At 39.6% G+C, this 144,179-nt stretch overlaps 3 protein-coding genes, 1 long non-coding RNA gene and 1 pseudogene across 16 annotated transcripts in view; 2 read left to right on the top strand and 3 right to left on the bottom strand.

The window, feature by feature from the left end:
- Positions 1–33,660: 33,660 nt before the first annotated feature.
- LOC100140614 (zinc finger protein 639-like) lies at positions 33,661–36,043 on the bottom strand (annotated as a pseudogene).
- LOC112448068 (uncharacterized) lies at positions 36,044–44,751 on the bottom strand. The gene is made up of 3 exons (XR_003036428.2): positions 39,101–44,751; positions 38,214–38,313; positions 36,044–37,148 (listed from the first exon to the last, which is right to left on the bottom strand). It is a non-coding gene; the product is annotated as an uncharacterized lncRNA (long non-coding RNA).
- Positions 44,752–52,252: 7,501 nt separating this feature from the next.
- BCLAF1 (BCL2 associated transcription factor 1) lies at positions 52,253–83,147 on the top strand. Of its 6 annotated transcripts, none has more exons than XM_005210974.5 (13): positions 52,253–52,386; positions 59,957–60,047; positions 61,719–61,832; positions 62,627–63,532; positions 64,706–65,371; positions 65,524–65,693; positions 68,021–68,126; positions 69,168–69,252; positions 71,662–71,837; positions 72,962–73,142; positions 74,203–74,349; positions 80,174–80,386; positions 80,548–83,147. In XM_005210974.5, the coding sequence occupies exons 3-13, from the start codon at positions 61,729–61,731 to the stop codon at positions 80,551–80,553; spliced, it is 2,760 nt and encodes a 919-aa protein (XP_005211031.1). In that variant the 5' UTR covers positions 52,253–52,386; positions 59,957–60,047; positions 61,719–61,728; the 3' UTR covers positions 80,554–83,147.
- A 6,102-nt stretch (positions 83,148–89,249) lies between these two features.
- MTFR2 (mitochondrial fission regulator 2) lies at positions 89,250–106,927 on the top strand. 5 transcript variants are annotated; one of them, XM_005210971.5, is made up of 8 exons: positions 89,250–89,617; positions 90,642–90,754; positions 98,260–98,364; positions 98,834–98,946; positions 100,207–100,436; positions 101,895–102,249; positions 104,893–105,067; positions 106,037–106,927. In XM_005210971.5, the coding sequence occupies exons 2-8, from the start codon at positions 90,644–90,646 to the stop codon at positions 106,142–106,144; spliced, it is 1,197 nt and encodes a 398-aa protein (XP_005211028.1). In that variant the 5' UTR covers positions 89,250–89,617; positions 90,642–90,643; the 3' UTR covers positions 106,145–106,927.
- Positions 106,928–143,088: 36,161 nt separating this feature from the next.
- Positions 143,089–144,179, bottom strand: part of PDE7B (phosphodiesterase 7B) — a 380,722-nt gene continuing 379,631 nt past the window's right edge. For all 4 annotated transcript variants that reach the window (XM_024996621.2, XM_005210970.3, XM_059889704.1 and 1 more), the window contains one exon: positions 143,089–144,179. This exon is cut by the window's right edge and continues 2,613 nt beyond it. The gene's annotated coding sequence lies outside the window, so the exon portion shown is untranslated.

Genomic DNA, 144,179 nt, shown 5'->3' with positions numbered 1-144,179 from the left:
GTGAGAGTTGGACTGTGAAGAAGGCTGAGGGACGAAGAATTGATGCTTTTTAACTGTGGTGTTGGAGAAGACCCTTGAGAGTCCCTTGGACTGCAAGGAGATCCAACCAGTCCATTCTAAAGGAGATCAGCCCTGGGATTTCTTTGGAAGGAATGATGCTAAAGCTGAAACTCCAGTACTTTGTCCACCTCATGCAAAGAGTTGACTCATTGGAAAAGACTGATGGTAGGAGGGATTGGGGGCAGGAGGAGAAGGGGACGACAGAGGATGAGATGGCTGGATGGCATCACCGACTCGATGGACATGAGTTCGGGTAAACTCCGGGAGTTGGTGATGGACAGGGAGGCCTGGCGTGCTGCGATTCATGGGGTCCCAAAGAGTGGGACACAACTGAGCGACTGAACTGAACTGAACCCCCACTCAGATCATCAAGACTGAGAAAGGTCCACTCCCATGCCCAGCTCTGCCAGGAAGTTTTTCTGGTTATAGTTTGCCTGTTATTAACCTTTGGTACCTGTATTCCTTCAAAAATATGGGGCATAGGCTCCTGGGAAGGAGGAGTACAACAAGTATGTATGTACTCATTTCTCATTTGCTATCTTAAGTCCACCATTTCTTGCTAAATGCTGACCACTTCCTTTGAAATATATCACCTCTAAGTCTATCTTTATGTTCCTACTCTCATCATCTTCATTTCTACTCTGGTCCCATTCTTATTATCTAATGCATGGACCATGCTCAAAATCTTTTGTCGTTTCCTCATAACTATCAGCTGATGAAGGTTTAGTTTTTTTCTTTTTTCCGGCTGCACCACATGGCTTGTGGGATCTTAGTTCCCGAACCAGGGATTGAACCTGGGCCCACAGCAGTGAAAGCACCAAGTCCTAACCACTGGACCGCCAAGGAATTCCCTGGAGGTCTTTAAAAGGCAACTCATCAACTGATTTTGACTCAAAGCAGATGATTACTCCAGATCAGAAAAAGATGATATAACATCTAACACAATACAATCTTCCCTTTGCATTCAGTGGAGACCTAAAAAGTTATGAACAGTCAGGTTTTTATGAGCTAAATAGTTTCTTTCTCTCATATGGATATACAAGTTAAAATATTGTTAGGATTTGTTTCATCCCTAAGTTTTAATGAAATTTGAGGCTTATTGATAATTGTCTTTCCAAATTTGTATACTGGCCTATTTCAAAGTTAGAGAAAATTTCCTCTATTAAGTAGAAAATACAATTATCATTAAAGTAGCGCACACTCATTGCGGATTTACTATGTGCTGGTCACTGTGTTAACATCTATTATGCATTCGCTCCTTTAACTCCTTTCATCCTCACAACCTCTTGAGGTTGGTACCATTATCCTCTGAGGCTTGGAGAGGTAAATAATTCTGTGAAAAAGCACACAGCTTCTAAGTACAGAATCAGGACTAGAGCCCAGGTCTGCTTCCAGGGCCCAAGCTCACAGTCACTGCTCCATCTATGATGTGACCTCCAAAGTGAGTTCATTGGAAATCATTGTGCTCTGTGTGTGAAGGGAATTACTGCTTTAGTTTAACAGTAAACTTTCGGGGTGGGGAAGGAAGCTGCATCTTATTTATCACTGATTAAATACAGAGATCAACAAATAAATACATTCAGAGATAATTGGAGTAAGGTTCTTCATTCTCAGAATAGTTACAGATATGGAAACCCAGTTGCATTGAATTAGATTTGGAAGCATTGATGTGAATACACAGTATCTATGATAGAGATTTCTATACATATACACATGTATATACATACATTTATTTAGCTCTGCCTATTGAGAGGACCTAGAAGGAATGACAATCTATTAGCAATGACCACATCTAGTATCTAGATATTTGTTACTGAATATTGTCTTCTACTAAAAGTAACCAGAGAAATGGCTGTTTGCAAGGCAAGGGTAGGAAAAGTACATGAGTTTGGTATCTTTTGTCCCAGAAACTGGGCAAGTGCCTTAAAAATTACAGGAACGTCAAAAATGTACAGGAAACAAGTTTTGAAGGCCTTCCATTGACCAAATCTAGGACACTTTGAGCATGAAAAGAATGATGATAGTCATAGTTTGTGACCCAATAAATAAAAGAGAAGCTGATGAGGCCATACTGATTTAAAATAGAAGGAAAAACTTTAACTCACAGTCAAATTTCAGGTAATAAATATAGAAGTATGGAATCTTAAAATCACCATTTTTCAATTATAATAACTGGTTCAGGCAATAATAATCAATGAATACCACAAACAGTGGGTGGAAATTTGATGAGGAACAGCATATGTACACAGTCTTAAAGTATTTTTCCACAAAATACCTATTATTAATTTAAAAAGTTAACAAAAAACATTAGAGAAATCTGTCAAATACCATCTGAAGCGATAAACATTACCACCAGTTCTAGTCGTGGGCCAGACCCACATATATATCCTCATATGATACACAGAGAAAGCATACATTTTTATATTTCTGCCTAGAATGCATAATCTAAATTTAGTGAGGATGAAACGTCAGGCAATCCCAAAATAAAGAGCACTTTACAAAGTAACAGGCCTGTCCTCTCCCAAATGTTATGGCTGTGAAAGATAAGGAAAGAGAAACATTCCCAGATCTAAGGAGTTAGAGAGAAAACCATATAAACTAAATATAATATATATATATAAACTCTTTGATTGGCTCCTTTGTCTAGAGAAAACAATATTGGAACAATAGCCAAAATAAATGGGGCTGGGTGGGGAGGTCTGTGAAATAAACAGTGATGAGTATCAATGTTAATTTCCAGACTGCACTCTCATTAAGTTGGGAACTACTCTCAGAAATTACAAACTGAAGTATTGCGCTGACCAAAAAGTTCAGTCAGGTGTAAACCCGAATGAACCTTTTGGCCAACCCAATATTAAAGGGTTAATAGGAAGCATATCTGTAAACCTCAAATAGCTCAGGGGGGTAATATACGTAATATACCTATAATAGGTATTATATATGTGTATATGTGGGTGTGTGTCTGTTCACATAAAGATCCAAAGATGAAGCAAATGTTAAAAGTTACCTGGAGAATCTCCATGAAGGGTATATGAGATTTCTTTCCGTTATTTCTGTAACTTTTCTAGAATTTGAAATTACGCCAAATAAAGAATGTTTAAATATATGTACATAGCTTTGGATGATCTCCGTTCCTTCTGCCTGCCATAAGCATAGAAGATATGACCACCGTAACCTACTTTAAGGATCCCATTCATAGCCCTGCTGTAAACCAGCACTTTAACCATGAGCGAGTCAAACAATAACAATGGCTTCTATCTGTTGAAGTCTTACTGTATGTGGAGACAGCGCACAAACCACTTTATACATGGTACACACCCTCCCAACAAAGCCAGGAGGCTCAGGAAGCCTCAGCACCTTGCCCAGGATCACACAGCTAAAAGAGGCAAGCTGTGAATTCAGGCCTGCCTCGTGCAAGGTTCGGGCTACAACAGCTCTGCTATTCTAGTTTATAAAAAGACAAAACTGCATAGATGCCTATGAGACCTCTTTTAGCACTAAGATTTTATAATGCACATTTCCAGATTTCTTTTCTGGAGACTGTGATTCATTTGGTGTGGTGGTGAGGGTGCCCCAGGTGACTCAGACTCAGGCTTGCTGGTGTCATATGTGAGATGCCTTGGCCAAAGCTCATTTGAGATGACATCTGGATCCTCATCTCACAGTATTTTCTCTTGACCTGTGTGTAGGTGACCAGTATCCCCCTCTCGGCCAACCTTTGCTGCATGGCACGCTTAGAGAGCAAAAACATTGGAGCTGCTCTCTGTGAGGGAACCAGATCATGTCCATGACTTACATGCAGTGACCATGCATCCTGGTCCTGGGATACTGATAGCTCCCCTTTTTCCTCTTCCATGGGTCTGCGGGCACAGGTCTTATGGTTAGAGCCCTCCTTCTAGGTCTGGGTGTCAGAACCTCCCATACACAGTCTGTCTCCTGTACACCCAGTCAGTCCCCATATCTAGCCAGTGGACCTCTGACCAGACCAGGTCGCACTTTTGTCCCCAAGGCTTTAAGGGACCACTAGATCATGGGAGGGAAAAGGCAATGGCACCCCACTCCAGTACTCTTGCCTGGAAAAGCCCATGGATGTAGGAGCCTGGTGGGCTGCAGTCCATGGGCTCGTGAGGAGTCGGACACGACTGAGCGACTTCACTTTCATTTTTCACTTTCATGCATTGGAGAAGGAAATGGCAACCCACTCCAGTGTTCTTGCCTGGAGAATCCCAGGGATGGGGGAGCCTGGTGGGCTGCCCTTTGTGGGGTCGCACAGAATTGGACACGACTGAAGCGACTTAGCAGCAGCAGCAGCAGATCATGGGAATCATTTACAGTTTCACCAAACACCAGTATAGATTCTTCAGAGCTTCATACATGCTCTTAAAATCATATGCAGATATTGCTCATCAAGTCACATTTTCCAGCCCAATACTTTCCTTGCCAGGGGCAGTATGTCTATGTTTATATAAAACCTAAGTGCCTCACACAGAAGGCTTGTCTTTGTATCATGATCATTTGACTCTGAAATACAATTCTCTGTAGCCTTGCAGCTCAGGCTGGGTTCTCAGCCCGACCTCTCTTGATAATGACGTCCTCACTCACTCTCCAGCTAGAAATGACTAGGGTTGCCATGACAAAACAAATAGGTTTTGCTGGCAGAAGCTTTTGTATGTGAGTTTGTGTAACTTCTGTGTCTGACTCTCAGTATTGATGAAATGGGCCCCTCCAACAGCCTGGAAATAACAGTAAAATACAGATGTCACAGGTAATGTGACAAGTATTTTTTACACATACATCAAGAAAATAGGGCTTTGAAAAGAGGTAATTATTTAAGCTTCTTAAGCCCAAAGAATCCAGATGTTTAATTATAAAATGTTCCCTTCTAATTCTAGATATAACCTCTCCTGGGTAACTTTGAACTCTGCTAAATAATATGATTTGCCCTTCTGTTCCTTATCCCTATTTTTTTTAATATAAATCAAAATATGACAAGAGTCATTTAAGTGAGCAGAGAGTCAATAATATGAATAATAACTATTTGTGAAGGGCTGACTGCCTGCATCAGAGTCAGGGACTTAAATTGCATTATTTTGAATCCTCCCACCACCTGGCAAAGGTAAGTATCCTTATTCCTATTTTAAAGATGAAGAAATAGGTTAGTGGCAGAGCTGAGATTTGAACTCAGGTCATCTTGACACCAAAGTCTGTGTTTCATCTACCAAACACATCCCAGGGAAAGTTATGCAAATAAACATTACAGTTAATGCTCACTATTTCGGCTTGACATTTTAGGGATGGGTTGGAAAAGGGATGGAAAAGAATAGATTTGGGGACTAAGGCACCTATGAGCCTTACCTTCCTCTACCCGTGGCAGCCCTGAGATAATGGATAAAGCCAGCACTTAAAATCAACAGTCATGGGCTATAAATATTAACTTTATTCCCCATTTTGTTCTCTCCATGCTGTTCCCATGGAGACACAGATCCTCAATTTATCTGGAATTCAAATCGCCCAGAGGATGTGCCTGCGAGAGCTATGAGAGGGGCCCTGTAAGAGGCAGACCCTGTGCAAAGCTTCAACCCCTGCCTGAGCCCAATTGACCCCTCTCCTCATTCTTTCTCCCTTTCTCATTTTCATTAGCAACTGACAGTGAGATGGATGTTGTAATGAGATATGGACTCAATAAAATACTTCTCCATTTCCAAACATTATCAGGGAGAGAAAGAAACCTCTGCGGTGACTGGCCATTTGTAGGCAAGTCCACAGCCAATTTTCAGCAAAGCTATTCTTTCATGGGTAGAAACCACGCCTAAAACTGTAGATATTACCGATACCTACAGGGTCTAATTAGACATTGCACACCCACCCTGGGCACTGGCTTAATTAAAACATTTATGCTGCCATTTTAACATTGAGATATATTTCATACCTTCCAAACAGTATGGATTCTTGAAAAACAAAGCTCACCTTCAGATGGTCTAATGTGCCATCAAATGCTGCCTTGTGTTTTTATCTCAAATGAGATTTCTAATTTGGCCATTCTGACAGTATTTTCTTGTTTCTCAAGCTAGGTATTGGGGGTGGGGAGGGAGGGATAAAAAAATTCTGCTGTGCCTCAAAGGGTTAGTACTCAATATATAAAAAATTCTTGATAGAAGAATGAATAGCTAAGAACATTAGTACTGAAAGGGAAAACCTAGTAACAATGATAAATAAAAGCCAAATTAAATTATCTTGGAAAAATAAGAAAAAACTAAGTGTAACTCATTCCTGTCTTCATTTTTCTTTTTGGTTTCTCATTTTTGTCTTCCTAAACCTACAAAGACGACTTATGAATGTATAATTGAAGTTCCGACCCCTTCTCCTCCTTGCATATAAATTTCCTTAAAATTGGAAAGCTTGTGGGAATCAAAGTTTAGTCTCCATCTCATATATAAATATCTCATGAATAAGAAACTAAGAAGTAATAATAACTTCTACAGGTTGAAGGCTGGCTGTGTCTGCCACAAGTGAGGGTTTTGAGCTATGAATCTGCATTTTTCACTGAATTCTCACAGCATTCCTGCTAGACAGACAATACCAAAGCCATTTATCATTTTGCAAATGAAGAAGTTGAGGCTCAGAAAAACTAATGCTGCTGCTGCTGCATCACTTCAGTCGTGTCCGACTCTGTGCGACCCCATAGATGGCAGCCCACCAGGCTCCCCCATCCCTGGGATTCTCCAGGCAAGAACACTGGAGTGGGTTGCCATTTCCTTCTCCAATGCACAAAAGTGAAAAGTGAAAGTGAAGTCGCTCAGTCGTGTCCGACTCTTAGCGACCCCATGGACTGCAGCCCACCAGGCTCCTCCATCCATGGGATTTTCCAGGCAAGAGCACTGGAGTGGGGTGCCTAGAAAAACTAATGAACCTACCTAAATCACATTTGGTAAAAGCCAGAGGCAGGATTGAAACCTACGTATGTCTTATTTGAAATGTTATTTTCATCTACTCTATGCTGTCATTCATTAGCTATCCAAAGTATAAGCGATGTTATGATAAATAAAGAGCGAAAGTGTTTCTTGAAACCCTAAAACCAGGTGTGTTTTAACGGTAGAGATTCGGAAGATTTTCTTTCAACACAATAAAGTGCCTGGGACAAAACAGGAGTGAAACTAAACTTAGCTCCTCTTCCCTCAGACAGAGCAGCTTAACTTGTACTAGAAAGTTTTATGCACCTGCGTCAGCTTGAAAGTCTCCTCACTGCAGGTTGACAGACAGTTCTGTGGAAAATACTGGCACACACCATTCGCTGCCCTGCTTTCCCCTCTATCCATTCCTCCTCTGATCCCGCCCTCCGTGCCCTAATCCTATTCAAGGCCACAGAAAATGGGATTAAAGGAACACAGCCAGCCAGCAAGAAATCCTTTCTAACCTTCTTTTTAATGCTAGGTGTTTTCTGAACACAGCATATAATCTTTATTAAGCACTGGATGCCCTTGTCATGGCTCCTTTTACACCGGGATTTATCCTCTCAGGAAATGGATAACAGAAGGGCAGAAGGAGAAAGAAAGAATATAAATGGACTGTGTTATTCCAGCTTTCAGCCTAAATGAAAAACAACCAAGCTTCCACGATTACATCAGGTAATACTGGCTGCTTCGAATCATGTGGTATGCAAATATGTGTATTTTTCAAAGACCAGATCTGTACTATTCAGAGGACCCATAAGACTCTAAAATAAGTATCATTTCATTCTAGTCATTAACAGGACCCCAGGGAACCAAAGCCTGTTCAACATGGGCTCTAATATCAATATTTCTCAGCAATTCTATGAGGAAGCTTGTCACTTGAAATATGTATTGCTTTCTGAGAGGCATTCCAGATGAAGAGTCTGTGTCTTTCCTTTATTCCTACAACCATATCATTAACTTTTCTTCTCCTCCTTCTCTTCTTCCTCCTTTTTCTCCCCTCCCTCAGATTTTATCAAACTCCTTGATATCATGTGGGGTTCCCTCATAGCTCAGTCAGTAAAGAATCTGCAGGAGATCCGGGATCGATCCCTGGGTCTGGAAGATCCCCTGAAGAAGGAAATGACAATCCACTCCAGTATCCTTGCCTGGAAAATCCCATGGACAGAGAAGCCTGATGGGCTGCAGTCCATGGGGTCACAAAGAGTTGGGCACTACTGAGCAACTAACACTAACAAATATGTAGTTAATATTCACTGATTGTAATTTATACCATTGTTCTATTTACACACTATTTATCCCTCCATTCTTACACCTTCTTATAAATGAATATCTTGTTAAGACTTGGCAGGCTGACTAAAAAAAAATCTTTCTAACTAATATAAATGTTAAACCTTATTTCAGGGAGAAAATTTTTGTGATGTCTAGCACAACTCTAAATATTTTCAGAGTTCACTGCAAAAGCAGTTTTAACAAATCCACCAAGAAAGTGAGCCTTATTATGGAGTCATTAAGATATAATCTATTTCACCTCAAAAGAAAATCCAAGCTTTTGCTCACTCAGGACTTAAAACTAAGGCTCACATATTTTAAGTGGTTTGTTCTGAACTGGCCAGGGAGTGATCTTATTAGGACATGAAAAGCCTCTTGTGTTTAATTCTCACTAGCAGATAACACTCCATCTGGGACCAGTAACTCAGATCCAAATGGGGCCAAATCAGCTCAGCAGAATGACCTCAGAGCCTTTGCTGTCCTTAATGCTGCAAGTCTAAGAGATCTCCAAGCCTAGAATCAAACTGTCTGCGAAAAGCACCCTGTAGGATGCTGGGGCCATCACAGGGCTGAAGCTGCCCTATCCTGTCATGATTAAGAAAGAGTGTACAACCTGGAATTCTAACTGCACCACTTACAAGCTGTCAACTAACTCCTTTGTTCCTGTATTCTCATTTGTAAATGGGGCAAAAACTATACCCACTGGGACTTCCCTGGTGGTCCAGTGACTAAGACTGCTCTCCCAGTACAGGGGGCCCGGGTTTGATCCCTGGTCAGGGAACTAGATCCCGCATGCTGCAACTAAGTTCGCATGCCACAGCTAAAGATCCCACTTGCCGCAGGGCCGATGGAAGATGCTGAGTGCTGCAACTAAGACCTGGCATAGTCAAATAAATTAAAATAAAATCACTTCATGGGAAACAAGGTAATCATATCTGAACTTGGATATTCTGGTCAGACTATGCATTTCAATTCATTTGAGTTAAAAGGCCCATGAAGTAGTAACAAAACCAAAAACCTACTTCCTAGAGTGAATAGGACTAACTGAAATGAGATGTGGAAAGCATTTATAGTAGCACTTGACATAAATATTGGTTATTATTATTTTTTCTATTAATATGACTATTAGGGCCTCTCTGGTGGCTCAGTGGTGAAGAATCCGCCTGCCAACGCAGGAGACGTGAATTTGATCCTTGGTCCGGAAAGATCCTACATGCCATGGAGCAACTAAGCCTGTGTGCCACAACTCTGGAACGTGCTCCAGAAAACCCGGGAACTGAAACTAATGAGCCCACATGCTGTTCATTAGAAGACTGTGCGCTCTAGAGCCTGTGCTCTGCAACGAGAGAAGCCACCGCAATGAGAAGCCCGAACACCGCAACAGAGAGTAGCCACTGCTTGCCACAACTAGAGAAAAGCCCTGGCAGCAGTGAAGACTCAGCACAGTCAAAAAGAAATTATTTTTTAAATTACTATTATTACAAAAAAGGAAAATTAAAGTTGTTTTGCCAACAAAGACAGAAATACAGATCAATGGAACAAAATAGAAAGCCCAGAGATAAATCCACGCACATATGGACACCTTATCTTTGACAAAGGAGGCAAGAATATACAATGGATTAAAGACAATCTCTTTAACAAGTGGTGCTGGGAAAACTGGTCAACCACTTGTAAAAGAATGAAACTAGAACACTTTCTAACACCATACACAAAAATAAACTCAAAATGGATTAAAGATCTAAACGTAAGACCAGAAACTATAAAACTCCTAGAGGAGAACATAGGCAAAACACTCTCTGACATACATCACAGCAGGATCCTCTATGACCCACCTCCCAGAATATTGGAAATAAAAGCAAAAATAAACAAATGGGACCTAATTAACCTTAAAAGCTTCTGCACAACAAAGGAAACTATTACCAAGGTGAAAAGACAGCCTTCAGAATGGGAGAAAATTATAGCAAATGAAGCAACTGACAAACAACTAATCTCAAAAATATACAAGCAACTCCTACAGCTCAATTCCAGAAAAATAAATGACCCAATCAAAAAATGGGCCAAAGAACTAAATAGACATTTCTCCAAAGAAGACATACAGATGGCTAACAAACACATGAAAAGATGCTCAACATCACTCATTATCAGAGAAATGCAAATCAAAACCACTATGAGGTACCATTTCACGCCAGTCAGAATGGCTGCGATCCAAAAGTCTACAAGCAATAAATGCTGGAGAGGGTGTGGAGAAAAGGGAACCCTCTTACACTGTTGGTGGGAATGCAAACTAGTACAGCCACTATGGAGAACAGTGTGGAGATTCTTTAAAAAACTGGTAATAGAACTGCCTTATGATCCAGCAATCCCACTGCTGGGCATACACACTGAGGAAACCGGAAGGGAAAGAGACACGTGTACCCCCAATGTTCATCGCAGCACTGTTTACAATAGCCAGGACGTGGAAGCAACCTAGATGTCCATCAGCAGAATGGATAAGAAAGCTGTGGTACATATACACAATGGAGTATTACTCAGCCATTAAAAAGAATACATATGAATCAGTTCTAATGAGGTGGATGAAACTGGAGCCTATTATACAGAGTGAAGTAAGCCAGAAAGAAAAACACCAATACAGTATACTAATGCATATATATGGAATTTAGAAAGATGGTAACAATAACCCTGTATACAAGACAGCAAAAGAGCCACTGATGTATAGAACAGTCTTATGGACTCTGTGGGAGAGGGAGAGGGTGGGAAGATTTGGGAGAATGACATTGAAACATGTATAATATCATGTATGAAACGAGTCGCCAGTCCAGGTTCGATACACGATACTGGATGCTTGGGGCTGGTGCACTGGGACGACCCAGAGGGATGGTATGGGGAGGGAGGAGGGAGGAGGGTTCAGGATGGGGAACACATGTATACCTGTGGCAGATTCATTTCAATATTTGGCAAAACCAATACAATATTGTAAAGTTAAAAAAAAAAAAGTTGTTGTGCCAGGCCTAGAGATATATTATATATTATCTGAATTTGGGGGAGTATTTTTCAAGATTCATTAGCTTGGGCAAAGAGCACATATTTGGTTGTTTTGCCTTAGGTTTTAAAAGAAAATATTATCTTTTAACCTTTTTTGTATTGTGACATATAATACACATGTAGAAACAGAGGTAAAATATAAATAATAGTTTAAGGAATTATGTTAAATTTAACACCCATGTAAATCTCCCAGGTCAGAGAGGATTATTACCAAAACCCCAGAAAACCTCTGCATGCTCTTTCCAAAACACAAATCCCTCCTTCCCCAAAAGTAGCCACTATTCTTACTTGAATATAATCGCTTTTTTGACTCTTTTTAGGCTTTAAACCTAAGCATACCTAAACACTAGACTGTGGTCTAGCTACCTTTTTATAGCAAATATAAAATGAAATGGTACAGTATGTTTGTTTCTGGTATCTTTTGATCAACATTGCCTTTGTAAGATTCCACATTTATTTTTGTATTCCACTGGATGAATATGCCATATATTTACATATATACACACACACAAGTCTATGCTCCAACCAGTAACGCTGAAGAAGCTGAAGTTGAATGGTTCTATGAAGACCTACAAGACCTTTTAGAACTAACACCCAAAAAAGATGTCCTTTTCATTATAGAGGACTGGAATGCAAAAGTAGGAAGTCAAGAAACACTTGGGGTAACAGGCTAAATGCCTTGGAATACGGAATGAAGCAGGGCAAAGACTAATAGAGTTTTGCCAAGAGAACGGACTGGTCATAGCAAACACCCTCTTCCAACAACACAAGAGAAGACTCTACACATGGACATCACCAGATGGTCAACACCGAAATCAGATTGATTATATTCTTTGCAGCCAAAAATGGAGAAGCTCTATACAGTCAGCAAAAACAAGACCAGGAGCTGACTGTGGCTCAGACCATGAACTCCTTATTGCCAAATTCAGACTGAAATTGAAGAAAGTAGGGAAAACCACTAGACTATTCAGGTATGACCTAAATCAAATCCCTTATGATTATACAGTGGAAGTGAGAAGTAGATTTAAGGGCCTAGATCTGATAGAGTGCCTGATGAACTATGGAATGAGGTTTGTGACATTGTACAGGAGACAGGGATCAAGACCATTCCCATAGAAAAGAAATGCAAAAAAGCAAAATGGCTGTCTGGGGAGGCCTTACAAATAGCTGTGAAAAGAAGAGAAGTGAAAAGCAAAGGAGAAAAGGAAAGATATAAACATCTGAATGCAGAGTTCCAAAGAATAGCAAGAAGAGATAAGAAAGCCTTCCTCAGCGATCAATGCAAAGAAATAGAGGAAAACCACAGAATGGGAAAGACTAGAGATCTCTTCAAGAAAATCAGAGATACCAAAGCAACATTTCATGCAAAGATGGGCTCGATAAAGGACAGAAATGGAATGGACCTAACAGAAGCAGAAGATATTAAGAAGAGATGGCAAGAATACACAGAAGAACTGTACAAAAAAGATCTTCATGACCCAGATAATCACGATGGTGTGATCACTGACCTAGAGCCAGACATCTTGGAATGTGAAGTCAAGTGGGCCTTAGAAAGCATCACTATGAACAAAGCTAGTGGAGGTGATGGAATTCCAGTTGAGCTATTTCAAATCCTGAAAGATGATGCTGTGAAAGTGCTGCACTCAATATGCCAGCAAATTTGGAAAATTCAGCAGTGGCCACAGGACTGGAAAAGGTCAGTTTTCATTCCAATCCCAAAGAAAGGCAATGCCAAAGAATGCTCAAACTACCACACAATTGCACTCATCTCACACACTAGTAAAGTAATGCTCAAAATTCTCCAAGCCAGGCTTCAGCAATACATGAACCGTGAACTTCCTGATGTTCAAGCTGGTTTTAGAAAAGGCAGAGGAACAAGAGATCAAATTGCCAACATCCGCTGGATCATCGAAAAAGCAAGAGTTCCAGAAAAACATCTATTTTTGCTTTATTGACTCTGCCAAAGCCTTTGACTGTGTGGATCACAATAAACTGTGGAAAATTCTGAAAGAGATGGGAATACCAGACCACCTGATCTGCCTCTTGAGAAATCTGTATGCGGGTCAGGAAGCAACAGTTAGAACTAGACATGGAACAACCGACTGGTTCCAAATAGGAAAAGGAGTACGTCAAGGTTGTATATTGTCACCCTGCTTATTTAACTTCTATGCAGAGTACATCATGAGAAACGCTGGACTGGAAGAAACACAAGCTGGAATCAGGATTGCCAGGAGAAGTATCAATAACCTCAGATATGCATATGACACCACCCTTATGGCAGCAAGTGAAGAGGAACTCAAAAGCCTCTTGATGAAAGTGAAAGTGGAGAGTGAAAAAGGTTGGCTTAAAGCTCAACATTCAGAAAATGAAGATCATGGCATCTGGTCCCATCAGTTCATGGGAAATAGATGGGGAAACAGTGGAAACAGTGTCAGACTTTATTTTTGGGGGCTCCAAAATCATTGCAGATGGTGACTGCAGCCATGAAATTAAAAGACGCTTACTCCTTGGAAGGAAAGTTATGACCAACCTAGATAGCATATTCAAAAGCAGAGACATTACTTTGTCAACAAAGGTTCATCTAGTCAAGGCTATGGTTTTTCCTGTGGTCATGTATGGACGTGAGAGTTGGACTGTGAAGAAGGCTGAGGGCCGAAGAATTGATGCTTTTGAACTGTGGTGTTGTAGAAGACTCTTGAGAGTCCCTTGGACTGCAAGGAGATCCAACCAGTCCATTCTGAAGGAGATCAGCCCTGGGATTTCTTTGGAAGGAATGATGCTAAAGCTGAAACTCCAGTACTTCGGCCACCTCATGCGAAATGTTGACTCATTGGAAAAGACTCTGATGCTGGGAGGGATTGGGGGCAGGAGGAGAAGGGGACGACAGAGGATGAGATGGCTGGATGGTATCACTGACTCGATGGACATGAGTCTGAGTGAACTGCGGGAGTTGGTGATGGACAGGGAGGCCTGGCGTGCTGCGATTCATGGGGTCGCAAAGAGTCGGACACGACTGAGCAACTGATCTGATACACACACACACATACTGTTTCTGCTGTTGATAGGCATTTGTGTTGTGTCCACTTTGGACATTTGGATAGTAAAAATACTGCTGTTATCCACACTCTTGAACGCATGTCTCGTGGTGCACTCACACACACTTTATATACTTGAAGTGGAACTGCTTGATAACAGGAATGCAGATATTCATATTTAGTTGACAATGTCATAGTGTTTTCTAAGATCAATGCATTGGGTTGCCAAAAAGTTCATTCAGGTTTTTCCATATGTCTTAACAGGCAAACCTGAATGAATTTTTTGGCCAACCCTCAGACACAGCTGAGCAACTAAGCACACGCACCGTCTACACTCTAACCAACAGTGATAAGAGCTCCAGTCGCTCCACATTCCCACCCCAAATTGGTCTTGTTAGACTTTTTAATTTCTAGTCATTCCTGGATTACTAATAAGAATGAGCACTTTTTGAATTTTTAGTGGCTATTTGGATATGCATATCTCTTGCCCATTTTTCTTTTGGGTTTTATCTTTTCCCTATTGATTGGTAGGAGTTCTTACTATAGCCTGTATATGATTATTCTTGCTTATGAGTACTACTGTTGTCTTCTAATTTTCAGCTTGCATTTTCATCCTCTTAATGGTGTCTTTTGATGAACGAAAGTTCTTAATTTTACTGTTGTTCAAGTTCTCAATCTAGTCCTTTATGTTTGTTCGTGTGTGTCCTATTTTAAAAATGTTCCCAATTCTGAGTTCATGAAGATAAGAGTATACTGTAGAGGATGAAAGACCAAGAGCAAGTTGCTTGCAAATGGCCATCTACTTAGAGTCCTCACAGGACAGAGCAAGCATGGGCTCTGCACACTAATTCCATCACAGGGGCCCCACACTCATGAACTCATCGACACCTAATTACCTCCAAATGCCATCGCTTTGTCTCTTTGGGCTTCAACATACAATGCTCTGAGAGGGACACAAACATTCAGTCCGTAACAGTCTTACTATGGAAATCCATTTTTGTTAGCCATCTAATATTTCTTCTGGATAACAAATTGCCCAGCACTATTTCTGAAAAACTGTCCTTTAGCAACTCCTCTGGAATATTACTGTGATCTCTGCAAAGTCGCTTCACAGGCCACCAGTGCCTCTTTAGGTTGCCACCGCGGTGTTATCCCATGTCCCAGTGCCCCAGAATTGGAGATACAAAGGGAAAATTTCATGCAAAGATAGGCACAATAAAGGATAAAAATGGTAAGGACCTGAAAGAAGCAGAAGAGATTAAGAAGAGGGGCAAGAATACATAGAAGAACTGTACAAAAAAAGCTCTTAGTGACCCAGATAACCACAATGGTGTGGTTACTCTCCTAGAACCAGATATCCTGAAGTGTGCAGTCAAGTGGGCCTTAGGAAGCATTGCTGCAAACAAAGTTAGTGGAGGTGATGGAATTCCAGCTGAGCTATTTCAAATCCTAAAAGATGATGCTACGAAAGTGCTGCACTCAACATGCCAGGAAATTTGGAAAACTCAGCAGAGGCCACAGGACTGGAAATGGTCAGTTTTCATTCCAATTCCAAAGAAAGGCAATGTCAAAGAATGTTCAGATTACTATACAGTTGCACTAATTTCACAGGCTAGCAAGATTATGCTCAAAATCCTCCACGCTAGGCCTCAGCAGTACGTGAACTGACAACTTCCAGGTGTAAAATCTGGATTTAGGAAAGGCAGAGGAACCAACTATCAAATTGCCAACATCTGTTGGATCACAGAAAAGGCAAGGGAATTCCAAAAAATATCTACTTCTGCTTCACTGACTATGCTAAAACCTTTGACAGTGTGGACCACAACAAACTGTGGAATATTCTTAAAGACATGGGACTGCCAGACCACCTTACCTGACCCCTGAGAAACCTGTGTGCAGGACAAGAAGCAACAGTTAGTACTGGACATGGAACAATCGACTGGTTCAAAATTGGGAAAGGAGGACATCAAGGCTATATATTGTTATCCTGCTTATTTAAATTATACGTACATCATATGAAATGCTGGGCTGGATGACTCACAAACTGGAATCAAGAATGCTGGGAGAAATATCACCAACCCCTGATATGCAGATGATACCACTTTAACTATAGAATGTGAAGAGAGCCTCTTGATGAAGGTGAAAGAGGACAGTGAAAAAACTGGTTTAAAACTAAACATTCAAAAAACTAAGATCACGGCATCCAGTCCCATCACTTCATGGCAAATAGATGGGAAAACAATGGAAACAGTGACAGATTTCATTTTCTTGGGCTCCAAAACCATTACGGATGGTGACTGCAGCCACGAAATTAAAAGACACCTTCTCCTTGGAAGAAAAGCTGTGACAAACCTAAACAGTGTATTGAAAAGCAGAGACATCACTTTGCCAACAAAGGTCCATATAGTCAAATCTATGGTTTTTTCAGTAGTCATGTATGGATGTGAGAGTTGGACCAGAAAGAAGGCTGAGCACCAAAGAACTGATGCTTTTGAACTGTGGTGCCGAAGAAGACTGATGGAGTCCCTCGGACAGCAAGAGATCAAACCAGTCAATCCTAAAGGAAATCAACCATGGATATTCATTGGAAGGACTGATGATGAAGCTTCAATACTTTGGCCACCTGCTACAAAGAACTGACTCATTGGAAAAGATTCTGATGCTGGGAAAGATTGAGGGCAGGCAGGGAAGGGGGCTACAGCGGATGGGACGTTTGGATGGCATTCTGATTCAATGGACATAAGTTTGAGCAAACTCAGAGAGATAGTAAGGGATAGGGAAGCCTGGTGTGCTCAGTTCATGGGGTCACAAAGAGTTGGACACGACTTAGGGACTGAACAAAGAACAACTGCAATATCAACTTCAGCAATAAATCAAATGTCCATTTTGTCTCCTGGCTTGGTTTTTCAGTTCTCTATGGTGTCCCACAGTCAATTTGTCTATCCTTGAGCCCAATCCGCATGGTTATGATATTCAGGGAGAGCAAGTCCTCTTTTGTCCTCATCAAGTAGGAAGACTTTTGCATTTCTGAAGCAACTGCAGAACCAATTTCATTTTTAAAATCTGTGGGAATTTTGTTTGGGTTTGCATTGAATCTGGAGATGTATTTTGGGAGAACTGATGTATAATATCAAGATCTCTGATCCACAAAAATGAGATATACACTTCCCTCATTGAAGTCTTCTTTAATAATTTCTCCCAATAATATTTTAGATTTTTCTAACTAGAGGTCTTGTACATTTTCTTTCGAGGTATTTTTAGGTATTTTATTTTCTTGGTATTATAACTGGTTTCTTCTTAAATTTTATTTTCTAATCATTAGCTGCTTGTAAATAGCTTTACAAATGATTTTTTAAAAATCTACCTTGTATCAGCAATCTCACTCTTACTAGTTTACTAAATCTACAATGTCAAATAGAAGCAGAATTATACATCATTCTTTATCACCACCCTTATTAAGTACCATTAATTCATGATAAAAACTTCAGTAAACTTAGTATGAGAGACTTGACTTTATATGATGGCCTATTTACAGAAACATATGTAGCAAGCCTAAGTGTGAAATGTTGAAAGCATAGGCTCTGAGGCCAGGAACCAGCAGAGGATGCCTCCTACCTCTGCTTCTATTTGACTTTGTATCGGAGATCCTAGCCAGTGCACGTGGTAAGAACAAGAACAAGAATCTATAATACTTAAAAGAATAAAACTCATTCTTCAGATTATTTGAATAGGAAAAAATTCAAGTTAATTTAGTAAACTAGTAAGAGGTTAGTGAGATTGCTGATACAAGGTAAATTTTTAAAAAATCATTTATAAAGCCATTTACAAGCAACTAATGATTTGAAAATAAAATTTTAAGAAGAAACAAGTTGCAATACCAAGAAATATCAAATACCTAAAAATAACTCTAAAGAAAGAATTATAAAGCAAAAAATGCCTACCAAGGCTAACCAACAGCCCTGTTATAGCTCGAAATTTCCAGCAGGTGGAGGCAGTGAGCCACCAAAAAGCTTTTAGCCTACAATTTCCTGCTGCCTTCCAAAACCTATTACCAGTTAACTGAGCAGAGAAGTTGGCCTATTTAGCTATTTTATCCCTATTCACTTGTTTGCTGCTGCTGCTAAGTCACTTCAGTTGTGTTCGACTTTGTGCAACCCCATAGATGGCAGCCCACCAGGCTCCCCCATCCCTGGGATTCTCCAGGCAAGAACACTGGAGTGGGTTGCCATTGCCTTCTCCAATGCATGAAAGTGAAAAGTGAAAGTGAAGTCACTCAGTCGTGTCCAACCCTCAGCGACCCCATGGACTGCAGCCCACCAGGGTCCTCCATCCATGGGATTTTCCAGGCAAGAGTACTGGAGTGGGATGCCATTGCCTTCTCCGATTCACTTGTTTAACTTCTAGCATTACCAGGCAGAAATTTCACTAAGGCAGCGTTGCATGATGGCTGCTGTTTTCCTGGTTGGATCTCACTGGGTTTCAATATTCGGTACACTCAATCCATGTCATTATAAGAGTACCTTAAGGGGGCTCTTTTGCTTTGGAATAATGAGACTAGGATTCATATAAACTGACTGAACTCACATCTGTTGACTCATTCTAGTATGAAAGTGTGTTGCTACACACTTGGTCTGCTCAGCCTGCCGTAACAACATGGCATTGGCTAGATGGCTTAATCAACAGAAGATTTATTTTTTTACAGTTCTGGAAGCTGGAAAGTTTAAGATCAATGTGTCTGGTATTCGGTTCCTGGGAGAGCTCTCTTTGTCACTTGCAGACAGATACCTGTTCCTGTGTCCTCCCACAGCAAAGAAGAGTGTTCTCATAAGAACATTAATCCCACCACAAGCCTCATTCTCATCACCTCATCTAACCTCATCCTCAAGTACAATCACATTGAGGGTTAGAGCTTCAACATGGGAATTTGAAGGGGACAAAACATTTAGCCCACCGACATGATGTTGCTAAGTTGCTTTAGTCGTGTCCAACTCTTCGCCAGCCCTATGGGCCATAGCCTGCCAGGATCCTCTGTCCATGGGGTTCTCCAGGCAAGAATACTGGAGTGGGTTGCCATACCCTTCTCCAGGGGATCTGCCCTGGAAGGATCGAACCAGAATCTTTTACATTTTCTGCACTGGCAGGTGGGTTATTTACCACTAACACCATCTGAAAAGCCCCTTAGTCCACGACAACTAACTGTAAAAGATGTATGTAGGTCTCAGAAAGGAGGTGGTAAAAGTTCTCAGCCTAAATGAATAGAATTGACACATTTCTGGTCAAGTCTGGATTCTTTTCTTCACTGATCCTCTCCTGTGAATCTGAGCCTATTTTTGTCCTGTTCCATCTGTCCCAAAACTGGAGGACTCCTATATGAAGGCCCTTATTATCAAAATCTATCTTCTTGCTGCCTACTCTTGAAATCCTTTTTAAAACAGAATTTTAATCACATGAAGACTAAATGGATTTATTTGGTCCACTAAACTCTGAAAAATCCAAGCCACCTACTTTTCTTAGTGTTCTGGGACAATAAATTTTCGGTTTTTTGTTTTGTCTTATCTTTTTTAGTTGAAGTATAGTGATTAACTGGAGAAGAAAATGGCAACCCACTCCAGTATTCCTGTCAGGATAATCTCATGGCCAGAAGAGATGGGCAGGCTACAGTCCATGGGGTCACAGAGAGTTGGACATGATGTACCAACTGAATAACAGCATAGTGATTTATAATGTTGTGTTAGTTTCAGGCATACAGCAAAGCAGTTCAGTTATATGTACTTTTCCAGATATTTTCCACTATAGGGTATTACAAGATAATAAAGTTTCCTGTGCTATACAGTAAACCCTTGTTGTTCATTTATTTTATGTATAGTGGTATCTAATTCCATACTTAGTTTTTCCCTTCCCACCTCCACTACCCATTGGAAAACAAACTTATGGTTACCAATGTCTATTTTTAAGTTAATTTGTATATTTTTGATTCCATATACAAGTGATATATTTGTCTGTCTGACATACTTCACTTAGTATGATATTCTTTAGATCCTTATTTCTGCAAATGACATTACTTTTTTCTTTTTTATAGCTGACTAATATTCCATTGAAAATCTGTAAAAATGTATTGTCCCAGAACACTAAGAAAAGTGGATGGCTTGGATTTGGCAGAATTTCATGGACTAAACAAACCCACTTAGTCATTGTGTGATTAAAATTTTGTTTTAAAAGGAATGTTTGCGAGTAGGCAGAAGGAAGATAGATTTTGATAATAAGGGCCTTCATAAAGGAGTCCTTCAGTTTGGGGAATGATGGAACAGGACAAAAGATGCAAGAGACATGGGTTCAATCCCTGGGTTGGAAAGATCCCCTGGAGTAGGAAATGGCAACCTACTCTAGTATTCTCACCTGGAAATTCCATGGACAGAGGAACCTGGCTGACAGTCCATGGGACTGCAAAGAGTTGGACATGACTGAGCATATACACACTTATCTCCTTTACCTATTCACTTAAAAAAAATTGTTTATTTGATTGTGCTGGGTCTTAGTTGCGGCATGTGGGATCTAGATCCCACCAGGGATTGAACCCAGGTCTCCTATATTGGGAACACGGAGTCTTAGCCACTGGACCACAGGGAAGCCCCTATTTATTCACTGTTGATGGACAGCTTGGTTGCCTCCATGTCTCAGCTATTTGAAAACAGTGCTGCTATTACCACTGGGGTGTGTGTTTCTTTTTGAATTAGAGTTTGTCTTTTCTGGCTATATGCCCAGGAGTGGGATTGCTGGATCATATGGTAGTTCTATTTTTAAGGACCCTCCATATTGTTCTCCAAAGTGACTATACCAATTTACATTCCCACCAGCAGTAATAGGATGGTTCCCTTCTCTCCACACCCTCTCCAGCATTTATTATTTGTAGACAGCTTGATGATAGCCATTCTGACCCGCATGAGGTGACACCTTGTTGTAGTTTTGATTTGTACTTCCCTAATAACTAGGGACGTTGAGTATCTTTTACATGGGCCTGTTGGCCATTTGTATGTCTTTGGAGAAATATCTGTTTAGATCTTTTGCCCATTTTTTGGCTGACTTGTCTTCATTATTGAGTTGTCTGAGCTGTTTGTTTATACTGGAGTTAATCCCTTGTCATTTACATCATTTGCAAATATTTTCTCCCATTCCAGACTGTCTTTTCACTCAACAATGCCCACTTTCACCACTTCTTTTCAACATAGAATTCGAAGTCTTAGCCACAGCAATCAAACAAAGAGAAGTTAAAAGGTATCCAAATTGGAATGGAAGAGGTCAATGTCATTATATACAGATAACATAATTTCATCATGTACAGATGAAATAATATTCTATGTAGAAAACCTTAAAGACTCTACACAAAACTTTAGAACTAATGAATTCAGCAAGGTGGCAGGATACAAAATATACAGCGATCTGTTGCATTTCTTCGACTAAAAATGAAGTATCAGAGAAAGTAAGAAAAAAAAGAAAAAGAAAAAAAAAAAACCATTTAAAATGGCATTAGAAATAACACCTCAGAATAAACCTAACCAAGGAGATGAAAGACCCATATGCTAAAACTATAAAACATTGATAAAGGAAATGGAAGACAATTCAATAAAATGAAAACATATCCCATGCTCTTGGATTGGAAAGCGTGAAAGTGAAAGTTGCTCAGTTGTGTCTGACTCTTTGTGACCCTATGGACAATATAGCCCATGGAATTCTCCAGGTCAGAATACTGGAGTGGGTAGCCATTGCCTTCTGCAGGGGATCTTCCCAACCCAGGGATTGAACCTAGGTCTCCCACATTGCAGGCAGATTCTTTACAAGCTGAGCCATCAGGGAAGCCTTGGATTGGAAGTATATTGCTAAAAAGGCCATGTTACCCAAAACAATCTACGGATTTAATGCAATCCCTATCAAATTATCCATGACATTTTTTCATAGAACTAGAATCCTAAAATGTATATGGAACCATGAAGGACCCAAAATTGCCAAAGCAATCCTGAAGAAAAACAGAGCTGGAGGCATAACTCTCCCAGACATCAAACAATACTACAAAGACACAGAAGAGAGCCCAGAAAGAAACCTTCATCCCCTAGTCAATTAATCTTCAACAAATGAGGCAGAATATACAATAAAGACAAGTCTCTTCGGCATTGGGAAAGCTGGACAGATTCATGTAAGTGAATGAAGTTAGAACACTCCCTAACACCACAGACAAAAGATGGTTTAAAGACCTAAATATAAGACATGATGCCACAAGACTTCTAGAACATAAACAAAACATCCTGACATAAACCACAGCAATGTTTTCTTAGATCAGTCTCCCAAAGCAAAAGAAACAAAAGCAAAAAAAAAAAAAAAAAGGGACTTAATCAAACTTAAAAGCTATTGCACAGCAAAGGAAATCATGAATCAAGAGACAACCTATGAAGTGGGAGAAAATATTTATAGCTTTTGCTAAGGCTAATTTAAGTGTTTCATTGGACCTTAAAGTCCATACAACTATACTCATTGGTCATGACTCACTCATATTGTTGACCCACGAAAAGGAGTCGTTTCTGGAAAGAAGCTGTTCTCTCTGGCCCTGCCTCTTTTCTCAGTCCTTATCCTATTCTTTCTGTGTATTTCAATCATTCTCCTCTCCCCCTCTGAAAAGTAAATGCTTTCTGGATGGTAACAATCTTTTCCTGATTGTGCTCTACTGGGAAATCTGCTACCTTTTTTAATCCCTACAGATTCTCTAAAATTAGCCAGGCAGGACTTGTAAAGAAATGAAATTAGATCATTCCTTAACTCCATACACAAATATATGCTCAAAATGGATTAAAGACCTAAATGTTAGACGAGACACTATAAAACTCTTAGAGGAAGACATAGGCAGAACAGTAATATAAATCATAGCAACATCTTTTTTAATCCATCTCCCAGAATAATGGAAATAAAAGCAAAAATAAACAAATGGGACCTACTTAAGCTCAAAAGCTCTTGCACAGCAAAGGAAACAATGATGTGACTGATAAAGGATTAGTCTCCAAAATTTATAGCTTATACTTTGTGTGCTGTGCTTAGTCACTCAGTCATGTCCACCTCTTTGTGACTCCACGGACTGTAGCCCACCAGGCTCCTCCATCCACGGGGATTCTCCAGGCAAGAATACTGGAGTGGGTTGCCATGTCCTCCTCCAGGGGATCACCAAACCCAGGGATTGAACCCAAATCTCCTGCACTGCAGGTGATTCTTTACCATCTGAGCCATATGGAAGCTTCAGTTCAGTTCACTCACTCAGTCGTGTCCAACTCTTTGTGACCCCATGGACTGCAGCACGCTAAGTTTCCCTGTCCATCACCAACTCCCGAAGCTTACTCAAATTCATGTCCATCGAGTCAGTGATGCCATCCAACCATCTCATCCTCTGTTATCCCCTTCTCCTCCCACCTTCAATATTTCCCAGCATCAGGGTCTTTTCCAATGAGTCAGTTCTTTGCATCAGGTGGCCAAAGTATTGGAGCTTCAGCTTCAGTCCTTCCAATGAATATTCAGGATTGATTTCTTTAGGATTGACTGGTTTGATCTCCTTGCAGTCCAAGGGACTCTCAAGAGTCTTCTCCAACACCACAGTTCAAAAGCATCAATTCTTCGGTAATCAACTTTCTTTAGTCCAACTCTCACATCCATACATGACTACTGGAAAAACCATAGCTTTGACCAGACGGATCTTTGTTGGCAAAGTAAACTTTGCCAGGGAAGTTTAATAGCATCAAAATAAACAACACACTCAGGAAATGGTCAGAAGACCTGAATAGACATTTCTCTAAAGAGGCCATATAGATACCCAATAGGCATATGAAAGATGTTGAACATCACTAGTTATTAGAGAAATGCAAATAAAAACTACAATGAGATGTCACCTCACACGGGTCAGAATGGTTATCATAAAAAACATCCACAAACAACAAATGCTGGACAGGGTGTGGAGATAAGGGAACCCTCCTGCACTGGTGGTGCGAATGTAAATTGCAATAGCATAGAAGTTCCTTAAAAATCTAAAAATAGACCCTAAATATGAAATATATTCTATTTCAATATGAAATAGATCCTAAATATAAATAGAAAACTAAATATGACCCTGCAATCTCACTCCTGGGCATATATCCAGAGAATAACATGGCCCAGAAAGATACGTGCACCCCAGTGTTCATTGCAACACTGTTTACAATAGCCAAGACATGGAAACAACCTAAATAGCCACTGACAGAGGAATGGATAAAGAAGATGTGGTACATATATACAATGGACTACTACTCAGCCATTAAAAAGAATGAAATAAGGCCATTTGAAGCAACATAGATGGACCTAGAGACTGTCAGATTGAGCGCAGTCAGACAGAGAAGGAGAAACAGAACATCCCTTATATCTTGAATCTAAAAGGAAAGGATACGAATTCCCTCACAAAACAGAAAGACTCACAGACTTAGAAAAGGAACCACAAGCTGTCATTGGGAAGGGATAGTTAAGGACTTGGGAAAGGTCATGTACACACTGCTCTATTTAAAATGGATAAACAAAGTTCTATTGTATAGCACATAAAACTGTGCTCAATGTTATGTGCCAGCCTGGATGGGAGGCGGGTTTGTGGGAGAATGGATACATGTATATGTATGGATGAGTCCCTTCGCTGTTCACCTGAAACTGTCACACCATTGTTAATTGGCTGTACCCCAATACAAAATGCTTTTGGTGTTAATAAAAATAAAACTTAAAAAATCAGCCAGGCAGGGAGAATTTCCACCTGGGAAGGAAAGGCAGGTTTCCTGGAAGGCACTTGGCTTTGTTTCACCTCCTCCTAATGGTGGGGTCTCTGTGGAATCATCCAAGCACTTCCCTGCGGATGCCAGAGACTTGATTCACCTACAGACCCCGAGCCAGTTCTTTAAACCTTTGTTGTCATTTTGACCAAACACTTAGAAGTAGTCACTTTTTCAGCTACTTCCACAATTTATAATACTGGTAACGGTGGTGACAGTGGTGTGGTAAACATATTGAGTTTTTCTGTGCCACACAAGATACTGTTTCACATGTATTATCTCATTTGTATATATGTTTGAATTCAGAACTTTAGGGGTTTAGCAAGTAATAAATTGCATATATATAGTATGGAATGCTGGGAGCCACCACGGGAGATCCCACCCATGACAAGGTCATGTGGAAGAGATCTGACGAGCAACGCGGATCAGAACTTGAGGGACCCCCTGGATCTGCTCGAGCATCTACCCCAAAACCAGAATCTGTCTGTCTTACTATTTTGTGCCTTTCACCAACTCTTCTGACATTAGCAGGGGGCTATGCCCGACCACCTTTCTCTGGAAAAAGTCAACTCAGGGCTCTAATTAATAAGTCTCTTGGGCATGAAAGGAGTATTTTAATTCAAACCTCTCTGATGGCTTTCTAGCTTGCCTGACAGGTTTATCCAGACTCTTGCAGCTATGCACATGATTGTTCACAGCCTCCCAACCGTGAGAGACATGGGAAGCCTAAAACATTCTAAAAATATAGAGCCTTTCAAAGAGTTAAAAACTATTAGAGTAGTGCTGGTGTAAGATTTCATTGTTGAGCCAATGCTTGCTGCCAAGTTCCCATATCCCTTACCCATTGTGCACCTAGGGGTGCACTGGTTAACATAGTTGGAATGTAAGAAAAACAAGGAGCAGCCTTGGAATTAACCACACCAGACTTTTGAGCTAATTGGTTCTTTCTCTATTGTGACCCACTGCACCTTTGCTCCGTGAGACTGTAACTTTATTTAGTATTTTCTGAAGCTGGGAGAAATAAAGAAAAAACTAAGGGAAAATAAGTTTTCTGGTTGAGCAGCCTTTATCAAAAAAGGGTCATAAAATGTCCACAGGCCTCCAAGGCCAGAAGATAATGTACACAACATTGTTTATAGGAAAGGTATGCAGAAAAAACCCTGGTTTTGATAAAGACAAAACAGATGTAATGTTTGGGCTGACTCTGCATGACTCTGCATATTTCATTTCCCTCTATGTACAAGTCAAGCTTTAAAAGTTCCTTTTGAAAATAAAGTTATGGGCCTTGCTCACCAAAGGTTGGTCTCCCCGTGTCATTCTTTCTTTCCTTTTCTTTCTTTCTCTCTCTGTTCTTCTTTCAGGATGACTCCTTGGGGCACAGGGGCTCTCTGAGTTCACTTTTTTGCCTAGGCTTCTTAGGCCCGATCGGGAAGGTGCCCTGCGTCTTCACCAGGGAGTGGGCGTCCTGCGTCCTCACCCTACCGAGAGGGTGCCTGCGGCCTCCGTGAACAGAGCAAGTTCCGTGCCAGGAGCTTTACTGGCTTTCTGTGTAAACCAAGGAAGATCAAGCCTCTTTCTCTCCCCTTTTTTTACTTTCCTTATCACCGATGCTGTCATCCTGAAGGTACCCCTGGATCCTGCTGGGGCTGGACCCCGGCAATGGAACACAATTAGTAGGGTTTGTTAACTTGTAATCAAATACATGCATATACCCTCAGTGAAATGTATGAATATGGTAAACTACATAAAGGCTACACAAGTTGCCCCAAAACATTCCAGATTAGGTTTGTTTGCCAATAAATTCAGATTAGGTAGAGTTTTGGTACCAAAAGATTTAGAGAGAATTTTGGAACTACAGATAAGAAACTGTGAACCTTATAAATATTTCAGAACTTGTGTGCTCAGTATCTAAGTTATGTTGGACATTGTGTGACACCATAGACTGCAGCCTGCCAGGCTCCTCTCTCTGTGGGACTCTCCAGGTAAGAATACTGGAGTGGGTTGCCATTTCCTCCTCCAACGGATCTTCAGTTCAGTCACTCAGTCGTGTCCAACTCTTTGCAACCCCATGAATCGCAGCACACCAGGCCTCCCTGTCCATCACCAACTCCCGCAGTTCACTCAGACTCATGTCCATCAAGTCAGTGATGCCATCCAGCCATCTCATCCTCTGTCGTCCCCTGCTCCTCCTGCCCCCAATCCCTCCCAGCATCAGAGTCTTTTCCAATGAGTCAACTCTTCTCATGAGGTGGCCAAAGTTCTGGAGTCTCAGCTTTAGCATCATTCCTTCCAAAGAAATCCCAGGGCTGATCTCCTTCAGAATGGACTGGTTGGATCTCCTTGCAGTCCAAGGGACTCTCAAGAGTCTTCTCCAACATCACAGTTCAAACGCATCAATTCTTTGGCACTCAGCTTTCTTCACAGTCCAACTCTCATATCCATACATGACCACTGGAAAAACCATAGCCTTGACTAGACAGACCTTTGTTGTCGAGGTAATATCTCTGCTTTCAATATGCTATCTAGGTTGGTCATAACTTCCCTTCCAAGGAATAAGCGTCTTTTAATTTTGACTATAAAATATTAGTACTTCCAGATCATTACTAATCAAGGATTTTTTTCCCTCCCACATCTGTATCGAGTTACTTAACACTATTTATTTAAACATTTCTCTCATTTAATCTTGGTGACTGTTGATCAATTGACCATATATGTATAGGTCCATTTCTGGACTATCTGTTCTATTCCATTTATTTATATATCCTCACAACAATGTCACACCATAATTACTGTGGTTACTGTGGTTTGCCATGAGACCTGAAATCAGGTAATATAAGCCCACATTTGTTTTTGTCTTGAGTTTTCCAGGTTCACTGCATTTTCATACAAATATTTCAATCAACTTGACTTTCCACAATTACTATTCCACAAAAAATTAGCTATTTGTAGACAATATGATACACCTGGACCCCCTAGACAATCATTGATCAAACTCACTCAGTAGCAGGATATTAAGTGAACATGTGGAAGTCATTAGCCTTCTTATAAACAAACAGTATCTAACGACAGGACAGACCATCTTAGTAACAAGATAAAATATTAGAAATAACATTTAATCAGAAATGTACAAATTCATATGAGGAAAACTTTAAACTCTAAATAAAACTAAGTTTGGTAAAATGTTATCTCTCATATTTGGATCGGATATTGCCACATCATAAAAATGTCAGTTCTCCCTAGTTTATTGATAGACTTAACTCAGTTCCTCCCCTCAAATTCTAGCTTTTTTGTGAAGCTAGACAAGTTGATACATGTTGCTCCATATTAAATTAATAGAAATACTAAGAAAATTTATGGAGAAGGCAATGGCACCCCACTCCAGTACTCCTGCCTGGAAAATCCCATGGACGGAGGAGCCTGGTAGGCTGCAGTCCATGGGGTCGCTAGGAGTCGGACACGACTGGGCAACTTTACTTTCACTTTTCACTTTCATACACTGGAGAAGGAAATGGCAACCCACTCCAGTGTTCTTGCCTGGAGAATCCCAGGGGCGGGGAGCCTGGTGAGCTGCCGTCTTTGGGGTCACACAGAGTCGGACACGACTGAAGTGACTTAGCAGACTTAGCAGCAAGAAAATTTATGAGGACTAGCCCTTACATTGGAGAAGGCAATGGCACCCCACTCCAGTACTCTTGCCTGGAAAATCCCATGGATGGAGGAGCCTGGTAGGCTGCAGTCCATGGGGTCGCTAAGAGTCGGACACAACTGAGAGACTTCACTTTCACTTTTCACTTTCATGCATTGGAGAAGGAAATGGCAACCCACTCCAGTGTTCTTGCCTGGAGAATCCTGGGGACGGTGGAGACTGGTGGGCTGCAGACTATGGGGTCTCGCAGAGTCGGACATGACTGAAGCGACTTAGCACTGGCAGCAGCCCTTACATACAAAAAATAAACTGTAAAGTCTGTAATTAAAACCGTGGTATTAGCCCATGAATATACAAGCCCATGGAACACAAAACAAAAAATCTACAATTTGATCCAAGCTCATATGAACTCTTTAAAGTGGTATTTCAAGTCACTGAGAGCAAGAAGGTATTTCAATAAATGATGCTACAACTGGCTGGTTGTTTGGAAAAAGTTACATATGGTGTGAAGCATAAAATCGAAGACTGAATTCCCAATGGACCAGTGATTTGAATCTAATAAAAGATGAAATTCCACAAGGACTGGAGGAAAACCTGAGTGAATTTGTCTTTATCTTGAGTGAGAAGAAAGACTTCAACTATGACTGAAAGTCCAGAAGTAGCAAAATAAAAATGGACACATATGATTGTATGCAGAGTACATCATGAGAAACGCTGGACTGGAAGATACACAAGCTGGAATCAAGATTGCTGGGAGAAATATCAATAACCTCAGATATGCAGATGACACCACCCTTATGGCAGAGAGTGAAGAGGAACTCAAAAGCCTCTTGATGAAAGTGAAAGAGGAGAGTGAAAAAAGTTGGCTTAAAGCTCAACATTCAGAAAACTAAGATCATGGCATCCGGTCCCATCACTTCATGGGAAATAGATGGGGAAACAGTGGAAACAATGTCAGACTTTATTTTTGGGGGCTCCAAAATCACTGCAGATGGTGACTGCAGCCAGGAAATTAAAAGACGCTTACTCCTTGGAAGGAAAGTTATGACCAACCTAGATAGCATATTCAAAAGCAGAGACATTACTTTGCCAACAAAGGTTCATCTAGTCAAGGCTATGGTTTTTCCTGTGGTCATGTATGGATGTGAGAGTTGGACTGTGAAGAAGGCTGAGCACTGAAGAATTGATGCTTTTGAACTGTGGTGTTGGGGAAGACTCTTGAGAGTCCCTTGGACTACAAGGAGATCCAACCAGTCCATTCTGAAGGAGATCAGCCCTGGGATTTCTTTGGAAGGAATGATGCTAAAGCTGAAACTCCAGTACTTTGGCCACCTCATGAGAAGAGTTGACTCATTGGAAAAGACTCTGATGCTGGGAGGGATTGGGGGCAGGAGGAGAAGGGGACGACAGAGGATGAGATGGCTGGATGGCATCACTGACTTGATGGACATGAGTCTGAGTGAACTGCGGGAGTTGGTGATGGACAGGGAGGCCTGGTGTGCTGCGATTCATGGGGTCGCAAAGAGTCAGACACGACTGAGCGACTGAACTGAACTTGATTGTATATTTTCAGGGCAAAAATACCATAAACCAAGTCAAAGTCAGGCTGACACAAGTTGCAAAATATATCATAAAGGTCAATACGTTTATCTATCTTAGAAACTTGAGTAAAGGGGAAAAGGCATGAATAAAGTATGTGAAGAGACAACTCATCTAAAAATAAGGCAATGACTCTTACCCATGTCAAACAGTGTTTGACCTTGCTTGTAAGAAACTACATTGAGATACTATTTCTTGCTTATCAAATTGGAAAAAGTATAACATACTCTTTGGGCAAAGCTTTGGGGAAATGGGCACTCTTACATTGCCTGTGGCTTTTCAAATTTGTACAGTTCTCTTAGAGGGCATTTTGGTAATATTTAATAAAACTACAATTGCATTTACTTTTTGACCCAGCATTTACCTTTTTTCCTCTGGCTTCAATGGTTTTTGATGAGAAGTCAGCTGTTATTTGTGTAATTGTTCACCTTTAGGTAATGTATGTTTCTCTGGTTGCTTTCAAGATTTCCCTTTATTTTTGTTTTTTAACAGTTTGGATTATGATGTGTCTGTGTGGGTTTTGTTTATAGTTACTGAATTTTTTTGTATATCTGAGTTTCTTTGATCTGTGGGCTGATTATTTTATCAATTCTAAAGAATGCAAATACTTATTTTCCTCCCTTCTTTTTCTGTTTGTTTACTGTAATCTCTATTGACTTGTCAAGTTTACTGATTCGTTCCTTAGCTGTATTCAGTCTACTGATAAGCCTATTGAAGTATTCTTCATCTCTGAGACCATTTTTTATTTCTAACCTTTTCCTTTGGCTCTTTGTCATAGTTTCCATGTCTCTGCTAAAACCCACCATTTACTCATATTGTCCACCTATCCAACTAGACTCATTAACATATTTATCGATTTTTTTTTGAAGAGTCCCTAATTGGTAATTTCGACAGCTCTGTCATACCTGCATTTGATTTTATTAACATTTTGTTTTTTGACAAGGCCATGCTTCCTTGCATGCCTCGTAATTTTGGTGGAATGCAGTATATAGCATGTTTAAAAATTGAAGGGGCTGAAATAAATTTTATGTCCAGCAAGGGGCATATCTTTCTTTCCATCAGGATGTTAGCCTTGAAATTTGAGTGAATCTAATCTGTAGTTGAGCTGGGCCTGGGCTCTATGGTTAGATTCAGCTCACCACAGATTAAGTTATTTGAAAATCAAAGTGTTAGCTGCTCAGTTGTGTGCAACTCTTTGTGACCCCATGGACTATAGGCCACCAGGCTCTTCTGTCCATGGAATTCTCTAGGCAAGAATACTGGGAGTGGGCTGCCAGGCCCTCCTCCAGGGGATCTTCCCGATCCAGGGATTGAAACCCTTGTCTCCTGCATTGTAGGCAGATTCTTTACCGAGTTATTCAAGGGTTGCATCAAAACACTGTCTTTGATATACTTGGAAACTGTATGCCTGAAGAGCTTATTTTAGCTCTCCGATCTCCCTCTGAAGCAGGCCCCATGTTTTACCTTGGGGTTGGGGGCCTCTCATACAGTTGCTTCTCCCCCAGCTGAAAACTATGAAAAGCAGCACAAGGCCAAAAACGCCTGTGGATTTGTTATCCTCTGGTTTGGCCCTCAGATTTCAGCAGGCCCCACAGAGGTGTGCCTCAGCTGGTGTATCCTTCAGCTCTTCTGCTTTGCCCCACAAACACTCCATGAAAGTCTATGGAAGAGAGCTGTGTCTCCCAGGGATTTTAAGGGCCTGTGTCAGGGGCTTCCCTGGTGGCTCAGTGGTACAGAATCCACCTACCAATACAGGAGACAAGGGTTCGATTCCTGGTCCAGGAAGATCCCACATGCCATGGAGTAACTACACCTGTGTGCCACAACTATTCAGCCTGTGCTCTAGAGCCTGGGAGCTGCAACTCCTGAGCCCACACACCCTAAACCCTGTGCTCAAGGGAAGCCACTGCCAGGAGAAGCTGGCATACAACAATGAGAGTAGCTTCTGCTTGCTGCAACTAGAGAAAAGCCCACGCAACAATGAAGACCCAGCACAGCCAAAAATAAGCAGAAAATTTTTTTAAAGGGGCCACGTCAGCTAAATTTCATTACAAGCTCAGTTGTTCAGTTGTCTCCTTACCTGCATCTGTGGAAGCTTCCTCCTCTCTGCACTGTCCTGTTCACAGCCATGTCAAAGATGAAAGCAACTGTTACAATCTCTCTTCTAGGAAGTGCTTTTACTTTTTGGATTCAATAGGTTTTCAACCTTAGGTCTGCTGCTGCTGCTGCTGCTAAGCTGCTTCAGTCATGTCCAATTCTGTGGGACCCCATAGACGGCCTCCCACCAGGCTCCCCCGTCCCTGGGATTCTCCAGGCAAGAACACTGGAGTGGGTTGCCATTTCCTTCTCCAATGCATGAAAGTGAAAAGTGAAAATGAAGTCGCTCAGTCATGTCCAACTCCTAGTGACCCCATGGACTGCAGCCTACCAGGCTCCTCTGTCAATGGGATTTTCCAGGCAAGAGTACTGGAGTGGGGTGCCATCACCTTCTCTGAACCTTAGCTCTGGCAGGCTCTAAATATTTTGTAGTTTATGCAGCTTCTCATTGGTAGGACGGGAGCAGTGTGTTTTTATTAATAGTTTTTTGTTCTTTTTAATATGCCTACTGGTGTATTTTAAATTACACATATGCCATTCATTGTATTTCTATTTGCCAGAGCTATTCTATTTATGAGCTTCCCTGGTGGCTCAGTGGTAAAGAATCCGCCTGCAATGCAGGAGACACGGTTCAACCCCTGGGTCAGGAAGATCCTTGGGGGAAGGAAATGGCAACCCAGTCCAGTATTCTTGCCTGGGAAATCCCATAGACAGAGGAGCCTGGTGGGCTACAGTCCATGGGGTTGCAAAGAGTATGACATGACTGAGCAACTAAAACAACACTCTATTCATATGAGTGAGCTGCAGATGGCCTACTCCTTTAGAATGCATTTCTTATGCAAAAGGACATTTTCTTATACAACCCATTTAGGTTTTTTGGTACTACAGAACTTGATGTAGAAAAGATGAGAGAATCTGCCATTTCTTAATGACTCTCATTTAAGCAGCAATTTGGCTAAAGGCAAAAAATGGCCTCTGCAGAATCTATTATGCTAAATTTTAGCAGTATTTTCACATTTTCAGAGGAAAGCTGTAGGCTTATTCCAAGAACACAAGTATAGAAATAGATCTACCAGATCTCAAATACTTTAAGAAGTCAGTGATCTGGAATTTTCTTTATCAACATCTTTCCTATTGCCTATAAAATAGTCATCCTACCTGTCATTCTAAAAAGGCATGCATTCATAAGTTATATATCAAGTGTTTTGAGTAACACATAGTTTGCACATCAAAAAGGTATGTGAAAAGCACACAGTAGGTATGCAGTCCACTTGCCCTGCTGGCTCACATGTTAACAGAGGAAATCCAAAAGGCTATATTTTTTTCCTCCAAAAAAGTCGAATTTATTATTTCACATCAACTTTATAGAAGTTAAAGAGAACAATCAAGTTGTTTCATAGACTGGAAGGTGACTTATTAATTCCCTTTTATGTCCAAATCTCATCAGTCACTACATTTGTGAGGTAAATCAGCCAAATACTTGAAATCCAGATGAATTTTAAGATCTTCAATCTGTCCTGTTGAATATTCACAGTATTGAATAAATAAATCCCTTCAGATAAATGTGAATTTAAATGTTTGCAATATTCTAGCATACTTGATGGACAAGGCAATGGCACCCCACTCCAGCACTCTTGCCTGGAAAATCCCATGGACGGAGGAGCCTGGTAGGCTGCAGTCCATGGGGTCGCTAAGAGTCGGACACGACTGAGAGACTTCACTTTCACTTTTCACTTTCATGCATTGGAGAAGGAAATGGCAACCCACTCCAGTGTTCTTGCCTGGAGAATCCCAGGGACAGGGGAGCCTGGTGGGCTGCCATCTATGGGGTCACACAGAGTCGGACACGACTGAAGCGACGCAGCAGCAGCAGCAGCAGCAGCATACTTGAGATGGAGAAGGAAATGGCAACCCACTCCAGTATTCTTGGCTGGAGAATCCCAGGGACAGAGGAGCCTGGTGGGCTGCCGTCTGTGGGGTCACACAGAGTCGGACACGACTGATGTGACTTAGCAGCAGCATAGGTGAGAAGCCTTTCCCACAGTCATCACAAACATGAGGAAAAATTTTACTGTGTTTAGTAGCAACATGTCTGTTCACATTTGTATGAAGTCTACTCCGAAACCCACACACTTGACAAACAAAGAAGTTTTTACATTTGTCAAATGTGATTTTGCTTAAGAGGCTATACTGTCCATGTTCTCCATTGTTACACTTACCACTTAACTCTATTAAGTGGTACACGCATGCTTGTTTACCACAAGGCCATGCAAGTCTTCTGGATCATTCGTTTCATGTTCACAGAACAGACACAAGTACTGTTCATCACAGCTGCTCCTGGAAATGTAGGTAGAGTTCACTGCTTGAAGAGAACTGTATGTCACATTACTTACACCAATAAAGGTGATCACTAAAATGGGTGTCTGCAACGTGCTGTCTGAAGTTCTCAAAAATTACTGTCTTATAATCACACTATTTATAAATGTAGGGATCCTCTTCATGCAGGTTGGCATGTTCGATCAGAAGCATGTTGGTAGAGAAACTCTCTTTGCATACTCGACACACGTTTGAATCAGTACGCTTGTGCTTCAAGATCATACACCTGCTTTAAATTGGAAAAATATTTGCTGTTGAACTCACAGAGTTCACATTTATAGAGGCCACCATTGCCAGCTCCCAGTAAAGGCCATTTCTGCTGTGCAGTCACATTCAAAGCTCGGCTCTTGTCAACAATTTTGCAAAGTTTAGCTGGTGGCTTTTCATCAGTTTGGGCTTGGAATCTCTCAGAGGAATTGTTTCCTGTCTCTATATCATAGTCTTCAGAAACTGCATGCACTTCTGCGGCAACTGGAACACCTTCAGCAGTCTGAACTTCTATGGGGCTCTCCTCTTGGGTTTGCTGGCGGACTGATTCAGGGGAGCACAGTCTTTCATCACAAATTTCAGTATCAGCAGATTTTTCTGTAGGAAAGGCAGTGTGGTCTAGAAGTCTAAGTACAGGACTGGAAACCAGGTAGTTTTAATTTCTGTTTCTGGCCTATATTCCATCTGTAAATTTTGGCAATTCATTTGACATCTCTGTATCAGAATCAAAGATTTTGCTGTCAATTTAAGTCTGGTTATCTCACAGAACATACACTGTAACAATGATCAGAAGAACTTCCATTCAATCCATCTGCAATTCTGCTTATTCCAGAAGAATCTGAATAATGAGAAGGATGTAAAGTTTCCCTTTTTCTTTTTTTAGGATATTCATTCATATCTTTTTAATTTGGTGTAATTCGTAATACTGGAGTGAGGAAAACTGAATTATAGGGAAATTTTCACAGATGGTGAAATATGCCAGTACCCGGGGGTACCCGACCAGCCCAGGCGCAGCTGCGAGGCAGCGGCCAAGAGGCCCGAGCGTGGTCAGAGGAGCGGCCCTGCTCAGGTTGGTGCTCCACTGGGCCCTATAATACAGCATTTTAAAGAACATCAAGTTTCTTTTTTTTAGAACTTCTAGCATTTTCCAGCTAGGAAGAATTCAAGTCCTAAACAAATGCAAGGTAATAAAACAGACATCATACTGACTGAAAAAGGTTGGTCTCAGAGAACAAGAAAGCAGACTATTCCAATCGTGTCTGCACACGTTTATGGAATCATGCTTACTGGGTACCTCAGGTAGGCTGGCCCACAAGACTTGATTTAAAGGTGGGAGTGGGGAAGACTGGGCTTCCCAGGAGGCACTAGTGGTAAAGAACCCACCTGCCAATGCAGGAGACATAAGAGACATGGATTCGACCCCTGGGTTGGGAAGATCCCCTGGAGGAGGGCATGGCAACCCAGTATTCCTGCCTGGAGAATCCCATGGACAGAGGAGCCTGGTAGGCTAAAGTCCATAGGGTCGCAAAGAGACACGAATGAGCAACTTAGCATGCACACATGTGGGGAGGACTTATGCATCTATATTATAGCTAGTTGGTGCTGCAGGACACTGCTTTTTAAAATATTTTTATTTATTTTTTGGCTGCACCAGGTCTTAGTTGCAGCATGTGAACTTTCTTAGCCGTGACGTGTGGGATCTAGTTCCCTGACCAGGAAGCAAACCCGGGGCCCCTGCATTGGGAATGTGGAATCTCAGCCACTGGACCGCCAGGGAAGTCTCACATAGGCCACTGCTTTTTACAATGTTTTGCTCGCTAGTGGCTTGGGATGAGGAAGGTGGGTGAGACACTGGAGATGGACACAAAGATGCGCCCCTAGCATGAGTAGTGGGAGATGATCAGCTGAAGGAAAAGGTGGCAAAGGAGGAGGAGCCATTGTTGCAAGAAAGCAAAGGAGCAGAAAAAGCTTTTTTGGAAAGTAAGCAAAGAGACACTAAGAGTTAAAAACGGCGAGGAGAGATAGATACTAAATTTTGGTAAAAACATAGATATCAACTAATGGATATAGCAGTATGTATGTTGGGCTACACCCCACAGCTCTGCAAGTTTTGTAGTTGCCCAGCCTTGAGACTGAAAAAGAACCCAGAGATAGCGACAGAGACATCAAAGGCTTAATAGATGGGAGGTCTTACATACCTCAAGCAGGTCCTGGAGAATCCACATGCAACAGACTGTGGACAAGACATGGGAGCAGTCTTCGCTACCTGGAGGGAAAAGGCTACTATTTATACAAAGAATTGACATCAGGTTGGCTCATCAGCTACCAGGGAAACCAGCAGCTGAGGCACGTCCCTCATTGCCCCTTGGGTTAATGACCATCACAAGAGTAGATATTGCCCTTTAATAAATTAGCAGATGGAGCCCTTCTGGCCTAAGGGGCAAGCATGCTTATGAGAACAGGGCACAGGTGAAGCAGGGACTGGTTAAGCAGGGGGCTCAAAGAGCAAGAGAATAGCCATCTTGCATGGCCCGATCATATACTCCTTCCCTACCTATCCTGAATGACCCTTATAGTCACAGGGGTCGTATGGGGGTTCTGATGACACACACGGCTGTTCTAGACTCCATTCACTGTTTTTTTTGCATTGCCTGAGGACTCAGGCAGGCCTTTTGTAATATCTTCCACCTGTTGTAACGCATTGCAGACGACACAGGGAACAATGGCTGTTATCACGCTGTATCACTGCTTTGCCCCCTTCTGTAGCTAAAGTCAGAAACCCAAGGTACTCTTACTATTTTACCATTGCCACAGGTCCCAACCAAGCCCTACAAACCTGCTCCTAAGTCCATGTCCCTAAAGCCTGTGTCTGTAATTGTTTAGGGGTGATGGGTTCAGTGTATGGTTGTCTTTTGTAGCTAACCCAGGTCCTTGTATTTTGTCTATGTGAAGCCTACCCCGTACAATGAGATGAACCATGAGGATGGAGCTGCTACTTTTAAGCTGGGAAAAGACTGAGGTTAACAGAATATCACCAATATAATGGAAGAGAAAGCTATCTCTCCCAGTAGACACCTGTCACAGGTCCCCAGATGCTAGTGGATGGCCACCTTGGCATCACCCCCACAGCTTTCTGTTCCCCGTCCTTATGTCCTTATTTCCTGGTGCCTTGGCATTCCCCAGGAGTTTCCTCAGCCTCTTGGCTGGCTCAGCAATTGTTGGGCTACACCCCTTGGCCTGCAAGCCTTGTAGTTGCCCAACCTCAAGACTGAAGAAAGAGCTCAGAGACAGTGACCCAGATATAAATGACTCCATAGGTCGGGAATCTTACCCATCTGAAGCAAGGTCCTGGAGTGACACACTGCCATGTGCGGCAGACAGTAAGCAGGACACAGCAGCCATCTTTGCCACAGCAGATGTGGGGGAGGAGCCTGCCATTTACAGGGGGAACTGATGTCAGCTATTGGCTCATCAGCAACCAGGGAAACCAGCAACTGAGGCACTTCCCTCATTGCTCCTTGAGCATCAGAAGGTGTTTTCCTTTAATAAACTAGCAGGTGGAGCCATTCTGGCCTAAGAGGCAGGGGGCAAGCACATTCATGTGAGTAGGGTATAGGTAAAGCAAGGGCTCAAAGACCAAGAGAACAGCCATCAGAGTGGTCTGACTATACAGTACATAACTGATTATACAGTACATAACTAAGGTCCCGGCACTGCAGGCTGTCCTTGCACTGACAGAGAAGCCCCAAGAGTGGAGAGTTTTGATGACTTCTAAGACTCAAGAGTTAGAGTAGAGAGGAGATGGCAGGTAGTTCAATCTTTCCACCAGAGACGGCTACAGCCAATCTTCCCTCTCTGCCTCAAATTACCTAGGTGAACATACAACTGCCTCTGCAAATACTAATCTTTCTCCATTATCCAGATTTCTATTTCATATTTCTATTAGCATGACTTTTATCCTGTGAAATTGTGCTCAGTCACTCAGTCATGTCTGACTCTTTGCAACCCACTTGGCTCCTCAGTCCATGAGAATTTCCCAGGCAAGAATCCTGGTGTCGGGTGCCATTTCCTACTCCAGGCGATCTGTGAAATAATAGCCTATCATGTAAAGCAGCATTTGATTCTTTCTTGATCTTATTTACAATATAAGGATAATTTAATCAACCAGGAATGGGTCTATTACAGTAGTTCTCAAACTCGAGTGTATATTACAGTCACCTGGAAGGTTTGTTAAACCACAGCTTGCTGGACCTCATCCCAGAATTTCTAATCCAGTGGTTCTGTGGAAAGAACAGAATTTGCATGTCTAATAAGTCCCTGGGTGAGGCTGCTGCTGTTTCCAGAATCATTTGCTCTGTTATAGTCACCTGGGATGAATGATGATTCCAGCTGTTCCCCCATCATCATGCTTCTCTTTGATAAAAGGAAAAGGAAAGAGCATCTCAGTTCACATTGATAAAAAAAAAGTTACATTCAAAATGTTGTACAACTGATTGCAACTCACCAGGGTGCTGACACCAGGCTTGAGAACAACTTTAAACTATTGACCAAAGGAAGGGTCTGGATTACTTACAAAGGCAAAATGCTGTCAGTTGGGCAGAATGTCAGGATTAGTATCTTTCTAAGAGTCAGCTAGATCCTTTTGAAGAGGACTTCTTGAAAATTAGATGTTTCTTTAAATAGAACTATGACAAGCACTCCCTCATTCCTGTATTTTTTTCTGATCGATGCAATGGCAAAGCCTGTTTTAATGAGATATGATTTTATAAGTTATTTGGCATCAAGTTACTTGTGTTTGATGAGATAATTCATTTCTTATCCTTGTCATATGCATAATACTCAATTTCTTCACCCAAGGAACAACTGATCAATAAATATTTGTTGAATGAATATTCAACATCATAAAACTGAGTATAATTCTTGTGTTGTCCTGTTGGCTGCATAAGGATAATAGACATGGTGCTAAAAACTCAAGTTGTTAAGGTGAGGGTCACAAAGGGAGAAATCTTCAGAAAAAAGATGTAGTGGGGAGACGTGTTGTTTTACCGAGGAACTTTCATGCAAGAGCCTCTGCCACGACAGTAGATTATGTAGATTACTGTCTGCACCAGAATGTGCAGCTGGGGTGACATGGGACTGGGACCCAGCCTGCATTCTGTTCATCTACTCATCAAGCCACGTACCTGAGCATGGGGCTGCCACCATCCAAGGAAAGAATAGGTTTGCCTAATTAATCTCAAAGATGCATGCTCAGTTGCTCAGCCATGTCTGAATTGCTGTGACACTTTGGACGATAGCCCATCAGGCTCCTCTGTCCATGGGATTTTCCAGGCAAGAATACTGGAGTGGATTGCCATTTCCTCTTCCAGGAGATCTTCCCGACCCAGGGATTGAATCTGAGTCGCCTGTGTCTTCAGCATTGTAGGCAGATTCTTTACCCATTGAGCCATCAGGGAAGCCCCCAATACCGATTAACTCTTGGCAGCCTAGTTTCCCTGTGTCTGGATTTTTCTCCATTAATTGGTCATTGGCCATCTTGAAAATGTTGGTGGGTACATAGCACTACTAATTGTTTCACCTGAACACTTCATGCATGGAACCCCATGGTGGACCTCCAAGAATTCTTTGTTGCCATGCCCCCATCAGCAGAGGATTGGACTCTTTTCTATGAATACTGATGGACAGCTTTACTTTGTGGATTTAGGGATTCTGGGAAGGCCTGATAAATGATCCCCAGAGGAATCTTACCCTATTTAACAACTAGAGCTTGACATTCCAATTTAATTTGATCATCTTAGCTCAAGGCATGTTGAAATGAAACAAGTAATTAAGAATTATTCTGCTGTCAGTGTACTGCTTTTAGCACTCTGTGGTTATGTATGTCACAGTACTGAGCAGAAGACATTATGGATTTACTTGGCTGAGCCATTTCCCTTATCCTAGGCTCTCTGGGTCTTGTCTCAGTTTTAGTCCTCTCATTTTCCCCAGTACTTCCTACAATCTCTGTTACATAGTAGGCCCTCAGCAGATGTTTATTGACTAAATGAATCACCAACAATCCTATCACATCCTTGTTTAGTTTATTCAGAAAAATTAAGATTCTATGTTCATAACCTTAAAATTTTATTTTTAAGGTAGGCTAAAGATTTTGATTTCTTATTTTCTGATCTAGATGGTAAACCCAAATTAGTTCTTCGCATCTTTAGATTTACAGATGTCTTATCATTTGGAATAAAAATCACTTCACAGAAAATGGTTTGTTATTACCATCTGCTTCTTTCATTTGACTCTGTTCAATTTTCAAATGAGCTTTAACATTCTACTCTAGTACATATTATTTTCATTGCTTTTCTTCATATTTTGGGCATTTGTTCTGGCACTATCCATTAGACCATATCCTCCTCTTACATGGAGCAATGGCTAGCAAATGGCCGTTCACCAAGAACTACATTTCCCAGCCCTCATTGGGTCAAGTTGTGGTCATGTGACTAGTCCACACCAATAAAATGTGATCAGAAATGATGTCTTCTTCTAGGCCAATATAAAAAAGTATACTTCCTCTGTACCCCTTTTTTCTTTTGCTGGTTGTCATAGAGCAATAATGAGCCTTGTAATCTTTACTGTATTATGGATTCCTTTGGCACATATTAAAAGCCTCTGAATCCCTTTGCAGAATGTTTGTTAAATGTATACAAATCTAGAATTATAAAGGAAACAAACTATATTAAATAAAATTATTAGACTATTTAGAAAATCAGTAATACATAATATATCTGAGTATATTCATTATCTATCACTATGTAACAAATTACCATAAAACAAATTTTTTTTCATGGTTTCTGTGGGTCAGGAGCAGCTTAACTGGGCAGTTCTGGTCCAGAGTCTTTCAAAAGGCTACATTCAAGGTGACAATTAGGAATGCAATCATCTGGAAGCTCGAGTCAGGGAAAGACCCACTGCTAAGCTTGCTCAAACAGCTGTTGGCAGGTTTCAGTCCTTTGTCACATCCATTCCTCCAAAGAGTTCTCATGTCATGGCAGCATGACCTCCCCAAGAGCAAGTGCTCAAAGAAAGGGCACAGAATCCATTGAAATGTTATAGCCTAATCTCAGAAATGACATAGAATCACTTTTACCAGAATCTATTCACTAGAAGAGTATTACACAAAGGTGCAAATGCCGGGAAACTGGGGGCCATGCAAAAGCCTGCATACCATAATGATTTTTTTGTTTTTGTTTTGTATTAAAATACAAGATCTAGAGGAAAGTCTAATAACCACTGCAATTTTGAAAGTGTGCTGAGTATAAGTGATTCTTTGAAAGTTTGGCAACAACAGTGATGATTTTAAAAATCTATGATTTGTTTGTTACAAAGATGCAAGTACTGCTAATAGTTTCTGTGGTTCTTGCCTATATTTATAATTAAAGGAAAGGACAAATTTTGGTTTGAAATTAACAGTGATGTAACTTTTCCCTTGCAAATATATGGGCAGCCCTGAATTCTATCCATGAATCCTTTGGAGGTTAGCAGACTCTTGAATTCTAGCCAATGACCCTATGAGATTGGAGAGCCCCAGATAGCTTAGTACCCCAAATCACTACTTGAGGAAATAGTTATCAAACCATTACAATTGCCTTGATCTGTTGAGAGAGAGAAAGCCTCTATCATGTGTGAGCCATTATATAGAGTCTATTTGTTATTAAAACTATTTGTTGTCTAGTCCCTAAGTTTTGTCCAACTCTTTTGTGACCCTGTGGACTGTAGCCCACCAGGGGCCTGTCACAGGGTTTCCCAGGCAAGAATCTGGAGTGGGTTGCCATTTCCTTCTCCAGGGGATCTTCCCAACCCAGGGATCAAACCTATGTCTCCTGCATTGACAGGCAGATTCTTTACCAATGAGCCATTCTCTCTCTCTCTCTTTAGTCGATAAGTCAAGTCTGACTCTTTGCCGTGGACTACAGCCTGCCAGGCTCCTCTGTCCATGGGATCCTCTAGGCAAGAATACTGGAGTGGGTTGCCACTTCCTTCTCCAGGGGATCTTTCCGACCCAGGAATCAAACCTGGGTCTCCTGCATTGCAGGTAGATTCTTTACCAACTAAGCTATGAAGGAAGCCCCAATGAGCCATTAGGGAAGTCCATTTGGTACTACAGCCTATCCTATACTCCCTAATACATTTGCCAATTAATTACAATATTATTTCTACTTTATTTTGTCCTTCAACATACACTTTTGAGTAAAATTTTAACTTACCTTTGTGTTAAATTCCATAAATTTATCTGCTATTTTAGAGCATTCATCTCATTCCACTATCATCTAATTCACTAACTTAATATGTACATGTAATAAAGACATGTAGAGACTAAATTATATTATTCCAGTGACTTTTATTTTTTTCTTCAGGTTTCAGTTTTATACACCAGATGGTTGCCAGCTGGATCCTTATGAATAAATTGTAAATAATCAATAATAATCAATATTTTTATGGCTCATGCTCCTAAAAGATATTTAAGCACGTTAATGAACTTGTGTTCAAACAATGAGCATCTCATCACAGGGACAACAGATCATCCCACATCCCATTGGCAGAAATATCTCCCTGGGACAAGTAATGGAGTCTGAAAGACTGAAGGTATCTAGGTAAAGCTTCTGGATGGGTTTGTGTTAAAAGAAATTAACCTAGTTATAGTACAAGGTTGGGAGAAGGCAATGGCAACCCAGTCCAGTACTCTTGCCTGGAAAATCCCATGGACTGAGAAGCCTGGTAGGCTGCAGTCCATGGGGGCGCTAAGAGTCCGACACGACTGAGCGTCTTCACTTTCACTTTTCACTTTCTTGCACTGGAGAAGGAAACGGTGACCCACTCCAGTGTTCTTGTCTGGAGAATCCCAGGGACGGGGGAGCCTGGTAGGTTGCCGTCTATGGGGTCCCACAGGGTCGGACATGACTGAAGCGACTTAGCAGCAGCAGCAGCAGCAGTACAAGGTTGAAGGGGTTTTGTTGTCATGGACATTAAAAAAAAATGGTACAACCACTAAGAAAACAAAGTCGGGTCTGTGATTTTACAATTCTTTCTAAAATTGAATTTTAAAGATGAGCCAGTGGTGTTAATTTCAACCTAACTAGCCAGATCCTAGTATGACAAAATGAATTTTGAAAATAATTGTCTTGCAAAAGATCAAGTCATTTTTAGGCATATATATAATGGCTGGTTGGAAGTCAGCATAAAGATTCCTTTTAAATAGAAGCGAACCATGTAACATTTATAGTTTTCTTACTGAACTATATAGTACTCCCTTTCACTGTTCAAGAGAAGATTCATTAAGCAAAAACAGCACTATAGGGCACTCCAGAAAAAAAAAAAAAGAAACAACAATTCTCTCTGGAAGCAAATATCCCCCAGCAGTAATTTAGAACTAGATTGATCAAAATGGTGATTTACTAATGAATATTTCATTTTCCTCTATTAAAGTATAATTTTGACCATGATTTATAAGAACCACATACAAAAAAAAATCTTTTCTTACTTAGTTCTTAGCTCCTCATTATCTTATGCAACTTAAGTAAAACTAAATGGTCTAAAGTGAAGACAAATTTGTATTATAATAGCAGTGCTTATTGTAAAAGTTTTAGAATATACAGAAAAGCTTGCCGCAACTAGAGAAAGCCCATGCACAGCAACAAAGACCCAGTGCAGCCAAAAATACATAAATAAAATAAATTAAAAAAAGAAAAAGTGTTGTGCTACATTGAAATTAGTTACAGAATGATAATATATATATATATTCTCATATAATTTTATTACTTTATTATAAAATTCTAATGCAGTTTTCTTTATGAAAAGCTATAGAATGGAGTTAAACTGTTGGGTCTCTGATAATGTTTGTAGACCATCTAAAGTATAAAATTATTATGACCCTGTATAAGATTATATAACTTATATTGGAAAGAGCAAGCCATCTGCAAAGATGGCCAGAACTTTTCTTATGACTTGGATTTATCTGACAACTCCCAGTAACTTTAAAACCTAGATGAATATTTATTTCCCTTACATTTACTTTTTACTTCCTTTCAGTTTCATGGGGCAAAAATCAGGTATTTTCATAAACAAAGCATAGCCTAAGGTTTGGAGGAAGAGAAGATTCAGGTGTGGCACTGATAATTTATTTTCTGTCTTGATGAAAAATTGTGCTGAATAACAGAATAAAACATGGCATCAAAATTCATCTAGTTGACTTTATCTACTTTTCAAATTTCAATCATTTTTTGACATTGACACAATCATTTATCTCTGAAAAGTTGGAGGGCATATGCCTTCCCTGCAGGCAATTTATATATTTATAACTGAGCCATCTTCTCAGAGAGATTATTTAATTCTGCTTCCTCTTCCACACCTGTCATCCCATTGTATACACCCTTAGTGTCTCATTTTTCTAATGCTTTAAACATTTAATTTCCAGTTAATATGCACCTTAAATTCATCCTTGAGCTGTCTAGGCTTGAATGCAGATATCATTACCCTATAGTCCCCTTGACACAATGAATTCACAATTTCTGTGCATTTTGTTACCCGCCCCCTCTTGGCTTTTCTTAAGGCACTAATAAATATACCAGCCTGAAACCCTCAAATAGATTTTCATTTCACATTTATCCTTTTGAACAGCCTGGTGCAGCATATAACTGTGGCCCAGATCTGGGAACTACTTAGCCTCCCCTAATGCGAATAGTTTTGTGGTACATGTGATTCGTGGTGCATGTTAGAGTTAGAGCTGGATAATTCCAACAATGTCATTGCTGAGAAAGTACAGCAGGTCAGGGTAATGTTATTACTTATCTTGTGCTTTAAATGCATAAATACAAAAGGAAATTTGAAAAGACATAAAACACTAATACTTAAAATTACAGTTCTACTTAAGATAGAACTATATTATGCATCATTTCTCTATCAAGACCATTTAATCATTACTTGGACACTGAAATTTCTTTAAAAATTTATTTTATTTATTTGGCTGCATCAGGTCTTCATTGCAGCATGCAGGATCTTTAGTTGTGGCATACGAATTCTTGTTTGTGGCATGTGGGGTCTAGTTCTTTGACTAAGGATCAGATCTTGGCTTCCTGCATTGGGAATGCAGAGTCTTAGCCACTGGACCACCAGAAAAGTCCCTTAAATTTCTAAATTTGTTTACTTTGGGGTAATAAGAGAAATGTTCAGATAAATATATATGCATGTGTACATATGCTAGACTATGTATCTTATTACTTAGAATCAGATATATGGGAACTATTAACCAACTTGCATATAAGAGGAACAGTACAAGGTCAGGTTGATCTAATATTACCTCTACTAATAGTATTTACATGGTTAAAACTGCTGTGAAAAGATGGTAGTCTTTAGAGCCGGATGGACATTTGATAAATTTAGTTGACATGTGACTTTGGCAAGATACTCTACTTCTGCAAGTTTCAATTTCCTTATTGTTAAAACTGGGACTATTTATTGAATGTTATATAGTCAGTTCTGCCATAGTGAAACATGTGTGTTCATAAAAATTCATGTGCTAGGGCCCAGAAATAAACATACACATGTACAGTCAGTTAATCTGTGACAAAAGAGGTAAGAACATACAATTGAGAAAAGACGATCTCTTTAGCAAGCAATGCTAGGAAAGTTGGATGGCTGCTGGGAAAGTTGGATGGCTGCAGGTAAATCAATGAGGTTAGAACACTCCCTCACATCATACACAAAAATAAACTCAAAATGGCTTAAAGACTTAAATATAAGCCACTAATGACACCATATGACACTTGCCTGGTGGTAGAATGGCTAAGACTCCATGCTCTCAATGCAGGGGGCCCAGGGTGGATCCCTGGTCGGGGAAATAAGATTTGACGCATCACAACTAAGATTCTACATGCTGCAACTAAGACTCAGTACAGCCAAATAAATACATATTAAAAATAAAAAAAGACATACTATAAAACTCCTAGAAGAGAATATAGGCAAAACATACTCTGACATAAATCATAGCATTGTTTTCTTAGGTCACTCTCCCAAGGCAAAAAGAAGTGAAAGCAAGAGAAAAGAGTAACAGAAGATGAGATGGATGGCATCACTGACTGAATTGACATGAGTTTGAGCAAACTCTTGGAGACAGTGAAGGACAGGGAAGCCTGGTGTGCTGCAGTTCATGGGGTTGCAAAGAGTTGGATACGACTTAGAGATCGATCAACAACCTATAATGGAAAAGAATCTGAAAAAGAATGTATACATATATGTAGCTACATATATATACACATATGTATATATGATTGAATTACTTTGCTGTACATCTGAAACTAACACAACCTTGTAAGTCAACTACACTTCAATAAAAATTTTTTTTTAAAAAGGTAATGTGCTAGGCAAAATAACAATAAAAATCACAGGGCTTTTGGCAAAAATAGACTTAGGATATAATACTCAAAAACTTCATCAGTTACATGTGAAAAAAAATAGGAACCTAGCAAGTATGGTAGCAGAGTTTCATACATGTTAAGTGGTTAAGAAACACATAAATACTAAAATACTATTTTATTTTAAAAACACCTGGTTTACTTGTAGAAATGAGTATCAAGAAAGCTGTGAGCTGTTGTGAAGAGGCAGAAGGAGAGAAATCTGAAATCAGAAGGAAAGCTGTAACATGAACAGAGGATGAATGTGAGTTGTAATAGCTGGTAGGTGCTGGAGTTGCTTATGTTTCAGAATTCTCATTCAGTTCAGTTCAGCTGGGTGTTAATTATTGCACTCATGTAGTGTTTCTTGCAGACTAAGTGGCACAGAAGCCCACTGTCCTTGTCTTTTTGACTTCACACACTTAAGCACATGCTTCTTTTGGCTTCAAAGACAACCTCCGAGATGGTCTCCAATGATTTCCACTTTCTGGTATCCACACCTTTTAGTCTGCTTTCACACTGCACCAGGATAGGTCTGAACAGCCAATAAAATATAGTAGAGTGATGGTGTCACTTCTGAGATTAGCTTATAAAGGTAACAACTTCTGTCTTGGACTCCCCTTTCTCCCATCATTAACTGGGGGAAGCCAGCTATAGCATGAGGACACTGAGGCAACCCGTGCAGAGGTCCATGTGATTGGGAACTGAGGTCTCCTGCCAACGTTCACATGAGTGATTGTGGAGTGCATCTCCAGACTTCAGATGTTTGCAGTCTCAGCTGACAACTTCACTGCAACTTCATGAGAGACCCTGAGCCAGAATCAGGCAGATAACCCCTCCAGATTCCTGACCCACAGACACTGTGAAATTATTGTTTAAAGTTGCTACGTTTTGTTATACAGTAACAGAGAAACTACTACATTTGATTTTGTCTTCTACCTCCCTGGCTGTTTTTTCTCAATCTCCTTACTGGTTCCTCTCCTCTTTAAATAAATGTATAAATGTTGAAATTCCCTGGAGCAGAAAAGATCACCTTCTGTTTCTGGAATGGAAAGAATGGTAGTGAACATAATTAATCAAGAGGAGGGTGGTTCCAGGTGAGAATAAATAGATAAGTGCAGGTCGTGGTACATAAGTGGTTATGTATATATAGTGGATAAGCTACATAAGTAGTTTGGATTTCAATCCAGCTGCAGTGGAAGGTTAAGATTGTAATCAGAGATATGGCATGATTTATTTGAAAGGGATCATTCAAGTTCTCTCTGAGAAATGGACTGACAGTGGGCAGGGAGACCAGCTAGGAGGCTGTTTTAGTTTAAGTGAGATAACAATGATAATTGTGAGAAAAGGAAAATGCAAATAATTGTAAATGTATTTTGGAAATGGATTGACAGGTCTCAGCTTATTTATTGGATTAAAAATTCAGGGAAAGAGGAAATAGTGTTGCTCCCTAGATTTTGACCTTAATTCACTGGATTTTGATAGTGTTATAATAGTTGGGAAGATTGGAGAGAATAATAGGGAAGGAAAGAATAAACAGGTTGGGAAAAAGAAAGGAAATTAGAAATTTCATTTTTTTCTAACATTTTCATTTATTTATTTAGATGCACTGGGTCTTAGTTTCAGCATGCAGGATCTAGTTCCCCCACCAGGGACAAATTCAGACCTCCTGCATTGGGAGCATTTAAAACTAAACTAATTTAGTTTTAGCCACTGGATCACCAGGCAAGTCCCAGGAATTCCATTCTTAATATTAGGTTTGAGATGTGTGTGAAACCTCCAAGAAAGACAAGGTATGAAGTCAAGTATGTGTGGGTCTGTGGTTCAAAGAATTCCAGTTTTGAGATAAAGTACAAAGATGATACTTAAAATCACAGGATGACAGATATAGAAAGACAAGAGATGACTCAGGACTGAACCCTAAAGAATTTCAACAAAGAATGTTCTGCTCCTCCTATAACCTCTCTCAAGGAAGAAATGGTTTTTGGTGATAAAGCTAATAATAATTCCATTACCTCACTTTTGGTGGCCTTTCCTCTCTGCTCTTTAATAGCTAGATTAAATAGCCAGCTGGCATAATCTGTGGGCAAGTATTTCTTATGAAAACTTTGAAAGTATTACATTTATTGCAATAATCTTTGTGAGAAAGATGCACATTAATCTTGGTGGGACTTAAGAACAATGCTTAACAGTCATATTTTGATATTTCAATTTTTTTAAATGAATATTAAAGAACAATAGTGTAATAAATAATTCTTGAATATATAATTTTGGTAATTTTAAATCTTGGGGAAAAAACAACTTCCATGTTCGTAGCAGGCAAATCGAGGATAGAAAGGGGGGGGGGCGGGGTGGAGGAGGGTGGAACCCAGTCAACTTGCGCTCACCAGTAGGAAGTGAAATAGATTTGGCAAGGGAACCATTTCAATTGTACAGATACGAAAAAATGCCAGACCATTTGGGAAAATATCCTCATAAATAGAAAATGTCTCTACCCAAAACACAGCATGCAGTTGAGGGTTCTTGTTTGTGAGCAACAGAAACCAACTCTGGTTAGCTCATTCAGAAATTTACTGAAATATCAGCTAGCTCCAAGTATCAGGATACATTTTATCACACACACACAAAAAAAGAAATCAATACAAAGCCTTGGGAAGGATAGGAACTGAGGAGGTAGCAGAAACAATAGCCAACCACTCACAGCCCCCCAGCCTACATAACCTAAACTCTTTTGGCCCAACTTTGTTTTGCCTGCTTCCCACTACTAATGGGTTAGCAACAGTTACTATTCTCAGGGAGTGGGAACACGCCCTCCAAATTCCCCTTCAACTTTAATTTCCCCAAATGAGAAAACAGTTCCAATGTTGTTCAGCCTAAAAAGACAAACAAAACCAGTAGAAGGAGGGAGTCTGCCTTCCAAGTCTAACCTTCCAACACCATTTTCAGATAGCAAGTCCTTTCTTGTTCTCTCTTTCAAGTTACCTTAAATGAAACAAACCAAAACCCTAAGGAAAGAGTTTTATAAACATAGAGTAAACTATCAATGTTAAGTTAAATTTAGCTTACTGATTGATTATTCTTTTTGTAGGCATTTATCTTATTAAGGTTGGTCATTTGTTTACAATTACTATTTCTTCTTGGGAAAATTTCTTTTTATACAATGTCCTTTTGTTAAATGGGCTCTTGATTTTCTCATGTTCCTCTCCACTTTCTTTGTATTTTCAACAGGGTAAAAAGTTCCATTACAAAGAATGGAACTGTATTGGTGGAATGTCAGGTTTTGAAAGTAAAAGAAAACAATACAGTGAAGTACATAAACCATGATCTAAATTCAATATCCTCTAATTTTGGAGATTGATAAAAGTGTCATATATCAAATGAACCTAATTCAAAAGAAGCCTGGATTGCTTTTTATTAAAGGATTTGTTCCAATGTCTCTTCTACTTAGTTATTACCTCAGGTTATTTAAAGGCAGTTATACTGCCTCAGATAGCAACATGACTTCGTTTTCAATGCATTCGCAACAGAATTGCAGAGAAACGCTTAAGATAATATCCTAGCTTATAAAACACTCTTGTCAGATTGTGGTTTATCCTGATATAATGGGTAAGGGCTTTTAGCTTTAAATCAACCCCCTCCCTTACTTGCAGAATAGTAGTTGTATTGAGCCATCAACGGCTTTTCCTTTTTTTCTTGTAATATAGTTTATCCATTCAACAAATATTTATTGAGCACCTGCTGAATGCTTGGGACTTATCAGTGCACGACATAGGCCAGAGATTCCTGCTTCCACATTCTGACAGTGGTGAGGGGTTGAGGGGCAGGCTGTACAAGAAATAACCGAGAATACATCCCATAAAAATGAGGTATTTTTTCTAGTTGAGCTCGTAAATTGGACGTGATGAGAGAATGCCCTAAGCACAGTATTAAATCCACGGCTAGGGCCCAACACTGGACTGCATTTACTGACAGAAGACTGGTTACTAATTAGAACTTTTAAATCCTTTCAGGCAGTTCAGGTCCCTTAACAACAAAGTAATAACGATTTTAGGCCCTAAGGAATTACGCGCAGCTAAGTCTTAATAGAAAATGTACTACGACTCTTACTTGAAATTTTATCCAAATGAAAAAATGTGGCTTCCCTTATTCATAATCTGGTTTATATTTTTGGCAGATTAGGTTGTTTCTGGACCAGCACAACTGATCGTTAAGCTTCGTGTTTTGCTTTATTTTTATGCTCAAACCAACGTCTCGAGGCGTCTAAGTGGTAATGCTTTAACCACGTCCGAGGACAAGAAGCAACCTCTGACGCAAACCGCCAGGATAGCCTAAGCCACTTCGGAGTACTGCAGCGTGAACTCCGCTACGGGTGGGAGAGTTGGTGTGACGCCACTCAAGAAACGGACGCAGATCGTGGCCATTTTTCTACTTCTAAGTGCGTCTGGCATATTTTCTATCAAACAAAAAGCTACACTTCCTAGCTTACAGTTGGCGTCTGAGAAAAAACTCGGCGCTTCCTGGCAGAGAGACGCAATGTGCTAATAGAGTCCGTGTCTTTTCCTCAGTGTGAAATTATCCTTTTGTTTCCGGCCTGGTCAGAGTTGGTCCCACAGAAAAAATAGACCAGACGAGCAAAAGTGGGGGCAAGCGAGGTCCGGAGGGTTCGCTCAATGCAAACCAGAGAGACCAGCGAATACCCCGGTGTGGAACCACGACCTCACATCACCAAAACACCCCACCCACTTTCTACCGCCACCCTGGCGGAGGCGGCTGATGAAGACCGGAAGGCGGAGCCGCCAGATCATCGCGCGAGACCAGCCACGCGACTTCCCAGAAAGCCTCAGGCAACATCTTTACCGCGGCCGGAGAGCGGGTTTAGGGCGGTGGAGTGGGTGGGACTTGGTCAGATATTTAGCGGCACCGGAGGCCACGCCCCAAATCGGAAGTGACGGAGAGGAGCTAGCGCGTCGAAGATACCTCTATGGTTTTCCTCCCGTTCTTGAGTGGGGAAATGGCCGCTGTGTAGTTACCGGTGAGATAAGTCCCGGGAACCGTCCTTCGGCGTGTCAGGTAGGCCTTGCGTTGCGTCTAGATAACTCAAAAGGCAGTGAATATCGAGGAGGAATGAATATTACTGAATCTTTTGTTGGTAGTGGCGGGTTGGCGGTGACAGGAGAGCCCAGGAAACGTTGTGCCGTTATTTATGCGTTTCCCAGCCAGTTTCCCTCAGGCTTTCGAGGCACTACGGGCCGAAAAGGTGGGGGGTGGGGTGAGCAGCGAGAACCGTGCGCGCGCGCGCGCCTGCGAGCCTGGCTCGAGACCCACAGACCGCGCGGCCTTCCGTGCGCCTGCGCAGATCTGCGTTTTCAACCCTTCCCCCATTTTCCTCAGTCCGGACCTCTGCGCGTGGCCGACTGAAAGCTCTCCCCGGCGCACGCGCGCTTCCTCTTCTCTCCCTTCTCCGCCTACGGCTCCTCTGGCGGTCCGAGGTGCAACTTGTGTTCGTTTCTCATTGGCTGGAATCGCCACCTTTCTTTCCGGCCTGAGAGGCTTGGACAAAATAACTAACCTGCAACAAAGTGCTTTGGGTAGGTTAACCCCTTTTCGCGCCCTCTTTTAACTCCTTTTCCCAGGCTTCACGCTCCCGGTCGGTTTACGCCTTGATTTTGTTACTCTAGTTTGTCCTAGGATCTCGTTCCGCGCTCTCTGACCCCGGCATCCGCCTCCGGCTTTCTGGGTTGCGGGAAAATTTTCTTCGGGTTCCCCTGGTAACTGATTTGAAGCGAGAGCGCACTCTTGACTCTAGGATTTGGTGCCTAGTTACTAGCTTGGGCAGCGGTCTCAGCCGATGGGTGTAAGGACGGCCCTGCCACCTCCGGGGCTAAAGGGCAGTTCTGGAGTATCCGCTAAGCCACGTCCTTCATGCAGTTTTAGCCACTGTACCTTGTGAGAAAAGTTGCATCCGCGATTGGTGGTATAAATGGATGGATGGGAGTGGTGAGTTGAGGTTAGGGACTTTGCCATCATAAATCCTTGGTTGGCTTTATTTAAATTTTAAGGTGTATCTCGTCAGAATCCAGCAGTAGTGGCAACTACTTTTCTAAGTCAAACTTTATTTATTTTATATATATGTATAATTTTAGAAGTGAAAAAACTTGAAATTAAATTTGGAGGTAGATATGACCAAAAATGACATACAGAGATGAGCTCCTTCAGTCTTGTATTTTTTTGTGCAGCAGCGCCTCTTAAATTTGGGGGATATTAAAAGGCAAAACAGTTTATTTCTCACTGTGAATTCTCATTCAGATTGGACTATAGCTGGAATGGTTGGGCTACAGTTTAGACAAAGAACCTTTACATAGGAGGAAACGCTACCAGTTTATTTGCAGTTTTATATGATCCTAGACAATTTTGGATAACTAATTGAATGGGAGGATTATGTGTCCGAAATAACTTACTTTAGGTGAGTAAACTAAAGCCTGTCTACTGATGGCAGTTAGCATCTTGTTTTAAGAATACCACACTTTTCATTGTCACATTGTGGTAGTCATGGGAATCCTCCTTGATTCAGATAATTGTGGCAAAGGAAATTTTTTGGCTAGAGCTGATTCTTGAGTTGGAAGAGCAGTAGTGTTTCAGGACTTGGAGATAGATCTCTGAAAACTTGTGACTTGGGTAGGCTCAGGTTTAGTTCAGTGTATTGAATATGGGCGGCTACCTATACTAGATTAGCTATGTGAGTGACAACTTGTGTTAATAGAAATGGAAAGTCTTTTCGCTTCTATTATATATAGAACTTCGTATTAGGGTTTTTCAGAAGCTGCATTCAGAATCATTGGGGAAGGACAGGGAAGCCTGGCATGCTTCAGTTCATGGGGTGGCAGAGTCAGACACGACTTAGCAACTGAACAACAACCACAGCTATGTAATTTACAGTGATTTATTAAGTGACAAAAAAGTGGATAAGGGAATTGGGAAGTCCAATTGTCTCTGACTGGTAAGTGTAAATGTTTAGGTTATAGCTGTAGGTTATGAATTTGTTTATTTTTCAGTTCAAGTTTCTTAAACAGTGGTTGTCAGTGTTAGCCCCAGAATGTTAAGTAGTTAATATTTTCTTTGCCCCCAGCTGGAAAAAAGTCAACAAACGTTGTTCAGTTGTTAAGTCGTGTCCAACTATTTGCGACCCCCATGGACTGCAGCACACCAGGCTTCCCTGTCCTCACCATCTCCCAGAGCTTGCTCAAATCCATGTATATTGAATGGGTGATGCCATCGAACCATCTCGTTTTCTGTCATACCCTTCTCCTCTTGCCTTCTTCACTCTTTCCCAGCTTCAGAGTCTTTTCTAATGAAATCAGCTCTTTCGCATCAGGTGGCCTAAGTGTTGGAGCTTCCTTCAGTCCTTCCCATGAATATTCAGGACTAATTTCCTTTAGGATTGACTGGTTGGATCTCCTTGCAGTCCAGGGTCCCTCGAGTCTTCTCCAATACCACAGTTCAAAAGCATCAGTTCTTCCATGCTCAGCCTTCTTTATGGTCCAGTTCTCACATCCATTCATGACTACCGGAAAAACCATAGCTTTGAATAGATGGACCTTTGTTGGCAAAATAATGTCCTCTGCTTTTTAATAATGCTGTCCAGGTTGGTCATAGCTTTTCTTCTAAGGAGCAAGCATCTTTTAATTTCATGGATGCAGTCACCATCTGCAGTGGTTTTGGAGCCCGAGAAAATAAAGTCTGTTTCCGTGGTTTCCTCATCTATTTGCCATGAAATGATGGGATTGGATGCCATGATCTTCGGTTTTTCAGTGTTGAGTTTTAAGCCAACTTTTTCACTCTTCTCTCTTTCATCAAGACGGTCTTTAGTTCTTCTTTGCTTTCTGCCATAATGGTGGTCTCATCTGCATATCTGAGGTTATTGATATTTCTCCGTGCAATCTTGATTCCAGCTTGTGTTTCATCCATCCTGGCATTTTGCATGATGTACTCTGCATAGAAGTTAAATAAGCAGGGTGACAATATACAGCCTTGATGTAGTACTCCTTTCCCAATTTGGAACCAGTCCAGTGTTTGATACTAAGTATTTAATATTTTCTTTGCCCCCAGCTGGAAAAAAAAACCTACAAACATTAATGTAATAATAATACAGGTTGACATTTGTGTGTTATTTCGGAATTTTCAAACCTTCAACTTGATCTAGTATTTCTCCATATACTAGTTTAGCTCAGGCACTCAGTTGTGTCCGACTCTTTGCAACCCCATGGACTGCAGCACGCCAGGCTTCCCAGTCCACCACCAACTCCTGGAGCTTACTCATACTCATGTCCATCAAGTCGGTGATGCCATCCAACCATCTCATCCTCTGTCACCCTCTTCTCCTGCCTTCAGTCTTTCCCAGCATCAGGGTCTTTTCCAATGAGTCCATTCTTCGCTTCAGGTGGCCAAAGTATTGGAGTTTCAGCTTCAGCATCAGTTCTTCCAATGAATATTCAGGGCTGATTTCTTTTAGGATAGACTGATTGGATCTTCTTGAATTCCAAGAGTCTTCATTGATGCCAAAGCATCAGTTCTTTGGCGCTCAGCTTTCTTTGCAGTTCAGCACTCAGATCTGTACATGACTGCTGGAAAAACAATAGCTTTGACTAGACGGACCTTTGTTGGCAAAGTAATATCTCTGCTTTTTAATATGCCGTCTAGGTTAATCATAGCTTTTCTTCCAAGGAGCAAGCGTATACTAGGAGGAGGCCAAAAAAGGTAGAAAACTTTTTAGGGCCACATGAACCAGGGAGTGGCACAATCTGGTCTGGAATGCAGGTATTCTTTTTCTCAGTTCTGCATGCTTTTTTCTAAAGCAGGCCGCCAAGGAGCTGGACACAGAACCAAAAATTTGTGACTAAACCATTTTTTTTTTTAAGCTTTTTCTTAAGGAAATATTCAAGCACAAAAGTGGAATATTGAGCTGTTATTTAGGCTTAATAATTATCAGCATTTACCAACTTTAACATTATTTGCTTTTTTTTGAGAGTGCTTAAAAATTATTTTATATTGGAGTATAGGTGATTAACATTGTGTTAGTTTCAGGTGTAAAGTGATTCAGTTATACATGTGAAATCTGTTCTTTTTCAAATTCCATTTTTCTGGAGTATTTTAAAGCAAAATTCCACTCATTTTATTAAGCATTTCTTGAGTTTGGAGCCTTAGACCACTTGGCCATCCTCACACCCTGTTAAGCATTTCTTGACTTTTTAAATACTGCTGACTAATGCTATGCCAAAAATATTAAATATTAATCATTTGAAGTGAAATTAATAAACTTTGAATATAGACCATGTGCCAGATAAGTCATTTCTATTTATTAGTTTAGTACATTTAATCTTAAGCCTATGAGTAAGTACTGTTACTAGCTTTATTTTATATCTGTGGAAAGTGAAGCTGAAAGAGATTAAAGTAATTTGTCCAAAGTTGGGTAGCTGGTTAATTGTCAAACCAGAATTTTGAACCTAGTCAATTGGAGTAATAGTCATGGGAGGTATTTTTAGGATTATTAAAGATATGAATAGCAGTAGTTTCCAAAAATTTGGAGCCCACATCCTGAATATGCTAAAATTAAGACTGGGCTCAAGTACTTACTGTTACTTCAACCTTCTAATTTGTCTCCCTTTTCTTTGCTCCATGTGGTTCATGCTCTATACAGCAGCCATCTTAAAATGCAAATAAATAAGATGGTGACACTTCCCAAATCAGACCTTTTACGACCTTCCCATTACAGTTAGAGTAAAATCTCAACTCTACTCTGGCCTCCTTATTAGATGCCATTTGATTTAGTCCTTTCCTGTCTCCTGCCTTATCTTGTACCCTCTCATTGATCACAGTACCTCAGCCTTCTTACAAGTTTGTCTTGAATTGGTTAAGTTTGTGTCCTTTACCTAGAATGCTTTTCTTGGATCTTTGCAGTGTTCCTTCTCTTTAACTTGTTACCTTTTTAAAGATGGTTCAAGGATCCACTGTAGTAGTCCTCCTCTCCATCTCTTGACATCACTTTGTGTTCTTTGGTTTCTCTCTTCCCCTGGCTTGAACGTAAGCTCCAACAGAGAAGGGAACTTAATGTCTCACTTAAAGTGCTGTGTTTCCTACAGTAGTAGTGTCTGGCTTCTGATAGTCTCCTTTGTTTAAATTCATATGAATTATGAAAGCTTAAATTCATCTGAAAGGTGGGGTTAAATATGTAGCTTATGGGATTATGAGGATTAAATAAGGTAATTTTATTTAAAGTCACCTAGCACAGTTCTTCAGAGAAGGCAATGGCACCCCACTCCAGTACTCTTGCCTGGAAAATCCCGTGGATGGAGGAGCCTGGTAGGCCGCAGTCCACGGGGTCGCTGAGGGTCAGATATGACTGAGCAACTTCACTTTCACTTTTCACTTTCGTGCATTGGAGAAGGAAATGGCAACCCACTCCAGTGTTCTTGCCTGGAGAATCCCAGGGACGGGGAAGCCTGGTGGGCTGCTGTCTGTGGGGTCGCACAGAGTTGGACAGTGACTTGGCAGGGACCTGTCGTGTCTCCCATAATATATAACACAGTGCTTTGTATATAGACTTCCGTTTAAAGTAGAAAAAAGGCAAGCTGATTACAATTTTTGTACTGTCTTAAATATTAACAGTATTAAATGTTAATTTGTAATGTATATTATTAACGTATTATGTGTCATATTTTGTATATGATCATTGAGTTTTTTGTATGGATGCTTGAATATATTCATTGATTGTGAATAAGAAGGTACGTCTGCTAGGCTAACAGCCTACAGCCCCTTTTCCCTCACTTTGCTGTTTCTAGCATATATTTTCTTGGTACCTCAGAAAATCATGACTTGGAGTAAAGAGAGACTTGGCAATTGGTTCTTCTTTGGATATACAGAAACTAAAATAAGCCTTTTAGAATTGTTTGGGGGTAAGTGTTGGTTAAAATGAGCCTTGTATCACTTCCAGCAGTGAATCAGTAGTATTGGACTTCTCGGTCAGAATAAAGTTTCATAACAGCCTATCAGTTTAGAAGATGAGAGTTTTTCTCTGCCCACTTGGGGGATCTAATATTTTTAAAACTAAACATAGGAATACTTTAGAAATCTTTCTGTTTAATGTATCCGTGTTCTTTTGTTTTTGCTAATTTTTATTTTGCTATATTTCCCATACTTGCTAGGTTCCTATTCTTTCTTCCTATCTTAAAAATAAAATAATTCCCTTAGCTGTAAGGCCCTGTATAAATATTTAGGGAACATGTTATTGTTTTACCAGTTTAATCTTATTTCTTCTACTTTGTGTTTTCATTTTTATTACATTTTTTCCATTGGATCAATAATTTGATAGGACAGATATTAATGTGGGTTTTTTTCCCACTTAAACTGATTTATTAATTCCTTGAGTGTAGTCACATACAATTTTGTATTGTTTAGTTTCTGATCCCCTCGTAGTTTTGACTGTGCTTTGTACATAGCTGAAAATGTGTGCTAAGTCATTTCAGTCATGTCTGACTCTTTGTGACCCCATGGACTGTAGCCCTTCAGGCCCCTCTGTCCATGGGATTCTCCAGGCAAGAATACTAGAGTAGGTTGCTATGCTGTCCTCCAGGGGATCTTTCTGACCCAGGGAACAATCGTGTGTCTCCTGCATTGCAGGCAGGTTCTTTACTACTAGCGCCACCTGGGAAGCCCCATAATTGATAATAACTGAATTTTATTCATAAGGCTAAGCATTTCAGTAAATACTGAAATTGCTCAATACTTTGTGTATAACTTAAATTTATTTGCATAGTAATGTAAATTAGTTTCGGAAGAGCTCTGGCTTCCAGTTGATACTTGTTTCATCTACTGGCTGGTTGTTTTTTTTTTTTTTTTGAAACATCTGGTATATAAGCAGCAGCAGCATGATAGTTGTTACATTAACTTTAAAAATCGGCTTCAAATGAAACTGAACTATATGAAAGGAAGTGGTCAGGAGAAGATAAGATAAATAGCATTAAAGTAAACTCAAACTATAGTTGTTATAAACTGTAGCATTATGAATACTAACTGTAGATGGTAGTAGTTGAATCCTAAGTTGTGTCTGACTCTTGCGACCCCATGGACTGTAGCCTGCCAGATTCTTCTGTCCATGGGATTCTCCAGGCAAGAATACTGGAATGGTTTGCAGTTTCCTTCTCCAGGGGATCTTCCTGACCCAGGGATCGAACCCAGGTCTCCTGCATTACAGGCAGGTTCTTTACCGACTGAGCTGTGAGGGAAACCCTTACTATAGATACATAACATGTTATACCAAGATGGCCACTTAGGCTAACCACTTTGGAATTTTCTGATAGGATGACAGTATAGCTTCTGTTTTCTAAAGCCTAGATCGCTAAAATTAGAACTCAAGTGCTTGCATTAAAGGTCCTGCAGTTTCATAATGCACTGCTGCATTCTGATTAAAACAAAAGTTAAATTTCTTTAAGCTTTTATGGTTAAAAACTTATTTCCTGATTCAATATTCTGTTCCTGAAATATTTAGTGCCTTTATTAAGAGTTTATTGCAGTGCTGAGTGATAATATGTTGTAAATAGTGGATTTTTTATCATAATTCAAATTTTTTTTTTTTTATCTTTGCTAGGAATTTAATGTCTCAGAGCATTCTCTCCAGGAAGAATCTTACAGTATCTCAAAGACTTCAGTTGACTGCTTGATCCTGCATAAAACCCAAGGTAGATGATTAGTTTTTCTAGTCTGAAGTTTGGACTTTTTAAAGAAAATGTGACTTCTGAACCTAATGATTTAGACTGATTAAAAGTGATATGGTCTGAAACTTTTGTTATGGTGACTTGTATGAAGTAAGCCAGATTTTTAAAGTTTTAGGGAAAAGATTCTCTTTTATTTCTAGGTTGTATATCTGCTTCTACTTCTATAAACACATCTACTTAAAGACTCAAAACACACAGTTATTCAAAAATAATCAGGACAAAATAGCTCTGCTTATTTAACTTATCTTTTATGCGTACAAGAGGAGTTCCATAACTTAACTTTTTCCCCTTTACATGGGTGTTAAAGTTAGGTTTGATTGCTTATTATGTGCTGAAAATTGTTTTAAGAATATTACATGTATCAACTCATTTAATCCTCTCTACATCTCTGAGGAAGGTACTGTCTTTATATCTTAACTCACTTGGAATTAAGAGTGAGAGAAGATGAAGCTGGTGTTTGTCTCTTTGAAGACAGTTGTGTTTTATTTTAGAATAAATATTTGTTTGAAACCCATTGAATTTGTCATTTATGTGGCTTTTTTGGTGAGGAAGTATGCAGACATCATTGCCTCCTCTAGTTTATCTCAATACTTTTCAAAAACTTTCATACTACTGAGCAAAGTCTAATTAGGTCAAAATGGTTTTAAATACATGGCAATTGCAGGCTATTAGGAAAGTTTAGTGAGTTGATTTTTTGGGGAAAAAATACTTAATTTTGTGTAAATTAGTGAAAATTTAAAATAGTTGTAGCAGGAATAAACTTGGGAGATGTGTAGGTTTAATTTTGTAAAGAGTAGATCTTATAAATCAGTCCTGTTACTAATTTCATGAGGTCTGATTATTGCATTAGATACTAGCTAGTATTTAGAAAAGTTAGAATATTGGTGTACAGGTTCTCTTTTTCTTGCCGTCCCAATCTCTTCTTGCAGCAATCTCTTTAGTTTCTTTTATCCTTTTTCATCTTTTCACCAGAAAGCTATAGGGTGAACTAGGCATTGTCACATAAGTCCATTTTTATTTCTACAGTCATGACTGTTGAAAGCAGAGCTTTGAGCTCCAGCTGTTAAGAGACTTAATGACCTTTATTCTACTGGGAGACTTATCCGTCACCATTCCAAGCAGTATTGCATACATGGAGTGGTCAGTTTAGTCCCATTTCAAAGCCATAAAGCACTTATGATGACAGCTGGGTAGGTTTACTCTGTTTTTTAATATTATGTCATTTGTATTTTCTTTTCAGGTTTGTTATCTGTAATACTCTGATATTATTTATCTTTTTTACAGGAGAGGTAGGCATTTGTATTGGGCATGGAATAACATCTAACGTACTGCTGCAGTCTGATGTCATTGCTCTTTCTGACTTCTGCAGCTGCTGCCTTTTTTTGGATTGAGGCACATAAGTGGAAAAGTCCATAGAAATCTTCTGTTGTTTCTTTACAATACCTGCCATGCAGGTGCAAATACAGTTTTAGTTAGGGATAATTGACTTAGTACTTACTTGAATAATGATGGGTAATATCCTTTGGGAAACTTAATGTTTTATAAATTTAATTTGTATCTGAAGATAAGTTAAATAATAGAAACTACTTCTCTTGCATTGTGATTTTAACCTTTTTTGCCCTCTCATTTGCCTAGGAGAAAAGAAATGGGTCGCTCCAATTCTAGATCACATTCTTCAAGATCAAAGTCTAGATCACAGTCTAGTTCTCGATCAAGATCAAGATCACACTCAAGGAAGAAGAGATACAGGTGAATTACTGTGCTTTTACCTCTTTAAATTATAATAATCATACCAGCTAACAGTTATAGATTGCTTACACAGGCAGAGTGCTAAATTCATTAACATGTTTTAGTCTCCAAGAACGCTGTGAGTGGATCTGTTGTTTAGAATTAGTTCACTGGGGAAACTTTGGATGAATTTCCTGCAGATAAAGGGGAACTGTTGTAATGTTAAGAGATGAATTGGATAATGTAAGAATTATTTGGCAGTAAATAATCTTTGCTATTTCATAGTTTCTTGTTTCTGACTCTGAGGTCTCAATAGGTTTATTCTTTTATATAAAAATGATTGACTCTGGTGGTTTTTCTTTAAATGGTAATACATACTTAGCATGGAAAATAGAAACAAGTTAAAAATAAATGACCATGATCTTATTATGAATTAATGTTAGTTTCTGATTTTTCTTTAGTATTTTTCTTGACCTAGCTTTTTATTACATATACATTTAGCCACTAATGAATATTCTTCCGTGGCATTACGTATTCTTTTGACATTACCACTTTAAGTGCCTGCATGAATGTGATGTGTTAGTGTGTCCCATTGTTGGATGTCACTTTTTCCCCCGTTTTCTCGATATATACCTTAGAATTGAGATGTTTTTCATTGAAAATAATAACCTTTAACTTTTATATAAATGAGGGGTTTTTTAAAAAAAATACATTTTTAGCTTTGACGTCTTATTTGCATAATATATTCAATCAGAATGGTACAATGGAATAGTTTATTTTTCTTTCATTGATATTTATTTCATTTTTAGTTCTAGGTCTCGTTCCAGGACGTATTCAAGATCTCGTAGTAGAGATCGAATTTATTCTAGAGATTATCGTCGAGATTACAGAAATAATAGAGGAATGAGACGACCTTATGGATACAGAGGAAGGGGTAGAGGGTATTATCAAGGAGGAGGAGGTAGATACCATCGAGGTGGTTATAGACCTGTTTGGAATAGAAGACACTCTAGGAGTCCTCGACGAGGTCGTTCACGTTCTAGGAGTCCAAAAAGAAGATCCGTTTCTTCTCAAAGATCCCGAAGCAGATCTCGCCGATCATATAGATCCTCTAGGTCTCCAAGATCATCCTCTTCTCGTTCTTCGTCCCCTTATAGCAAGTCTCCTGTCTCTAAAAGACGAGGGTCTCAGGAAAAACAAACCAAAAAAGCTGAAGGGGAACCTCAAGAAGAGAGTCCTTTGAAAAATAAATCACAGGAGGAACCGAAAGATACGTTTGAACACGACCCGTCTGAATCTATTGATGAGTTTAATAAATCATCGGCCACATCTGGTGATATTTGGCCTGGCCTTTCAGCTTATGATAATAGCCCCAGATCGCCCCATAGTCCTTCACCAATTGCTACACCACCTAGTCAGAGTTCATCTTGCTCTGATGCCCCCATGCTCAGTACAGTACACTCTGCAAAAAACACACCCTCTCAGCATTCACATTCCATTCAGCATAGTCCTGAAAGATCTGGGTCTGGTTCTGTTGGAAATGGATCAAGTAGATACAGCCCTTCTCAGAATAGTCCAATTCATCATATCCCTTCACGAAGAAGCCCTGCAAAGACAATCACACCACAGAACGCTCCAAGAGATGAGGCTAGGGGACGTTCCTCATTTTATCCTGATGGTGGAGATCAGGAAACTGCAAAGACAGGAAAATTCTTAAAAAGGTAAGAGTTAAGAGAATTTAGATCATAATAGTAATATTTCTCTGAATTCTGTTTGGATTTATGTTTTAAAATTGCATTGTGATGTGTATTTAAGTATTTTTACTCGTGACTTCTTTCTTTTTATAAAATAATTCCAAGTTGATTGTAAAGTGTTTTAATGTTTATGAAGATAATTCATGCTCTTCCTTTTCATTTCATCCATTTTTTAAGTCCAGAATTAAGAATGTAAATGAGAAGTTGAAAGTGTTAAAGCATTGAAAGCTTATTTTGTCTTCATCATTATAACGTGACCTACATAAAATAATGCAGTTATATATTCTTGTGTGGTAGTATAAATAGTCCAGCTGCCAATTTTTAATAAATTTTCCTGACTGTAGAAAAGATAATAAATGGTATTTCTTATTGACTCCAGTAACATTTCAGAGAGATGCTTGGTCTAAATGCTAATTTTAAGCATTACTAAAGGTTCCTTAATGAAAATGGATTACTAAGGTAATATGGTTGGTTTTAAGTAAGGAAATACAGCAAGCTTGCTATTTATTTTTCTAGTGCTTCCCAACCTAAAATTAATTTTTTATTGAATTGATATGTAGTTTCTACTTAATATTGCCAGAAATCATTTTCTACTTAAAAGTATATACATGAATTATTTTGTGATTTAGATAGAATAGTAACATCTAATATTAACTACACTGAAGTCCACCTTTTTGAACTCTTACTTAGTAGATATGTTAGTGAAATTTTGAGTGTAATAAGTAGGATTCAAATAGATAAATATATTAAATAGATAAGTATATTTTAAGTATCAGATAAGTGTATTACAGATAAGTTTTTAGTAGTTCTTAGTCTCAAAAATTAAACTTAAGCTCTGTGGAAATTTGGATTTGTTAGTGCAGAATTGTGAACTATGAGTAAACAACAAGTTTTTGAGAATGGCTTTACTTTTTTTAAACTTCAGAAGTCTTACTGTGTGCATTTATTTAAAAACTCAGCACATAAGCTTTATGGATGCTTTTAAGGCTTTCTGTAAGTGGAATCTGAAAAAAGCAATTTTCAGTAGGATTTTTTCCTCCTATTACTGGCCCTGTGATATTGGGAAGCACAGTTAAGTATGTAAGTGGTCCAGAATGAATGCAATCCAGAGTTACCATCCTCTTCTTTGCTTATTCACAGGTTCACAGATGAAGAGTCTAGAGTATTCCTGCTTGATAGGGGTAATACCAGGGATAAAGAGGCTCCAAAGGAGAAAGGATCAGAGAAAGGGAGGGCAGAGGGAGAATGGGAAGATCAGGAAGTTCTAGATTACTTCAGTGATAAGGAATCTGGAAAACAAAAGTTTAATGATTCAGAAGGGGATGACACAGAGGAGACAGAGGATTATAGACAGTTCAGGAAGTCAGTTCTTGCAGATCAGGGTAAAAATTTTGCTACTACGTCTCATCGGAATACTGAGGAGGAAGGACCCAAGTACAAGTCCAAAGTTTCATTGAAAGGCAATAGAGAAAGTGATGGATTTAGAGAAGAAAAAAATTACAAACTTAAAGAGACTGGATATGTAGTAGAAAGGCCTAGCACTGCAAAAGATAAGCACAAGGAAGACGACAAAAATTCTGAGAGAATAACAGTAAAGAAAGAAACTCAGTCACCTGAGCAGGTAAAGTCTGAAAAGCTCAAAGACCTCTTTGATTACAGTCCCCCTCTACACAAGAATCTGGATGCACGAGAAAAGTCTACCTTCAGAGAAGAGAGCCCACTTAGGATCAAAATGATAGCCAGTGATTCTCATCGTCCTGAAGTCAAACTCAAAATGGCACCTGTTCCTCTTGATGATTCTAACAGGTAATCCACATTGCTCCCCAGTAAATAATCTGTGGGTGGTTAGTTAATAATCCAGTTAATTATCTTATTTTCTGACCATACTTCCCATTTTCATATTCAAACCAATGGTATATTTTGTTTGTATGTGTCTGTCTGTTACCGATATGCTCCAGACCTGCTTCCTTGACTAAAGACAGACTGCTTGCTAGTACACTTGTCCATTCTGTCAAGAAGGAGCAAGAATTCCGATCCATCTTTGACCACATTAAGTTGCCACAGGCCAGCAAAAGCACATCTGAGTCATTTATTCAACACATTGTGTCCTTGGTTCATCATGTTAAAGGTATGTTTAGTATTGTGAATTATATTTTTCTTGCAAGTAAAAAAAAATTAACAGCTATGCATAATAATAATGCACCCTAGGGCTCTATGTAGTCTCTCTTAAAATTTTGTATAAATAGCACTTCATAAATGAGATACCAGTCTTGGTAACATTAACACCTATTTAATAAAGTGATTTTTAATAAGTGAAATGTAAGTAAAATTAAAACATACCCTGAAAATCTGTATCATGATAAAAATGATACAGATTTATACAGTGCTGAAAGTCTTTTTGAAATGTGCCATAATACTGTCCTTGAAGTTCAGAGTGCTTGCAGATTATCTTTGATTGCATTCATAAGACCTGTATTAATGTACTCGTGGCATAGATTTATAACAAAGTGGTGCAATGTTGTTACTATTATAAAGAATTTCTTTTTAACCTTTAAAGAAACTTGAAACCAGTGGGAGGGGAAAACAGTGTTTCTGTGTTAATTTTGTATTACTTAATTTGTTATAATATTTTACTTTTTTATATGATAAATCAGAAAACTTTATTAGGATTTTTAAAGGGGGGAAAAAGTTCAAGAAATTTAAAAGTGTGTTAGGTAAGTAGTGATACTGTGAGTAGTGAGTGACTAAGGATAATAATGATGACATGCCTTGAGGTCCTGGGGATGATGAAGGATGTTCTTTTCAACTGAAGTAGTGATACTCTCTTTTCGACAGTGTCTAATTTTAGTTCCAGAGTTACTAATAATTTTCAAAGATTTTAGCTTGCGACTTTTTGGGCAAATAGATGTTATTATTTTATTTTTGTGTTTGAAAGGGAGTTTACCCTGAAGTAGGTTTCTTACCTAGGAATCTCCGTGGCTGTTGCTCTGAAAAGCCGTTTTTGAAAAGTTTGTCTTTGGACCTGAGAACAACTCATAGGTGAAACTTGTCACTCAGGAATTCTTAATGCACTTGATATTTCAAAATAGTGAAGAGTTAATGAATTTCTTTTTTACTGTAATTATTTAAATGTAGTAACAAAAGAGTTTAGCTATTTGGCTATAACTAGGTTTGTGAACCAATTTATGACCATATTACTGTGGTGCATAGAATATGAAACATTAACATTTTTTCTTTTTTCACTTTTTTTTTTTTACCTGTCTCTACATTTTACAATTTATTGCTGAATTTTGAGATCAGGTTTTGATAAATTTTTCCTTTTTCCTTTTTTTTTTTTTTTTTTAAAGAAAAGAACTGTAGTTATGTTTCATTATTGGTATTGTGCAACCGATCTGAACAGCTCTTACTTCATATAGAGCTGAAAATGCCCAGTGATGTTTTCTTTTTCATTGTAACTAGGTCCTGGAATATGTTTTGAAATGGCAAATCCATGTTTCAAAGTAAAATAGCTGTTGAAAGATACAGGCAAAGTTGAATCTTCTGTCTTCCTGGCAAAAATGGCATAAAAACTGAGTTGCTAGCTCAAATTCCTGGGTTTCATGGAATTATGATTGAGGCACTACCCTGGTAGTGGCCATTTCAAGTTTTAATGATTGGTTATGAGACATGTGCTGGATATTGGGCGGTAAGTTGACACAGATGTATGTTGACCTGTTAAGCAGATAGCTTGCTTCGTAATGTAACATTTCATGACTTTATACGTCTTTCTATATTACATCAACAGCATATCTTGAAATGGTTTAAAAAAGAATTGGTGTTGATATTACTAATTTTAAAATTGTTAAAAGACAAGACAGTAATATCAAATGTACTGTCAGGTTTGCCAAGATGCCAGATTTTTGGAGTAATTAGTATTAATTGATGTAAAAAATATTTTTCCAATTGAAGTGCCAGTATTCAGTTTCTTAAATCCAGTTTTTGTTAACAACATAGTTCTTGCCAAAATAATTTTATTAGTTTATTAAAACAAGCTTTGCAAGTTATTTTAGTATTTTCATTTTCTGCAAATGATTACTTGAAGTTAACTTCATTGGTTCATATTGGCAAGGCTTAAGGACATTGACATATTATTGTTGCTTTTTGTTTTATTTGAGGAAGTGTAGTGCGTTATTGAAATGGAATTAGAAAGAGACTCTTGATTTAGTATATTTATTGTTCTTGGATTATATGTAATATTGACAGAGACCTGTGAGGAACTTTGCATCAGTTACCTGTTGAGGTACAAGAAGTTACGTGGGACAGGGTAGGAGTTCTTTGTAACACTTGATTCTCTTCTACTAGGTTTCTTGAGTATTTTTATTTTCTATTCACCTGCTACATGCCCTTCTGTCACAATTGAAAATTCCTCTTAAGGTAAAGGTAACTAATTGGGCAGTGTTTCTCCTAAATCAACAGAGCAATACTTCAAATCATCTTCAATGACCCTAAACGAGAGGTTCACTTCGTATCAGAAAGCCACTGAAGAACATAGTGCCAGGCAAAAGAGCCCTGAGATACACAGGTATGTATACCGGGCATGTAAAAATGTTGTTTTGATAGGAAGACACTGTTAAACAAGTTCATGTTGAAGCTATAGATAAGATACATGAAACTATATGGGTATCATGACTCAAATGAAAGTTTTCAGTTTACCATTTCTTTTTAATTTTCAGTATATTTGGTTAAAACTGGTTGTTAGAACTTAAAATACTCATTCTTATCACTTCCCAGTTTGGAATTAAATAGTTACCAGTTTGTCTTTTGGGAGGGGGTTGGATGCCTGGAGTAAGTAACCCTTGAATTTTATTCACTTTGAGTAAGTTTGTAAAATAAAAATGCTTCGTGAGATAGAATTGTTCCTTGTGAAAAGATCGTGAATTTGAAGTCAGATAGTTATTTTCAGTTCCTTGCTCTCACTTAATTGCATTGTGATAAAAAAGTTATTTAATCTCTGAATGTTTTTTTTCCATCTACAAATAAGAATAACAAATAAAATATCCTGTTTTGCAGGATGATGTTGACAGTTAGTATTAATTGTAAAGTACCTAATTCAGTGCTTAATACGTAGTAGGTATGGTTTTGGTGGTCACTGCTGAAGAGGCACTGAGAAGATTCAACTGACAGTAGCTTAAGAACTCAAGGAGAGGCACAGAATAAAACTAAAGATACTGAATATGTAAAAATATTGGAGATAACTTAAGAACAAATAATCCTATTTGTGTATTTATTGATACTGATGTATTATAATTATATGCTGATACTTAAATGATAATTTTAATCAAAAAAGTTTTTTCTTTTTTGATGATTAAAGTAAGCTTGATATCTTAAAAGATCAGGCTTCATTTGTTTATAAATAATTGGAGGCATTTTAATTTATTTTTAATAAATACAGTTTTTATTTCTTAATTATCTATTAAGAATTAGATTAATAATCTTGCTATACTAAATTTAGTCAACTGGGAGGGAAAATACTGGTATTCCCTTTACAAAAATGGAAAAATTTTAGGAATTTGTAGAATCATAAAATTAATGTGACTACAAATAGACTTTATTTTACATTAAGGAGAATTGACATCTCTCCAAGTGCCCTGAGGAAGCATACCCGTTTAGCAGGGGAAGAGAGAGTTTTTAAAGAAGAAAATCAAAAGGTATGTTTTGAATGCACTTTTTCTTTTCCAAGTTAACTTCTGGTTCATTAATGCTATTGTTCTAATAAGCAGTTTATTTAGGCAAAATGTTTATAGACATCATCTATTTATAACTTGTAAATAGATATATTTTTATATATATATATCTGTGTTAGTGTGTATGTAGTGTTTCATCCTAGAAAAAAATTAAGCTCACCCTTTACTATATGTTAAACTAAGAATAATTAATTTAAATGCTAATGAAAAAAAAGTATTTCTAAGCAAAAGGCAAAGAATCAGTGAGTAGACAGGAAAATTATAATAGGAAAGATACACATTATATAAAGTTTTCTGTTAGAGGTGAAATGGGTGATCCAGAATAAATATTCCTTGATTTATGTGTGCCTAAATTAATATCTTTAGGTTCTTCAAAGAGAGAACGAGAAGTAATCGCCATGCTACTGGGTTTTTGATCTGGACTAAGAAATAAGCATTCTAAGAACTGGTTTACAAATGAACACTTGGAATAAAAACTGTGTTACCATTGGAATATTTGTAGATTTGGGGGAAGAATGCTTTTAAACTTCAGAAAGGAGTCTGAATGACTGGCATTGGGGTCGGGGGACTTTTAAGAATGGAATTCAGTCATTAAGGGGACTCTGTTTAATTGACAATTTGATATTTCCTAGGTAGATTAGTCTATATGACAGGCCATAAAATTCTAGTTGAAATGTGGAGCAGGGTTAAAAGAGAGCAACTGTCTTGTAATGAGAAAGTTAGGGACTTGGAACGGGTATTACTTGGTTCCAATCGTGGCCATTACTGATACTATCCTGATAATAGGAACGTGATTAGCTTTTTGGATGTTGGTTTTCTGATAAGAAAAATGAGAATACATCTGTTTTGCAGAGTTGAATAACTGGGCTGTTATGATAACATTGGCACTTTATTACTAGAAACTATTACTAAGGCTTTCATTTATAAGCTTTTTAATTAGGCATGCTATTAATTTATTAAATAAGAAATTTAGAGCTTAGAAAGTGCTTTCTTTGCATGGGGCACATTGATTTTGGTAAAGCAGATTCTGAGAAGTGAATGCTAATTTTGGCTTTTATTTTCAATGTCTTAGGTTCAATGTTGATTAATTTTGTTTTGCCCACAATTTAGTCTATTCTTGTACTCTTGACAGAGTGAGTGTCTTTCTTCTGTCTTCATTATTCAGACCAGATTTTGATCTAGAGGAGAGAAAATAGTGATAACTAATGGAAGGATAAGAGGAAAAGACATTGCTTTTTATCTTTTATCTTCCTATCTGAATGAACAATTAACATACATGTAGTAGTGTGTAGTTTACATATATAGTTTGGTGTTTACAAAGTACTTCCACCTATACTGTTACCCATGGGCTTGGCAATAGCATATTACTAGGTGAATAGGAAAGTTTTTGCTCTTGATTAGATATTCTCATAACTGTGGGAGCAAATAGGTGAGTAGTTGATACCATTTGGACATATACTTCCAGTTTTAGGAATGTTTATGAACATTGCAGCTAGACTTCCCAGAGTAAGTACTTCGTATTGTTGAATACTAGCAAGGATGTCCACATTGCTTAGCATCTTACTGATGTATAATTTTTCTTCATTCCTAGATGCCTCTTTCCATCTTCCTAAATTATATAGTATTTGAAAAAGCAATGGAACAAGAAGGAGGTGAATTGTGACCCAGTTAAACTAATGTCCGTTGCAATACCTGAATTGAGAAAGGGCAGTATATGGCCCAGATACTGAGTACAGGATTGGGAATGAATCTTTCTGGCTTTGTTTCTACCCTTGTTCAACCTCAGTTGGTTTCATTAATCATATTATGTTTGCATGTTATGGAAAATACAGAATATTTAACTTTTAAAGTGATTTTTATTGGGTTGGTCAACTAATTTGGGAAGAACTTGATGATAATGAGGCTTAAATAATGAGAACCATTTACTTTAGGATCCCTTAACTTTACTGTCAGATGGCTATACCCACAACTGAGTATAATCTCCATCATTGTTAAAGTATATAAAAAGCTGTTTCAAAAGATGAGGGATAATTAACGAGGATGTACCGAGTGGAAAAATAATTATATCATTTTACTATATGAAAGTTTATTATGGATTGCTTTGAACAGAAACCTATGACATTTTGAAGACAATTAGCTTTTAATTACTTCTCCAGTCCTGTTGTACTTGTGTTCACAAGTGTTTAGTGAAAACAGCAAGTACGTTTTTAAACAAAAACTTAAGTATGGAAGTAGTATGTTATATTCATTCTTTTCTGCTACTAAAAATGCCAGCTTAGAAACTGGCAAAAAAAATTGGTATTTTATATATATATTTCTTTTTTTTTCCATATAGTTTCCCTGAAATCTGTATTTTACATCTGTCTTTTATAGGGAGATAAAAAATTAAGATGTGATTCTGCTGATCTTCGGCATGACATAGATCGTCGGAGAAAAGAAAGAAGTAAAGAACGGGGGGATTCCAAGGGCTCCAGGGAATCCAGTGGATCAAGAAAGCAGGAAAAAACTCCAAAAGATTACAAGGAATACAAATCTTACAAAGATGACAGGTAATTGTTAAAACTGTCGGAGTTAGGTTTTAGCTTCTAATTAGCCTTTAATAATTGTCAGCTTAATTGCTTTCAATTTTGACTGTGTAATCGAATGTTTAAATTTAAACAATTAAAATTATTTGTTTTACAGCAAAAATGTATTTGTCTTTTACACGGCTTATGGTGGATGAGGACAAAAACTTTGGAATAGCAAGCTAACACTGAAAAAAAAATGACAAATTAATGTGTCCTATTATCCAGGCTACATCAGGAGGTTGGACTTCAATGCAGTGCATTTCTAGAAACAGTTTGTGTAAGAACTTTGGTTCGTTATGCTTGATTCCGCACTTTTTCAACTCATAACACCCAGAGTACAAGAATTTTAAACTGATGTCTAGTGGTTTAACATGGGAGAGATGGGGGGAGGAAGGACTAGTTTTTTTGAAATAGCAATGTGTATTAGGCTTTCAAAGTAATGTTTCCATGGATACTGTTAGAAGTGGTAAGAGTTATCGCAGGTATGACCTTTTCGGGTATTGCAGTAGAATCATGTATTGATCATGATAGAGTCAAGTAAATATTAGGAATACTAAGTATCATAGATAATTGTTTTTCTTGCTGTTCATTAGGTGAATGGTGGTAATTTTACTCGTGTTTTTTAATTTATAATTAATTTTAATTTACTGGTATTTATAATGTCATATGCCTTTTATTTCAATAATGGAGTTATGGCCCAATCTGTATCAACTGTTTTCACCTAGGGTTGTACAAACTGCAGTCATTTTGAAACATGGCCTTAAGGACATTCATACTTTTTCCTACTCTTCCCTTCCTTTCCTTTAAAAAAAAAAAAAATGTTAAAAGTGTTGAACTGAACTTTATATTCTTGAAGTTTCCAGACTGCTAGTTTCTAACTGGCAGGTCATAGCATGTTTTCCAGTAGTGATATAAAACAAATATTGGAGGAGAATGGAAACAGACTATGTCAAAGTTGAACACCCAATCATTTTAGTTTCATGATAATTTTAATAGGGGATAGTTTCTTTGACTTGAAAAATATCCCTCTTATTGTAAGATACAGCAGGGTCTTTCTTAATCTTTTTTTAAAATAGCACATTTTTCTTGTTTCTTTTATTTTTCAGTAAACATAAAAGTAGAGAGCAAGATCATTCTCGATCTTCATCCTCTTCAGCATCACCTTCTTCTCCTAGTTCTCGAGAAGAAAAGGAGAGTAAGAAGGAAAGAGAAGAAGAATTTAAAACTCACCATGAACTGAAAGAATACTCAGGCTTTGCAGGAGTTAGCCGACCACGAGGAACCTTTGTAAGTAATAAAATTATTTTCTGTCTTTGATAGAACTTTACTTTAGAGCACTGTACATAAGGAAAGTAAGATACCTGATTTAGTCATTGTTGTGTGAGCCATTACTCCTGTAGTCTTTAAAATGGTATTTGATATATCTTTATTAAGAAATGCCATTTGGGAGAGTGAGGAGGAGCTGGAGCTGGGATGATAACCTCCTTTGTATAGAAAGTAAAAAATCCATGTTTTTGCCTGATTTTGAAAATATGCCATTTTGAGATTTAGAAGCATCTGTATAACTTATTAACTTTGGAATCAGTAACTGTACATAGTGCTTAGAGACCCAAGAGTCAAGGAAAGTTAATGATTTAGATCCATTTCTTTAATCACTTTTTTATTAATAAGAACATGTCTTGAAACAAAAAAATCCGTTTGTATTAACTTTTCATTTTTGCCTATTCAAGTTCTTTTTTATATGTGTGTCAGTCATAGAAATTACATGACTTTTTATCCTACCTAGTATATATATTATTATTCCCATGTTTCCATAAATTCTTATAATTGTAAATTTAATGACTTCATAGTAGTGCATCTTCTTGACTCTTTAATTTCTAGGTTCAGATTTCTAACTTGAGCTAGTATCCAGTTAGTTGTTAGTAGGGTTTATTAGATTATTTGGGAAAGAGAAGAGCTTTGCCCATATGGTGATAGGTGTAGTTAACACTTAGGACTCCTGTGTAATTCAAAGAAATTAGACAAATCTTTTGGCTAGTAAAAGGGAAAAAACCAACTTCTTAAAGTTTAAACTATTTAAAAATTTTAGTTCAGGCCATGAAAGAAAGTGTAGTGTTCTGACAACCTAGGTTGACTGTGCATTTCTTCTTAACCTATTCAGCTTTCAATAGGCAGAATTTTTTCCCTCCTTACTAGTATAAAATGGCCACCTTTTCCATCCTCAGTGGCTGTGAAGTTGAGATTTAGGGAAGAAATTAGGGAATGTTTTTTGTTACTGCAGTAAAATTAGAGTTTGCATGTAACTTAATACCTTTTGATTTCATTACTAAACAACTTTGTTAATCAGTTTCGAATTAGAGGCAGAGGAAGAGCCAGAGGAGTTTTTGCTGGGACAAATACTGGTCCAAACAACTCAAATACTACTTTTCAAAAGAGACCGAAGGAAGAGGAATGGGATCCAGAATATACCCCAAAGAGCAAGAAGTACTTCTTGGTGGGTGTTAGAAATCTCTGTTTATTTGGTTTGCATTAATTTTCAAAGCATACTGGGTGAATACATTTGAGTACAGGCATCCACTACTATGAGAAGTTTTTACTATAATATAGGAAACTTTTAAAATAAATCATTACCCAGATGATTTGAAGTTTTGAACATGTGGGTCCCTTTAGTCCTGTTTATACCTTATTGATATTACCTATGGACTGGTCAGGGTAAAGTAAAAATATACCTGATTTGATAGTCACATTCAGAGAAGAACATTAAACTACTTCATATCTGTCTATAAGACGGTCAAGTTAAGAAGGTAAATCATTAAGATTTCCCTTTCATCACTACAGCTGTTTGTTTAATTGAAAGACAAGGAGAAGAATTCTTCCACAGCACATGTATTTAAGGTTTTCAGGAGGTTGTTAACTTCTATTGGAGTAAAAGGAAGATGAAAAATTACATTATGGAAAAATTGCTAGGTACACATTAGTTTGATGCTTCCTTGTGATGCTCTTCTCTCTGAAGTAGTTTGTAAGGGATGAAGCTAGAGGAGGTGGGTCCTGAAAGATTCTCTAAGTAATGATGGAAATTTTTTGCACTTGGCATGGGAGAAGAGGGTTTATCTTCCATTATAGAAACTTAAGGAAATACCAAAACTATTAACAGAATATTCATTTTTGTCATAGCTTTTCAGGGAAGTCACGTTTTAGAGATTATTTCTGAAGACTAGTTGTTTTGTTGAAGCAAGGAGGAAAATAGTGCTGAGTTTTAGAAAAGTGTCTTTTATTTGACTTTTTATGAGTATATTTGAATAAAGCTGAATGTCCCAGCCATCTGCCATGGTAGACTATATAGCTGTATTCTGAACTAGATATATATTTTGGTTGAAGAATGGGCATTGTAGTTGTTTCAAAAATTAATTTCCATTTGCCTCTTTTTTGGAGTACTTTAATGACCAAGAGTCTGGAAAAGTTAAATTTTTACAGAGTGCATTATGCGTAATGTTTCCACAATCTGTGCTTCTTTGAGGAGAAATTTATGCTTGACTTGACAATTTCTGGAAAGTGAAAGGTGTTTTATTGAGTTACAGAAAGTTTAAAAGATACATTTCATTTTTAATATAGGAATTTATGAATTAATACACTGCTGTTTATGCTATGGATGGAAAGATACATAGGATTTCAATTCTTGGTTTAAGAGACTGGTAAAGGGGAACATTCTAAATACATACTGTGGATGTCCTCCCAAGGAAGAGTGGATTATTGCAAAGGAGATACTGATTAAGAGAGACTTTGTAGAGGAGTTTGGATTGAATCTTAAGCTTAAAAGATGAGCAGGTGTGCTGTAAAAAAGCAGGAGTGAAACATCCTAATATAGAGAACTCCAGTACTCACATGGCTAGATGATTGGTATAAGTTTGGGAAAATTAAGAAGCAGGAGCCAAATTGTGGAAGACAGTAATACTTGAGTAAATTTGGATGTTAAGCAGAGTTTGAAAAACGCGGCTGTGACAAACAGATCTGAGAAATAATTGAGTGTCTAAGGGACTAGTTTTGAAAAATGTTAAAGCCACATTTATGAAGGCTTATTCAGGGACCCTCTAGTTTGGTGTTGGTAGTGAGAAGAAAGGATATTGCAAGCACAGGGAATACAGAGGAAAGCAGCTCATTTGAGGTGAAGGTTAAGTTCTGTTATGGAAGTGCCCAAGACATAATAAGTGGAAATGTGCAGTAGGTAGTTGCTAATGCAGATCTAGAGAGAAAAAAACCTAGGTGCCATCGTACAGTCACAGAACCACAGTAATATCACCCAGTCAGAAGAGAAGAGATTAAAAGGCCAACCTTTCAAAGGTGTGAATGAGGAGCAAGTGCTTGTAAAAATGCCAGACAATAAAACAAGTGTAAAAGCACAAAAAGTTAAGGAAATGAGAGGTGAACAAGTTAAATAATTGTTTAACACTTTAAACATTTTGCAAATATTTAATTTGGTGGCTCAGAGGATAAGGAATCTGTCTACAGTTCATGAGACCCCGGTTTGATCCCTGGGTTGGGAAGATTCCCTGGAGAAGGGAATGACTACCCACTCAGTATTCTTGCCTGAAGAGTCCCATGGACGAAGAAGCCTGGTGGGCTACAGTCCATGGGGTTGCAAAGACACGACTGAGTGACTAACACTTTCACTTTTCTATGATATTCTTTCTAGTATCATAGTTTTTGTCTTAAATTGGGACATAATTATTTTTGATTAGCATATAATTAGGCTTTAGTTACACTAATCAAGATGAGTGTTATTTAACATTCTACATGTTGCTGTTCTGGACTATATTTTAAAATCTTCATTTCTGTATAAGACATACGTGTGCATTTGTCACAGGCTAGTGCTCACTAGAAGTATAATTAATGTCACATTTCTTCTTATATATAACTCAGTTCCCCAAATTAATTATTTTGGTTGTTAATTAATGAGCCCTTGGAATGATAGCTTTGGTTTCTCCATGTGTATTTATGGATAGTCTGTAAAGGTATTTTTCAGTGATGAGACTATAAATACAAAAATTTTTTTTAATTCAGAATGAATGAAGTTGAAAGCTATAGATTGCTCTAGGTTTTTTTCAGAATAATTAATAAGCATGGACATTCTGTCCATAGTAATGAAACATTTAATACTTAGTAATAATAATGGATAACATTTATTGAGCATTTTGTTCAGCACCATTCTTAGTGTTTTGAACTGAAAGTGAAAGTCGCTCAGTTTATTTTCATGCTTGTAAAGTCATTTTGAGGTAGGACCATTATTCAGTTTCTATAGATGAAAAACACATTGGTACAGAGATTGAGCAGCTTGACCAAAGGTACTTAGCCAGAGAGAGTAGGGTTAGGATTTGAACCCATGTCTTGGGGTCCAAAGGTTCTTAACAGCATGTATCATTTTTCCTCCAGTACTTGGTAACAGTTATTGCATTCTTATCTGAAATTTCCCTTCTCTAAACTTTGAGTTATGCAAAGATAAGATAATGTTTTCAATAATAAATATTTCAGGAAAGATAGTAGTCTTTAGAACCTGAGATTCTCTGGAGGGATTGAGAGTATTTGTAAAGAGTTTGACCAAATAGGAAAGTACTGAAATGGGTAAGTTCCCCATGTTACTGTCATCTGAGGAAGAGAAAATTCCTTGTGGAGACAGAGATTTAGATTGGAGCTTTAGTAAATTAACTCTCTTGAAACTCGATCATTCTGTAGAGAAGAGAAGACAATTCAGAAGATTTTGGTTCTAATATGGCCTCCTTTGTTAACATTTTTTTCAAACTGGAATTTTCCTTTAATAATTTTACTTATTTTTGACTATTCTGTGTCTTCATTGCTGCTCATGCTTTTTCTCTAGTTGTGATGTTCAGACTTTTCATTGCAGTGGCTTCTCTTGTTGCAGACCATGGTTTCTAGGGCCGGTGAGCTCAGTAGATGTGGTTTCTGGGCTCTACTACACAGGCTTACTAGTTGTGATGCACGAGCTTAGTTGGCCATGACACTTGGGATCATCCTGAGTTGGGGATCAAACCTGTGTCTCCTGCATTGGCAGGTGGATTCTTTACCATTGAGCCACCAGGGAAGGCCTCTGTTAACATATTTTTGATTATATATTATAAATATCTCATATCCCCTTTATCTTCTATAAAGTAGTTAATGTTAATTAGTCTACAGTAAGACTGAAATCTTAGATATAAGAATTTGAGGATTAAGACTCAGTATGCTTTAGGGACTTCCCTGGTGGTCCATTGTTAAGACTGTGCCTCCACTGTAGAGGGCATGGGTTCCATCCCTAATCGGGGAACCAATATTCTGCATGCCACTTGTCCAAAAAAGGAAAAGAACTAGTATGCTTAGCATTAAAGTGTCACTTCGGTAGCTGCTGGGATATCCTTTGAGAAACAAAGGATATGTTGTGATGATGTAGCTGTTTAGTTTCAGATTATTGTATAAGATGATTGTATAGTTAAAAGTAATTGCTAGTCTAACTCTAGTGTCTAGCTTTGTTACTGCTTTTCCTGTTTTAGCTCTTGGCTACCTCATTTAGTAGTCATTTACTGTTACCATGACTCCTGGGAAGCTTACTCTGAGGATGATGAGCATAAGGGGCATTGGAAAAGATTGGCTCTGTGGCTTTGGGCAAGTTACTCAGTTTCTCTGTCCCTCGATTTCTTTATTCCTAAAATGGAGTTAGTATTTTACAGTTGTTGTGAGGATTAGATGAGTTAGTATATAGAAAATGCTGAGACCAGTGCCTCATCCTTAGAAATAAGCACCATGTAAGCATTATTACCACCACCTTTGATTGAGTGCCTGTCTGTCAGGCACTGGGCTGGGCACTTTTTACAAATCATTTGTGTTCCTTTAAGACTATCTTCGTTTTTTTTTTAAGTGAGGAAGTAAAGTTCACTCAGTTTCTGTTAAGATTTAAATCCATACCTCTTGCTTCAAAACCCATTTGCTTCTTCCTACAAATTCATGGAATACTGTGTAAACATCACAAATGAAAAGCATAAACTATAGAGTTGTGATGATAACAAAAAGGAGCTTGAAATTACATCATTGTATGTACGTATTATTTTGAGTGGCAGACTATTTTAAAATAATTTATTTGGGATTTACAGTTAAACTTTGACGTACTGGAATGGTACATTTTTGATAGTTCCTAAGTTCATTCTTTGGTCATCTCACTGGTTTGATAAAGCTAGATTATTAGAAAAGAAATTGGTGAGGGCTCTTTTCACACTGTCTGTTAATTACATGTGTGAACTTTTTAAGTCAGGTAGGAGGGTGAGCTGTATTATGTGAATATGCACAAAGGCACATTCTTTGTTTTGAAAAGGTGCTTAGTTATGTATTATTTTTTAAAAGTTTAGTGACTTTGGGACAGTTGGTCAGTATCAGTACTCCATAAGTTAGGCAGCTATGTTTGTATTATACCTGTTGTCTCATAAAGGGGCATCATTCCCATTTTTTGTAGGTACAAACTTAAAAAGTTTGTTTGAGATGGGCAGCAGTTACATTACAGGAGAACTTCTCATTTTTTGTTTTGTTCTTTGGGATGTAATACTCATCTACTTGTACACAAAGCCAAGTACTTTTCACTTTTTCAGATTGTTTTGGTTAATGGGATAATTTGTAATTTGGGGAACAATCTATTTGGATGCAGTTAATAAAAAATTAAAGTTGGGATGTAATAGCTGCAGAATTTTAGGTTAGTGAACAAGAAATAAGTTGCGGTATTACCCTAGGGATCATGCCATCCTGATTTGGCTTGTGCCCTTGCCAAGAAGATTAATATGTAATACACATTAATTTAGATTTATCTCAGTAGGATTTTTAAAAGTCTGTATCTGTATGTAAAAGATACTTCTTACCACCTATTTTATTTACTAAATGTTATTGATAATGTTGTAATGACATTTTTATACTTTGTTACGTATTTGTGACGGGTAATTTTTTTGGGAAAATATCAGTTACATTATCTCATTTATGCATAGTAGATTGAAATAATGGAAAGCAGAACAATAAAAATTTTGATAATTGGCAGTAATTTAGCAGTTGAGATTCTTCAGTAAACTGTCTGGGCAGCTCTCAAATGCTTGGGTTACTAAGCATGTAATTATTTACTTTCATGATGCAGCATGTTTTTGTTGAAAAGTTCAGTTTTATTGGTTTTGTGTATTTTAGAACAGTACCCACCTCATATACCCAATTTTCAGAAGATTTATACAATAACACTATTGGGGATGTAATTATATTCCTTACAAGAAAGACATTTCTTTCTTTGTTTAACCTTTCTGTAGCATGATGACAGAGATGATGGTGTGGATTATTGGGCCAAAAGAGGAAGAGGTCGTGGTACTTTCCAACGTGGCAGAGGGCGCTTTAACTTCAAAAAGTCAGGTAGCAGTCCAAAGTGGACTCATGACAAATACCAAGGGGACGGGATTGTTGAAGATGAAGAAGAGACCATGGAAAATAATGAAGAAAAGAAGGACAGACGCAAAGAAGAAAAGGTAGAGATTTTCAACTTGTTAGTGGTTCTGATATGTTCTTTTGTGTGAGTTTCTTGGGCCAGTTAGTTATTTGATTTTTAGATACAGTGATTATTTTGAATTATTTCACTCTTCATATCTTTGCTAATCTTTATTTTCTTTCTCTCTTTTTTTTTTTTTAGGAATAGGAAATCTGAAGTAAGATTGCAACAGAGAACAGAACTTGCACCCACCATTTTTTTTTACATGATTTTTGTTTTCAAATAAGAATGTAAGCATTTTACTTAAAATTTTACTGTTTGCAAGTAGTCTAGAGAAATTTTGTTTTGAATCTTCAAATATCTTGAAAAATAGTAGACTGTATGTTGAAAATTGTACTGAAATAAAGTAGAAAATTGTTACGTACCATATTTGTAACTATCAACTTTTAAAAAAATATATACTTTTACTGTTTTTGTTACATGCATTGTAATTCTGCTTTGTCTATAAGATATGGTCAAGTACAGCTCTGTGAAAGTTCTGATTCTCTCCCCTCCCTGTTTGTGTTAATGTTTATTCTGAAGTAAACGTTAGCTCTACATACAGATCCCTGAAGAGCAATTGTCTATAGAGACCACACTAATTATTTTAACTGTATACATCTGTTTAACATTCTCCTTAATTCAAACACACTACATTGTAGGGTGACTAATTTTTGAAGTATACCATGGAAAAAGTTGTTATTTTGGTAAACTAAGCTAATTTAACATCTCATCAAATGTTTAAGATGGTAAAAGAAGCTTTGCCAATAGCTCAAAAGTACTAGCTGTTAAAAGTTAAATTGAAAAGTATGAAAAAAATTTTTTCTTAAACTGAAAGCAAGCAGTGGGCTATAAAAAACATTTTTAGGAGCCTTTACCATTTGCATTCAAAATTCAGTGTTCTCTGTTTTCTTTGAAAGTTTGAGTCATGGTCTTAGATATCAGTTCTTTGAGAGAGGAATCTGGTTTGTAATAATACAAACAAAACCCCCATTCCTACGGAACGTCTTACTTAAAAAAGAAAAACAGAACAAAGCCTGTAATTCTGATATTGGTATGGTTATTCTGCAGAATAACTTGATAATGTTAAAAAGATGTGTACCTGACGTCATATCTCACATACTTATTTGAGCTTTTAGACAGCTGAATCACTAGTTCATAGTCTAACTATAAGGAATAATAGGCAAACAGAATATACTGCTCATTAGTAGTATTTTAAGAAACTTGTTTTCCAAATGTCACCAATAAAAAGATTTGACAGGAAGTTTGTCACAGCATTGATCTACCTTGTTTTTTTTCCCCACTATTTCTGTTTCAGTTTGTAAAATGGGTTTTTCTTTTTCTTTCCAAGGGTTCTGTTCTTCAGGAAGATAATCTTTCAAATGTGAATTGCCTTTAATTTATGTTTATGATGATATCTCTTAGAAGGAATGAATATCGGAAATAGTAAAATTTCAGTGCTAAGTCTGCTCTGTGAGCATAATATAAAAGTAGTCAAATTCATTTTGTTAATTCAGCAACTGAATTAGTTGTATTTGTTTGCATTAAAAGATAATGATTATTGTGTTAGTGTAAACAAGCATTTTAAGTGTATGGCTCGTTCATGCTCACTGATGATTTAGGATGCTTCTGGCACCTTGATTGCAGTCAGAGGCATTTACCTAACAGCTATATGAGGGGAAAAATAGAAAAACAAAACTCAACAAATGTGATGTTCATGGCCCTAAGATCCTTAAGCATTGCATGATTTCTCTTACTTTGTTTTTCCGAAATTGAGCAGAAAGGAAACACTGTAAAAACAAATATATGTTGCATTAATCAGGACATAACTAATATTCTCCTAGTCAGCATAGCACGTAATTACCTGCTAAAGCAACATGGATCTGATCTCCAACACAGGAAAATTTTCACCTCCATTTTATTTTATACAAATAAATTTAGCTTTTAACAATTATTATTTGGTTAGATACTGAATCTCTGTACATGACTGTAAATGCGGAGTTTTGCTTTTCCACATAAGAGAAGTGGAAAGGGGAATTTACTGAAAAATTATTTAATAGGGAGTAGGAATAAAGCTACCTAAGGCCTATCAGCAGGTTACAAGTTCAAGTGCATTGCTTTAACCCACATGTACTCATATTTGGTTACTTGTATTAAAATTGAGGGGAAGAGTATCCTATTAGAAAATAGTGGGAAGGGGGATTGTGAAAACACTTCAATAGAATGCCATTGTGGCTGTTATCTTTGTTTTAGAGCCAAGCATATAAAGAAGCCTGTCTTTAAACCACAATTCAACTCTACACTTCATGACATGTTATAAAAGCTGAATGGTTGGTCTTGGTAAGGATATTTGTTTACAAGTGCCAGAAAATAGTAGCTGTTTGATAACCTGCATTAATAGATTTCCTTTTGCCTACAGAAGGAAAATAAAAATAACCAAAGGATATTTCTAGAAAGGATTAAGAAAGCTGTTTAAGAAGGCCATGACTCAGTCCTTAGCTGTGTACACTTTTCAACATCTTAGAAATTTTAATATAAAAAGCATAATTTGTTTTTCCTATTGCAGCCTACTTTTGGAAAGTACTATTTTTCCCTTTTGTCACAGTTAAAATCAAGTGTTGGGAATTCAATTACAATTTGAGTAAAAATATACCCAATAAGAATGAATGTAGATGGCTAAACGATTCTTACTCAGTGTGATGTATAATGCAACAGGGACCCTTGTAAATTGTCATATGCCAATAAAATGTCATAAGTGGTAATAGCTGTTGTTTGTTTACCTGATTTTGAGACTATGTCTGTGTCTTTGCTGTACAGCTAATGTTAGTGGTTTATGTCTAATTTTAGGATACCAGCTCATCTGTTAGTAGAGTTACTAGTATGATGGGGCTTTTGGGGAGATGAGTAAATATTCTATAAAACTGTTCAAATTCACATCTATTTTTTTCTTTTTTCCTCTGAAAACATGGGAAATGTTACAGTGGTGATTGTAAGCCATTTGTTAACACAGCAATTCCAGATTCTAGTCTAGCCTTCCAGTTCATGTGTTCATATAAGAGCTGTCAGCTATAAATTATGATGGAGACAGCAGCATTACTTCTGTTTCTAAAAATGTGGTAGTTATCAACTAAAAAGTGTTTTTTTGGGTTTTTTTTTGTAACTTAGTCTTTTTTCACTTTGAGTTAGAACTGGTAATTCTTAACTTCACTTAACCCTTTTGTAAGTTACTTGAAATATAAAGTGACCATTCTGTAACTTTAAACAAGAATTTTCACAGAAATTTGTGTGCTAAGGTAACGTTTTGATTAATAACAAATGTTACTCCTTTCTCTGTATGTTTAACTACACTGGATAATTTTAACATGTATCAGCTACCTACATAAAAGTATGCCATCTTATTTATTAAGGACTTATTTTCATAAGATAGTTGCTTTTTTTCGTTTTTGACCGCAGCATGAGGGAATCTTAGTTCCCTGACCAGGGATTGAACCTGTGCTCCCTGCGGTGGGGGAGAGGAGCCCTAACCACTGGACGGCCAGGAAATTCCTCTCTTTGACTTTTCAGCTGGAATCTCTGGGATATACTTTGTTCCATGTGGAATGATATTCCTTTCACATTCAGAACAAGAAGTACAGAGACCTGTCTGAATTTGTAACTTGCTTAAATAGGGAAGGAACGTGGAGAAATTAACTTCACCCTTGGATTGTATTTGATTGGTTTCAATCTATATAAGTAGTAGATTGTGATTGATCTTTGACAAAATTTTAGAATATTATCTGTTACATAACATCTTGGATTCTCAAAATATGGTTGAAATCATTATTTATAAATGTGAGTGTCAAGGGTTTAATTGTTCAGTTTATTGAGGTGGATGTTAAAAATTTGAAGTTTATGTTAATGAAGTTTAAAGTGAAAATTTTATTTTAGAATCCAGGAATATATAGAAATAACTGTATTCCATTGTTTGACTTGAGAGCTTTAGTAGAGATTGTGTAAATTTATGAACTGGATCAAGTTTCAGAATCATTCAGTAAGTTGTACATCGTGTGCTAGTTCTCTTTATTGTTGTGTTACCTCCTCACATGTTAGTTTTTTCAAAAATGGATCCCAGTGGTTAAAAAGAACAGGCGTTAGGGTAGCACTTTCCTGTGGCTACTAGGAGAAAAATTTCTAAATAATGTGTCTTAATTATAATGATCTGTATGTAAGATATTTTTCTCAAGGACGTTTTAGGTGTTTGACAGCAGTGAACTGATTTGCAGTGCTTTTAAAGTGCAGAAAAGATGATTCTTGAAAGTAGAAAACGATAAGTGGTTTTAATACTATTCTCCTAAGAATTGGAATCAGATTTTTCTTAGTAATCTCTTAGGGTTGCCCAGCTTCTTGATTGAATAATATCGAGCCCCAGAAGTAGATGATATATTTTTAAAATATGTAACCAACAAAAACCTTCTGTATAGCATAGGGAAGAACTGTGCTCAATATTCTGTAATGGCTTAAATGGGAAAAGATTTGTAAAAGATACATGTATAACTGAGCCACTTGGCTGTATACCTGAAACTAACACAACATTGTAAATCAACTGTAGTCCAGTATAAAAAACCCTTCCCACAAATGCCACCCCAATAAAATAAATTGGGACAAGCAAAAAAATGATAGTAAGTACACCAAACACTTAGGTGAAGAAAGGATGTGCATTCACAGTATGAAGTCTGTATTTGACAATGATAACTTCTTGGTACTGTCATAGTAATTGCAAATTCCATGGCTTGTGAAAAGCCACGTAAAATTACCACTTTGACCCTCCAGAATGGTGGTTTACTTGCAGTCTTACTTAGTCCTTGATTGTGGGAGGTCATAATTTTTCTGGCTTATTTGTACTAGAAAAGGAAACTTTTTTGGCTGTGCCACACAGCTTGCAGAGTCTTAGTTCCCTAAGCAGGGATTGAGCCTGGGCCCTGACAATGAAAGCGTCAAATCCTAACCACTGGACACTCGGGGAATTCCCTAGAAACTTAATTTCTAGGGTACTTCTGAGACTGCTATGAGGGAAATGTTAAATGCACTTGGGAATTTTTTTGAAAGCAGTTGAATATCACCACCAAATAACAATACTTGAAATACATAATTTAGAGACTTCTTTAGTGGTCCAGTGGTTAAGAATCCGTCTTGCAATGCAGGACACAGATTTGATAGCCAGTTGGGGAACCAAGATTCCACATGCCACAGAGCAACTGAGCCCACGTGCCTGAACTGCTGAATCTAGGGCCCACAACTAGAGTGTCCCCTCACCACAGTGAAAGATCTTGTATGATGCAACTAATACCTGAGGCAACCAAACATAATATTTCACTGGTTGATGTCAGTATACAGTGATTTTATGTTTACATTTGGTGATGATACTCAACTTTAAAAGTCAACGTGTGGCTCTTTTCACCCCTGTGATAACTGGTAAAGATGCTCGTAACATTTACCTCAGTTACTGTAGCAGTCTTCTAATTTGGAAATCTTGACCTTTAAATTTCACCTTTTAATTGCCATCAGTGAAATGTTTTTCAATTGAAAAAATTTTTTAAATTTCTTTGATTTCTTGTTGCCTAAATCGTAGGATGAACTACAGGAATTTGCTCTGAGGTGTGGTTTTTTTTTTTTTTTTTTTTTTTTAATCCTTTGCCTTATCCTACTCCTTGTTCATTTACCTATCTTAAAATCTTGCATCTTAGCAAAAAGTCAAAAAATTGCTCTTGTCCTCATTCTTTCAGGCTGGCAAGTCATTCTGCTTATGTGTCATGCTTTGCTAGAATAAATGTTTAGCAATTAGCATTATGTGTTGTGTAGGACATACATACTGTGGACAGGCCATTACCTACTTGGTAGAATGTTAACATTGTACCCTGCCACATTATTTAAGGTAATTACAATAATTGGAGTTCTCCTAATCACCTAAAATTGAGGTTTGTGTCAGAAGACTAATGGGGTTTCTAACTGGGCTGTCACAAGATTAAGTACCTAGCTTTCTAGCCTTTGTTCAAACCAGCCCTCAACCTCCATTTATTCACTGGGAAAGTATTCTTAACATTGGGTTTAAAGTTGAATCAAAATTCCTTGCTCTTGAGAAGATAGTACCTAGTGTGATGATTAACAATAATGTATTATTAATGATTCTGAAAAAATATATCTAGATAATAAAACCAAAGGTGATAAGCTTATCCCATTAACCTGCAAATAGTGGGATAGGGACACATCACCAACCTGCCTGGTACTGATACCTGTGTGAGTAAAAGTAAGAGTTGGGTAGCATCTGACAGGCTGGAAAAGGAGATTCTCAAATGAGCCTACTAAAACTGGGGCCTTGTCCTCTCCAGTAGTGAGCACAAGGTACCCACAGTAAGTACGGAAAGACTGGAGCACTTGACCTCAGTGAACTCTTCAAGTAGACCTGCCAAGACAAGACTCCCTTTTAAGGACAGGACCCCACAGTGAGGAAAGGACTGAAAGGAATCTTAATGAGCAGAGTAGAGACAGGAGATGAAAAGGGCCTAGATTCAACTGGGAGAGGGGAACACAGCCAGGAAGATCTTAGAAAGCGTGCCACCATATTTTCAAACACCACTAAAAAATGACAGAAAAGGTAGAAAAGACTTACTGAATCCTGCATCATTCTCAAAGTTCAGGAAAAATAATGTCATATCGCATAGAAGATTATCAAGATGTATGTATGACTGTTTTAGTACACATAACATGGAGGAAGGATCTCTGAAAAGTTAGAGGAAAGTTGTCAGCAAGGCATTCATGGAAGATGTAGCATTTGACCTGGGCCCATCTTGCACTTGGATCAGTTGAGTTATATTAATAGTGCATGCTGAAGGAGGTGTGTTAGTACTACTGGTTTTCCTTCTCATGCTTTCAAGGGATATTCTGCCTTTTGACCCTATTGTCTGCTGTTTGATAGCAGATTGGAAAGAGGAAGTTATAAGATCATGATGTATTTGCAAAGGCAAAGGGAAGGATAAGGAAGCTGAGAAAATTTAACGTAGGGTCACTGATCGATTTGTTTTCTTTTACATTTGTCCAGCAGCCCTTTCCTGCTCTTTTCATCCTTATCTAGCTTATACTACTGTGACTATAAGCACTGTTGTTCTGCCAGTTTCTTAGTGTCACATCATTCTTGGTGTCTGTTTTCTCTTACGTATATAGAATTATTTTATTCAACAAACTCTTAATGTTCATCAAATATACCAGGTATTCCTCTAAAATGATGGAGATATAGCATGGGTCAAGACAGAGTTCCTGTTCTGGACAGTTCCTGTTTGGCAGTAAGTGGAGCATAAATACTACATGATCTGAGTACTGTAAAGAACAATAAGTCATGGAGAGACAGTGGAGACATGCTATTTATATGGTGTTCAGAGAAACCTTCTCAGGTCTCCACTAGAATGTAAGTTCCAGGAGGGTAAGGATCTTAGCTGCCTTGCTAATTGCATTCTCGTTGTCAGAATGATGCCTTGCACATAGTAGACATCCAGTGTTAGCTGAATGAATACATGCTGTGGACACAGAGAAATTTGTTGAAAAATTCTCCCACTTAAAAATTGTGTTGGTCAGCAGGAGAGACAGTTGATCTTAAATTATGTCACTCCAGTGCATTTCTTGCTGAAATATGAAAAGCAGGAGCTGTAGTTTCTTATGAAGCCCAGGAACTTCAGATTAGAACTGAAAATTGAGATATCAACTGCCAGGACTTGGTCATCGCTTAACCGTCGTCAGCTAGGCCAGGTCAGCATCCGGCTCATATTTGATAGCCTAGATAACCTGGAGAATTTCATGAATGCCGCAGATTCCTCGATGACAGTGTTTAGCACCTGCTAGTCCCTTAAACCGGAGAAGGCGATGGCACCTCACTCCAGTACTCTTGCCTGGAAAATCCCATGGACAGAGGAGCCTGGTGGGCTGCAGTCCATGGGGTCGCTAAGAGTCGGACACGACTGAGCGACTTCACTTTCACTTTTCACTTTCATGCATTGGAGAAGGAAATGGCAACCAACTCCAGTGTTCTTGCCTGGAGAATCCCAGGGATGGGGGAGCCTGGTGGGCAGCCATCCATGGGGTCGCACAGAGTCGGACACGACTGAAGTGACTTAGCAGCAGCTTAGCAGCAGTCCCTTAAACAGGGCTTCCCTGGTTGGCTCAGACGGTAAAGCGTCTGCCTTCAATGCGGGAGACCTGGGTTCGATCCCTGGGTCGGCAAGATCCCCTGGAGAAGGAAATGGCAACCCACACCAGTACTGGAATTGTCTGGAAAATTCCACGGATGGAGGAGCCTGGTAGGACACAGTCCATGGGATCGCAAAGAGTCGGACATGACTAAGCAACTTCACTGGTTCACTAGTCCCATAAACAACAGATGTTCGCTGAATGGACGAATGATTAAACAATAAAACGCGACACTCCACGACAGGCGTACTTGGGAGAGGGGTCCCACTTCGGGTCTGCATGTAGAGGACGATACACTTTCTCTGCGATGATCTGTACGGGGCACGAACTCGGGATCGTGAGCCTGAGCCAAAGGCCATAAGACTCCACAACGCCAGGCTTCCTACGCAGGTATGTGACAGCGCTGGGGAAACCTAGAGACACGATCTGAGCATGCGTCGCCATGTTTGTGTGATCTGCCACGCCCACTCGTTGGCTCTAAGCTTCCATTGGCTGCCCCGCTGAAGACCCGCCTTCTTGAAGGAAAAGGACATTCAGTGGGTCTAAATAACCTTCCGTAACCAATCACAAGCAGCGACCTAAAGGTTTGTCCAATGACATCGGGCTTTGGTCAAGGCCCGCGGAGTTTAATTTTCGTCCGAGGACGCGGAAGTAGCGATTAGGTCTAAGCCGCAGGTTGAGTGTCGCACGGAAGGAGGGCCGAGTCTTCATCCCGGATACCCCGGCTGGGTGAGGGGCTTCAGGGCCAATTCCGGGGCCAGTGGAAGTGTCGTTTCCGCCCGTGGCAGGCAAGCCGGGACGCGAGGGCGGGCACGTGTGGACCTCTAAGCGCTCCTGGATCAGGACGAGAGCACGCCTGGCCTCGTCCTCTGCGGATTCCGCCGCGAGGTTCCTTAATGACTGCAGCTTGAAGTTCCCGTGTTTGCCGGGAGGCTGGGCTTCGGAGGAAGGTGAACCAGGCGACGGTGATCACCGAGCGGGAGAGACCCCGAGGCGGCTTGGGGCCAAAGGGAGTGACGTAAGCCGGAGCTAGTCTCGGTCTGTTATTTAGTAGTTGGGTGACTAAGTCACGTCACCTATCCGGGCTTCATAATCCTTATCTTTAGAATGAGCGAGGAGGGATGGGTGGTACTCCAATATATCAGTAAGGAAGTGTTATCATTCCTTTTGTTTGGTCAAAGTCTCTAGTCGGCCATCTGCCTGCTCTCAAGGAAGGGCTGAACTCATCCTTGCTTAGTCTCAGCCGAAGCTTTCGGAGGGAGGCGAAGCTTTCGGCTTTCGCTATTGCAACTAACTTGAAGGCTTCCTGCTAAGTTTCCAGTCTATCCTTGATTGATATTTATTAACTAAGTGGTGCGTTGGTAAAGAATCCGCCTGCTGATGCAGGAGATGTGAGTTCGATCCCTGGGTTGGGAAGATCCCCTGAAGGACTCTATGGCAACCCACTCCAGTATTCTTACCTGGGAAATTCCATGGACAGAGGAGCCTGGTGGGCTACAATCCACGGGATCTCAAAGAGTTGGACAGGACTGAACAGCTGAGCACACTAGCACTGGGTCCCTTGCTGCTGCTAAGTCACTTCAGTCATGTCTGAGTCTGTGCGACCCCATAGATGGCAGCCCACCAGGTTCTGGCGTCCCTGGGATTCTCCAGGCAAGAACACTGGAGTGGGTTGCCATTTCCTTCTCCAATGCATGAAAGTGAAAAGTAAAAGTGAAGTCGCTCAGTCATGTCTGACTCTTTGCGACCCCATAGACTGAAGCCTACCAGGCTCCTCCGTCCATGGGAGGGTCAAAAAAAAAATCCTATGAATTTTTAATGCAACTTAACTGATAAACTGAAGGTTTTTTTTGTTTTGTTTTGTTTTTTTTAACCAGCCCTTCCCCATTCTCCCATTGCTCTTTGTCTCTCCTCACCTCAAAATAATGCTGGCCAGAGAGATTAGTTTAGTTGATGGTGTAATGTGTAACGAAGGCTTTTTTGTTTGTGTGTGCAGCAGTTATTTATCAAGAGTAATGTTTTCCTATTTTTTTCCCCTTAAGGTATGAAGAAACAATGTTTCTTTGAATTTGCTTCTGTATTTGCCTCATCAATGTCATTCATATTGAGTATCTTAAGAGAAATGCTGGAATATTTTGGTGTTCCCATAAACCAGGTAAATCGTTTTTAATGGATTTGAATGGACCTGTTGTATTTGGGGTCTTATTTTGGAAATGATTTATATGTCAACATTCAAGGCAAAATTGTTACTTCTGTATAAGGTATAACAAAGGCAAGTTTGCAGTAGTGTAGCTTTGATAATTTGAGTTAAAAAAAAGGATATGATTATTAGGAACCTATTTACTTGAAGGGTCAAAAGCTGATGAAAGATCGAAACCAAGCAAAAGATAGACATGACCCTCATAGATAAAATATTTTTAAAATTCTAGTGGTTTTATTTAAGGTAATTTATTTGAACCTGAAACTAACACAACATTGTCAATCAGCTATACTCCAGTATAAAATAAAAAGTTGAAAAAAAAATGCTTGACATTTGTTATAGAATGATGAGTTTCATAGTTCAGCAAATTCAGGAGAGAGGTTGAGTTGGTGTCAGAATCATAAACAAATCAGATTTTGTCTACTTACTGAGTAGCTATGACATCTAAGATCTCAGACAATATGCACTGTTCTGTAGGTGATGCACGGTGGCAACACATCTTTCTTGTATTCGTGATTCTTAAAATATAGTGTGAGATATGAGAAATATATACATACAGCTATAAAAGTACATATAAGACAGACACAAAAATAATAGAGGGGCATACAGAAAATGGGCAAGTTATTGCTATTTGGTATGGTGAATTAGAATAGTCAAGGATAAATAAAGGATTTTGAACAAAAGTAAGTTGAAGAATGATGGAGCCATTAATAAAAAATGGACAACTCAGGATGAGGAACTACTTTCTCCTAGGGAGATAAGTTAAATGTGTTGGAATATATAAATACAAATATCTTGCTGATAATTAGATACATGGTTCTGGGTGTAGGAAAGAAAAGAGATTCAGATTTGGCGTTTTCTATATTCATTTTTTATTTGACTTTGATGATAGAGGATGTCCATAATGAAGCATTTTGAATTTCAGAATTGAGGTTAAAAATAACAAAGACCGAGGGATAGTTGAAGATTTGCTTCAGTATTCTTGCCTTGAGAACCCCATGAACAGTATGAAAAGGCAAAATGATAGGATACTAAAAGAGGAACTCCCCAGGTCGATAGGAACTCCCCAGGAACTCCCCAATATGCTACTGGAGATCAGTGGAGAAATAACTCCAGAAAGAATGAAGGGATGGAGCCAAAGCAAAAACAATACCCAGTTGTGGATGTGACTGGTGCTAGAAGCAAGGTCTGATGCTATAAAGAGCAGTATTGCATAGGAACCTGGAATGTTAGGTCCATGAATCAAAGCAAATTGGAAGTGGTCAAACAGGAGATGGCAAGAGTGAACATCGACATTCTAGGAATCAGCGAACTAAAATGTACTGGAATGGGTGAATTTAACTCAGATGACCATTATATCTACTACTGCAGGAAGGAATCCCTTAGAAGAAATGGAGTAGCCATCATGGTCAACAAGAGTCTGAAATGCAGTACTTGGATGCAATCTCAAAAACAACAGAATGATCTCTGTTCATTTCCAAGGCAAACCATTCAATATCACAGTAATCCAAGCCTATGCCCCAACCAGTAACGCTGAAGAAGCTGAAGTTGAATGGTTCTGTGAAGACCTACAAGACCTTTTAGAACTAACACCCAAAAAAGATGTCCTTTTCATTATAGGGGACTGGAATGCAAAAGTAGGAAGTCAAGAAACACCTGGGGTAACAGGCAAATTTGGCCTTGGAATACGGAATGAAGTAGGGCAAAGGCTAATAGAGTTTTGCCAAGAGAACGTACTGGTCAGAGCAAACACTCTCTTCCAATAACACAACAGAAGACTCTACACATGGACATCACCAGATGGTCAACACCGAAATCAGATTGATTATATTCTTTGCAGCCAAAGATGGAGAAGCTCTATACAGTCAGCAAAAACAAGACTGGGAGCTGACTGTGGCTCAGATCATGAACCCTTATTGCCAAATTCAGACTTAAATTGAAGCAAGTAGGGAAAACCACTAGACCATTCAGGTATGACCTAAATCAAATCCCTTATGATTATACAGTGGAAGTGAGAAATAGATTTAAGGGCCTAGATCTGATAGATAGAGTGCCTGATGAACTATGGACAGCGGTTCATCCCTGAACGATGGACAGTGTACAGGAGACAGGGATCAAGACCGTCCCCATGGAAAAGAATGCAAAAAAGCAAAATGGCTGTCTGAGGAGGCCTTACAAATAGCTGTGAAAAGAAGACAAGCAAAAAGCAAAGGAGAAAAGGAAAGATAAAGCATCTGAATGCAGAGTTCCAAAGAATAGCAAGGAGAGATAAGAAAGCCTTCCTCAGCAATCAGTGCAAAGGAATAGAGGAAAACAACAGAATGGGAAAGACTAGAGATCTCTTCAAGAAAATCAGAGATACCAATGGAACATTTCATGCAAAGACGGGCTTCATAAGGACAGAAATGGTATGGACCTAACAGAAGCAGAAGATATTAAGAAGAGGTGACAAGAATACACAGAACTGTACAAAAAAGATATTCACGAGCAAGATAATCACGATGGTGTGATCACTCACCTAGAGCCAGACATCCTGGAATGTGAAGTCAAGTGGGCCTTAGGAAGCAACACTATAAACAAAGCTGGTGGAGGTGATGGAATTCCAGTTGAGCTATTTCAAATCCTGAAAGATGACGCTGTGAAAGTGCTGCACTCAATATGCCAGCAACTTTGGAAACTCAGCAGTGGCCACAGGACTGGAAAAGGTCAGTTTTCATTCCAATCCCAAAGAAAGGCAATGCCAAAGAATGCTCAAACTACCACACAATTGCACTCATCTCACACACCAGTCAAGTAATGCTCAAAATTCTCGAAGCCAGGCTTCAGCAGTACATGAACGGTGAACTTCCAGATGTTCAAGCTGGTTTTAGAAAAGGCAGAGGAACCAGAGATCAAATTGCCAACATCCGCTGCATCACTGAAAAAGCAAGAGAGTTCCAGAAAAACATCTATTTCTGCTTTATTGATTATGCCAAAGCCTTTGACTGTGTGGATCACAATAAACTGTGGACAATTCTGAAAGAGGTGGGAATACCAGACCACCTGACCTGCCTATTGAGAAACCTGTATGCAGGTCAGGAAGCAACAGTTAGAACTGGACATGGAACAACAGACTGGTTCCAAATAGGAAAAGGAGTACGTTAAGGCTGTATATTGTCACCCTGCTTATTTAACTTCTATGCAGAGTACATCATGAGAAACGCTGGGCTGGAGGAAGCACAAGCTGGAATCAAGATTGCTGGGAGAAATATCAATAACCTCAGATATGCAGATGACACCACCCTTATGGCAGAGAGTGAAGAGGAACTCAAAAGCCTCTTGATGAAAGTGAAAGTGGAGAGTGAAAAAGGTTGGCTTAAAGCTCAGCATTCAGAAAACGAAGATCATGGCATCCAGTCCCATCAGTTCATGGGAAATAGATGGGGAAACAGTGGAAACAGTGTCAGACTTTATTTTTCTGGGCTCCAAAATCACTGCAGATGGTGATTGCAGCCATGAAATTAAAAGACGCTTACTCCTTGGAAGGAAAGTTATGACTAACCTAGATAGCATATTAAAAAGCAGAGACATTACTTTGTCTCAAAGGTCCATCTAGTCAAGGCTATGGGTTTTCCAGTGGTCATGTGTGGATGTGAGAGTTGGACTATAAAGAAAGCTGAGTGCCGAAGAATTGATGCTTTTGAACTGTGGTGTTGGAGAAGACTCTTGAGAGTCCCTTGGACTGCAAGGAGATCCAACCAGTCCATCCTAAAGGAAATCAGTGAGTGTTCATTGGAAGTACTGATGTTGAAGCTGAAACTCCCAATACTTTGGCCACTTGATGCGAAGAGCTGACTCATTTGAAAAGACCCTGATGCTGGGAAAGATCGAGGGCAGAAGGAGAAGGGGACGACGGAGGATGAGATAGTTGGATGGCGTCACCAACACAATGGACATGGGTTTGGGTGGACTCCAGGAGTTGGTGATGGACAGGGAGGCCTGGCGTGCTGCAATTCATGGGATCGCAAAGAGTCGGACACGACTGAGAGACGAACTGAACTGAACATATCTTTGAAACAACTTGAAAATCCCTACTTAGGAAAGTTAGTGAAGTCAGTAGGAGGGTGCCAGAGCAGAAATAGAAGAGGAGGTGAAATCATAAGAGTGGTCAAGATAGTTAGTGGCAATGAAGGAATGAGAGAGAAGGACAGAAGTTTGGCAGAATGGGAATTGCAGAGCAAGACATTCACGTTAACCAAGAGTTACGTGACTGTGTGTGACAGTAGTGGCCATCACTGTAGTGGAGCCTCTAGGCCTGTGGTTCTTAGCAAGGGTGCACCTGTGAGTGATCTGCAGAACCACAGAGATAATTATGTTAATTAAGTCGGGCATCTTTAGCATAGGCTGTGCTGATCAGTGTGAATGTCACTTTTAAATACTTGAAATGTCTAAGTTGAGATCTGTTATAGGTATAAAATATACAATGGATTTTGAAGATTTAGTCTGAAAAAAAGAATATTATAAAGATATTATTTTTAAAAAATATTGATTTCACTTTGACATAATATGCATATACAAATTAAATACATTAAGCAAATTAATTTCACTTGTCTCTTTCTACTCTTCAAATGTAGCTACTAGAAAGTTGTATCAGATCAGATCAGTCGCTCAGTCGTGTCCGACTCTTTGCAACCCATGAATCACAGCACGCCAGGCCTCCCTGTCCATCACCAACTCCTGGAGTTCACTCAGATTCACGTCCATCGAGTCAGTGATGCCATCCAGCCATCTCATCCTCTGTCGTCCCCTTCTCCTCCTGCCCCCAATCCCTCCCAGCATCAGAGTCTTTTCCAATGAGTCAACATTTCGCATGAGGTGGCCGAAGTATTGGAGTTTCAGCTTTAGCATCATTCCTTCCAAAGAAATCCCAGGGCTGATCTCCTTCAGAATGGACTGGTTGGATCTCCTTGCAGTCCAAGGGACTCTCAAGAGTCTTCTCCAACACCACAGTTCAAAACCATCAATTCTTTGGTGCTCAGCCTTCTTCACAGTCCAACTCTCACATCCATACATGACCACAGGAAAAACCATAGCCTTGACTAGATGAACCTTTGTTGGCAAAGTAATGTCTCTGCTTTTGAATATGCTATCTAGGTTGGTCATAACTTTCCTTCCAAGGAGTAAGCGTCTTTTAACTTCATGGCTGCAGTCACCATCTGCAGTGATTTTGGAGCCCCCAAAAATAAAGTCTGACACTGTTTCCACTGTTTCTCCATCTATTTCCCATGAAGTGATGGGACCGGATGCCATGATCTTCATTTTCTGAATGTTGAGCTTTAAGCCAACTTTTTCACTCTCCACTTTCACTTTCATCAAGAGGCTTTTTAGTTCTTCTTCCGTTTCTGCCATAAGGGTGGTGTCGTCTGCATATCTGAGGTGATTGATATTTCTCCCGGCAATCTTGATTCCAGCTTGTGCTTCTTCCAGCCCAGCGTTTCTCATGATGTACTCTGCATAGAAGTTAAATAAGCAGGGTGACAGTATATAGCCTTTACGTACTTCTTTTCCTATTTGGAACCAGTCTGTTGTTCCATGTCCAGTTCTAACTGTTGCTTCCTGACCTGCATACACATTTCTCAAGAGGCAGATCAGGTGTTCTGGTATTCCCATCTCTTTCAGGGTTTTCCACAGTTTATTGTGATCCACACAGTCAAAGGCTTTGGCATAGTCAATAAAGCAGAAATAGATGTTTTTCTGGAACTCTCTTGCTTTTTCCATGATCCAGCGGATGTTGGCAATTTGATCTCTGGTTCCTCTGCCTTTTCTAAAACCAGCTTGAACATCAGGAAGTTCACGGTTCATGTATTGCTGAAGCCTGGCTTGGAGAATTTTGAGCATTACTTTACTAGCATGTGAGATGAGTGCAATTGTGTGGTAGTTTGAGCATTCCTTGGCATTGCCTTTCTTTGGGATTGGAATGAAAACTGACCTTTTCCAGTCCTTGGCCACTGCTGAGTTTTCCAAACTTGCTGGCATATTGAGTGCAGCACTTTCATAGCATCATCTTTCAGGATTTGGAATAGCTCAACTGGAATTCCATCACCTCCACTAGCTTTGTTTGTAGTGATGCTTTCTAAGGCCCACTTGACTTCACATTCCAGGATGTCTGGCTCTAGGTCAGTGATCACACCATTGTGATTATCTGGGTCGTGAAGATCTTTTTTGTACAGTTCTTCTGTGTATTCTTGCCACCTCTTCTTAATATCTTCTGCTTCCATTAGGTCCATACCATTTCTGTCCTTTATCAAGCCCATCTTTGCATGAAATGTTCCTTTGGTATCTCTGATTTTCTTGAAGAGATCTCTAGTCTTTCCCATTCTGTTGTTTTCCTCTATTTCTTTGCATTGATTGCTGAAGAAGGCTTTCTTATCTCTTCTTGCTATTTTTGGAACTCTGCATTCAGATGTTTATATCTTTCCTTTTCTCCTTTGCTTTTCACTTCTCTTCTTTTCACAGCTATTTGTAAGGCCTCCTCAGACAGCCATTTTGCTTTTTTGCATTTCTTTTCCATGTTTTGGATATTATCCAGTTGTTGGTTGCAAATGTTTTCCTCCACTCTGTAGGTTGTCTTTTTGTTTTGTTTATGATTTTCATGTGGTGCAAAAGCTTCTGAGTTTGATTAGATCCCGTTTGTTTGTTTTTGCTTTTATTTCTTTTGCCTTAGGAGACCAATCTGAGAAAATATTGCTAGAATTTATGTCTGAGAGTGTTTTGCCTATGTTCTGTTCTAAGAGTTTTATGGTATCATATCTTATGTTTAGGTCTTTAAATCATTTTGAGTTTATTGTTATGCATGTTGTAAGGGAGTGTTCTAATTTCACTGATTTGCATGTAGCTGTGCATCTTTCCAACACCACTTACTGAAGAGACTGTCTTTTCTCCATTGTATATTCTTGCTTCCCATATCATAGATTAATTGATCGTGCATGGGTGGGTTTATTTCTGGTCTCTCTGTTCTGTTATTTTGATCTACATGTCTGTTTTTGTGCCAATACCACAATAAGTAAAGCATTCTTAAATTGTTTAGGGCATGATTCATTTATTCACCTCTTTAAAGGAAATTACATGAGTATACTTTGTATTACTTCATTGCTTGAGAAATTGACATTGTCAGTTTTTAATAAAGTTCCCCAGGGTATTTGGTCATTATCAGAAATAAAAAGAAATGAATTTGTGGTGCTTTCTCAAAAGATCTTCCTGCAATATGCTTATGTTAACTGCCTCCCTCAGCTGCACTCCCCTGTACCCCTCGTTTTTAAAAAATACATGTGAATAGTTTGATTCTTTGAAGAAAATAAAAGCATGCTATTCTATATTTTTTTAAAAATGCTATTCTATCTTTAACATTTGTTCTTTTCATAAACAATATAAACATGCTCAATACAGTACTACTTTTTAAATAATGATTTATGTTTAAATAGATTTTACACATTTGGGAAAATAAAGACTATGGATCAGCTCGGAGTATTGTTCGTATCATTGGGAAACTTCTTCCTTTAGAACCTTGTCCCAGGCCTAATTTTGAGGTAAGTCAGTCAACATGTATTATTTAAGTACCATGTATAAAAATTTCTATATGGAAATAGGGACATAGACTGGAATAGAAGAAGAAATGTTTCCTGCAAACCAAACACCTGTAGCTTATCTTGGAAACAAGTAATTTCATTTGTGTTTTTGTCTTTATTACTTTATTACTTTAATTATATCCAAAGATTGCCAGATGTGAAGAAACCCCTGAGTCGTTTCTTTGATTCTTTTAGTCAGTGTTTTATGTTGGATGGCATTCCTAGGGGAGAGAATAGTGCCATATGCATAGACTTGAGAACTATGTTTTCCTGAGTCCTTTTTCTTGCTAACAGGTGTATGTTTTTCTCTTGCATATCCTTTCTCCTTTCACACTTGTGGATTTTTAACTTGTGTAAGCAGTTTCTACAGGCATGTGTCTCCCCCTGACTGCCCGCAGAGCTCTGACTTTCTTTCCCCTTTTCCCTTTAGCTGGTTCCGCTCTTGAACTCTGTGGACCCGGCTAACTGTGGCTCTGTAGTTCCGTCTTTTGCTGACGTTTGGTGTGTGGCAAATGATGAAGAAGCCAGTTATCTCAGATTTCGGTAATTTTTCTACATATCTTGGAAAAGTGGGGTGTGGGCTACAATCTGAATTCTTGCCTGTGTTGAAGTGTGTTCAGACTAAGTGAGCCTTTTCATTTATTTTGTCTAGCTCTATAGTACACTGAGTCCTACTAATGTCTTCATGATAAGGATGACTCGTGTTTTTTCTCATTTTTGGCTTGTTTTTCTTAACGCACATTTAAACCCAACCCAGGCCTGCAAAGGAATGATATTAAAAGGATTTGAAGATTACCACGTTCATTTTTAGGAGAAAGCTCTTTCCTGTATACTAAATACTGAATCTATTTTTCTTTTTTTTAATTATTTATTTCTGGCTGCTCCAGGCCTTTGTTGCTTTATGTGGGCTTTCTCTAGTTGGTGGAGAGTGGGGCCTACTCAAGTTGTAGTGCAGGGGCTTCTAACTGTGGTAGCCTCTTGCTGCAGAGCGTGGGCTCGGTAAATTGCGTCTTGTGGGCTCTAGAGCACAGGCTCCGTAGTTGTGGTGCACAGTCTTATTTGCCCCTCGGCAAGGGGAGTCTTCCTGACAGGGATCAAACTTGTGTTCCCTGCATTGGCAGGCAAATTCTTAACCACTGGACCACCAGGATGTCCAATACTAGATCTATTTTGTTTTATATATTTAACCAAAATTTATACAGTGTTTACTGTGTACCAGGCAATGATGTTAAATATATTTCATCATTTGGATGTTTTACTGCTTGGGAATACTAACTTAGGAGTTAGTATATTCAGATACAGGCTGTAAGTACAATAAAGGTCAGTTATTCAAAATTTCTGCTTAAATTTATTCTATGTAAAGCTGGTTTATAAATTTTCAAAAAATTAGAGTACTTACCCCAGTATAACATGGAATCCTTTCAAGCCTTATATTCCAAATATGTAGAATTTCTAAGTAGATTAACTTTATTTCTAAATAAATCCATTTGTACGGTTTGACATTAATAGAACAGTTATAGGATAATTATTTTTGGTTTACAGTTTGAAAGCCAGATGCATCCCTTTCTTCACTGATCACTTCTGGTCACCTGCTAAAGGCAGCGTTCTGTTCTGGGGATTGAGGATACAAAGTTGTGTAAGATACTGCTTGTCCTCAGTGAGTCTACAGACAGTTGTAGAGTAAAGAGAGCTATTCTGATTTTGTTTTGGTGTTTTTGTTCTTTGACTGAAAGAAATTATTTCTCTTAGAAAATTTTCCCTCCCCCATCTCTCTATCCATTTTTTCCTTCATTCCACCCATAGTACATGGAAAAATGAAGAAGAGGAGAAAATTGCATCTTTTCATCCTTTGCAACTATTTGAAGGTCCATTGACACCTGCTGTAAGGCGTAACAAACCAAGAAAAAATGATTGGCCTGAAAGTGAAACTGCAATTAAAAAGATAGCTGCCCTTGAAGATGAGCTAGCTTTTCTTCGCTCTCAGATTGCTGCAATTGTGGGACGGCAAGAACTGGGAAACAGTACAAAAGCTGGTAAGTAACACTGGGTTTTTGTTTTGGTTGGATGATACTTCTCTAGTATTTTAAGTCAGTGCAGTTCTAAGTAAGAAAAGAATGTTTGCTGCTAATGTATCTTCTGAATGACATGGAATGTGAAAGGATGTTGTGTGTGTGTGTGTGTGTGTGTGTGTATAACTGCTGATGTTTGTTAAGAATAAATTAAGATGCATTTGTAGTGACCAGAATGGCTTTGGTTTAAAGAAGAGCTAGCTATGCTGCCAAAGGTTGTAGTTTTATATTCAAAAGCCTATTTTCTAAGTACAGTTGTCCCTCAGCATTTTGGTTCTAGGACCCCTGTGGCTACCAAAATCCAAGGATACTTACGTCCCTTAAATAAGATGGCATATTTGTATATAATCTGTCACATCCTCCATCTTTCTGTATACTTTAAATCATTTCTCATTACTTATAATATCTAATAAAATGCAAATTATTGTAAATACAATAGAATTGCTATGTAAACTGTTGTTAGGGTGTGGAAGATCAAGTTTGGCTTTTTGAAACTATCCTGGAATTTAAAAAAAAAATATTTTCAATCAGCAGTTTTTTGAATCTGCAGATGTAGAGGATATGGGTGAGGATATGGATACAGTCTTTCTAAGTCTTTAGAAAAGCATTGGAAATTTAAGCAGAAGGATGCATTAATTTGAGAGAAGAGTATAGGTTTGAGGTTCATATATTTGTCGTTTGAAGTTATGGCTGCTATACTTCCATCAAATCTAGGTGAATACTGTTTTCTAGATAATTCTCTCTAAAATTTTTAGAGATGTGACTTGCTTTAAATAAAATATACATACACTGTATCTATATGTATGTAGAAACACCTATATAGACACATATATGTTTGTTTATAACCCATACTTTTATAGTATTATATATTTATAATTTATATGAAATATTATATAGAATATGTTACTATAGAATAAAAAATGAGATTATATATACACTTTTTAAAAAGTAGTCATGTTACATATGATTTTAGGAGCAAATCTGTTGTGAAAAATTTAAGTATTTGGTACCCATCTTAGGCTCTTGCCTAGAAAATATGTGTCTGGGTGTTTCTACAGTGTCCTTATAGAGTGAATATATCAGTTCGTGTGTTTCTAGCCACAAGCTGTTGATTGTGTTTTAGCTTTTGTAAACTGAGGATGAAATTTAGATTGTAACTGAAAACATTTTTTATTTTCTCTTTGAAATGCATTCTCTCCCTTCCCCCTACACAGAGAATCCTAATTGGATTAAAAAGAAATTTACTACTTGCTTGACTCTTCCAAAAATTGCTAAGCAGATAAGGTTGATTCTCCTTCTTGGCCACTGTGTCATTGTTATGATAGCATTACAGAAATTGTTCCTATTTTGATTCTAATTAGTGTTACATGTCATGTCGGAGACAGTTTTGTGTGATTTTTCAACAGACTAAATTTTCTCTAGGTTTCCTGGACTTGAATGGCAGGCCTAGTGGTTTTGGACAAAAGCCATCATCAGGGGCTACTCAACTCAATGTCAAACAAGATTCGTTTTCAAGTTCAGTGCGTCCCTCTTCTCCTCCTCCACCATCGCCTCCTCAGATTTCTTCTGTACAGCCTCCATGTTCTCCTCTCATGAAAATAGCATCTAATAGTATTTGTGCATCAGATAATTCAACAACTGAAGTGAAACAACAGCACCCAGATGCTGGGAAGACCAATTATAGTCATCACTCAAAAAACCAGAAAAATGAAGCTGTTCCAAACATGTTGGATGTTCTAAAGGATATGAATAAGGTTAAACTACGTGCTATTGAAAGGTATGTTGTCATAATTTGCAAAATGAACCAAAATTTTATCAGTGGTGTTTAAAGAAATTATTTTATCAAAGTAAACATATATAAGTCTTCTCTTTGATTCTTCTTCACCCCAAACACGGCTCCTAGAGAGAATCATTTTCAAATTTTTGTGACTCTTCTAGTGTCTTATCTTCATATTTTTGAAACATTGTACTTTTGCTATTTTTTGATATTTTAGTTATATTTACTGGAATTGTTAAAAATCTGAAATACATTCTCTTAGACATTCTACCTCCTAACACACATGCACACATACACTTCTTATTACATCTTCCAATATGGTTAAGTCACAGTCTTAAATACATGTTCAGAATTTATATCCTTATTATAATAATAAACATTCACAGGAAAGCTATTTCATATACTACAATTACATTTTATTTGTTAACTAATTTTATTTTTTATTGCAGTTAAATATTGCCTCTTTGAATTCCCCTCAACCCCTGGAAACCCCCTCTTGGAGCCTTCTGCCCTTCGCTAATCTTACTTGTTGCTCTCAACCTGCTACATTGTTATCCTAAGGATTTCCTTTGTCATCATAGGCATTCTGTTTGCCCAGTGTTGCATCGCCCACTTCCTGGGTGTTCCCTCTTCTGTAGCTTCCTGAGGAATGCATAAAAGCTAAATTATTTTAAGACCTTACATATCTGAAACTTTTTTTTTTAATTCTTATACTTACTTGCTAGTTTGGCTGGATATATAATTAGCAGAAAATCATTTTTCCTCAGAATTTTGAAGACATTATTTCGTTGGTTTCTAGCTTTCAGTGTTCCTGTTGCAAGGTTAATGTCATTTTAATTCCTGATACTGTGTATGAAACTTGTTTCCCTTATTCTTGAAACATTTGAGATCTTCTTTTTGATCCTAATCTTCTCAAAATTCATGATGATGAGCCCTGGAGTGTTCTTTTAAAATTTCTCATACTGATCACTTACGGACTCAATCAGTTGTCCTTTATTTTTGAAAATTTCTTGTAATATTTTTCTGATACGTCTCCTATTTTTTCCCTCCGTTCTTGAAGCTCCTATTAGAAGTTCGAATGCCAGAATTATTTGTCTTATCTTCATATCTTTCCTCTACTGATTTCTTTCTATTTTTTATTGTACTTTTAAAGAAAGTCCTTTTCAATTCTTCTATGTGTTTTTCCTGTTATCATTTTTTGAGGGGGGAGGCCACACTCAAATCTATGTACCCTCAATGGTCCCCACTGCCACCTTTCATTGTAAGCCACCATTTTATATAATTTCGACTTTGGCAGTGACCTCTTAACTGGTCACTCTCTTTTCATTCTTGCCTCCTTGTCTGTTCTCCATATGTGAATAATAACCAGAGTGATCTTTAACAATTGAAGTCAGATCATGCCATTCGCCTGCTGAAAATCCTTTGGTGGTTTTCACTGTGCTTAGAATGAAATCTTGACACCTTGCTGTGGCCTGGATTCAGCCCTCGTGTCTCTGACGTCCCATCCCACTTCCCATCTTACTTCACTTTACTCCAGTTGTACCTGTTTTCCCTTTCTGACAGATGCCAGCCTCCTTTCTGATGCATCCGTTGGATGTTTACAATAAAACTGACTGCTTGTCATTTCCTTAAGAAGAATGGCAAATCCTTTAAGAGACTTATCCTCATCATCTCATCAAAAGCGCTTTATCCTAGCTACTATCACATTTCCCTCTTTTATTTATTTATTTTGTATTTAAAAAAATACTTAATTTGGCTGTGCTGAGTCTTAGTTGCAGCATGCGAACTCTTAGTTGTGGCAGTGGGATCTAGTTCCCTGACTGGGGCTCAAACCTGGGGCCCCTGCATTGGGAGCGGGGAGTCTCAGCTACTGGGCCACCAGGGAAGTCCCTCCCGCTTTTATTTTAGTCACAGCACTAACTGCTGCCCCAGATGTTCTTGCTTACTTGTTCACTGATGAACTCCTGCCCCTAGAGTGTTCCACCGGAGCAGGGTTACCTCTCTACCCCCAAAGTGTAAAAATGGAGCCTGGCGAAAGAGTCAGCATTCAGACTGAGTGAGTGAACAAAGAGCCTGATGTTTTTCTTTTCATGAACTCCATAGTCCTTTTAAAAGTTATTAAATATTTAAACTTTTCTACCCACTGGAGAATTAGAAAATAAAAAAACAAAGATGATATTTGATAAATCCCAGGTTATAATGGATTGTGGTAGAGCCCCATATGGTTTCTCAGCTGTCTGATTCCTAATCCATTGCACCCTTATATTTGTTATCCTAAGGCAAAACATTCCAATCTTTTGAAGACGAAGTAGATTATATTATGCTTCTATTTCTGCTATATAATGCTTAGATTTTTGCTGTGCTTGTCAAGGCTTATGTGCTCAGTTGCTTCAGTTGTGTCCAACTGTTTGTGACCCCATGGACTGGGACCTGCTGGCCTCCTCTGTCCACAAGATTCTCCAGAATTCAATCGGAGTAGGTTGCCAGGCCCTCCCCAGGGAATCTTCCTGACCCAGGGATCGAACCTGTGTCTCTTACATCTCCTGCACAAGCAAGCGGGTTCTTTACCACTAGTGCCACCTGGGAAGCTCTTCAATAAGGAACTTAATACACAAAGTTTTAAGTTATTCCATTTTTTTAAAGGTCCCCTGGAGGCAGACCCATTCATAAAAGGAAAAGAGAAGACTCACCTTGGGATCCAGTGTCTCTAATATCCCATGCACTTAAGCAGAAATTTGCATTCCAAGAAGAAGATTCCTTTGAGAAAGAAGATAATTGTTGGGAGTCTTCTCCATTTTCTAGTCCAGAAACTTCAAGGGTACGCTTATAATGTAAGGTTAAATTTTCAGTTTTTCTCATGCATATTGTTCATGATGTATCTTTACCTTCAAATTCTCTTGAAGTAATTATGTGGACTGGGCCATAAAATTGTTTGTTGATACTGTGTGCTGCTAATGTTCTGGTTTTTGTACTGACTTTCACTTACATGCTCATTTTAGCTTTTAGCGTACTATGGCATTTTTTGAGATAAAACATTTGATTTGAAAAATACTTGTACATAAGTTTCTAATGGTTTCTCCTGAACACATGCTAACTTGACATTGCTGTCTGTCACTGTCGCCGCCCAGTATGAACCAGGCATCTGTAACTTTGAGAGGAGCAGAGAGGAGTGATGTAATAGATTCAACCTAACCATATTTAAATGGGAATACTCCCAGTATTTTTCCTCGTCACATGTAAAGACTGGATTATTTAGATAAATAGAATATTTATAATTGTGCTTAACAAAGCAAATGAGCTTATAATTATCTTTGATGACCTTGCTCCCTGGACACTTAAAAAAATTCACAGTATATTTCAACTCTTAACCCTGAAGATTGCTCCTTATTTGAAGCCTCTTTGCTTTACTTCAGATATAATCCTAATTTGGGGGCTGGTTTCCAATTAAAGAAGATTAAGCCATGGGAACAAGGGGAGAGAGAAAGAGGGACAGAGTCTAAAGTCCGATGGGTGGCACTGGAGTGGCTAAGGAGGAGGGGTGGAGGCTAAAAAGCAGATGACAACTTGCAGAGCAAAGCAGAGCAGAGGAGAATTGTTCTACTCTGTCAGTTCCGGCAGAACTGAGGTCTCACTTTCTGTGACCCCAGCCCTGAGCACCCTGCCTGACACATAGCCCGCTCTCAAACAACTACTTACTATTGAATGAATTAAGCCTCATCGCGTCATTTGGTATGCTATTCTGTTTTTTTACATCAGAATAATGTATTAAACATTTGCTTTATTTCAGTTTGGACACCGTATCTTAAGTCAGAAGTATGTTGAACTAAAAGAAGAACCAACAAACCCAGCAGGTGTAGACCAAGCCATGAGCAACAGGGGCTGTGTCTACACCTAGAAGGCAGGACTGCAGAAGTGTACCTACACGCCTCCCCTGCATGTGAAAGGATCGCGTCTCCTGTTAATGAATTTAAATGTAGTCCATATGCTGGGGTATGTTAGTGCAGACGTCTGAAGGATCTTGACCTATGTCTGGTTTTATAAGATCCAAGAGTTAACAGGCTACTGATGATAGTCAGGTGTATGGATCTTTTTCATTTTTTCCCCACATATGTTAAGTTTATTAAAGCTGAATAAATACTTTGATTGATTTTCCTAAGAGCTAAATAGTAAAGGATTTAACGTTTCTCATTTGAGAATGGTAAGATCTCATTATAAGGTAACGGAAACCATTTAGTGGATTAAGAAAGCAGTGTAAACTAAGTCTGTATTGTACTGCACAGCCAATGATAGTACATTTGAGTTTTTAAAAAAGATTTCTTAAATCAGTTATGACTTGCTTATTTAAGCATCTTTGGCTCTTTTAAAGATTGGTAGTGATATGGTTTACCTGGCCTCCAGCAACTTGGAGATTTTCAAAAAATATAAAATTATAATTTTTTCACCAAGAGAGTCATACTTTGAATCATAGATTGAACCCCCTAAAAAACTTGAGGTGATAAAGAATTATTCTTAGAAGCTGATTTTGACTGTTAAATGCTTGATTGTAGAAGTATTTAAAGAATCTTCTTGATAAGTTTTGCCCTCACTTGCTATGTAAATATGTACACCTGTCATTTTATTTCCTTTGTTCTTTATTATGCTCTGTTCCTTTGTAAATAAACACACCTTTTTGAACTTGTTTGTGTTTTATAGCACTTTAAATTCATGTTTTCTTCTCACTACATTTAGAAACTCTAAACTTTTGGGGGGAAAGAGAGTTGTGTACTTAGTTTCTTGGTCAGTACGAAGAAACACAAGTTTGGAATAGGTGTTTTTTTCCTCTGCCATTACAGTAATGTGTGTAGGAATTTCCATGTTTCCCTAGAAATGGAGCTTAGGTTCCATTTGGATGGACTCAGCACCCACCCATTTTGGAAGCTCTCTCCTTTTGAAAAAGCCCAGTTTGCTTACCGTTTTCATGTTATGGTGATCAAGAGTTGGCTGCCTGGTTATCTCCATTTCCGACCCCTTTCACCCGACACCTTCCAGTTAGGCCTGGCTATGCCACATTCATCTTATGACCACAAGGAATAGGCTTTGAGTCACAGAAATGTGAACCCTGACATCACCGAGCTGTTGAACTAACACCAGCAAAAGCCATCTCCAGACTTCTTATTACATGAGAAAGATTAAAAAATATGCTGAGTGGGTTTTCTGTTATTTGCAGCCAAAAGCATTCGTAGTGATACAGCAAGTACACCAGTGTGCTTTCATACCTGCCTGTTATTCCCTCTCTGTAGTCTTCTGACACTTCTCAGGAGTTTGTTCATGCTGTTGTCCCCGCCCCTCCTAGACATTGTCCCCATTCTGCCTCTTCTCATCTTGTACTTGGAATTAGAGTCCCTCTTCCTCTGAAATAACTAGTTTTTATCCCGTAGGGCAGTTTTGCATTGTGGGAACATTTTGAAGATACTATTTTCTGCCAAGTGAGATCTATTTCCTAAGAAATCTCAAGTTGGTTTTTTGGGGGAGGGAGGCTTTTCTTTTCTACTTCAGAATGAATTTTCTGCTTGCCCAAAGCACATGTCAGCACTAGGATGCATCAGAATTGAATTGACCTTGGGCTCACCTCTATTAGCTTCCCTGGTGGCTCAGACTTGCCTGCAATACAGGAGATCCAGATTTGATCCCTGTGTCTGGAAGATCCCTTGGAGAAGGGAATGGCAACCCACTCCAGTGCTCTTGCCTGGAAAATTCCATGGACAGAGGAGCCTGGTGGGCTACACCATGGGGTTGGAAAGAGTTGGACCAAGTGACTAACACCTATATTTAGAAGGGTGACTTCCAATGTCCTGGAGAACACAAGACCATGCCGTGAAATTCCCCTTTGGGAGGCCTTTTGAGTGGCCTACACTTGGGCTCCTTGTGACTTAATGTTGACTGTAGAGTTTGTGAGGGTTTAGGTTTTCATCATGAATCTATACGTAAATTAATACCTAAGTGTTGTTTATAACATTTTAAACTTGTCTAAACATATTGTGAATGTGGAAACTTTATCTTCTTGCAAGTTATATAAACAACAGCTTATTTTCCTGACTAAGACATGAATCCTCCCACTTGGTCTTGAAGAGTCCCTCCTCTCCCCTTTTCCTCATATGCCTTTAAACTAAGTTGTATTCTCTCTCTTGATTGGCTGGAAGTTAATCCCTATAGAAGAATTAAGGCATTTGACAAATCATTTGACAAGGCATTCTAATACCATTTTATATTTGGGGAAAATATATTGGTTTTATAATACAGATTGCAGAAAGTTAATGCTGTTCAAAATTTTGACTGGTTGAGACATGCAGATGATAGCAGAGATTGTCAAGGCAGGGAGAGGAGATGGGACTTCCTAGGAGGATACATCACTAACTGGAGGAGGCACTACTGGAGTTGCAAATGGTGGTTTGGGACTGTTATGGGTAGGGGTTACCAAAACCCTTGCTTTTACAATGAGAATGCATTTGTGCTTTAATTATGAAATTTATATAAAAATTTGGTTGGGAGACAAGCCAATCATGCAAGTATGAGATTTTTATATCAAAAGAGGGCTATTGGGGGACTTTGCTGGTGGTCCAGTGGTTAAGAATCTGCTTTGCAGTGCAGGAGACGTGGGTTTGATCCCTGGTCAGGGAACTAAGATCCCACATGCTGAGGGGCAACTAAGCCCACACACTGCAGCTACTGGGCTTGAGAGCTCTAGAGCTCATGTGATACAACTAGAGAGTCCCTGCACTGCAACAAAAGCTCCTGCATTGCAACAAAGATCCATCTCTTGTGCCACAGCTAAGACCTAATGCAGTCAAATAAATATTAAACAAAAAAGGGCTATTGGGACTTCCCTGGTGGTCCAGTGGTTAAGAATTCGCTCTTTCATTGCAGGAGGCTCCAGTTCAAGGCCTGGTCAGGGGACTAAGATAACACAGGCTGCATGGTGAAGCTGAAATATACAAAAAGTAAATTCATAATAATAATAATAAATCTAAAACAAAACCAAAAAAAGGGCTATTGCAGGTTGGGTCATTTGGGAGGCAGACTGTGAGATAGGGATTAATGTGAGGAAATCTATCTGACTGTGTTCTCAGGATCATACTCCCACTAGGGAAGGAAACAGGAGTGGGTGAGGGAGAAGCTGGGCTGAAATGTAGCCTCAGCAAGGGCCTCAGAGCCCTCTAGAAGGAGCTCTGAAGCTGGAGTAGCCCTATGGAGTAGCCTCCCTCGGTGGTGCTAGCGGTAAAGAACCTGTCTGCCAGTGCAGGAGACACAAGAGACGTGGGTTCAATCCCCAGATTGTGTTGGGAAGATCCCCTGGAGGAGGGCATGGCTACCCATTCCAGTATTCTTGCCTGGAGAATCCCATGGACAGAGCAGCCTGGTGGGCTACAGTCCATAGGGTCACAAAGAATCAGACACGACTGAAGCGACTTAGCACATATGCATGCAGTCTGCCACTGCTCTGAGGGTGCCAGGTCTTTGTGTCTTCACACTGACCCTACATTGATGAGTGCGGCATGATCTTGAGCAAAGCTTCCTTCTTCAACCAAGGGCATTTCCACAGAGGTTTGTCATAGTGGTGCATCACAGTCCATTAGCAGACTAGTCATCCACAGAAGACATGGGCTCCAAAAATGTTGCAGGGTCCAGCCTGCCTTCCACTGCCATTAGCCTTGAGTAGTATTGACTGTCCAGAATTCCCAGTACCCATTACCCTTTCTTCCTTCTACTTATTTTCTTGAAAATGTTTGCATTTTAAAAATTGGTGTTGAGAATGCTTTTCTGTCTCCAAATATCCCCCTCGAACCTATGCTGCTCCCCTTGGTTTCTGTGTGGGTAACCTTTGGTTGGTCTTTCACAGCTTTGCCCTTTTCTTTTCATGAAAATAAATAGTTTTCAAGGACTCAGAAACATTAAAGTCATCTCATTGTGTGGCTTTGGGAACTAATGGAAGAAGTGCTGGAAATGTGCTGGGAGAACTGAGTTATTACCTCTTGGGCCCCAAGCTCCTTGACTGTAAAATGAAGCGGGACATGCCCTGGGGTCTGATGTACGATATTAACATCCTCTGACTTACTTGGCTCAGGTAAAAAGAGACATAATCATAGATCAGTTTGGTTAATCCTAACTCAATTGGACTTCCCTGATAGCTCAGTTGGTAAAGAATCCACCTGCAGTGCAGAAGACCCCAGTTCAATTCCTGGTTTGGGAGGATCCCCTGGAGAGGGACTAGGCTATCCACTCTAGTATTCTTGGATTTCCCTTGTGGCTCAGCTGGTAAAGAATACGCCTGCAATGTGGGAGACCTGGGTTCAATCCCTTGGTTGGGAAGATCCCCTGAAGAAGGGAACAGCCACCCACTCCAGTATTCATGCCTGGTGAATTCCATGGACTGTATAGTCCATGGGGTTGCAAAGAGTTGGACACGACTGAGTGACTTTTACTTTCACAGCTCAATTTGGTTGCCATTTCAGTTTCTGTTCAGTTCAGTCACACAGAAGTGTCCAACTCTTTATGACCCCATGGACTGCAGCACACCAGACCTCCCTCTCCATCACCAACTCCTGGAGTTTACTCAAACTCATGTCCATTGAGTCGGTGATGCCATCATCCAACCATCTCATCCTCTGTCGACCCCTTCTCCTCCCACCTTCAATCTTTCCCAGCACCAGGGTCTTTTCAAATGGGTCACTTCTTCGCATCAGGTTTTCTGTACTCTGTTCTGTACTCTGTGCCAAATATTCTTATCAAGGAGATGTGGTTTTGGACTGGACACTGGTGGGAAATGGTCTGTGGGTCCCTAAGAATTTCTGTTACACTGCACTTGGGAGTGGGCTGTAATTTACCATTCAGGTGAGAGCAAATAGCTCTCATTTTGAATGGCATTGATATATCAGCTCCTGTTGTTAGTGCTTAACAAATATTGACTCTAATCCTTAAAATAAGACAAGGAACTATTGTTTTCCTCATTTCACAGATGGGGACCTAGACGTGGGGAGCAGAATGAACTCCCCCAGATTTCCATTGCTGGTAAGTGGCCAAACAGGATTTGAACACAGGCAGATGGGTTTGCACACACACACACACACACACACACACACATATATACATGCTTTTATAAAATACATATTTTTAACCCCTGGGAAACATTGTCCATCTTGTAAATTTATTTACTTATTTGTTTACACTTTGCCTTTTTCCTGAAAGTATTTAAGGCAGTTTACAAGGATGTATAAAACTTGGCAGAAAAACTTGAAAGGCAAAGTTCAGACTGCAGTTTTCTATATTTGCCACAAGAGGGAAGTATAGCATTAGAGAGCACCTGTGTGTGAGCTACGTCGCTTCAGTTGTGTCCAACTCTTTGCGACCCTATGGACTGTAGCCCACCAAGTTCCTCTGTCCATGGGTTTCTCCAGGCAAGAATACTGGAGTGGGTTGCCATGCCCTTCTCCAGGGGATTTTCCCGACCCAGGGATCGAACCCATGTCTCTTGTGTCTCTTGCATTGGCAGGGGGGTTCTTTACCACTAGAACCATCTGGGAAGCTACTAACTAGTTATACCACTTGAATGTCAGATATTTAGTCACAAAGTAGACTCAGATTTTCATAACTTGCAAAAACAGCTTACTTTAAAGCGTAATCATGAATTACAAATGACCATAGCTTTTATCAACCTGAGATTTATCATCAAACTAATTCAACTTTTTTTCTTAATTGTAGTTGATTTACAAAGTTTCAGGTGTACAGCAACTGATAACTGAATCAGATTCTTTTTCAGTTTCTTTTCCATTATAGGTTATTAGAATCTGTTGAATATAGTTCCCTGTGCTATACAGTAGATCCTTCTTGTTTATCTATATAATATACAGTAGTGTGTATCTGTTAATCCCTAATACCCCATTTATCCCTCCCCCTCTCCTTTTCCCCTTTGGTAACCATACATTTGTTTTCTATGTCTGCGAGTCTATTTCTATTTTGTAAATAATTTCATTTGTATTTTCTTTCAGGATTCCACATAAAAGTGACATCATATGATATTTGTCTTTCTTTGACTTCACTCAATATAATCTTTAGGCCCATCCATGTTGCTGCAAGTGGCATTATTTCATTCTTTTTAATGGCTGAGTAATATTTCATTGTATATATGTACCACATTTTCTTTATCCATTCATCTATTGATATATATTTAGGTTGCTTCCATGTCTAGACTGCGTGCTTCCCTGGTGGCTCAGATGGTAAAGAATCTGCTTGCAATGCTAGAGACCCGGGGTTTGATCCATGAGTTGGGAATATCTTTTGGAGAACGGAATGACAACTCACTCCAGTAGTCTTGCCTGGAGAATTCCATGGACAGAGGAGCCTGGTGGGCTACAGTCCATGGAGTCGTAAAGAGTCAGACACAATGGAGTAACTAACACTTAAACACTTATAAATAATGCTGCTATGAACATTGGATGCTTGTATCTTTTTGTAATTCAGCTCTTTTCCCAACAAAATAAATTTTCTATATAATTCAAGGATAAGAGCAGAAGCCAGTATTGCTAAACTTTAAGATTTCAGTGAGATTCTTATAAGTTCTTCAGTGTAAGTTCAGCAATTATTTGACTACTAGAGAGAAGCATAAGGCTAATTATGAATGATAGGATTATAGTTTTTGTTTTTATTCCAGTAAAGATTGGTACATTAAAGTGGTGGAATTTTGGACTTCCCTGGCTGTCCAGTGGTTAAGACTCTGAGGTTCCAGTGCAGGAGGCATGGGTTCCATACCTTGTTAGGGAACTTAAATCCCACATGATGGCACCAAAAAAAAAGTGGTGGAATTTTTTTTCCCCTGGGTTGGGAAGATAGCCTGGAGAAGGGCATGACAACCCACTCCAGAATTCTTGCCTGAAGAATTCCATTCACAGAGGTGCCTAGAGGGCTACACTCCAACCGAGTGACTAACATTTTCACTTCATACCATAATTTACACTTGAAAATGTTTCCAAAGACATTGTAATTGTTCAAATGATTGCCCTCCCCTTCTACCCCCACCCCCCCACCCCCTGCTTTTGTATTGGCCCAGTGTCGTCCTGCAGTTGAGAGAAGCCTTGTCAGAGGCTAATCTGGAGAGGAGTATCAGCGATTTCAGGTCCATCTGCTGGGGCATGGAAGTATGATGTGGCACCTGAGGGTCCCCTGAGTAGGACGGCACTCTGTCCCATGTGGTTTCAGCCTTTGACTAGGTCTCTGTTTGGTCCTCCCCACGAAGGACCTTGAGTTCCCTGCTTCACGGTCAGGCTTTCAGCCTTGCCTTAAGCAGCTGGTAGCCAGGGAGCCTGTGCTGGGTCTGCTCACACTAACCCTTCTTCCCTGAGAACTAGACCATAGCTTCTGTCCTCCAAGGTCCTGCTGCCTGTGGTCAGAGATGATGATAATCAATCACGATAGCTAAACTCAACAACTTAGTTTGTTCTGGTCTCTGAACTAGACATTTTACAAGTATTAACCTGTTAAGTCATATTCCTTTTTTACAGATGAGGAAACTAAGGAGCAGAGTAGTTAGGTGCTTTACCCACATTCATGCTACTAGTAAACTGCTCGAGTTCAAACTCTGGGTTCCAGAGTCTGAGTTCTTTCCTGACCAACCAGCCCCTCCCAGTGGATACCACTGCTGTCTCATCTGACCTCCAAAGACAACAGGTAACATCTGGTCTCCAAAGTGCCAAGTTAGCATAACTCTGTGCTATGGCATTTGCTGTTTCTGCCACATGGGGATTCCCACTCATCCTTTAAGACCCAGTTTAGGGAACATTTTTCTCGGAAGCCTTATCTGATTCTCCCTCTCCCCTAAACTCTCCAGCAGACATGACCACTTCCCACCAACTAGGCTTTCCTCTTTGCTGTTGTATTTGTTGCATTTCTAATTGCTTCCGGGTCTATTTCACCCCAACTCCACTGGGCACTTTTGAAAAATTATTTGTGTATTTGACTTCACTGGGTCTTTGCTGCTGTGCCCAGACTCTCTCTAGTTGCTATGAGTGAGGGCTACTCTTCGTTGCAGTACACACATGCTTCTCAATGTGATGGCTCCTCTTGTTGCAGAGCACAGGCTCTGGGTGTACAGGCTCAGTTGCCCTGTGGCATGTGGAATCTCCCTAGACGAGGGATTGAACCTATGTACCCTGCATCGGCAGGTGGATTCTTAACTTCTGGACCGCAGGGAAGTCCCATTGGGCACTTTTGAACAAACTGAAGGTAGAAGCTGGGTCTTGTTTGTTTCATTTCCTCCTACATCCAAACTGCAGTCACAGCAGCAATTAGTGAGCACTTCAATGTATTAAGAAGGATGTTTAGGATACAGGTTATCTCTTTTAATGACAGCCCTTCGAGAGAGATATTTTAATCCTCATTTTACAGACAAAAATGGAGCTCAAAGAACTGCTACCAACTGAAAAAGCTGGACTCGAACCCAAGCTTGTCTGATCTCCAAGCCTATGCGTGTAACTATTAGACTCCATGCTTTTCTTCAACAAATGTGATAGAAAATGACTTGCTATAAATTTATTTAGTTAAAACAGCATCCGTTATTCAATAACAGACTTTATCCAAAAGTATAAAAAATAATGCAAGTTAATTGCTTGAATTCAAGTAGTTAGAATTACGAGCTGGGGTTTAAACTAGGGCTGCTGAGGCCAGGGGCAGCTGCCCTCAGTCTTTGTGGCCCATGTTAGAAGGGCAAGATCTTTCTCAGGAGAGGCTTTCTTGACTGATAGATCAGGCTGAAACTGCTGACTGCCTGAACCAACCACGGGATGGCAAGGTCTTTGGCCCTCACAGAACCACCAGTCTTGGGCATTTGGTTGACACCTCTGACCATGTGTGGACCTCGGTGAGCAGGTCCCTGCCTCACCCAGATTCCCTCCCACTTTCTGCTAGCTCTGTGTCCCATGATGTACCACAGAAGAGCCTGCCTAAGAATTGCTTCAGAGTCTTTGGAAAACCACTTCCAGCAAGAGTATCTATTTCTCCTCTGAGGATGAATCTGATTTCTGGAATAGACAACTGCCAAGTCTGATGAATGAATGGTTGATCAAGCTGAATGATATCACAACGGGTCACAAATGACGTCCAACTTGCAGGTAATTCAAGTGATTTTCTTGTAAGGATTGTTGTAATCTTCTTCTGAAGGCATTTCCTGAAGACTGGTTCCAAAAATATTTTTGAGCAGTGGCTACGTCGGCTGCATTGTCGGGGATGAATTTTGGAAGCAAAAAACTCACTTAATATGTTTTCAGTACAGAATTTCTGATAGAAGTGTCAGTATATCCATCATAGGGCTTTCCAATCATCCATGTGTTTTGTGATTGGTATTGCCTGAATAGCTATTTGGATCTAAGATTTAAAATGTTAGTTTTAACAAATGATAGAGTAAAATTTTGGATGAAGATAATATACTCTTGTCTCCTTATGTCAAAAGCAGGTTAGATTTGACAAAAGCTGCTAGAGTGTTATGGGCTTCCCCCGCAGCTCAGTGGTAAAGAATTGCCTGCCAACGCGGGAGACACTGGTTCAATCTGTGGGTCAGGAAGATATCATGAAGAAGGAAATGGCAACCCATTCCAGTATTCTTACCTGGAGAATCCCATGGATAGAGGAGCCTGTTGGCTGTGGGGTCACAAAGCATCAGACATGACTGAATGACTAATTAACAATAACTGGAGTGTTACATCGTAAATACATCTATTTACCTTTATTTCTTTAAGATATACAAGGGAATTTTATACTTATCTGTTATTTTCAACTCAAACTGCATATTCTGACCAAATTGAGTCATTAAAAAAATAGATGGAGGGTAAGATATCACAAAAATTGATTTCTTTTCCTTTAATGAAATCTGTCTGTGACCAGGAATCCCTCATCTCATAAATTGCTGACATCGATGATAGTCAGCTGGACGTGAAAAAAAAAAACATTATTTTGTCCAAGTCAACCAGTCTTTGAGCATTTCACGAACTATATGCTGTGTTGAGTATTAGTTTCATAGTTTTTATTTTTAAATTTATTTTGGCCACTCAGATTGCGGGATCTCAGCTGTGCTATGCGGGATAGAACCTAGGCGCCCTGCAGTGGAAGCTTGGATCCTAACCACTGGACCACCAGGGAATTCCCAGTTTCATAGTTTTTACTACAAGCTTTATTTTGTAAGAATTCCAACGTTAGCCTTTTTCAACTTAATTTCAGAACTCGAGTTTGAGGAAAGCATATTAAAATGGACTGTGCATTCTGTTACAGTGGTCCTCTTTCCTTCTCCCTTTCCTCTGTCCTGATACGACAGGGGCAGTTGTGAGGAATAGAAACAGCGCAGACTGGACACTGAGAGGCTGGAGAGCTAGTCACTGCAGTGACTCCAGTGTATCAGTTTGTATTAGCCAAATCTCAAATACCATGTCATATCACTTATACATGGAATCTAAACAAAGAAACTTGTCTATGAAGCAGAAACAGACTTGCAGACATAGAGAACAGACTTGTGTTTGCTGGGGGGGAAGGGAGATAAGGGAAGGGTGGACTGGGAGTTTGGTATTAGCAGATGCAAACTATTACACGTAGGCTGGATAAACAAGATGGTCCTCCTGCATATAGCACAGGGAACTATATTCTATATCCTGTGAAAGTTTAGAAAGTCGCTCAGTTGTGTCCGACTGTTTTCAACCCCATGGACTATACAGTCCATAGAGTTCTCCAGCCCAGAATACTGGAGTAGGTAGCCTTTCCCTTCTCCAGGGGATCTTCCCAACCCAGGGATCGAACCCAGGTCTCCCGCATTGCAGGCGGATTCTTTATCAGCTGAGCTATCAGGGAAACCCTGATATATATCTAATATATATATCATAATATATCTATTATGATAAATCATAATAGAAAAGAGTATGAGAAAGAATGTATATGAATGTATAATCTGAATCACTTTGCAGTACAGCAGAAACTAACACAACTTTGTACATCAACTATACTTCTATAAAACAAGTTAAAAAATATTAGCCAAGTCTTTTAACATTTTTCAGTCTCAAATTCCTTCTCCATGAATGAAGACTTTGGAAAAACTCTAAAACAAAAATGTTTTTTTATTTTAAAGGTTATATCACTAATATGTTATCCCTTATCGTAGAAGAACAAATGTCTAAGTATGTTGACAGTCTTTGGTTCGCTAGACAAGTCCAAGATGACACTTATTTGTTTGTACCAGCTTCCCTGGTGGCTTAGAGGGTAAAGCGTCCGCCTGCAATGCGGGAGACCCGGGGTTCAATCCCTGAGTTGGGAAGATCCCCTGGAGAAGGAAACGGCAGCCAACTCCAGTACTCTTGCCTGGGAAATTCCATGGACCGAGGAGCCTGGGAGGCTGCAGTCCGTGGGGTCGCAAAGAGTCGGACACGACTGAGCGACTTGACTTTCACTTTCACTTTTATTCTATTCAAAAGCCTGAAATATTTTCTCTTGCCCAATTAATTCATAGAACATCAATGGTCCCTTAAGGACAGTGAACCATAAAACATTTCTATTTCCTAGTTATACCTGTATCATACTGGTTTATTCTTGTGGTGGTAAGTGGGGGGGGAGGGGCATTGATTTCTGTATTTTTGGTTTTAATAATTCATGAATGTATACTACCACCATACACATACTTACAAGTGTGTGTGCAGATGTAAGTGGCATGTCAGTAAGGAATTGCTTTATTCATAGGTGTATCCTTGGCAAATAGAACAAGGTCTGATTTTCCAGGTACCATGCTAGGTCCTTGAGATGTAATAAAACACTTTAAAGATCATCCTAACTGCAACTCTTATTTAACCTAGCTTATACTTATTGAAAGTTTACCTAAAACAGTTACTAGATCTATCTGACTGGTACAGGACCCAGTTAATCTATTTTCAAGGCACTTAGCTAATATGTTTTGAAGATCAAAAAACATTCTAGCTTTGACTGCATAGCATTTTCCAGAAATATACTACTCTTTGTAGACATTCGTAATTTAGTTTTTGAAATCACTTAGAAGTTAGCTGCATGTAATTCTTTTCTCTTTGACACAAAGGGATGTTAGGGATGGTGAATTTTAATAAAATGCTAAGATGTTTTCTGAAGAAAATTAAAGCGAAATTTATTCACATAATCATAACATTTCCAACTATAAGGGGAACAAACTCAAAATATACCTGGAATGAAATGAATATCCCTAAACAATATTTCCTCCCAAATAAATAAATAAACTGCATGTACATTTAAGTTACAGTAGTAGAAGTAGTATCTACTGATTCTACTGTATATTGAATATTTTAGGGGATACTTGGAATAACATATCCATTAGAGATTGTTGCTGCCATTAGTCCATCCGGAGAAGTTACACCAGGGTGGTTAGTGAACAGATGTCCTATTTTATAAGCAGGAGTTTATCCAATCTGATGCACTTAATTTGAAAGAGGAGATTGAAAGAGAGCATGAGAGATCACTTCATGTGGAGAGTGAAAGTGAAAGTGTTAGTTGCTCAGTCGTGTTGGGATTCTTTGCAACCCCATGGACTGTAGCCTGCCAGGCTCCTCTGTCCATAGGATTCTCCAGGCAAGAATACTGGAGTGGGTAGCCATTCTTTTCTCTAGGAGATCTTCCTGATCCAGGGATCGAACTTGGGTCTTTTGCATTGCAGGTAGATAGATTCTTTACTATCTGAGCCACCAGGGAAGCCCCTTATGGAGAGGGGCCTATCTTATGTGTTGTTCCAGACGGAAGCACCAAGCTCACAAGCAGAAGTTACAGGAAAGCCAATGGAGGCTCTGAGTTATGAAGAGGCTTCTAACCCTGAGAGCTGTTTTACCTGGAGTCAAAAACTGTGAGGCTGTGGGATCTGGGTCAGAGCCTCCCTTAATAGGCTGCGGCCTGATGGCTCTGTGATGTGATTTGAACACTGAGTTATATTTCATTTAGAGTATCCATTTCCAATTGATTTGTGAGTTTATTTATAGTAATAACAGTCTTGATAATGACACAGCAGTTTCTCATTTAATATAATGAATGAATTTACATTCAGTATAATGAAAAAGAAAGGTGAAAAAATTTTTACTTAGAAAATTCAGTTTAAAAACTGGATGAAATATTCTGATTAAGCTATGTGGAATTTTCAGGGACATATCACTGATTTTTTCATTAAAGGCAGTCTGCAGCCTATAGCACTGTGCACTTTGAAAAGTGACTTCAAGAAAGTAACATTATCCTCTTCTTTAGACAATCTTCCTTTCAAAGGCCTATTAATTTTATTTTTCACTCTTTAAGGAAACTTGAGGGACTTTCCTGGAGGTTCAGATGGTAAAGAATCTGCCTGCAATGCAGGGGACCTGGGTTCCATCCGTGGGATGGGAAGACCTGCTGGAAAAGGGAATGGCAACCCACTCCAGTATTGTTGCCTGGAGAACCCCATGGGCAGAGGAGCCTGGCAGGCAAAGTCCAAGAGGTCACAAAGAGTCAGACATGACTGAAGCAACTTAGCACGCAAGTAAATTTATGGTAGAAGAAGCCCATTTTCCTTTAAACTAAGTTCTATTTATAAATACATATCGAAATAAAAACGAGATGGCAATATATAGTTTCAAGTTTATTGCTGCTGCTACTGCTGCTAAGTCGCTCCAGTCATGTCCGACTCTGTGCGACCCCATAGACGGCAGCCCATGAGGCTCCCCTGTCCCTGGGATTCTCCAGGCAAGAACACTGGAGTGGGTTGCCATTTCCTTCTCCTTTAAATTTATTAACAACATGTAAATTGCTAATGCTTTAAATTATGTGATATCTCAAAATTGAGTCTTTTAGTCATTTATATTACTTGGGGGAAGTTCTCTGTATTTTCAGAAACAGCATAAGCCTTGCTCATGTGGGATAATGTAATGTCATGGAGTGCTTTTCATATCTATTATCTTTTTTAAAGTTCGAAATGACTTTGAATTAGGTAGTTCGAATTACCTTTTGAAAGGGTAGTTACTGTTATTATTCCCATTTTATTGATGATGATTCTGAGGCTTGAAGGCTTAAGTAATGTGGGAAGTCATATGTTCCAGTAGGAGGCTGGGAGCTGGATTCTTAAAAAACTTTTTATTTTATATTGGAGGATAACCAACAATAGATTAACAATGTTGTGATAGTTTCAAGTGCACAGCAAAGAGACTCAGCCATAGATACACATGTATCCATTCTCCCCCAAACGCCCCTCCCATCCAGGCTGCCACATAACACTGAGCAGAGTTCCCTGCTATGGATAACCTTGTTGATTATCCATTTAAACTACAACAGCATGTACATGGCAATCTCAAAATCCTTAACTATCCAGTTTAGGGGCTGGATTATTGACTGCAAATTCCGTGTTCTGTGGGCTGAACAGAATACCAGAGGTAAAAGGATGGAAAATGCAGTTTCTAAAATAATACCCATCTATTTAAATGTCAACTATGACCATACCTTGTGCTTAGTATAGACATCAGCCTCAAGACTATCTGGTTATAAATGTTACTAAACAGATATAATCAGGGAATCCTCTTGTTTTCCCTGGACTGATCTTCAGTTTCTCTATGAGCATTGGTTATCCATCTGAGATGCAGTTCTCTGTTTAGATGTTTTCAAAAACTTAGAGAAAAACATCAGTTGTTTCTGCTTCTAAGGTCCTTGTTTCCTCTCCTACTTCTCAAACTTTCTTCCTCTCTCCACGGCTCAGACTGCCTTTTGAACACGAAGGCAGCAAGAACCAAAAACCTGAGGATCTGAGAAAGACAGAGGGTTCATTACTAAGCCTTCCTCTGAATCTCTTCTGCAAGATTTCCAACTGACTTCCACACCTGAAGCGGAGTTGCTTCTCATCGCTTCTTTACATGGAAAGTTAAACACTGACTTTTTAAAAAAGTATAGAGGTAACAAAATCATATTATAATCAGGAAATAAAACAAATTGGGGAAGCCCTTGCTAATATGACTACTTAGCAATTTACCATAATTTAGTTTGCCCTTCTTTCCTTTTTTGTATGTTCTGCGATAACCTAGGGTTGGCTGTCTCCTGTCTTTCTATGTGGTCTTTGTGAAAAGAATCCGTTCAATTTAGTGCTGTTGGGAGCAAAGTAGAAATTACTGACACCTTCCCTGGGGATTTGGAAGAGAAGCTCTATGAGTTTAGCTTCTGCACCAAAGGGCTTGTTGAACCATTTTCCCAACAAAGGTAAGTTCCTCATCCCACCTTCAGAAGATATCCTCATGCTAGCTGCTTAGAGAAGACAATTTTTTTTTTCACATTATTGTGATTTGCAGTCATACTGCACTTATAGTATTTTGTTCTTTCATTAACATTATCATCTAAATATTTCCCCTTTCTCTACCTGCCTTATATGTCTCCGGCTTTTAATGATTGTACAATATATCCAGGAAGATGTATCCTCTCATACACTTATTCATTCCTCTAATTGTTGGACACTTAGATTGTGATTAATCAATAATGAATATTTAATTCCCACTAGGTTGTTTAAATTTTTAAAATTTTAGATTTCAGCTTTTTAAAAGCATGCTTGGTTCACATGCATATGTAAAAATGTAAACATGATCAAAAGATTTACAAGTGAAAAGCACATTCCCCAAGCCCCAGCTATCCAGGCCCTCTATTCAGAAGCAATGGTGATCAGGTCCTTCCAGAAGTACTCTATGCGTACTCTACGCATGGATGTATATGCACCTCTTTCTATATTACTGCGTCCTGGCCATAGCGCTGCTTAATACAGTGTGTGGTTTGTGCAAGGACCCTACCCTGAGGCTGCTTTCACTTAGAGAAAAGGGCACAGTTTACTCCTACCAAGGTACTACCCACTGTCTAAGCCTGTAGGGGGCAGAGGGGCAGAGCGGAGGAGCCAGTTTTATAGACTAGAGACCTGGGTGGTTAATCCTGTATTTAGCTAGTTATCTCTTGATGGTAATTTGAGTTATTTCCTGTACAGACTACAACCTTGCACCAAAAAATGTCTATATGCACATCTGTGGATTTAATTTTTGGAAATGCAATTGCTGACACGAAAAGCATATGTAACAGTACCCCCATTCACACGGAGGAAGTTCATGACCAGAGGTGGCTGGCTATGTAAAGACTTGCCTGCTTTGGAGACTTCAAGCAAGGGGACTCTTCAGGGAGCTTCTAAAGGGCCGTCCAACACTGTCAGACTCTGGAGCCAGCTGGCATTATTTCACTGCCTCTGACAAGGATTTAACCCTTTGGTTCATCTTTGGTTTTCTCACACTAGAAGAAACCATAGCACTCAATTCACAGGGCTGTTGTGAATGAATTCATACAGAGTTCTTAAAACAGTACGTTGAAAAGGGCTTAACAAATGTTAGCTGCTATCATCATTGCCATCATCATGCTGTTCTTGCAATTCTGGGCAGGCTATCTGAGAACCTCAGTAAGGCCTGAGACACTTTCATACTTTAGGTCCTTTCGATTTAAGTAGCTAGGAGCCTGGCAGGCTACAGTCCATAGGGTGGCAAGGAGTCAGTTCAGTTCAGTTCAGTCGCTCAGGAGTGTCTGACTGTTTGCAACCCCATGGATTGCAGCACGCCAGGCCTCCCTGTCCATCACCAACTCCCATGGTTTACCCAAATTCATGTCCATTGAGTTGGTGATGCCATCCAACCATCTCATCCTCTGTCGGCTCCTTCTCCTCCTGCCCTCAATCTTTCCCAGCATCAGGGTCTTTTCAAATGAGTCAGTTCTTTGCATCAGGTGGCCAAAGTATTGGAGTTTCAGCTTCAACATCAGTCCTTCCAAAGAACATACAGGGCTGATTTCCTTTAGGATTGACTGATTGGATCTCCTTGCAGTCCAAGGGACTCTCAAGAATCTTTTCCAACACTACAGTTCAAAAGCATCAATTTTTCTTCACTCAGCTTTCTTTATAGTTCAACTCTCATATCCATTCATGACTACTGGAAAAACCATAGCCTTGACTAGACGGACCTTTGTTAGCAATGTTTATGCTTTTTAATATGCTGTCTAGGTTGGTCATAACTTTCCTTCCAAGGAGTAAATGTCTTTTAATTTCATGGCTGCAGTCACCATCTGCAGTGATTTTGGAGCCTCCCAAAATAAAGTCTGCCACTGTTTCCACTCTTTCCCCATCTATTTGCCATGAAGTCATGGGACCAGATGCCATGATCTTAGTTTTCTGAATGTTGAGCTTTAAGCCAACTTTTTCACTCTCCTCTTTCACTTTCATCAAGAGGCTCTTTAGTTCTTCTTCACTTTCTGCCATAAGGGTGGTGCATCAGTTCAGTCAGTTCAGTTCAGTCGCTCAGTCATGTCCGACTCCTTGCGACCCCATGAATCGCAGCACGCCAGGCCTCCCTGTCCATCACCAACTCCTGGAGTTCACTCAGACTCACGTCCATCGAGTCAGTGATGCCATCCAGCCATCTCATCCTCTGTCGTCCCCTTCTCCTCCTGCCTCCAATCCCTCCCAGCATCAGACTCTTTTCCAATGAGTCAACTCTTCACATGAGGTGGCCAAAGTACTGGAGTTTCAGCTTTAGCATCATTCCTTCCAAAGAAATCCCAGGCCTGGTGTATAGCTGAGGTTATTGATATTTCTTCTGGCAATCTTGATTCCAGCTTGTGCTTCTTCCAGCCCAGTATTTCTTGTGATATACTCTGCATATAAATTAAATAAGCAGGGTGACAATATACAGCCTTGACGTACTCCTTTTCCTATTTGGAACCAGTCTGTTGTTCCATGTCCAGTTCTAACAGTTGCTTCCTGACCTGCATACATATTTCTCAAGAGGCAGGTCAGGTGGTCTGGTATTCCCATCTCTTTCAGAATTTTCCACAGTTTGTTGTGATCCACACAGTCAAAGGCTTTGGCATAATCAATAAAGCAGAAATAGATGTTTTTTTCTGGAACTCTCTTGCTTTTTCGATGATCCAACGGATGTTGGCGATTTGATCTCTGGTTCCTCTGCCTTTTGTAAAACCAGCTTGAACATCTGGAAGTTCATGGTTCACGTATTGTTGAAGCCTGGCCTAGAGAATTTTGAGCTTTACTTTACTAGCATGTGAGATGAGTGCAATTGTGTGGTAGTTTGAGCATTCTTTGGCATTGCCTTTCTTTGGAATTGGAATGAAAACTGACCTTTTCCAGTCCTGTGGCTACTGCTGAGTTTTCCAAATTTGCTGGCATATTGAGTGCAGCACTTTCACAGCATCATCTTTCAGGATTTGAAAGAGCTCAACTGGACTTCCATCAGATATTACTAAAGTGACTGATCACACACACACACACACAGGTCACTGGATTTCAGTGAGGGTCAATTTTGTGATGAATTCTCACTCTGCTTCCCTGTATAACTTGCCACTGGATTAGCTGCCCATCCGTCGGGCTGATGCTGGGTCCTAGCTCCCAGGTGAAGTCCTCCTCTGCCTCTTAGGTAGACCCCAGCAGTGTGGACAGTTCTGGTGGTGTGTGTTTGCGTGCATGTGCCCTTGTGAGGTTGGGGCATAGGGTGATTGCAATTGTCTGCCTCACTCTCTGGACAGTCCTTAGCCCAGATCCAGTTGCAGGGGCCTTGCCAGGGTACTGCCACAGGCAGACAAGTGGTGGAGAGGGAGGAGCAGGTGTCCCCACTCACTGACTCATTGGCCTGGCTCTTGACCTCATTTTCCATGTTCTGAAAGGGTTTTGGCAGCAGTACCAACTCCCAAAGTTAGCCGAAGGCTGCGTGTGTATGAAACAGTTTGCTGCTCTGTCAGAGGTTGAGAAAAGTTGTTCTTCCTAAAGGTGATGACAATTTTCAGTGTTGCAAAGGGAACAAAGGCATTATTTGCAAATTAACACATCAGTCCACATAAATGTAATTCAAATAGCTAAAACAAGGCCCAGGAGCAGGGTCAGTCCTTTTCTCCACATAGAGACGGTAGGTGTGTAGGTTACCTTCTCATTACCGTGTGGCTGGCAATAACCCCCTGGGGCCCTGGGCTTTTGTTGGTAGCTTTTGTTTATGTCATTTTTGTAAAATCAGTGCGGGTGTTTGAAGCACTCAGGTTTCCTAGAGGCTGTGTACTTGTTATAGAGTGCCTGTGAGTGTTCCGTAAAGTCAGAGAAGGTTCACAGAGCTGCTTTTGGCCAAAGGGGCCTGTTTGAATAGCTCTAAATTGCTCTCGCCGTCTGAGCTCATGTCTGGTCCTGAAGACAGACTGTGTCCTTTCTGTAGTGCCTTCATTTCTTACTCCTTCTGTGTTCTTTTAAGGAATGGAGCCCTGTCCCCTATGTTTCTGCCTGTTTCTGAGGTGTGTATGGGACTGAAGCATATCATTGCATTTCCCACCTAATTAATTACACAAGTATTTCTGAGTGGGCACCAAATTAATATGGCCTCATTTCTTTCTGTGTCCCCCAAATATTTCCCAGTGACCTCAGTAGGGTCATTTCTGTGGTTTGTTTCTGGTTTCACTAGTCTTTTGCTGAATGTGTTTATTTATTTCCATTGTGATATGTATCTAAGTTGAGATTTTAGAAATGTGTTCTTGTCTTAAGAGCAAACCAGATGTCAAAGCTATTTGGTTTTGTTGGTTTGCTATCTGACTCTCTGGTAGATGTTGTAAGGATTGTTAATCCCGGGCAGGATTTTACATAAGAGAATTTAAAAGAGTGGTCCTTTCCTTGGAAGTTTAAAAAATATTACAAAACCAGAGTTCCACGCTGAGTGAGGACTTCGGTCACTCTAACCTTGTGTCTGCTTTGCTATTGACCATGTGAAGTGTGTGAAAGTCGCTCAGTCATGTCCAACTCTTAGCGACCCCATGGACTATACAGTCCATGGAATTCTCTCAGCCAGAATACTGGAGTGGGTAGCCTTTCCCTTTTCCATGGAATCTTCCCAACCCAGGGATCGAACCCAGGTCTCCTGCATTGCAGGCAGATTCTTTACCAGCTGAGCCACAAGGGAAGCTATTGACAATAAAGGGTCACTTCTAATAATAATGATGGTGATTCTATTTATAAGCTCTCTACTGTTTACCAAGTATTCTCATGGTCACAGCTGTATTTGTCCTCCAAATTGCAATATGAAGCACGAGGTGATGCTGTTGTTTAGTTGCTAAGTCGTGTCCAACTCTTGCGAGCCCACGGACTGTAGTCTGCCAGGCTCCTCTGTCCATGAGATTTCCTAGGCGAGAACACTGGAGTGGGCTGCCACTTCCTTCTCCAGGGGATCTTCGCAACACAGGGGATGGAACCTGCGTCTCTGGCATTTTAGGCGGATTCTTTATCCCTGAGCCACCAGGGAAGCCCCGAAGTATGAGGTAGAACCATAATAATTATATGTCATCCTACCCCCTTTTTGACTCCACTCCCTCCAAGAAGGCAATTTCAAAAGGCTCAAGTAAACAGAAAAGGTAACTATGAATCATCTGGGTCTTCTTGACACCGAGGGGATTCCCAGAACGTGGGACTTTCCATTTTGAAATGAAGACAGATCTGGGTGAAGCAGGAGGTATTGGTCACCCTGCCACTCTCTGCATACCCCAATAGACAACTGTGACCAAGAAGGCCAGTCTTCTCCAGGGCTCTCCATCCATCACACTGCCCTTCCTGATCCCATCTTCTTATACTGGGGTCCTTGCCAGGCCTGCCTCCCAACCCCTACCAGCTCTTATTCTCTATTTTTCTGGAGCAAAGCTTAATTCAAAAAGGTGCCCTGTTAAAGGAAAAAGAGTGAACTCATGTTGATTGTGATTCACCCCCAAACCTCCTAAAAGATAAAGCAAAGAGAAAGGAATCAAGATATTTTTGTTACCATAGGAACGTAAGAACTGACAAGGGGAAATTGGAATGCTTCATCTGCTATAAGACCTCATTACTTGGAGCTCTCAGCAGTTGATGGAAGGAGGGTGGCCATGGGATGAGGTTTAGCCAAGCTACCAATCTGAGAATCCAAAACAGACCAAAGGGCAGCAAAGCAGAGAAAATATACAAGAAATTCTCTGTGAGGGAAATCTGTATTTATGAAACACATTTTGTAAAAGAGATAATGCACTATCATATAATCATGAAAACTAGACCCGGTTGATAATAAGATTTCCCAGGTAGTGCTAGTGTTAAAGAATCTGTCTGCCAATGCAGGAGATGTAGGTTTGATCCCTGGGTTGGGAAGATCCCCTGGAGGAAGACATGGCAACCCATGCAAGTATTCTTGCCTGGAGAATCCCATGGACAGAGGAGCCTCGCGAGCTATAGTTCATAGTGTTGCACAGAGTCAGACACGACTCAAGCGATTTAGCATGCACACACACATATAGAAACTACAGAAGTTTCCAGGTAAAGGTAAAGGGAGAGTTTGTAGAGCTGAGCTTCCCAAATAGAACTAATGACCGCATCACAGCCACGACCAGAATTAACAGACAACTAGTCAGTGGGCAAAACTAGTTTTCAGGGTGTCTGACAAATGGGAGAGGCCTGAGAGGTGAAAAGACAGATAAAACTAGAAAGCATAGCCGGGTGCCCTAAGTATAATCATCCAATGTCCTGAGCACTCCAGTGGGACCACTGCCCTTTGAACATGGTTAGACTTTCAAGTTGGGCTTGTTGTGGCTTTTGGGCAGGCCCTACTGATAGCATATTGAAAAGCAGAGGCATTACTTTGCCAACAAAGGTCCGTCTAGTCAAGGCTATGGTTTTTCCTGTGGTCATGTATGGATGTGAGAGTTGGACTGTGAAGAAAGCTGAGGGCCGAAGAATTGATGCTTTTGAATTGTGGTGTTGGAGAAGACTCTTGAGAGTCCCTTGGACTGCAAGGAGATCCAACCAGTCCATTCTGAAGGAGATCAGCCCTGGGATATCTTTGGAAGGAATGATGCTAAAGCTGAAACTCCAGTACTTTGGCCACCTCATGCGAAGAGTTGACTCATCGGAAAAGACTCTGATGCTGGGAGGGATTGGGGGCAGGAGGAGAAGGGGACGACAAAGGATGAGATGGCTGGATGGCATCACTGACTTGATGGATGTGAGTCTGAGTGAACTCTGGGAGTTGGTGATGGACAGGGAGGCCTGGCGTGCTGTGATTCATGGGGTCGCAAAGAGTCGGACACAACTGAGCGACTGAACTGAACTGAACTGAACTGTCATATAGGGCTTCCCTTGTGGCTCAGACGGTAAAGAATCTACCTGCAATGCAGGATACCCGGATTCGATCCTGGGTCAGGAAGATCCCCTGGAGAAGGGAATGGCTACCCACTCCAGTATTCTTGCCTGGAGAATCACATGGACAAAGAAGACTGGTGGGCTACAGTCCATGGGGTTGCAAAGAGTAAGACACAACTGAGTGACTAAGCACACACAGTCATACAATGATTGCTTTATTGTTTTACTATTTACTGACTAAGCTCTTGTAAAAATCCTTACAACGCATTTATAAATTCATAGGTATTTTCAACTAAGTTCTGGCACTTACCTTTTCTCATTGGTGGGAAACTTGGTCTCCTTCTTACAACTCCAGAAAGTTCTTTGACTTCTGAAATGTGGGCAAATATGGAAGCACCAAATTAAATGAATAAAGCTCATGAAGCCATTAAAGCCAGCTTATCTTGTTTCTGGGCATTAAATCGTTTGCCTATTCATTGATAAACTTTTATTGAGCACAGTTGTTTTAGGTGTTGGGTTTTATAACAGCAGATAACATGCAGACTATATTCCTAAATTGCTCAAAGTCCAGTCAGTGAAACATACACATTGCCAGTGGTGAGAATACTGAATTGTAAGTGCCATGGTAGAGTGTGATAGTTGTCCGATGGAGGGCAGCCAATCAAACAGAATTGTTTCAATTGGTCCAAAAAGGGTGAGGTGGAGAATGAGCATTCCCACTGGAGGGAACTGTAGGTGCGAGGGCTCATAGGTGAGAAATGACACGCGGTCTTCAGAAACCAGCAAGCGTCACTCAAGACTGCGTGAGGGGAGGCAAGAGGGAGAATGGGACAGTAATTGTGAGAAGACTGTAGAGATTGGCAGAGTTCACAGTATGAAGACCTTAGTGTTCTAAAAAGTTGAAATTTTGGGACTTCCCTGGTGGCCCAGTGGCTAAACTCCATTCTCCCAATGGAGAGGGCCTGGGTTTGATCCCTGGTCAAGGAACTAGATCCCACATGCTGCAGCTAAGACCTGGCACAGCCAAATACATAAATATTAAAAAAAAAAAAAGAGTTGGATTTTTCTTTGAAAAGTCACAAGGGAGACCATTCAGTGACTGCAAAAAGGTTAGTTAGCTTAGTATTTTAGAAAGACTATTGTACTGACAGACTGGATTGTGATATTTCAGATGGGGAATTGGGAAGCCTGAACAAAAGCTTTGTATGGGAAAAGGAGAAGGACAGGGGATAAATACCTAGAAGGTAAAATCAGTAGGGGTGAGAGAGAAAGAGGAATTATCAGAGGCTTCCAGATTTGTTTTGCTTTGGCTGACTAGGTAGATGGACACCTTGGTCATTTACCAAGATGGCAAATAAGAAGCCAGTTTTATGGAGAAGATGTGTTCTGTTTTGATACATTAGGCTATATTGGCAGTTTGGGTTTGGAGGAGGTATGGATTTGGTAACCACCATCCAAATGTATCAATAGTTTTTAAAGCCTTGAGTTGAATGAGGTCACCAATGAGGCTTTGTAGGTGAAAGGGTCAGAAGGCCAAGGATGGCACCCTTGGGACACCAGCATTTTAGTAGTGAGTGAAAGACTTGGAGACTTCAAAGGAGACTTAAGACTGGGGTGATCAGCCATCCCAGTTTGCTCTGGTGTGAGGGGTTTTTTGATATGTGGCATTTTCAGTGCTAAAACTAGGAGAAAGTGAAAGTGTCCGACTCTTTGTGATCCCATGGACTATATAGTCCATGGAATTCTCCAGCCCAGAATACTGGAGTGGGTAGCCTTTCCCTTCTCCAGCGGATCTTCCTGACCCAGGAATCAAACCAGGGTCTCCCACATTCTTTACCAACTAAGCTATCAGGGAAGCCCCTTAAAATTAGGAGGCTCCTAAACAAATAGGGATGGTCACTCTACAAAGGAATGGCTAGTAGATGCAAGGAGCGAAATCAAGAGAATATGATGCAAAAAAGAGTATTCAAAGGAAGAAATAGTGAGTTGCAAATAATAATGACATGTGAGATAAAAATAATTATGCCATCTGAATTTGGAAAGATGAGAAGTTTCACGAGCGCTTTTAAGATAGAAGTCAGACCTCAGTGATTTTTAAGAGTTCGTGAAAAGTGCAGACAGAGCTTTAGGATCTTTGGGGAGGTTTTTTTTCTTTCCACTGGCTGCCTTGGATCTTAGTGCGGCATGTGCATGCTTGGTTGTAGCCTGCAGGATCTAGTTCCCTGACCAGGATTGAGCCCAGGCCCCCTGCACTGGGAGCATGGAGTCCAGTCTTAACCACTAGACCACCAGGGAAGTCCCTGAGGAGGTTTTTGTTTTGTTTTTAAAGTTGTATTTCTTTTGATGTGGACCATTATTAAAGTATTTATTGAATTTGTTATAATATTGTTTCATTTTTTTTTTTGGCCATGAGGCACGTGGGGTCTTAGCTCTCCAACCAGAGATCGAACCCTCACCCCTGTATTTGAAGGCAAAGTCTTAACCACTGGACTGCGAGGGAAGTCCCCCTGAAGCAGTTTTTAAATAATGAGATTCTAGTTTTATTGCAACCTTAATTGATCTGTGCCAGCTATCATAAAATAGATATAAGAAGAGAAAAAGGTCTCAGTTTCCTTGATGAAGAAAAGGTAAGTTTTTTTTACTGTTTCTATGCCTAAATTGTTATTTCTGACTGTGTTTTGATAAGCTCTTATGATTCCCTTAGTCAACATAGTTTATTTAACCCAAGATGGTGAACAACCCCTGGAGTCCCATTGAATCTGGTTTAGGAAGTAATTCTTTGTCATTTTCCTTTCCATAAGTTGTGCAAGCCTCTGATGGTTATTCTTCCTTTATGTATTTTCTACATGATTGGGAGAATACTTGCAGTATTGAGATGCAAAAGTTCTTAAGATAAAAAAAAAAGGCATTTAAACAAATTAGGACACACCTGAAACTAAGAAAACATTGTAAATCAACTATACTTCAATTTAAAAAATCTGAAATATGACCACACACAAAAAAATTTTAGGAAGTGGAGAAGAAATCAGGGAAGAGCATGAGGCGAGAACTAGAGGATAGATGAAGGAATTCTTCCTGGAGCTTTGTGAAGAGTATCTCTGCCAGTGAAAGCAGAGAGTCCTCATTAAGACAGAGAGAGAGTCATTCTCCTTGGCAGTTGCTGTCTGCCTTGTTTGGGGCTCTTCCAAATGTGCTTTTGCTCCCATCTCATGAAGATGTTGGAAGTCTGTCTCATTTATTCCTAGTAACTTAAGGAAAAAAATCTTTTGGCCATGCTGCTCAGCATGTGAGATCTTAGATCCCCAACAAGGGACCAAACTGCACCCCTTGCTGTGGAAAAGTGTGTGCATGCTAAGTTGCTTCAGTTGTGTATGACTCTTTGTGACCCTGTAGACTGTAGCCTGCCAGGCTCCTCAGTCTATGGGAATCTCCAGGCAAGAATATTGGAGTGGGTTGCCATGCCATGCCACGTCTTCCAGGGAATCTTCCCGACCTAGGGATTGAACCCATATCCTTACGTCTTTTGCACTGGCAGGCAAGTTCTTCACCCCTATCGCCAAGCATGGAGTCTTAATCAGTAGACTGCCAGAGAAGTCCCCCTGGTAACTTCCATGCCTCTATTTTAAGCAGCTTAGTTATTATTCTTTACCAGCATGGACAAATGATGGTGGAGGGACCATGACTGGGTAGAAGATATTGGAAAGATGAACTGGAGTTCCACTTCCCAGGTGTTGGTTTACAGGCCATCCTGCCCACTCTTTGATTGGCTGCTCCTGGATATTTCCATTTTTTTGCATTCTCTCTCCTTTTGATAGCCTTAAGTCTTCTATAACTATTTCATCTAAGGTTCATTTTGTTGAACAATCATTCTTGGAGTACCTATTATCTGCCAGAAGTGTGGATATATTCTGGGCTTTAACTGGTGAATGAGACAGTTTCAGGGAACACTGTGTCTGGGAACATGGCCTCCAAAGTTATGACAGCAATCTTGCAACAGCTACCATGGAAGCAAAAACTGAAACATATACTGACAATATTGCCTAGAGTAACCCTCCTTGCACTCTGAGCAAGGTGAGAAAAGTCAGGAGAGTGTTTTCATGTTTCCCGTTCAAATGAACATTTAGCAATTTAAAAACTTATTAAGCTGCTACTATGTGGCCATACTGTTCCAACTCATATGATCTTTTTAAGAACCCCATGAGCGGTGCTATTATTAACTCATTGATGTAACAGGGACACAAAGAGACTGAGAAACCCTCCAAGGGATAAACTGCCGGGAGCCGGCATATTGCATATTGCATATTGCATATTGAGTGCAGCACTTTCCACAGCATCATCTTTCAGGATCTGGAATAGTTCAACTGGAATTCTATCACTGCCGGGAGCCAGCGTGAGGCACTCCGCCCGTGGCAAAGGTCATGAGGAAGGAGGCTCGGCATACGCAAAGGCGGGATCGAGCCTCAGGAGTCCCCCTGGAAATTCTCAGAGTCTGCCTACTTTCTGCTTTGTGCTTTCACCTACACCTCTGACTTTACGGGGGGCTGTCCCCGACTACCTCTCTCTGAAAAAAAGAGTTAACTTACAGCTCCAGTTAATAAAGTTCCTGGGTGTGATAGTGTTTCAACCTACAAACTCCTTTGGAAATCCTCTAGCCTGCCTGAATAGGTTTTTCCGGCCACATGTGATTGCTCAGAGCCTCCCAACTGTGAGAGGCAGGAGATGTTCTAAACTGTCTAAACACAGATTCCTTTGAGCAGTTAAAAGATTGATTAGAAATTGTATTGGTGAAGGGATTTTTCACTTGTTGGGCCAATGTTTGCTGCTAAGTTTCCATATCCCTTACCTGCTGTGTCCCTGGCAGTGTATTGATTGATATAATTGGTGTAAATAGTAGCTTTAATGTTTGTAACCAGGGACCCTTGAGTTAATTCTTTTTCTTGTTATAGCCCACCACACCTTTGCTCTGTAGGAATGCAACTTTATCTAATGCTTTTGGAGGGTGGCTCCTGACCAATCACCTTTAGAAAAAAATAAGTTTTCTGAAGAAAGGGTCTTAAAATGTTAACAGGCCTCCGCGCCAGAAGATGATGCAAATCACCTAAGCTTTTGCATATGATAAGTTTGCAGGAAGAAAGCCTGGCTTGCTGCATGACTCTACCCTTCCCCCATTATCCTCTATGCATAACTTAAGGTATAAAAACTACTTTGGAAAATAAAGTGTGGGCCTTGTTCACCGAAACTTGGTCTCTCCATGTCGTTCTTTCTCTTACCTTCTGGCTGAATTATTCAGCCTCTTTTCTCCACTGAATTTCCTCACTGAGCTATCCTTATTCTATTACTCTTTATATCCTTAATTAAAGTTTAATTAAGCAGTTGTTTCCTGATCCTCGTCGATGCCGTCCCCGCTTCGAATTCCCTGGATCCACCGGGGCTGGACCCCGGCAATAAACAGCTACTAAGTGGCTGAGCCAGAATTCCAGTTCAGGCCATCTTCCTGTAACCACTCTTCTATGCTGTTTCTCCACTGATCACCACTAGAAATCAGTGGCTTAGTAGACAACTGCTGGTTAATCATAGTAGAGGTGGAAGTTTGAGGGGAAGAGAAGAGTAACAGCCCAAATATTGCATTCTTTGGGTGAGTCTCTGAGAGGTTGTAGTGACCACTTAAACCAAGCCATCCTCTATTTTTCTACCAATGGTTTCTTGGACTAACCAATGTCCTAGTATAACTTCAATACATTCAGTTTAATGTTTACTGACTTGGGTCTTGATTTCAAAATTACGTTCCAGTTGAAATTGGTGCTTGTTGATAGTAGAATCGCCATATAACCTTTTCATTTCTAAAGAATATTGAATTATAGATCCTGTAATTCTAGGAGGAAGAAGGCCTCTGCACATCATGTTAGCAGAAGATGGGGTTGCCTTTAAAAATCTTTACTGAACTCTCTAGAATTCTAAATAAAAATTCCAGGAAGGCTTCTGGGCATCAAGGTCAGTTTCAGGGAAAAAGAGATATTTTATTTTCTAGCAAGTTCTCAAATTCTAAGAATCGTCTCTTTCTTAACTTAAATGTTAATAAGAAATCACTACACAACAGTGTCTAAGTGATCTCTTTCTGTCTGTGTTCTCCATTGCTTTTTGAGAGCCAACTCTGATTAGATAAAAGAGGGCTTGAGTGAAGTCTTTTTTTCTTGCTGATTTCTGGGCCTCTTTTTCTCCATGAACTGAGTTAGAATTGAGATTACATTCTGGATGTTGTTTGATTTATACTTTACAAAGAGATTGCTTGCATTTCCAATGTGTAATTTTTTGGGCTTCAAAATCACTGCAGATGGTGACTGCAGCCATGAAATTAAAAGACGCTTACTCCTTGGAAGAAAAGTTATGACCAACCTAGATAGCATATTGAAAAGCAGAGACATTACTTTGCCAACAAAGGTCCGTCTAGTCAAGGCTATGGTTTTTCCAGTGGTCATGTATGGATGTGAGAATTGGACTGTGAAGAAAGCTGAGGGCCGAAGAATTGATGCTTTTGAACTGTGGTGTTGGAGAAGACTCTTGAGAGTCCCTTGGACTGCAAGGAGATCCAACCAGTCCATTCTGAAGGAGATCAGCCCTGGGATTTCTTTGGAAGGAATGATGCTAAAGCTGAAACTCCAGTACTTTGGCCACCTTATGTGAAGAGTTGACTCATCGGAAAAGACTCTGATGCTGGGAGGGATTGGGGGCACAGAGGATGTGAGGAGAAGGGGACGACAGAGGATGAGATGGCTGGATGTCATCACCGACTCGATGGACGTGAGTCTGAGTGAACTCCAGGAGTTGGTGATGGCCAGGGAGGCCTGGCGTGCTGCGATTCATGGGGTCGCAAAGAGTCTGACACAACTGAGTGACTGAAATGAACTGAACTGACTGATCAAAAATCATTTACCTTTGATTATCCATTTTTAGTCTTTGCTGCTACATAATATTCTCCATTATTAAAGAGTAGCCCATTTGGTTGGTCAGGGGTAAATTCCTTTCCATTTTTCAGACTTATTACATCTCCATTTCATCCAGAAAACTGGTGTATTTGATGAGCCTTCCTGTTACAGCTAGCTGCCTGGGCTCACAGTTGACCTCTGCAGACACAGTACAATGGACACTTAAAATGTGTTAGCTACAGACCCTATCTCTGCCTCTAGACTGCACACAGAATCTAGAACAGTAGTACTGCTGGGCTTGGAGTCCCCAAAGGAGAAGCTGAGCTGGTTGTATGCTGAGATCTTCTGGATATTGCTGCTTCTCAAAGAGCCTGCTCCCACCACCCCTCCCAGCCAAGGCTGTCTGGGTTGGGAGCCCCTAACCACTCTCTGGGGGCAAGTGCAAGTTACTGATGCCCAGAACCTCCTTGGGCCCATCACAGTCAATGCAAACCATAAGTCACTTCTTTCAGGAGCTCAGAATTCCTCTTTTCCCTGTGGCTTGAAAGTGCATGTAGGAGAACTTTATAAATCCCTGGACATCTCCTTCCAGCCACAGAGGGAATGTTGAGACTAGTTTTCTGGGTAATCAAATGCCCAGCGTAACCTATCATCCCCGACGTGGTTTACCATCTAAGAATAATGCTTCCTCCATTCATTGTCTTCTTCTATAGTCTCATACTCCATGTTATTCTGATCTAACCTTTCACTAGAGTCCTCCTTTCTGATCCTTGTATTACATTCTCTGGAGCTCCCGGAACAGGATAGACACACAACCACACCCCCTAGCTCCACAACTGACATTCCTCTATCCTTCATGCTTCAATAGAAAACTGCCCCCGCCCTGCCCCCGGCAAGACCCTGCTTTCAAGATGCCTCTCAAATGGAGGCCATTTATCATCAACTGTCCTTCATGTCAGGATTGGGAAATAGGATTGGTGTCCTCTTACATCTTACTGCCACTTCTAGACCATGAGTCCTCGGCCATCATTTGATGTTCCATATTCTCTGTTTCAGTTACTGGAGAGGCCCTGGGCCTCTCACCCCAAGTCCTGCCTTCATTCTGCAGGTCATGACTGCAGCATGAAGTTGAGACCTCATCTGCCACCAGGTCCTTTTTGTTTTTTTTTTTTTTAAATTTTATTTTATTTTTAAAACTTTACAATATTGTATTAGTTTTGCCAAATATCGAAATGAATCCGCCACAGGTATACCCGCGTTCAACCTTCTCCTCCACGTCCTAAAGCTACTCACGCCTGTGGCCAACCCTCCTGGATCTGTTGTTTTGCTTCCAAAATACGAGTGAATAAATGGATTGGAGTGTCTGGAACATTAGTGATGATGAGAGAGTGAAGAAGCTGAAATGTGGAATAAGACACACATTGTCATCTCCAGATGGCAGATGCCAGAGAGATTTTCAAGAATTATTTTTTTTTTCTGAGACAGATATGAATTAGTAAGTGAAGAAGATAGAAGAAAGGCACAAAGATGTGCTTTCGATCTTCCTTCCTGTAAAATTTTTCTCCAGATTTTCCCTCCAAATATGCAAAACAACCCTATCTCAAACCTAAAGCATTCTGTGCCAGTAGCCTCACTCAGGGGGAATCCGGAAGATGTGTATATACTGTGTGTGTGTGTGTGTGTGTGTGTGTGTGTATAAGTGATGGGGTTGATTGCATGGGAGGTAACGCACAGAGTGGGTTGGTGCACAGTGTCAAGCTGTACTGAACTGAATAGAACTCCCATCCTTGCAATATTCTTGTCCACCTAGAATCTCAGAAAGTGACTTTCCTTGGAAATTATTCTTGTAGATGTAACTAGTTAACATGGGGTCAGACTAGATTAGGGTGGATCCTGACCTCATGACTGGTTTCCCAAGGTACACCTGGAAACTCCCAGATACTAGAAGAGGCAAGAAAGCCTTCTTCCCTGGAGCCTTTGGAGGGAGCATGGCTCTGATGGCACCTTGGTTTCAGACTTCAGCCTCTATATCTGGAAGAGAATGGAGTTTTGTGCTATGAAACCACTCAGTTTGTGGTGACCTGTTAGAGCAGCCTCAGGACACTGATACAGCAGGGGAGGAGTACCTTGGTTTCAGCCTGGTTATTCTTCCTTAAAAGCTTATTTCACTTCAAATGTTAAAGGAAAACCAAACTTCCCTCACCATTTCTCCTCCTGGCCTCCTGTCTCCATCACCAGCCTCATCTGAGTTAGAAGAAGAATTAAAAAGTGGGCTTTCCTGGTGGCTCAGTGGTAAAGAATCCGCCTGTGATGCAGGAGACCCAAGTTCAACCCCTGGGTTGGGAAGATTGCCTGGAGAAGGAAATGGCGAAGCACTCCAGTATTCTTGCCCGGAAAATCCCATGGACAGGTGGCCAAGAGTCGGACACTAGCTGTCTCACTTTATAGTGCAGCAGAAACTAACACAACACTGTGAAGCAATTGTGTGCGTGTGCGTGCTCAGTCATCTGTGTGCCAGGCTCCTCTGTCCATGGGATTTCCCAGACAAGAATACTGGAGTGAATTTCCATTTTCTTCTCCTTGGGTCTCTCTGACCCAAGGATTGAACCCACGTCTCCTGTGTCTCCTGCACTGGCAGGCGGATTCTTTACCAATGAGCCACCTGGGAAGCCCAAAGCAATTATACTCCAATTTAAGAAAAGAAAAGGAAAAAAGAAAGTTAGTAGGAGCACCTAAGAACTATTTCACAGCATGTTACATAACCCAAGGATTGAAAGATACATCTGAACTTTTTGTTTTTCCCCAAGTCAGTCAGGTTAACACTTGAAAACTCATCTGTAATTCTAGAACACATTTCTCACTTATGCTAATATATGACACTTGGCATTTTATTTTCATTTGTAAGTTATTTTTCTTCAAGTGTGGATAAAAGTCCATTGATATGTCAAGTCTGACTCTTTGCTTAGAAAGACCCAAACAAAAATATAACAGTGGGAAGTGGAAAGGGATAAATAACCCTAAGAAATGACCCTTCATTTTGATCCCTTAAGGCTTTACTTTGCTGACAACTTAAAAAATGCACATGTAATTGCTTCCTGGGAAGAGAAAGCAGGAGTTGGTAAAATGGGATTGCAAGTGCTTGAAACAAAGATAAAATAGGAGATTCATCTGCTGCTCCCGTGTTCCTTTTTAAAGATGAGTGTTGGGATTTATGTCTGCCTTTTCTTGGATTGTCTGTTACAATAGGGGACTTTTATTAGCTCTGCAAAGGAAGCAATTTAGTGGTCCTGTAGATTTCTCTTCTATTTGGATGAAAGAAAAAAAACTAGAAATCTTTGGGCATCAACTTTTTTAGGGGAATTATCTTTGCTGTCACCACTCAAAAGAGTAGGCTCATAAACTGGGAGGCAAAAACATGTTGTCCTCCTAAATCTTTTTCTTAGAGACAATGTAGGTCTACCGGATAGAAATTCAGCAAAATTGAAAAGCTACATCGGTATTCAAATTATAGGACATTTATTGTTCCAGTTGGAACATGTTTGTTCGGATTTAAATAGTAACGTTATTGTTCTGGTATGATTTTCAATTTATCAATCAAAATTATGTTCTTTCATTTAAGAAATATTTGTTTTGTGTTTTCTGTACTATACTTTGGAGAATACACTAGAAAGGATAGCTACTCCTGTTATCAAGGAGCTTATGGGTCAAAGGGTGAGGGACATGTTGGTTCTTGCTAATATTTAGCGAGTGCTTTCTGTGTGCCAGTCTTTCAAGTGCTTTATATGTATGAACTCTTTCCATCTTCAAAAGCTGTATGAAATAGGTAATATTTTTTAATCATTATTTTACCAATGAAGAAACCGAGGCACAAAAAGTTTAGAAACTTGCCTGAGGTCAGACATCTCAGTCAGTTCAGTCGCTCAGTCGTGTCCGACTCTTTGTAACTCCATGGACTGCAGCACACCAGGCTCCCCTGTCCATCACCAACTCCGGAGTCTGCTCAAACTCGTGTCCATCGTGTCAGTGATGCCATCCAAACATCTCATCCTCTGTCTCCTCCTGCCTTCAATCTTTCCCAGCATCAGGGTCTTTTCAGATGAGTCAGTTCTTCGCATCAGGTGGCCAAAGTATTAGAGTTTCAGCTTCAGCATCTGTCCTTGCAATGAGTATTCAGGACTGATCTCCTTTAGGATGGACTGGTATGATCTCCTTGCAGTCCAAGGGACTCTCAAGAGTCTTCTCCAACACCACAGTTCAAAAGCATCAGTTCTTCGGTGCTCAGCTTTCTTTATGATCCCACTCTCACGGCCGCACATGACCACTGGAAAAACCACAGCTTTGAATAGACGACACTGTGTTGACCTTTGTTGTCAGACACCGAGGAAGTGGTACATTCAAGCCACAAGCTCAAACAGGTTAACCACAATGTTATATTATACCTCAAGTTGGACAGAAAAGACATACACATATCAATAATAATAAATAACTAATAATCACTAAAAAAACGAAATGATAAATGGGGAGATCATTCTGGGTTGATATGGTCAAGGAATCCTTGATGATATGAAACCAAAATTAGATCTGAACAATGTCATTTATATTGTTGTCGTGGAGCTGTGCCTTAGTATATGGGAGGTTCTGAGAAGCACGCAGGAGAGGAACTTGGGTGTTTAATTCACTGCGTCTCAAACTTCTTTGGCTATGAAGCCATTTAAAATTTTTTTAATTTTGACCACCTGGCGCAGCTTGTATGTTAGTTACTCAGTCGTGTTCTCCAGGCAAGAATGGGTAGCCATTCCCTTCTCCAAAGGATCTTCCCTATTCAGGGATCAAACCCGGAGTCTTCTGCATTGGAGCAGATTCTTTACCATCTGAGCCACCGGGAAAGCCCTTATCAGCTCTTATTTCCTGAGCAGGGATTGAACCAAAGCCCCCTGCAGTGGAAGCACGGAATCTTAACCACTGGACTGCCAGGGAAGCCCCAGAAGCCATTCCCAACGCCCGCCCCAAGGAATACTTAATAAACATCTTTTTAGCGTATGCATTGTCAAGCATAATTTGGGAGAAAAGAATCTACTTTAGAATCATTTATTTACAAAGGCTCCCCTGGATTCTCCACATTTGCTGTCAGTGGCCAGAAAGGATCTAATATTACAGGGGGAAGGGCCACTGGAAATGTCTGTGGATAGAATTTATAGGGTATGAATGGAATTCATGAAAACTTGACAGGATATCAAGTTTTGTTTGTTAACCAAATAACTGGGGTTGTATTATTATCACTACCTCTAGGAAAGCCTTGATAGATTGGTTTTCTCTGGCTAGGCTGAGGAGCATTTTACTTTACATACAGAAAAGACAGTTCTGCTTTCCAGTGGCTCAGACAGTAAAGAATCTACCTACAATGCAGGAGACCCTAATTCCATCCCTGGGTCAGGAAGATTCCCCTGGAGAAGGAAGTGGCAACCCACTCCAGTATTCTTGCCCGGAGAATCCCATGGACAGAGGAGCCTGACAGGCTATATAGTCCACGGGGGTCGCAAAGAGTTGGACACGACTTAGCAACCAACACTTATTTAAATGTCCCTGGTCTTCTATCATTAGTACCCTAGGGACAATGTCTTCTTCTATAGTCATTTTTTACAACATTTTGTCCATATTATAAGGATTGTTTTATAGTCAAACTGGTCACCTGTAAATATAATCATGCTCAATGTCTATTAATGGACCTTGTGTTTTCTTTGGCACAAAAAAGTACAACCAGAGAAACCGAAAGTCATACTCCAACTCCCACTTTGTAAATTTTTGTTCTTTAAACGATGTAAGAATTTCTATCTGTTAAGTATCCTCTTTCTGCTAGAAACTGTGCTATATGTTTGTGTATGTCTTCTCATTTTGACCTCACACTGCCCTAGGAGGTAGGTGGTATTCCCATTTTACACATGAGGGAATGGAGGCACAGAGACATGAAGTCTTCTGCCTGGGGTTAAATAGTAAATGATCAAGGAGTTTGAATTCTGGTTTGCCTTCAAAGCCCACACTTGAAACTCCATCGGATCACTTCCTTAAAAGGAAAAAATTACTGGAGATTAAATCAGCACTTGCAATACTAGAATTTAAAGTATTTCAGGGAATTGAATCAAAGATACACCATTCCTTAGATGACTAAGCAAGGCAATCATTACATTGTCAAACCATATCAGCTAAAACTTAAAAGTTTTTTTCTAATAGTCTCTCTGACTTACTTGAAAAAAAAAAAAAAAAAAAAAGACCATCATATACTGTTTCATAGCTAAAAGCTCCTCGTTTAGTCATTCTTCTAATGTTTGTCCATTACATTCCTAGGGAGGCAGGATGGAGCCTTCTCCCTTCTTCGACATGTTATTAGGAAATGCCTCTGTTTTCTGGCCTGCTCTGGGACAGACAATAAGCTTTAGCTTAGAACACGTTTGGAGGTGTGTGAGGGAGTCAACCAAGTGTGCCTGGAGGTACCAGTCCATGCCTGCTCCTGCAAAGCCCATGAAAGCCCAGCAAACTTCTGGGGACTGACACAGAGGACCAGAGCCATCACCAGCTTGATGTGGGACTTTAGTGGCACAGATGCAATGTACATAAATGACTCTCATTTTTGTTCTTTGGAGCTGTTTCCTTCTCAGAAATTTCTGACAAAACTGCTAACAAAAGATACGTTAACTTCTATTCTAGAATATAGAGGATTGAACAGAAAAGTAGGCTGTAGCTAAGGCAGGAGGTTTCATCAGATAGTCTTTTTTTTTTTTTTTTTTAACAATTTTGCCAATAAACAGGCAAAAAAAAAATACAGGAGTGAGTCTAACTTCCCAATGTAAGATCCCTAGCATTCTTTACTACATTATTCCCCATACATTATCCACATTCTTACCCATGTATGAATGGCTATTTGTGAAGTGTCTGATAATTTAAGAGGAGAGAACTTGCATGTATTAAAAGCCTACCACGTACCAGACAGAGTGCTGGGTGCTTTTTGTATGCAATCTCTTTTATTTTTTGAAAGGTTTTAAAAATTAATTAGCTTATTTTTGGCTGCACTGAGTCTTTGTTGCTGCACATGAGCTTTCCCTAGCTGAGATAAGTGGGTGTTGCTCTTCGTTGCTGTGCACAGGCTTCTCACTGTGGTGGCTTCTATTATTGTGGAGCACAGGCTTTAGGCGTGTGGCCTCAGTAGTTGTAATGCACGGGCTTAGCTGCCCAGCCGCACGTGGAATCTTCCTGGACCATAAAGATACAACACTGTTTCTGGGAAACATGGATAGTTTTTGTGTGTGTTTTTTTTTTTTTCATTTCTCCTCTATTTCCAGATAGATTTAGACACTCAGTTGTCCTGCCTGAACTGTTCTGTTGTTCTTGGTGGCTTCCAATCCTGAAATACAAGACTATATTTTTCACCAGTAAGTCTGCTATGGTTCCACAACCTAAAGCATTGTACATTATTCTCATTCATATATGAATTTGACAAATGTGGATCAGAAAACTATCAGGACTCAGAGGAAAGGCAGAATTCAATGATGGCCCTTTCCCCCTAATTGGCAAGTGATAGCTTTATGGACATGGCTGTTTCTGCAGCATCCAGTGGAATCAATCACATGAGTCATGTCTGTAGCAGTGTTCTTGACCTTGACCTTGAATGTGACTGGTTGGCTGATAACATGTTACCTGGTGAAAATCAGAGTATTTTTCATAGTGTGATATTTTTAAGAAATTATCTTTATTTTTCATTGTTTACCTAGACATGCCAATGAATATTTAGGCCACATTTTGAGCAAAAACTCACAAGGTGTTTGTTTGTTTGTTTTCCAAACTTCACGTGTGTACACAAACAACACAATTTTAAGGGTTTGCATAAAAGAACAAAGCATAAGAAATATAGTGAGATACAAGCTCATAACCAATGTTCCAATCAGTGAGCAGATCTGATTCAACATGAGAAAAGTTTACAAAACAAGTCTGTGGTTTGTAGGAAGCACTATCTGGTGACGTGTTGCGGGACACGATCCTCATCCCATCGCGGGAAGCCTTAGGCAGGTAGAGCGGGATGTTCACTCGGCCTCTCAGGGAGTGACGGGCAGGTCAGTGTTTCAGGAAAAAGGTTCTGACTGACTGCGTGTGCTGTCAAAAGGAAAAGCAGGCTTTGTCCATCAGGGCTGGCAGTGATATCTATTCTCTCTTTTGATTTTAACTTTACCTGAACCCTTTGATTCCCTTCTTCTCAAGCATTGAAGGAATTAAACTTGGGAAGTCAGCAAGTGACGATCCAGGGACTCAGAGAAAAAAAAAATGTGAAGATAAAGTCCCCAGATGATCCAACAGCTGTGTCTTAATTAGTAATCGGACTCCTTCTATTGAAAGATTGCAAGACAGCCACCAGTAGGCAGGAAAAAAGAAAACAAATGTTTTCACAATTAAAAAAAAAAATGGATCTAGGAACCTATATGGTTGAAGGAAGGAGACAAATGTAACTAGTTTATGCCTCACATCTCATTTTGCTTCAGATTTTTATTGTACTAGTAGCTGCTTCATAGGCTTAACTGTTAAATATTTGGTAGTTTTCTCTGTGAGTTCTTCTTTAAGACCTAAAATACTTGTGTCCTATAAATTTGAAACTACGAAAAATGCCTCCAGTCTTATTTATTTAAATTATGATATAAATATTGTTTAAACAAGGTTCGTTTTCTAAACTCAAAGGAGAGGTTCCATTAGCTAAAACAGTGTCTTCTTCCTTATCTTTCCTGTATCTTCCCCAGTAATTGCTTTCTTTGATTTGATCTCATGAAAATTAG

This window comes from Bos taurus, chromosome 9 (genome assembly GCF_002263795.3).
Source record: "Bos taurus isolate L1 Dominette 01449 registration number 42190680 breed Hereford chromosome 9, ARS-UCD2.0, whole genome shotgun sequence".
In the NCBI taxonomy this organism is placed as follows: domain Eukaryota; kingdom Metazoa; phylum Chordata; class Mammalia; order Artiodactyla; family Bovidae; genus Bos; species Bos taurus.
Note: the sequence above shows the minus strand (reverse complement) of the source record. Positions and strands in the feature narration are given on the sequence as shown.

Coding starts and splice junctions, on each gene's coding strand:
- MTFR2 (XM_005210971.5), top strand. CDS start 90,644: ATGAAGAAACAATGTTTCTTTGAATTTGCTTCTGTATTTGCCTCATCA. Junction 90,755..98,259: donor TTGGTGTTCCCATAAACCAG/GTAAATCGTTTT, acceptor ATGTTTAAATAG/ATTTTACACATTTGGGAAAA. Junction 98,947..100,206: donor GCCAGTTATCTCAGATTTCG/GTAATTTTTCTA, acceptor TTCCACCCATAG/TACATGGAAAAATGAAGAAG.
- BCLAF1 (XM_024996803.2), top strand. CDS start 61,729: ATGGGTCGCTCCAATTCTAGATCACATTCTTCAAGATCAAAGTCTAGA. Junction 65,694..68,020: donor CTTGGTTCATCATGTTAAAG/GTATGTTTAGTA, acceptor CTAAATCAACAG/AGCAATACTTCAAATCATCT. Junction 71,838..72,961: donor AAATCTTACAAAGATGACAG/GTAATTGTTAAA, acceptor TTTATTTTTCAG/TAAACATAAAAGTAGAGAGC.